Below are 121,082 nucleotides of genomic sequence, written 5' to 3' on the forward strand. Positions count from 1 at the left end.
ACATGAAAAAGTGTTCCTTCTAGAATATTCTGACGAATCAACCAATGAATAATAACCATACTAGCTGAGGACCAATCAAAAGTTTAAAAGAAAAATATGCAAATTAAATTGGGGACAAAATGGGGATGTTTGGAAGGAGAGCGGCACTCTGCGCTTGGGTTAGGAAAATACAACAGATAGACTTAGAAAATAATGTTTGAACTATAAATACAATTTTGATGATAGAGAACAGAGTAAAATAAAGAAATATTTTAGACAAAAAAAAAAAAAAAAAAAAAAAAATATTATATTTTTAGAATCTTATCTTCGTCCAGATCTCAGGATTAAATTTTGACACCATCATAATTTTTTCATATCATGAAATAAGAAAAAATTCAATTGAAAGGGTGAGTTGTGTAACGTAATGTACATATACTATATATAATATTAAGAATTTATCTCATTGTACATTATGGTATTGTTATTGTCGTGTTATTGTTGTATAAACTAATTTAGGAAATAGAACTTTGAAATTTAGAAATTGATTATGTAGATGTGTAATGTAATGGGTTATAATGAATATATTATTATTATTGTTGTATAAAGAAACTCAATTAGAAGAAATACATTATTTTATAACTACGTTTGAAAAAATGTCCACCCTTGAACAAGAACATAATGTTTCAATTTTTACTTATATGATGAGATCTGGCGAAATTCAAGTGGATACATTGATTTTCTTGATTACGTATTTCAACATACCTCTTCTTCATCAACAGATGCTCATTCATTTAACAAACGAACATCAGAGACTTGTTTTATCTTCACTAAGTACACTCGATTACGTGACACATTCAGTAGAACGGTATATTCACGGCCGTTAATCACGCGCGCCACCTCTTTTTTGAGGTGCATTAATACATGAGCCAATGCAATTTCCGAGATGGCGCTCAGCCCCGGATGGTTTGAAATTTCATGGATTACAGGTTAATTAGGTTTTATTATTTTTTTGAACATATTTTGCATTATTTTTAAAGTCGGGCAATGTAGTGCGATTCAGCGAAGATTAATTCATCCAAAAATGTACGGAAACCTACATTCTCAACCCATTTAAAAACGCGAGAACCTTTATATGTAGTGGCATGGTGGAGTTTTAAAAAGCATTTCGATGAGTTTTTCCTGTGTGACGAGAAAATTTCCACCAAATTAAATCGTTAACGGAATGAAACGATTGCGTACAATATACATTAGATGCTTCATGCACACAACTATTGGCTTCTTGCCGACGTAGTAGATAATTTTGCATTTTTCCAAAAGAGATAGAGCCAATGCTTAGGAGATGGCGCTAATGATAGGAGGGGGGCCAATGCATAATGTATCAATTAACAGTCGTATCGCATAACGTATATTTGATAGATAATGTTATTTGTTATATTTAATTATTTTCAACGTTCATACGAAGGCCCAAATCTTTACAGAACATAAGCACATTCTATAATTAGTAAGATCTAGTTTTATTAATTATATAAGTGATCAACTCAATGTAGAAGTCAACAACATGAAAACAAAATATTTTACGATATATACCAGCTCGGTCTTTTCCCGTTAACTTTTTGTATAAAACATGTTAAATGTTCTTATCTTATAAAGACGAACGTTTAAATCCATCAAGACAGTATTAGAAAAATACTTTTGCTAATTAAAAACGCACGCGACTCAAATGTACTGAAGTAGTCAACTTACAAAAAAATAATTTAAGTCCTGTAAACATAATAGAAACCAAACCATGAAATAGTTCACTTTTAAATAGCTTTAAATGTGCATTGGCGCCACCTTCTAATCTGAGCGCCACATCATTGGCATTGGCTCCATCTCTTTGTGAAAAATGGCAAGTGTAGCTATTAGATCGGCTAGAAGCCGATGATTTTGTGCACGCATTAACTTGTACAGGTTCAAAGCAATCGTGTTATGTAATGAGTAATTTAATTGACTGTGAATTTTCTTGTCACACAGGAAAACTACATCGTTATGCTTTTACGAATTCTACCGTGCCACAACTTATAAAGGTCCTCTTGTTTCCAAATCGGTTGTGGTTGTATGTTTCTGTACATCTTTGGATGAATTTATAATCGCTGAATCGCACTATATTTGCCGATTTTAAAAATAATGGGAAATACCTTTAAAAAAACATATAAAACCTAATCACCCTGTAAAATTAACCGTTAAATTTCAAAACAGCCGGACCTTAGCGCCACCTCGGAAGTAGCATTGGCTCATTTATTAATGCATCTCAAAAAAGAGGTGGCGCGCGTGATTAACGGACGTGATATTACTTTACTAGTTCATTTGTAATAGAACGCGTATATTATAATTGTGAATTACCTGTTTTGTACTGGGTATTGGTATTGTTGTCTGTTGTTTAATGAGAATATGAAATACGCGGTATAGAATTTGGTCTAGATGTTGATTTGCTGGCACGACGCATTGCTGGAATAAAATACGTTTTATTCAAATGAACTAGTCTCATTTATAAGACGCGCAAATAATTTAGAGATACTTTTTATATGGGCTAAATTCTTTGCTCCAAATATTACCAATATAAAAAGTAGCTAAATATTTGAGAGCGTCAACAAGTTGGACTATCAAATGAACTACTTAATCAGGGGCGTAGATAATGGGGGGGGGGGCAAGGGGGGCGGCCGCCCCCCAATATTTCAGCTAGTCATCGTTATATAAATAAACGTAAAATCCCCCAAAAATTGCCGCCCCAAAACCAGTATTTTTGTAATCACGCGCCGTCAGTGCAGAAGCCATGTGTCCCCTCTCCGTCTGCTCTGAGGTTGCCAATAGTGATGTGTCAATATCCCTTGTTAGGTGTCATAAACTAGGGGCCGGGGTAAATGTCATTGCGTTAATTGTTTCATTGTTCTTTTCCGTGATTGCACTGTCGGTGTTTTGATTAGGGACAGGCGATTCTTTTAATTTTAATTGATCGCTTTAAAGGGGCCTTTTCACAGATTTTGGCATTTTTTAACTTATTCATTAAATGCTTTATATTGATAATTGTAAACATTGGATCGTAAAAGCTCCAGTAAAAAATCAAGAATAAAATTAAAAAAAGGAAAAGGATATTGCCCGGAGCAGGTTTCGAACCAGTGACCCCTGGAGTCATGCCAGAGTCCTGAAGTAAAAACGCCTTAGCCTACTGAGCTATTCCGCCGAGTACACATACTCGACGTATTTTGTACCTTATATAAGCAATCTTCGTAGTTTCACAAAATTTAACGACAAAAACAGAACTCTCCAAATTATTCAATCGTTTCGCGTTGCAACGCTTTATAATTTTTAGGTTTTAAAATCGTCAAAAGATGCATATAATGGCTATATTAGACCATGGTAAATGTTCAGTATTACTGTTTCCTCACAAATATCATAACTAAAACGAAAATTTGCGAATCTGAAACAACTTTTTTCAATTTTGTCAATTTACCAAAGCGTGAAAAGATCCCTTTAATTCAAAGGTAACTGCCACTTTAAACAATTTTGAGTGAATATACGCGTGAAAAACAGTAATTAGTTTGAAAATATTTTTGTTCTCTAAGTACATCAGTAAACTCTGATTGATGAATTTTATGTTGTAATTAGAGTTTTTGGAAAGAAAATAACATTTATATCAACATGAAAGTTCCCCCAAAACGCACCATATTAATTGTAATTATTTTTTTTTCTGAACCACGGGAGAGGACAACCCTCTCAAACGACCTCTTTATGTTCCCAGTACAGAAATTGGACCGCCCCCCCAATGTTGGGAGGTTATCTACGCCCCTGCTTAATGCACCAAAACCGTTTACGTGACGCTTCGGATTGTGAGTTCTTCAAATGCGATGATATGTTGAAAGTCCAGCAAAAGGATATTTCAGAGATCTATTAGCTAACATTTGGCCTCTACTGACACCGCATTGTCTCTCCATCAGCTTTGTTAATAAATAAGCGTGCATATTTTTAATTGCTTCTTTTACCGAGCATTCCTTATAATATTTCACTACAGATTTTATTTAGTTATGTGTTACCGTCACTGTTCTTTGATAACGTTAAATAATATTCGATAATATAAAAAAACAACCAAAATGGCGACATATTGCACAATCAAGAAATTTTGAAATACCTACTAAGTAGTACGGTATAAAGATGAATATCTATGCAAAAAATTCAGTACAAATAATAAGTTTCGCGTACTTTGCGAAAAGAAACAATGGCTTCAAGATGCACCTCACGAAAACCGACTCCGGATATTCGTCCCCAGGCGATTCGTACCAATTTACCAACAGAAAAGTCAGACTCAGAATCTGTGATACGAACAGTTAACCTTACAGAATTGCCTGATGTAGTGTTATTTGCAGTGTTTAGCCACTGTACTACTGAAACGCTCGGGAAAATATGTCAGGTTTGCAAGAGATTGCAGAAGTTGGTTTATTGTGATATTGTTTGGGCCAAATTTGCTAAACAAGCTTTGATGATATATGCCTCAGGAAGAAAGTCCAAATGGTAACTATGGAAAAGGCATTTAATTAATTACTACATTTGTTTTATACCATTATTAGAAGATTCATATATTTGTTTGCTTGACGTTTTTAATAATTAAACTATTTACTCGAGGAGACTTCACCTTTTTCGTTTCATTCAAAGACCTTGTTAATAACTAAAAGAACAACGTGATTGGCCAGATGTTTGGATCAAAATAGGTAAACTTAACCATATGAATCTATTATAAAATGAGTTGCAATTTATTAGAACTTACTCAAGTTACTGTACTTTTCGTCCAATATTATTAGTCAATATAGTATCAAAGTTTTCTTTTATGTTGGGACCCGTTAGGACTCATTCCCAATTGAAAATAAAAGTTTGTTTTTTTTCCAAATGGGACCTTAACATTCCAAATTAAATGTTTGCATTAAAAAAAAATAAGTCTCAACATTTAATTAATCATTATCTTAAATCAAGCTTTATAAGTTGAACCTTTGTAAATATAATATGAAATCACTTTTATTCTGAATTTTAAAGTAACAACTCCAATTTCCGAAAATTTCAAAGGGACCTGGCCTCATTCCAAAAATAGTAAAATAAACCCTACAGGTTACTGTAAACCCTGGGTATATCTTGATATGATCACAATACAAACAATTTGAACACATGCGTTAACTTAAAACGAACAGAAAATGTTGTTTCAATATTTTATTTTACAACTTTCTTACTTGTATACCCAAAAGAAGCTTAGTCATTATTAACATACGACATAAGATCATTTAATATTTTATTTCAGGAAAGTGACCTGTCTCCATGAACATTGTCGGTTATCTACACACTGGGTGAGAAAGCAGTGCACAGAATTTATACTTGCCAGGAACAGTTCAAGGTGATGATGTGTTCCTAGTAAAGATGATGGAATTACATGTAGACAAGGGTCGCATAAGCACAAGAGTTTTTAATCTTATAAAACATTGAATGGGGAAATAGGGAAAAAATTCCCAGAAAAAAGCCAACCATTTGCAAAATTCCTCCAGTAAAATGTTTAGAAATATCAAATTGAATAATTTACATTGTTATAAATATGCTTAAAGGATATTTTATTATGCAACTTTGCCCAATGTCCTTTTTTATGCGCTCTGCTCCCCTCGCTGTTATATAATAAGTTGCAGTTTTTATGCCTCCGTATCGAAGGATCGGGGGTATATTGTTTTTGGCCTGTCTGTCATTGTATGTGTGTGTGTGTGTCCCAAAACTTTAACCAAAACTTTAACCTTGGTCATTACTTTTGCAATATTGAGGATAGCAACTCTATATTTGGCATACATGTGTATCTCATGGAGCTGCACATTTTCAGTGGTGAAAGGTCAAGGTCATCCTTCAAGGTCAAAGGTCAAAAAAACAAATTCAAAAACTTTAACCAAAACTTTAACCTTCTTAATAACTTTTGCTATATTGAAGATAGACACTTGATATTTGGCATGCATGTGTATCTCATGGAGCTGCAAATTTTGAGTGGTAAAAGGTCAAGGTCATCCTTCAAGGTCAAAGGTCAAATTTATGGCTTCAAAGCGGCGCAATAGGGGGCATTGTGTTTCTGACAAACACATCTCTTGTTTTCATAGTGAAAGCTTATTTAGATTACTCTGCAATTTTATGGGCTATTTTTATTTATGATTTTGTTCAATCTTCAAAGTGTTTCTTTTGGTGATTTTGTCCAGAACATAATAATTTACACAAGTGAGAGGCACTAATGGTTATTTTTTATATTTAATATGATGTTTCTCTCACTACAAATTGAAGTCTACTGTAAAAAAATTATTACTGATTCCTTGACTATCCCATTCTTGTTTGAACATACTTAAATGTATCTCTCAGAAAATTTTCCGTTTTGTTGGAAACACACACTTTTTTCCGTAAAAGAATTGACAAAAACCCTTAGGCCTACAAACGCATGTTTGGGAGTAAGTTACTCCCAGTTTTATTTTTTCACAGAATTAAAAAAATTGCAGTCATTGTAAGTTCCACAACTTCGAAAGCTATAATCATGGCATAATATGCGGGCATGAATATCATCAATATACAAGAAAAAGTCTTTTGGTGATATATCGAAATATATGTCTTTTTTATGAGTGGAAGGGATCAAGGAAAAAGAAATCGAAAAGTTATATTATTAAACTTGAATGTGTACTTCGTTTCAATTATACAGTGCAGAGTACTTGTTTGCATTATTATCAAAACAACCAAATGTAATGTGTCAAACTTCCTTTATCAGAAGCCTGGAATCTTTGACCTTCAGTTTCAAAACTTGGTGCAATTTTTGCAAGTTGTAATGACTGCCAATGTTTAGGGAAAGATCAAGTCAATAAAGGATCATGGTTCTGCTAAAAAGATACAGAGTCGACATCAGGACCAGTTTGTCATTGGGCTAATCGTTATTTCTTAATTCAAGTAATTTCTTAGTCAAACTTTTATAATACAGCTTTTAAGCATTTTCTATTTGTTTGACATTAACTATTATTTAGCAGAAAGATATGTTAATGTCCAAATATGTTCACACTGTTGGAATTAACCAGTCTATAGGGGCAGAGGAGATAAGCAAACATGAGCAGGGTCAGCACTAGCTAGTTTTCATGTAATTTCTTCAATGTAGAAATATCAGCATTTTCTGATATGTAAATTTTTACACAAATATGGCACCATTTTCAATAATATGTACTCTCCAATTTTCGCAATTTGTAGTCAACAATGCCAGTCCTGAATAGATAGACATCATTCTTCTTTAAGTTAAAAATACCATTTCAAGCAGTCAGTACAGGTAAGCAAACCATTCCAAAGTGGAGAATACGCTGGTTTATTAATCCAAGACTTCAGTTAATTTGTATTTCAGTATCTACATAACAGTACATTTTTGAGTTGTGAGAAGTGTTAGTAGATTTGTATTATGTCTAGCAGAATTTGTATCAGTTAAGTAGTAGTACTGTACATGCGTATTTATCAAATGTAAAAATTTACAAATTTTGTGGCATTTCTAGATTGTTGCCATGGATGCAAATGGACCAAGACAAACTGTGGGTCTCATCAAAACACCTCATTCGTTCCTACAATCTTCACGTGCGTGGCCTGCCGAAAAAAGCTAAGAAACATGTACTGGCTCTTCCCAATACCCAGGATGTGACAAGGTTTGCAGTGAAAGACAATGTTGTGGTGTCAGGCTGCAGGTAATATGTTAAAGCGTTTTTTTCCTTAATAGAGAACAGCTGTTTTTCACAATTTCTACTTGCTACTGATATACACAACATGTTGAGAAGTAAGCAACTCAAATTTTCACAATTTTTTTTTCCAATACGTTCTTTTACAATTTAAAGAATGGATGTTTTTCACAATTTTGAGAAATTTGCTACCCATATATTCAAAATTTTGAGATGTTAGCAAACAAAATGTTCTCAATTTAAAAAAGGTTGCGACTCATGCTTTTACAATTCAAAATATGTGACTAATTTTTTTTATACTTTAAAAATTGTGTGACTTATTTTTTCTCAAATTGGAAGCCAATTTTTCTCAAACATGTGAAAAAAGCACTTTAGAGAAAGATACTGAGGTGATGATTTGTTTTCTCACTAGAGATGGTGGAGATATTGATCTTATTCATATTCAGCTTGACTTGTTAGTGGACAATTTCATAGCAAAAATCTTGGCAACTATCAACAGTTACCTTCCTGTCTGAATACAAGTGGATTTATATTAATCAAAATATAGTTTCTTTTCAAATGCCATAGATATATATATAAGCATAAAATATTATTGTGCCTTAATTTGTCCATAGACAAAAAGACATTACAGATGTCATTTTCAAGTAAGAAAATTACCCTGTGTTGGGCAATTTTAAATAGAAATCCACGTCGCATGCCCATAAGGCGTGTACAAACTTATTTGTTTCATCTTACCTTAGCAACCATAATTCTTTGTGTAAACCCTCATATATGTTTTGGTACTTCAAGCTGATTTTTATGCCCCCGGATCGAAAGATTGGGGGTATATTGTTTTTGGCCTGTCTGTCATTGTGTGTGTGTGTGTGTGTGTGTTTGTGTCCCAAAACTTTAAACAAAACTTTAACCTTCTTCATTACTTTTGCAATATTGAACATAGCAACTTGATATTTGGCATGCATGTGTTTCTCATGAAGCTGCACATTTTGAGTGGTGAAAGGTCAAGGTCATCCTTCAAGGTCAAAGGTAAAAAAAAATCAAAGCAGCGCATTAGGGGGCATTGTGTTTCTGACAAACACATCTCTTGTTCCATATGTTTTGCTAATTCAAATAAATTATGTTTTTTTTTTCACTTATCAAGAAAGAATGTAAAGTACAGATATTGTTTCTTTGGATTTCTTTATTAATAACTATCCTTGAAGTGTGATATTACTTGTTTTACAGTTAAAACCCTATTTTATAAAATTTTAGTGGAAACAAGTTGTTTGGACTAACAATTTACAAAATGATCCCTATATTATGTTTCCAGGGATGGCTGTGTATACATGTTTGAGGGTGGAAGGTATGATCCCTATATTATGTTTTCAGGGATGGCAGTGTATACATGTTTGAGGGTGGAAGGTGTGTCAAGGCATTCTACAAGCTGCACGAAACTGACGCCCAGGCCGTAGACTTTCACAACAATATTCTGGTATCTGGATCCAGAGACAAAACTGTGAAGGTACAATGTATATTCAGTGCGAATGCTTTTCAAGTTGGCAAACTGGGAAAAATGCATATCAACAAATGGTACTAAGCTGAGTAACAATCACTGACCTTACACAAATGTTGAATAATTTATGTACTTGTATTTCTTATTTATATTCTTAAATGTCAATACTATGTGTTGCACACTGATGAAAATTCCAAATTTTATGAGAAATTCTTCACAAATTATTAATGAAGCAGCTTATGCAGGTCCTGCTACCATGTGCTTACATCTGAAGGCAAGGTTTGCTTATATTAAAATTATGTTCAACATGCTTATTGTTTTGCAATTTATCATTTTTATGCCCCCCTTCGAAGAAGAGGGGGTATATTGTTTTGCAAATGTCAGTCTGTCCGTCGGTCCATCCACCAGATGGTTGTCAGACGATAACTCCAGAACGCTTAGGCCTAGGATTATTAAACTTCATAGGTACATTGATCATGACTGGAAGATGACCTCTATCGATTTTTAGGTCAAAGGTTAAGGTCACAGTGACTCAAAAAAGTAAAATGGTTTCCAGATGATAACTCAAGAACGCTTAGGCCTAGGATCATGAAACTTCATAGGTACATTGATCATGACTGGCAGATGACCCCTATAGATTTTCAGGTCACTAGGTCAAAGGTCAAGGTCACAGTGACTCGAAATCGTAGAATGGTTTCCGGATGATAACTCAAGAATGCTTACGCCTAGGATCATGAAACTTCATAGGTATATTGATCATGGATTGCAAATGACCCCTATTGATTTTCAGGTCACTAGGTCAAAGGTCAAGGTCACAGTGACTCGAAATAGTAAAAGGGTTTCTGGATGATGACTTAAGAATGCTTACGCCTAGGATCATGAAACTTTATAGGTACTTTGATCATGACTCGCAGATGACCCCTATTGATTTTCAGGTCACTAGGTCAAAGGTCAAGGTCACAGTGATAAAAAACTTATTCACACAATGGCTGCCACTACAACTGACAGCCTATATGGGGGGCATGCATGTTTTACAAACAGCCCTTGTCTTCTTGACTTTAGCAATTTTGTTACTGATTTTTCAGATCGTCTCCCTTGGAAATGAAGTGTCACATGATCATCACCAGCCAATCAGAGCTGTCATCAACCTGAGAGAGAGGGTCTGGTCATTGGCTATACAACCAGCAGGAGGGTGCGTATTTCAAGCCCCGCATCGCAAATATTTTGTATATTTTTTTTAAATGGATAAATGTTCCTCATGGACATTTTATTGACTAAATACAAACAAACTGCATGAAAATCATTACAATACTGACCAATCTCTTAACAACTTTATAAATTGTGCAACTGTTAAATAATTGAATTGTTGATACAGTTGTATTGTCACCTACCGGTGAAACCAGAGGGGACTTATGGTAAATGCTCTGTGTGTCAGTCAGTCTGTCTGTCACACTTTTCTGGATCCTGCGATAACTTTAAAAGTTCTTCATATTTTTGTTTCTCTTCATATTTTTTAATTATGCCCCTCTTCGAAGAAGAGGGGGTATATTGCTTTGCTCATTTCGGTCTGTCGGTCGGTCCGTCCGTCCACCAGGTGGTTGTCAGACGATAACTCAAGAACGCTTGGGCCTAGGATCATGAAACTTCATAGGTACATTGATCATGACTCGCAGATGACCCCTATTGATTTTGAGGTCACTAGGTCAAAGGTCAAGGTCACGGTGACCCGAAATAGTAAAATGGTTTCCGGATGATAACTCAAGAACGCTTAGGCCTAGGATCATGAAACTTGATAGGTAGATTGATCATGACTCGCAGATGACTCCTATTGATTTTCAGGTCACTAGGTCAAAGGTCAAGGTCACGATGACCCGAAATAGTAAAATGGTTTCTGGATGATAACTGAAGAACGCTTATTCCTAGGATCATGAAACTTGATAGGTAGAATGATCATGACTAGCAGATGACCCCTATTGATTTTCAGGTCACTAGGTCAAAGGTCAAGGTCACGGTGACCCGAAATAGTAAAATGGTGTCTGGATGATAACTCAAGAATGCTTATGGCTAGGATCATGAAACTTCATAGGTACATTGATCATGACTGGCAGATGACCCCTATTGATTTTCAGGTCACGAGGTCAAAGGTCAAGGTCACAGTGACAAAAAACATATTCACACAATGGCTCTCACTACAACGGAGAGCCCATATGGGGGGCATGCATGTTTTACAAACAGCCCTTGTTTAACTTGAAATATGGCTAGATGGCAATATGGAGATTATGCACGTCATTTCATTTTGTTCCTACGTATTCTGGTTGCTATGGCAACAAATATATATTAAAAGAATTTCAGTAGGGGACCATATTGCTTGGCAATTTCTTGTTAGGATTAGTAAATATTTTCTAAGATTAAGGCATTTGCCAATTAAAGTGTGATTACATGCAAACTTCTGAGCAAATATTATAAGTACTGATTCTTCCCAGGTAACAAACTTGAGTGCTTAAAAACTTTTAATCCTATGAAGCTCAATTGAATTTAACATTTAGTTTTGCTTTTTCATTAAAACTTAAGTAGTGTTTATTTTGCAGAAGTTTCACTGTAGGCACTGCAGGAGTTCGTGGCACCCCATCTCTGTCTGTCTGGGACCTGCACAGGTTAGTAGCTAAGAAATTACTTTTATTACAATAACCCAGTCTATCTTTGTCTGTCTGTCTGTCTGTCTTTGCAAATTTTTCTTTCCAAGCCTTTACTACAAATGCCAACCATCATTAGATGTACAGTAACATGTAACAATCTTTCTATCTCAAAGATAATGGTCACACAGCTCAAATGTCAATATTAACAATAAATAGCTTAAAGCGAGATTATACTATTTTTTTATATGTATTAAATTGTAATATATTGATAAAATATGTTACAATAACACAAAATAGGCAAGCAAAATTATACATTAAATACGAATTTCATAAAATGCAGCAAAGACAAATTAGCGCCCGAGCCGATTGTGACGAACATATTTTCCTACAATAACTGAAGCATTTGTCTTTTTATTAGGACCAGAGTTAGTGTTAGTGTGTCGTATGAATATATATCATTGCAGGAATTTAAAATGAACCGTTAAACAAAGTTAAGATTCACATCGTACATGCATGATATACATGCTGGCAAATTCGACTGTACAGCCATTTTCAATTTCATAATTAAATATATGGCTTATTTCGCATTTTTCGACACATGTTCTTCTGAACTTTTATTTTATTTTATATTGAAATATATATATATAATAAGTTTTTTAAACATTTTATATAAGTTCATTAATATTTGACAAAATGGTATAATCTCGCATTAACATTCCTGTCTGAGCCAAAACTTAGACGTATACTGATGGATTTGAAAATAATTTGCCGCAAAAGTCCATTATCATAAAGAATGATGGAACGGAGAAACAATCAGTTTGCTAGCATGTTTGGATATTAACAGGTTGGTAATAAATGTGGGTAGTCTTACATATTCATGTATTCATAAAAGCATGAAAATATTTAAAACTGGCCCTGTATAAATTTGACAAGCTGGGCCATAAACAAGTGCTTGGTAAATGTATTGTGCTCACTGCGATCAAACATATAGATATTCAGAGCTTGACTCTTTACTGCTCATGAACGCTACATGTTTGCAGTCCTGAGGAAAATCGAATTATATAAAACTATTTTTATGTCCCCCACTATAGTAGTGGGGGACATATTGTTTTTGCCCTGTCTGTCTGTCTGTCTGTTGGTCTGTTTGCGCCAACTTTAACATTTTGCAATAACTTTTGCTATATTGAAGATAGCAACTTCATATTTGGCATGCATGTGTATCTCATGAAGCTGCACATTTTGAGTGGTGAAAGGTCAAGGTCAAGGTCATCCTTCAAGGTCAGAGGTCAAATATACAAGTCTAAAAAATACTCCCGGTGTTCGTAAGAATTGCTTTTCGTGACGCAAGGTTTTTTATGGGTATTACGTTATTAAATTTGCATTTGCGTTTTTGTACGCTTTATTTTGAATTTAATTACATTTTTGGTTATTTTAATTGCGTAATAACGCAAGTACGCTTGTTATCTATTGCCCTGACTCAAAGTCTGTTCTCAGAACTTCTTGTTTTATGCTTGTTGTATGGCCATTTTCACTTTGCTTCTGAGTTGGAAAAGGTAAATACTGTTTGTGCATTTGCACAGGCTAATCAGCAACGTCACTTTCCCGTTTTGTGGAATTTTTCTTTTAAATAAAGTTAGCCAGTTCGGAGAGCATAAGAAAATCTGGGACATGCATAAAGCCCGTTTTTTCCAGTCATAACTACAATTTTCAGTGAATCACTGCTGCACACTCTGGGTGATTACCGCTATGGTGCTGGTGTGCTGGACATGAAGTACGAGGATGACCACTGCCTCCTCTCCTGTGGCTATGACGCCTGTCTCAGGCTCTGGGACCTGAGGACTGGGAAATGGTAGGTGTTGAAATTGTGGTGTTTGCTATTCGGAAATACAGCTTTGGAATGGGAAAAAAATGCATCTTTTTGACTAAAATTTGGAAATTAGTGTTGTTGTTTTTTTTTATTATGTGAAACCCCTTGGCGGCGGGCGGCGGGCGGCGGGCGGAAGGCATCACTTTGTCCGGACTCTAATTCAAATTGTATTCATCCGATCTTCACCAAACTTGGTCAGCAGTTGCATCTAGTTGATATCTAGGCCAAGTTCGAATATGGGTCATGCCGGGTCAAAAACTAGGTCATAGGGTCAATAAGTGCATTTTCAAAGGGGCCACTTTGTCCGGACTCTATTTCAAATTGTATTCATCCGATCTTCACCAAACTTGGTCAGCAGTTGCATCTAGTTGATATATAGGCCAAGTTCGAATATGGGTCATGCCGGGTCAAAAACTAGGTCATAGGGTCAATTAGTGAATTTTCAACGGCGCCACTTTGTCCGGACTCTAATTCAAATTGTATTCATCCGATCTTCACCAAACTTGGTCAGTAGTTGCATCTAGTTGATATCTAGGTCAAGTTCGAATATGGGTCATGCCGGGTCAAAAACTAGGTCACAAGGTTACTTAGTGCATTTCAAGCATTTAGCATGGTGTCCGCTCTCTAATTGAAGTAGTTTGCATCTGATCATCACCTAATTTGGTCAGAAGTTGAGTCTAGATGATATGTAGATCAAATTCGAATATGGGTCATGCCGGGTCAAAAACGAGGTCACGATCGGACACATAATGAATTTCAAGCATTTAGCATGGTGCCCGCTCTCTTATTGAAGTAGTTTTCATTTGATCTTCACCAAATTTAGTCAGATGTTACATCTAAATGATATCTAGGTCAAGTTCAAATATGGGTCATGCCGGGTCAATAACTAGGTCTCGAGGTCACTTAGTGCATTTCAAGCATTAAGCATGGTGTCCAAAACCTCCGAACGGGCGTATCTTGTGACAGTTTGGCACTCTTGTTGTTTTATGCAAGTCTTATCAATATTTATTTAAAAGTTGTTTAAAGTAAATTTACAAAAAAATCCTCATTTCACAGGTATAGGTCATTTTACCAAAATGGTGAGAAAAGCACTGACATGTTTACATTTCGTCGGAAGCACGAAACTTTTAGTTCAATATTCTGTGTCATTCTTATATAATATTTAGGTGATACCCTTATGCTAAAAATTTTGGTCCTTATTGTATGCCTTATGAACATGTAATTTCACATGCTTTTTTATACGCCCGTATAAAATACGGGACGTATTATGTGAAACCCCTTGGCGGCGGGCGGCGGGCGGCGGGCGGAAGGCATCACTTTGTCCGGACTCTAATTCAAATTGTATTCATCCGATCTTCACCAAACTTGGTCAGCAGTTGCATCTAGTTGATATCTAGGCCAAGTTCGAATATGGGTCATGCCGGGTCAAAAACTAGGTCATAGGGTCAATAAGTGCATTTTCAAAGGGGCCACTTTGTCCGGACTCTATTTCAAATTGTATTCATCCGATCTTCACCAAACTTGGTCAGCAGTTGCATCTAGTTGATATATAGGCCAAGTTCGAATATGGGTCATGCCGGGTCAAAAACTAGGTCATAGGGTCAATTAGTGCATTTTCAACGGCGCCACTTTGTCCAGACTCTAATTCAAATTGTATTCATCCGATCTTCACCAAACTTGGTCAGTAGTTGCATCAAGTTGATATCTAGGTCAAGTTCGAATATGGGTCATGCCGGGTCAAAAACTAGGTCACAAGGTTACTTAGTGCATTTCAAGCATTTAGCATGGTGTCCGCTCTCTAATTGAAGTAGTTTGCATCTGATCATCACCTAATTTGGTCAGAAGTTGAGTCTAGGTGATATGTAGATCAAATTCGAATATGGGTCATGCCGGGTCAAAAACGAGGTCACGATCGGACACATAATGAATTTCAAGCATTTAGCATGGTGCCCGCTCTCTAATTGAAGTAGTTTTCATTTGATCTTCACCAAATTTAGTCAGATGTTACATCTAAATGATATCTAGGTCAAGTTCAAATATGGGTCATGCCGGGTCAATAACTAGGTCTCGAGGTCACTTAGTGCATTTCAAGCATTAAGCATGGTGTCCAAAACCTCCGAACGGGCGTATCTTGTGACAGTTTGGCACTCTTGTTTTGCTATTAAATACTTTAAAATTGAGAATAAAAGTGATTCCAATAAATTTAAAGATTAAAATTCAAGAGCTTGATGTGCATTGAACTTAATGTATTGATATTTATATAAAATATAGTTGTTCATGAACACCTTCAAATGGGAATTTTTATGTCCCATTAGGGTAAAATATACTGAGAAATCCAGTATTGGTTTGCTAAAGCCTTCTTTTAAAGCGTTCTTGTTTGCAGATTGGAAAAAGGTGACTGTAGAAATCCTGTATGTGTTTGCCAAAGCCCTGTATTAAAGGCACTTGTTTAAAGGACTTTTCACGTTTTGACGAAATAAAAAAAAAATGTTTCAGATTCGCATATTTTTCTTGTAGTTGTGATATTTATGAGGCCCTGCTCTAAAATAACCATTATACATGTATGCATCTTTTTACGATTTAACACCTGAAAATTATAAAGCTTTGCAACAAGAAACGATTGAATAATTTGGAGAGTTCTGTTGTTATTACATTTTGTGACACTATAAGGATTGCTTATTATACCCCCACAAACGATGTTAAGGGGGGTATATAGGAGTGAGCTCATCTGTCGGTTTGTCTGTCTGTCGGTAGGTCTGTTGGTCCGTATAAAGTGTCTGCTCTCTAATTCAAGTTGTTTCCATCTGATCTTCACCAAACTTGGTCAGATGTTGTATCTAGATGATGTCTAGGTCATGTTCGAATATGGGTCATGCCGGGTCAAAAACTAGGTCATGGGGTCACTTAGTGCGTTTTAAACATTGAGCATTGTGTTGCTCTTTAATTAAAGTAGTTTTCATCCGAGCTTCACCAAACTTGGTCAGAAGTTATATCTAGATGATGTTTAGGTCAAGTTTGAATATGGGTCATGCTGGGTCAAAAACTGGTCACGGGGTCACTTAGTGCGTTTTAAACATTCAGTTGTCCGCTCTCTTATTAGCTCATCTATTTTTTGAAAAAAAAAATGAGCTATTGTCATCACCTTGGTGTCGGCGTCGGCGTCCGGTTAAGTTTTGTGTTTAGGTCCACTTTTTTCATAAAGTATCATAGCTATTGCATTCAAATTGGTACGCTTACTAACTATCATGAGGGGACTTGGCAGGCAAAGTTAGATAACTCTTGATTGCATTTTGACAGAATTATGTGCCCTTTTTATACTTAGAAAATTGAAATTTGGTTAAGTTTTGTGTTTAGGTCAACTTTTTCTCATAAAGCATCAAAGATATTGCATTCAAACTTGGTACACTTACTTACTATCATGAGGGGGCTGGGCAAGCAAAGTAAGATAACTCTGGCGTGCATTTTACATACTACAATAGACTCCTACCAAACCATCCCCATGCCTCTCCCCCCCCAAAAAAAAAACAAAAAACAAAACTATTTTTATTTTTCAGGGGTCAGTTACTGTTGTTTGTGCCCAGTTGAGGGTTTTTTTTTTTGTCTTTTTTAATTGTATTCTTCTTTGTAACTGGAGCTTTCTAGATCCAATGCTTACATTTATCAATATAAAGCATTTAATGACAAACTTCAATACATTCCAAAATCTGTGAAAAGGTCCCTTTTACTTAAAGGTGTTTAAATTGTTTTTCAGTTCGCTAAAGCCTTCTGTTATAGACAAATATTTGTTCACAGATTGGAAAAAGATGGGTGGATTGAACGTGTATCGGTTTGGTTAAGCCTTCTGTTAAATGCTTTTTTTCACAGATTTTATCATAAAGAAAAAATGGGTTAAAAAATGGTTTATAAGTTTTCTAAATCATTCTGGTAAAGGGACTTGTAAACATATTGGTACAGGCAAGTTTAGAAAACATGTATCAGATTGCTGAAGCCTTCTGTAAAAGATAATTTTTTGTTCACAGATTTGAAAATATGGGTACAGCATGTGTATTAGTTATCCCCCGCCATGGGCGGAGGGGATATTGTTTTGGCGTCTGTCCGTCTTTCTGTCCGTCCGTCTGTCCGGCACTTTTGTGTCCGGAGCCATATCTTGGAAGTGCTTTGGAGGATTGAAACTTGGTATGGATATATATGGATAAGAGGATGATGCACGCCTAATGGCATTGTACACCATCTGTTAATAACAGAGTTATGGCCCTTTGTATCTTGGAAAAATGCTTTTTGTGTCCGGAGCCATATCTTGGAAGTGCTTTGGCGGATATCATTGATATGAGTATATATATGGATAAGAGGATGATGCACGCCAAATGGCATTGTACATTATTGGATAATAAAGGAATTATGGCCCTTTGTATCTTGAAAAAATGCTTTTTTGAGTGCCAAATATAACACTTTTGTGTCCAGAAGCATATTTGCGGGGGATATCAATTCAACGAATTTGCTTGTTTGCTTAAGAATTTTGTTAAAACGAGATTGTAGAAAAAAAGAATTTATTAAAGGATAAAAAGAGATTATATTTAATAAGCACAATTTCAATAACAGCTTAGGAAAATATTCACTATTTTGTATTGTTAATGGAAAATTAAATGTTTTTTATTTTTATATTGTTAGATAACAACAGTACACAAATATTGAGATAATTCTCTTATTATCAGAGGTGGGGGCATATACATGTAGCCTCGCCTTTGTCCATCTGTCCCACTTTTGTGTGTGACATGTATCTAAAAAATATAAGTGCCATAGGGATAAAGCTTTCAATATGTGTTATCTTAACCAGCATTCAAAACTATGCGACTCAATATTTTAGTTCCAATATTTTTAAGTTTAGTTTAGTTCATGTACATTTTTATGCCCCACGAAGGGTGGCATATAGCAGTCGTACTGTCTGTCTGTCTGTCTGTCTGTCTGGCATTCGGTTTTCCGGAGGTTTTTAGCTCACCTGATTGCTTAGGTGAGCTTTTCTTACCGGTCTTTGTCCGTCGTATGTCCATCCGTCCGTCCGTAAACATTTGCTCGTAAACAGCCTAGAGGCCATATTTAATGTCGGATCTTCATTAAACTTGGTCAAAAGCTTTGCCCCAATAAAATCTCGGCCAAGTTCGAAACTGGGTTGTGCCGGGAGTCAAAAGTCAAAAACTTGGTCAATAGGTCAAAAAAAGAAAAACCTTGTAATCACTGTAACTTTGTCAAAATGTTTGCCTTAATGATATGTTGGTCGAGTTAAAAAGTGGTTCCGGTCCGTTGAAAAACATGGCCGCCAGTGGGCGGGGCATTTTTCCTTATTTGGCTATAGAGAAACCTTATAAACACTTTAGAAGTCACAATTTTTGCCCAATCATCATGAAAGTTGGTCAAAACATTGGTTTTATTGATATCTCGGACGAGTTTGAAAATGGTCCAGATCGGTGAAAAAATATGGCCGCCAGTGGGCGGGGCATTTTTCTCTATATGTATATAGTGAAACATGTGAACACTCTAGAAGTCACATTTTTGGGCCAATTTTCATAAAATTTGGTCAGAACATTTGTTTCCTTGAAATGAGAGTTGAGATTGAAAATGGTTCTGGTCAGTTTAAAAACATGGCTGCTGGGGGGGGGAGGGCAGTTTTCTTATTTGGCTATAGAAAAACCTCGTAAACACTCTTAGAAGTCACAATTTTTGCCCAATCATCTTGAAAGTTGGTCAAAACACTGGTTTTATTGATATCTCGGACGAGTTCGAAAATGGTCCAGATCGCTGAAAAAACATGGCCGCCAGTGGGTGGGGCATTTTTCTCTATATGTATATAGTGACACATGTGAACACTGTAGAAGTCATATTTTTGGCCCAATTTTCATGAAATTTGGTCAGAACATTTGTTTCTTTGATTTGAGAGTTGAGTTCGAAAATTGTTCCGGTCTGTTGAATAACATGGCTGCCGGGGGGGAGGGCAGTTTTCCTTATTTGGCTATAGAGAAACCTTGTAAACACTCTAGAAGTCACAATTTTTGCCCAATCATCATGAAAGTTGGTCAAAACATTGGTTTTATTGATATCTCGGACGAGTTTGCAAAATGGTCCAGATCGGTGAAAAAACATGGCCACCAGTGGGCGGGGCATTTTTCTCTATATGTATATAGTGAAACATGTGAACACTCTAGAAGTAACATTTTTGGCCCAATTTTCATGAAATTTGGTCAGAACATTTGTTTCCTTGATATGAGAGTTGAGTTCGAAAATGGTTCCGGTCAGTTGAATAACATGGCTGCCGGGGGGGGGGGGGGGGCAGTTTTCTTATATTAATATAGTAAAAAAAGCTTGTGAACACTCTAGAAATCACATTTTTTGCCCAATCATCATGAAACTTGGTACAAAGATTGGTTTTATATATGTCACATAATTAATGCCATAATTATTGCCCTTAGATTGTCCAAATTTTTATTATATTATACAAAATCCTTGTAAACACTCTAGAGGTCACAATTTTGTTTCAGATTTTATGAATGTTGGTCATAATATTTATTTTTGTAAGCAAAATTTGATGTTTGGTAAGGGGGGGGGGTCAACTCAAAATATAGGTCACCAGGTCAAATCTTACAAAAACAAAAACACTCCATATGCCAGAGGTTTGGTTCAATAATGATGAAACTTGACCAGGATGTTTGTCTGGACAATATCTAAGTCAAGTTTGACGTTTGGTAAAGATTGAATGAACCGACTCCTCTCAGGTGAGCGAACTAGGGCCATCTTGGCCCTCTTGTTTAAGAAACACTTTCAGATATCAATCTGATTCATGGTATGTGAGTCAAACTACATGACCTACAGATGAATTGTGAAATTCATTCAAGTCCATTAATTTTTGACGAGGTAAAAGGCCTTGGGCTTTGACATTATCACTATAATAAACGTTATCCAGAGGTTTTTATGCTCCCCATATATAAATATATAGGGAGCATATAGTTGCCAGTTTGTAGTTCCTTCCTTCCGTCACACTTTTTTTACAGTTTCTCATAGCGCCTTCAATATTTACGGACCTCTTTTAAACATATTGTAGCATGTAGGTACCTTGCATGGACCTCTAACTTTTGACGAGGTTTGACGTCACTGGGGTCAAGGTCAAGGTCACTGAGGCTAACAATAGATTTTCCGTCACACTTTTGTTACAGTTTCTCATAGTGCCTTCAATATTTTACCGATCTCTTACATATTTGGAATGTAGGTACCTTTCATGGACCTCTACCTTTTGACGAGGTTTGGCGTCATAGGGGTCAAGATCACAGAGGCTAGTAATAGATTTTCCTTCACATTTTTGTTACAGTTTTTCATAGCGCCTTCAATATTTTAACAATCTCATACATATTTAGCATGTATGTACCTTGCATGGACCTCTACCTTTTGATGAGGTTTGAGGTCACTGGGTTCAAGGTCAACGTGGCTAAAATTAGATTTTCCATCACACTTTTGTTACAGTTTCTCATAGCGCTTCAATATTTTACAGATCTCTTACATATTTGGCATGTATGTACCTTGCATGGACCTCTACCTTTTGATGAGGTTTGAGGTCACTGGGGTCAAGGTCACTGAGGCTAATAATAGATTTTCTGTCACACTTTTGTTACAGTTTCTCATAGCGCTTCAATATTTTACAGATCTCTTACATATTTGGCATGTAGGTACCTTGCATGGAGCTCTACCTTTTGATGAGGTTTGAGGTCGCTGGGTCAAGGTCAATTTGACGGTCACTGAGGCTAATAATAGATTTTCTCAAGGTCACACTTTGGTTACAGTTTCTCATAGCGTCTTCAATATTTGATCGATCTCTTATATATTTGGGATGTAGGTACCTTGCATGGACCTCTACCTTTTTGATGAGGTCAAGGTCACCAAGGCTAATAATAGATTTTCTCAAGGTAACACTTTTTTCCACACAATTAAACCATGGACAAAGCATCATTGGGGAGCATCCATCAGTTTTACTGATAAACTTGTTTACACAAAGCTTTCAGATATTGAGCTGATTTTTAGCTCATCTATTTTAATGCCCCCGTATCGAAAGATCGGGGGTATATTGTTTTTGGCCTGTCTGTCATTGTATGTGTGTGTCCCAAACTTTAACCAAAGCTTTAACCTTGGTCATAACTTTTGCAATATTCAAGATACTGTAAACGTATAGAAATTCGTCGGTATGAAATTTCGTGGTTTAATAAAAAATAACTAATTCGTTGACTAGTAATTGTGTGGATTTCAAATTTTCGGGGAATACTGACCATCATAATAATAGAGCTTTTATTAAAACAACCAGAGTAATTAACAAAGCATAATCTGCTTATCTGTGTTGACAGCAAGACTTGAGGTAAATGTGCACTGAAGCATGAAAGTGTTGCTGATAGTTGTTGATAGGAGCGATAAAGCGGCGCACTTGTGGGTCCCCGCTCGCTAATTGCCATCAATGTTGTTTTGACATTATTTGCAATTCTCAGTGCAATCGATCCCCTAGTAGTAACAATTGAGTAATAAGATCCCCAAAATACACGTTTGAAAACCGTTATATCTCTTTTAACTTTAATTGGCACTAATTGACATATGTGATAAACTGTTAACTGCTATGTATTATATTTATTAACCATGATGAATAAAACGTACATTAACGATGATGAATAAAAAAAGAAAAACTCATAGATATAGTGTAATGTGACCTACTAAAGTGAAGTAACGTTTACCAAAGACTTATACTAATGCAAAAAGCAATATCTCGGATAACCAACAATAAAAGAAAATGTCGGAAATGACATTTGCAAATGACAAATTCCGGATTAAAAATGTATAAGTAATCGTTGGTTCTTGAATTCGTGGTTCAGCGGACCAACGAAATCCACGATATTTAATGGTTTTACAGTAGCATGCATGTGTATCTCATGGAGCTTCACATTTAGAGTGGGGGAAAAGTCAAGGTTATACTTCAAGGTCAAAGGTAAAAAAAACAAATTCAAAAACTTTAACAAAAACTAACCTTCTTCATAACTTTTGCAATATTGAAGATAGCAACTTGATATTTTGCATGCATGTGTATCTCATGCAGCTGCACATTTTGAGTGGTGAAAGGTCAAGGTCATCCTTCAAGGTCAAAGGTCAAATTTATGGCTTTAAAGCGGCGCAATAGGGGGCATTGTGTTTCTGACAAACACATCTCTTGTTTAAAAAAAAATTATGAGCTATTGTCATCACCTTGGCGTCGGCGTCCGGTTAAGTTTTGCGTTTAGGTCCACTTTTCTCATACTATTGCATTCAAACTTGGTACACTTACTTACTATCATGAGGGGACTGGGCAGGCAAAGTGAGATAACTCTGGCGTGCATTTTGACAGAATTATGTGCCCTTTTTATACTAAGAAAATTGACAATTTTGGTTAAGTTTTGTGTTTAGGTCCATTTTATTCCTTAAGTATCAAAGCTATTGCTTTCATACTTGCAACACTTACTAACTATCATGAGGGGACTGTGCAGACAAAGTTATGTAACTCAGACTGGCATTTTGACAGAATTATGTGCCCTTTTTATACTTAGAAAATTGAAAATTTTGGTAAAGATTTGTGTTTTGGTCCATTTTATTTCTTAAGTATCAAAGCTATTGCTTTCATACTTGCAACACTAACTTACTATCATAAGGGGACTGTGCAGGCAAAGTTATGTAACTCTGACTGGCATTTTGACAGAATTATGGCCCCTTTATACTTTGAAAATTGAAAAGTTTTGTGTTTTGGGCTGCTTTACTCCTAAAGTATCAATACTATTGCTTTCAGACTTGGAACACTCACAAACTATCATAAGGGAACTGTAAGGAACAAGTGGCATAAATCTGGTTGTCATTTTGACGGAATTATTGCCCTTTTTTTACTTAGTAACTTTAAATATATGGTTAAATTTTGTGTTTAGATCCACTCTACTTCTAAAGTATCAAGGCTATTGCTTTCAAACTTCAAATACTTTCATACTATCGTGAGGGTACTGTACCTGGCAAGTTGAATTTTACCTTGACCTTTGAATGACCTTGACTCTCAAGGTCAAATTATTAAACTTAGCTAAAATTGCCATAACTTCTTTATTTATGATTACATTTGATTGATACTTTGACAAAACAACTCTTACCAGACATACCACAATAGACTCCACCCAAACCATCCCCCAAGCCCCCCCCCATCCTCCCCAAAAAAGTGTTATTTTTTTCTTAAAGATCATCTTATAAATGACCACCACACCCTAACACTGTACCCCCCCCAACCCATGAAGAAAATGTAATAAATAACCACACCCCCACACTATACAACCCCCCCCCCCCTCCACTCCAACCTTCACCTTTAAAAAGAAAAATAGATGAGAGGTCGGCACACGCAAGGCGGTGCTATTGTTGGTATGTGAGGTTACCTTCATGACCTACAGATGAAGTGTGAAATTCATTCTGGTCCATTGATGTTTGTCATTGTTGGAATGAACAACTTTCTCTCTAATAGCTGCTGTGCAGCTTCAGAGCGCAGGAAGGGGGAATTGTGTTTCATAAACGCAGGTCTTAATAAACTGATGTCTTGCTGCTCTTGCATAACTCAAAAGCAATGCTACTAAAAGGCTGAACCTTTACATACCGGTACATGTTTACCACTAGTGAACTTGCACCCAACCATACTTTGGTTTGCATTTTTTTGAGACAACTTGAGTTGTGGCCCTTTTATATATTTAAAAATAAATTTCTTAACTTGTACTGGGGTAAATCAAACAAGTATTGCTTCTACAAGGCTAAAACTTTACAAACATTTTGACCAGCATATGAACATGCCCACCTCCATAGTTTGAAGCAGATATTTATTGACATAACTGTGAGCTATTTGGATCACTCTTTGTGTAGCATTTGTCATTGTGCAGTTTGTGTCGTCAAATTTTACTCCATCGTGATAAAACATGGTCAGAATTTTCATATCGCAAATATCTAGGCTGACTTTGAATCTGGGTCAGTGGTGATTAAACACTAGGTCATCGACTGTTGTCTCCTTGTTTCCATTAAAGCAGCCACATTTATTACTGAATATTCATGAAACTTGGTCGGAATGCTTATTTTCATAATATCTAGGCTGAGTTCAAATCTGAGTAATGTTCATTAAAAAGCTGCGTGTACAAGTCAATTTTAGCAAAACCCTGCTACAACTCTAGAAGCAACATTTATTAGTCTTTCTTGATACAAATATAAGTCACATGTGTTCCAAAGCTAGGTCCCTTGGTCAAAGTTTAGATTAACCTTGTTACCACTCTAGAGGTTAAAATTATGACTAAATTGTGCTGACACTTGGTCAGAAGGCTACTCTGTACTATATGTGTCTTGTTCTGAGAAAACTGGGCTTAATTCATGTGCATAAAGTGTCGTCCAAGATTAGCCTGTGCAGTCCGCACAGGCTAATCAGGGACGACACTTTCCTCCTAAACTTGATTTTCGGTAAGGAGGGACTTCCTTGAAACTAAATATATACCATTAAAGCGGAAAGTGTCGTCCCTTGTTAGCCTGTGCAGACTGCACAGGCTAATCTGGGACGACACTTTACGCACATGAATTAAGCCCAGTTTTCTCAGTACAAGACACATATTAAAGCCATCTTAGAATCTAGGCCAATTAGGGCTAAGAACTAGGTCACCGGGTCAAGTCATTGACAATCGGTATACCTTAAAATACATTCGCATCCATTACAGCGTCAATGAATGGACGGAGCCTTACGACTCCACCCTGTACTGCGTCCAGACAGACAGCAACGTTGCCATGGTTACCGGCACTGCTCAGCACGGAATGGTGCGACTTTGGGACAAGAGGACCAATGTGCCAGTCCAGGTTTGATGTTGCTTATGATGATATGTATGTCCCCATGATGTAGAGGGTATTGTGGATTGCATTTGTTTGTATTTGTGTGCATGCATCTTTCTGTCAATAAGAGTTATATTATAGCGCTTGTTTTACACTGTTGGGGGTATATTCAATACAGAATTTGGTCACATACTTTTCAATAATCAATTATATCTCATTAAAATCATTATCATGTACAAGGGATCTGTAGTGGAGTGGTAACATAATAAAACTATAACTCAGGGGTCAAAGGTTCCCTCCTTTGCTCAACTCTGGCCTTTTTTAATGATAACTTCTAGATTTTAAGGGCAAATTTGGGGCTGAAATATGGCCAATCCCCATGCTGAAAAGGCATGTATTTTTCCCTTATGATAACATTTAAATTTCCCTCTCAATTGAAGCTTATTTATGATGTAAACATTTTAACAATATTTACTAAATTAGAGGCATTTTTGTGAATAATCTCAGCAATTTTCATCTAAACAAGTTTTTTAATGTATAATAAAGCATGTATAGCAAAGCATTTCATTAATTAATATGGAGATCTAAAAAGACTATAGACAAATCATCTTATTTTAAATATTTATTCCAAAGGTGAAAAAACGTGTGACATTAAACTGGGATACAGTATAGAATGTGCTGCCCACATATCAACAAGAGACACAAGATTGACATTGGAATACTTCTATCAAAATCTACTGCACAAAACACTATTCCATGTTAACACTGACGAGGTCATATTCACAACTCATCTGGGATCTGTTTCTCTGAGCCTCGCTCTTTGAAATGGGGGTTTAATGCATGTGTAAAGTGTCGTTCCAGATTAGCCTGTGCAGTATGCACAGGCTTATCAGGAATGACACCTACCCCCTAAACTAGATTTTTGCTAAGAAGAGACTTCCTTAAAATGAAAAAAATCATAAAAGCGGAAGGTGTCGTAACTGGTCAGCCTGTCAGGCTGCACAGGCTAATCAGGGATGACACTTTGCTCACATGCATTTAACCCCCTTTTCAAACAGCACAACTCCTGTATCTCACACTAAATGTTTCTACATTTTACAGGAGTATTTCTTTGGCCAAAAGAGTCCCGTGTATTCTCTGGCATTTGACTCGAGGCGGATCTATGCTGCCCTGGATTTGAGCACCAACTACAAAGACTTCACTGACATGCAGAAATGAAACAGACCTCAGGAATAAAAACCTTTGTCGATGTTATTATATATTCCCTCTCAAAAGCAACAGAGTGTGGCTTAAAATAATTCCAACAAAAAGAAGACATTTTTATGCCCCTGGATCGAAAGATCGGGGGTATATTGTTTTTGGCCTGTCTGTCATTTTATGTGTGTGTGTGTGTGTGTCCCAAAACTTTAACCTTCTTCATAACTTTTGCAATATTGAACATAGCAACTTGATATTTGGCATGCATGTGTATCTCATGGAGCTGCACATTTTGAGTGGTGAAAGGTCAAGGTCATCCTTCAAGGTCAAAGGTCACAAAATAATTACAAAACTTAAACCAAAACATTAACCTTCTTCATAACTTTTGAAATATTGAACGTAGCAACTTGATATTTGGCATGCATGTGTATCTCATGGAGCTGCACATTTTGAGTGGTGAAAGGTCAAGATCATCCTTCAAGGTCAAAGGTAACCAAAAAAATCAAAGCGGCGCATTAGGGGGCATTGTGTTTCTGACAAACACATCTCTTGTTTAAGAATGGTGATTGAAATTCTTGTGAATAATAATATTACCATTACTTTCATATAACTGATCTTAAAATTTGTCAGTTCCATAAAATCACACTGATATTAAGAGTTCATTGTTTTTGAATTGAAGTATATGAGCTGAACTCTGGGAAAACTGGTCTTAATGCATGTGCGTCAAGGAAGACACTTTTTGCTTTTATGGAATTTTTCGTTTAAAGTTTCTTCTTAAATAAAAATCCATTAAAGGAATAAAGCCCCGTTTTTCCCAGTGCACAGCTCATGTAGAAACATGATCTTTGTTTTAAATTTTGAACGCATATATTCTAAAAAATTTTTTAACTTTTTCATATTATATACATATTCAGGACTTGTGAATATTCCAAATTAAAAACTGAATAAGGATTCAAAAAGACAGAATTTTACAAACAATAAGAAACAAATAGGTCCATAACACAGCAATGGCAAATAATGTGCGGCCTGGCTTTTTCTACAGATTCAACTTGCAGTCCGCATAGGCTAATCAGGGACAAAACTTTCCGCCTAAATTGAATTTTTGCTAAGAAGAGACTTCATTTAAACGAAAAATGTCATAAAAGCGGAAAGTGTCGTCCCTGATTAGCCTGTGCGGATTGCACAGGCAAAACCTGGGACGACAATACACACGGAACATACTCTCCGCTTTTATGGAATTTTTAGTTTAAAGGTAGCCTCTCTTTAAAAAAATCAAGTCTGGAGGGAAAGTGTCGTCCCTGAGCTTGATTGATATAACTGTGCCTGTCGCACTTTGGTAAAGCACATGCTTTTATTGGATCAAGGTTCTAAACACGTTGAAATGCCAAGTAAGCTGAATCTGTTCACTTTTTTACCAAGTTTATTGAACTTGATTGTGTTTTGATTGTGTGCTCTGTTCATATGATAATTGTAAAGAAATAAGATAAGCTAAAAAAAAGTTTATTGGTTTCCCCATCATTTTGCTTAATTTGCTAGAAACATTAATAATGTTTACATATGAAGCTGACGGAGTTGCTATAACTGGCTATTAAAATATTTGAGTAACGCGGCTTTTTTCTTACTTCAATTACTGAATCTCGCTCTGGGAAAATGGGGCTTAATGCATGTGCGTAATGTATTGTCCAACATGAGCCAGTGCAGACTGCACAGGCTAATTGGGGACGACAATTTTCCCTTTTATTGTACTTTTCGATTAAAGAAAATTCTCTTCGTAGCGAAATTCCAGTTTAGGCGGAGAATGTCTTCCCTGATTAACATTTCCGTACTGCATATAAGCTTCTTGTCATTTTACGGCTGTCACCCAGCCTTAAATGTCAAAGGTCGAAATTAGCTTGAAAAATCAGATCAGCCATAGTATTGGCTTGAATTGAGAGATTTTTTTATGACTTTTAAACCGTCATCAGACAACGTGTCGCGTGGTACAATCGTGTCCTTTACATCAAAGCCCAAGGTCGCCATTCAAGGCCAAAGGTCAAATTTTCTGCCATATATTGATAGATTTAAAAATATATTTGCACAAATGTCCACCATTATATGACGAAGTTTCGCTTACTTCTGCAGTCTCTCTCAAAGGTCAATGAGGTAAAAAGGTCAAACTAGACTATAAAACAGCTGCAAAATATATTTCTCAGTCATAACTTTGACATATTATTGATTTTGAAATAATGCGGCACAAATGCAAACCATAAGACAACGCGTCGCGTGTTACATGAGATTCCCTACCTCAACGACACGGTCATAATTTCAGGTCAAATGTCAACTTTATGGTAAAAGGTCAAGTTTGGATATCAGACAGTTTGGGCATGCCTTTCCCAGACATAACTATGCCATGTATAGAAGAAGTAAAAAACCATTGTACATATATTGCATAAAACGCGAAACCATCTCGGCGTGCATAGAACGTGATATCATTGTAACGTGCATAAAATGCGAACACATTGTTTCGTGCATCAAATGGGTTATCCAGCAAAGTTTTAGGCGAATACTACAAAAGGAATCTGTTTCAAGATCCGGATCGCTACCAACATTTTTTTTTCCACTACTCATCTTTTCCAAAAAGGTAAGCTATTAGTTAAACTTGAATTTAATATACATGCATATAAAGACGATATAGTCTTACGACAAAGCATACACGTTACATAGACATGTCTTGTACTGTTATTGTGTGTGACTGCTGTGCGTCAGACGTTTGGGACATAGCAATATGTGAAAGTAATTTAAGGTAGTACGACTGTAATAATTTCCCGCGTTTTTTTGTAGATCGGTTGACATCGGCTAATGTCGGTAAATACCGTAACTGAAGTGAGATGTCCCAATCGGGAATCCTCGGACAATTCTGCCATAACGGCGATCGTGTGGTGTAGCTAACTGTCCGAAGCGTCCAGATTGGAGATGTCCGTTCAATCGGTACCTCTCGCAGATTATCGATAATCCGATGTTTTACGGAAAGGGCCGAGAATGTGCGATTGATGTCCGTTTTGTTCGGTTTATTATTTACAAAATATAAATCTTAAATAAAAACTTGCTTTATATTATAGAGTGTATTGCTGATATGCATAGTACAATATATTACGACGTCAAAATAGATTTTCTTTAAAAATTGTGTAAAGAATGAACCGTGAGTAATATATTTTCGCGACAACATAAAAAACAACAATCGTGAATCGTAACTAAAAAGACGGTTAACGAGTAAAAAAGAAGTAGCAAAAAAGAAAAAAATCTGTTCGTAGAGTGTAGTAACATTGACTGCTAGTTGGTAAACACTGCAGCGTATGGTAGAACCCACACAGTCAAAGACAATGGGAAAATAGACCTGGAAAATAGTCCAGTCAGGGAAAGGTTTGACCTAGACAAAATTGCAAAAGAATTTCTTTTTGCGTCATGCGACAGAGGATGACATAGAGTATATCCAAAAAAAAGTCCCACTGTTTTGCTTTTGCCGTTTTAATTATAATCAACTTTGAAAATGACCAAAATGAAGAAATTGGACGTGTCCCTGATTTGCTTCCATACATACAAGAAGATAGTCACGTCAAAACAGGATGACGTCACAAATAATACATGACTGCGTGTGTTTATCTTGGTAGATACGACGAGATTAATACTGGCATTCGGCTTTGAGATAAACATATCTTCAGGTATTTAACAGTATTTTATATTAAGATAGAACACGTTGATCATTGATGCAAAGAATTTATGTATAACATAATTATTATAACGGTTTCTCGAATATTTAATCTCGAACCACTCTGCCTTCGATTTTTAAGGCAAATTAAGATTTCTGCGAGGCGATTCTGTTTTCGTCAGTACAACAATGTTTTTACGGCTCTTTTCAAAAACCCGTTGGGAAAACAAACAGTTTTTCAAGCGGCGAGTAAGGGCTTGACCAAAACATAAAAATATGCCAAATATTGCGAGAGTACTTTGTAAAATAAGGGACGGAAGCCAATAACGGCCATAAGAAAATTTGTTTCCACTATTTTAGGGAAAACAAAAGGTCGCATTTAAATGTTGTGTGTGTGTGTGATTTCTTTATAATCTTTTGTTTCGTGTTTTACAGGAATCCAGTCCTATAAAATTCCATGAGATGTAAGGACAGTTAGAAAGTGGATGATGAACAGATCGAAGGAATGGTGGACAGACTGATAACTCGGATGGAACTTGCTACGTTATAGATGGAGGCCTCCCGCCCGACCGAGGGTCACTCATTCATCGACTTCCTTGGATGCAATGGTCTTCATTTGGAGACATATGTCTGATGTACTACGACTATCTGTACCGAAATTATAAAGGCGATATCACTGTTGTATTTGATGGATATAAGTAAGGACCCACCATCAAGGATATTACCCATCTACGCCGGACAAAGGGGAAACTCGGAAAAGCTGTGAAGTTTGAATTGGAAACTCTGCTGAGAGTGAAGAAAGAAGATGTTTTGAATAATCCAGAAAACAAACAAAACTTTTTCACGCTTGGTGAATGTCTGGTGCAAATGATGATGCTGATATTTTAATTGTAGATACTGCCATTGAAAATGTTATTGTAGTTGGTGAGGATACAGATTTATTGGTATTACATCTTGATAAATTTATAACACAGTTACTTAACATAACTTTCAAATCAGATGTGCGTAGACTGTCTGCTAAACAGGGCTTTTCACCCTTATATAACAGGGGCCGAAATTCGGCCCTTTCCCACTTGAAAATAAGGTCATTTTTTTCAAAAATTGATAGCGGAATTTCCCAAATTGTCAAAAAAAAATAAAATTCTTAGACTTATTGGGCATCTCCCAAATTGAAAGCGATGAGCTCTAATGTGATTAAGAATGCACCACAATGTGTCTTTTAATACGTCTGCGCAATGAAAAAGACCCTGTTTCAAATACTTTTAAAAACGCGGCCTTCCCAAAATGAGCCGTTATCGCGCATGAAATTCCCAATTTGAAAAGCTAGGGCCTCCTCCCAATTTCCTGATAAAAAGCCCTGTAAAAAAGAGAAGATATATAGAATATTTGCAAACCATGTGCGCAATGCGGAAATTCGTTGTGAGAAAGTCTTCCATTGCTACGGTGTCAAAAAACACGTCGATAATCTGACATCGATGTTCACCGATCATCGAGAAAATGCGGATTCGATTTCCGCGGAGAATATATTCGGTCCGGCAATAATTAAAATCAGCCGAAGATATTGGTGTTACAATGGCAATACCACGGCAAGTACACCGAGTAAATGTTGGTGGAACCAGTGAAGATTACTACCGACGCAAAATTTATATTCCGTACATGGACTCACTGATCCAGTCTCTAGGAAGCCGATTTTCAGAATCTAATATGCCCGAGTGCATGTTATATCAACTCCATCCGAACCACATCAAAAATTTCGATCGATCAGACTATAAAGATACAGTTCGAACCATCGACGAATTTTATCAAATCGATAATTTTGAACAAGACGCAATGTCATGGTTCGACATGAACTAGAAGGAATCCATCGAACAGAATGAGTCAGATTTTGCAAAAAAACGGTTTTGTTTCCAGCCGTGCGTGAGGCTATGGTCATATTACTAATCCTGCCCGCCACCACTTGTACGGCGGAACGATCATTTAGCACGCTAAAACGAGTCAAGACATGGCTAACATCCACCATGTCCGACCACAGGCTCTCATGATTATGCATAATGAACGTTCACAGGGATCGGATCAACACTGACAAGAATATGTTAATTCAAAAAATCATCGAGAAAATCGCCAGAGACCCACGTCGCCTTCACTTCCTATTCAGGGACTGAATAAATGTTAATTGATTGACTTCTCCCCTCGATTTCGCACGAATCAATCAGGTTTAAAACAATGTTTTGAGAGTAAATAAATTGTGAAATAACCGCACCCATGATTTGTTTTCATGTAAATGGGAGTTGATGTTCATGTGAAACTAACCAGGGGTCATTCTGACCCAATTGTTCATTTCAGGAATCATAATTGTACACGTTTAAATTTTTCATATTTAACTATCTTTTTTGCTCATCGATTTTCCAGAGGGGGGGGGGGGGGGGGGGTCAGCTGACCCCATTTGCCCTCATGTGCGGACGCCCATGGTCTGAGCTATTGATTTGATTGATATGAGTCAATGTTTCTTGTGTTTGCCATGTATGCAATGTATAAGTGTGTAATAAAGTAAAAAGTACATATACATTTAAAGAATTAATTTCAGACACATATTATATCCTACATATAAATGGCGTACAGGATACATATATTGGCCCATATCTATAATGTTGATCAGTATACTTTCCATGGAAATTTTGATTATAAATGGCCATTATGTAACATTGTGTTAAAAGAAACCACCTATTATGAGAATAATTATTACTTTTACCCTTCTTTATATTCATTTCACTTATTATATTAATACCATCCAATGTTATGAAATGCATTGTTCGGTGGTGTAGTGATTGTTTTAATTTAGCATGTAATTTTGAGTGGGTGGGGTAAGTTTACCCCCTTGGAAATGTATATAATTAGATATTTGAAAGCTTTCTTGGCGTGTTTTCTTTTCATCAATAAGCTTTAGAAACTCATAATATCAAATAAAATAAATAAACACTAATTTAACCCGTTTGCATAGCCTTATGTTACATGTTTAACAATTTTGAATACATTTGCAGTTCCAAAGTTACTTCCTAAATAGGGTGGTAATGTTCGAACTAATTTTTCTGAAGTTTGGCGCATTCCCCATGCTGGGACTTTTAGTATGTTATAGAAGAGGTACCTAAGAAGCAAAAAAGTATGAAAGACAAACTTTTGCAATTTTGTCTAGGTTGACCCATTTTTTCGGCTACGCTGACTGGACTGAAAGAGGAATACGATGCTTTGTTGTCAACACAAAACTTGAAACAGGTAGGGTCACAGATATATGATCAGAAAGTTTATATAAAATACACATACGATTATCATTTGTATAGATATTTAGTTCAAAGATGTAAATTACGGGCATTATTATCATTACATTATGGTTTATGTCTTTACTGTAAACATCAGATATAGTAACCAGAAAGAAGTAAATGTGTATTGTTTTTTTTAGATCTTGTACTTACTTGTATCTTTGCTATAGTTATATTTGTTTCTGCAGTAAGCAATCGTGGACAGCCTGTGTGGACCATCCCGTGTAAACAATATGCTGTCCACATTAAACCTCAAAACAATATCGGACACCAACTTTAAAAAATAATGGAACAGCCAGCTGGTGAGGTGATGGAGCAAGTTGCGACTGAATCAGCTAGGATTGCAGGTAGGGATGTTAAATGAAATGACGTAAGAATCTATTGTTTGGATTATCAGCGGTAACAATAAATATTTTGCATCATTACATGAAAAACATCAAACTATGTAAGATGTGTTGTAAAATAAATTATCTATGTTGACCGCCAGTCCCACAAGTGTAAGCTAAGCAACGTTTGGCAGGCCTTTTTATACAAATCCTGCGTGTCAGAATGTCTGACCCATTCCCAATTCAAAATACAAGTATTTTTGCCCAATTAGCTGAACATTTTCCCAATCCTAGAATTATAGCCAAAATAAAATGTCAAAAATATCAATAATCTTCTTAAAACATCATGGTTTTGTTCTTCTATAAACAAATTTCTTGGCTGGTTGATCAGCAGTTCACACTTTTTATGGCTGGTAGATCAGCAGTATGATTATTAACTTGGTCAGCAGTTCACACATTTTATAGCTGGTAGATCAGCAGTATGACTATTAACCTAATAAAATTCAAATATATTATGTTTAGTTGCGTTCTTAATGTGATATCGCATGTCAATATTTTACTAGATTCATTGCAATGTCAACTATGTTTCCAGTTGCAGGTAGGGAACTCCAGCAGGTTACTCATATGCATCGGTGGAAGTCCAGTCTGGTAGTCAATTCGCAACATACGTCACGCCAACTTTTCCAATAAGTCAAGAAGCTTTACAACTTACAGGCAACTCAATGACTGATGGGACAATGACCTTCATTGGATAAGTTGTGCAGCCAGTGTCGGGACAATGACATTCATTGGATAAGTTGTGCAGCCAGTGTAATTGATATTTTGTATAACTGTGCTCTTATCAATTCTCTATCAATATTCAGAAAATTATATCCAAAGCAGTCCTTGAAGCAAGTTGATATAGTTTTACATTCGCTTAGTGAAACATACAATGCACACAGTGCTATGGCAGATGTGGCAGCACTTAGAAAGTTGCTCCAATTTGTGAATTTGTCTTCAAAAGAACTTATGACCCACAGCTTTTCCCCATTGGATGTGTCAAAAAATTGCTTTCAACAGAACTGTCCAACATTGAGCCCACTTATTTCATAAAGTGTAACGAAAAGGCCTACGGCTGAAAATATTGCTGGGTCAGGGCTAAAACTTGTGTATTTGACAATGCTTAATGTTTGCTTGCAATATTTTTATTTAAAAAAATGATTAAGGCTTGCCTAAAGTCACTTATTCTAAAAAAGTATTACATGAAGTTGTTCTAAAAATATGTAAGTACTTATACGAATGATTTGAAAGAAAATTTCAATTACATGTTTTATTTCAGTACCTTCAGTAGTTTTTCAGTTATGACATGAGTCAGATTGTGTGCATTTCTTTATTTATTTTTAAGTTACAGTAATTTCAACTAAGGTAAGAAATATGGTACTGCATAATCTCCATAATGCCCTTTATACGTGCACACAATTTCATTAAAGCACCCTTAGTTCTTTTTGAGTTATCGAATGATCCATTTTGTGTGATTTTTTTGTTACTATTTTTAGTAGGGATGGCAACGAATACCGATTTTGGTATTCGAATATTCGGTCATCCTTTAAACGAATATTCGGATATTCGGCCAACATCTGTTGATCGGATCTCAACGCGGGAACGGTGACGATGACGATGACAGGTCACATGGCTACGCTCAGCCAATCAATGGAGTTACACAAATTCATGGAGCGGACAGGCAGTCAGATGACTCTCCCCGAATAGGGACTCGGTCAAGGTCTTAATACGAACATTGTTTACAAACATTCAAGCGTTAAGATTATTTCATGGAACATATGTGGATTAAACAAATATTGTGAAAATGCCGAGGTCATTAATTTTTAAGTTCATTTGATATAATACATATTTGTGAAACCTGGGCTAAATATGTTGGGGATTTTAATGGTTTTATGAAATCTTATATTCATTATGACTTTGTGAGAGAGATGAAAGATACTGCTATCAGAAATAGTGGGGGAATTAGTGTCTATATAAGCAGTAAATAACATAAGCAAGTACCTATCAGGTCGGACCTTAAAGACCTCGTGAAGAGGCCGGTAGGACCTGTAAATAAACTCTGATACAAAAAAAAGCAAGTACCTATTAGACGAATTTATGAACAATTTGAAAACTGTGTTGTTTTGTACTGTGAATACTCTACCTTTTATGATTGTGAGGATATTATAATGTACTTTACGTATGTATATCCTGAAGTATCTTGCTATTATAATGATCAAGATGAGAAGAATGGCATATCTCAAATGTTTGATAATTTAGAAACTATAAATAACGATTATCCACCTGCATTGTTGTACATTGCAGGTGATTTGAATTCCAGATGTAAAGATTTTTTGGATTATATTCCATTCGATGATCTTTTTTATATTTTTGGTAATATAGATTATGATGGTAGCACATTTGACATCCCGCGCAATAATAAAGAAATTGTACGTGGTACTAATTCTGGTAAATCTCTTGTAAATTTATGTTGTATATTTGACATACACCATCTCAATGGCCGTTTTCCTGGTGATAGATGTGGTGAGTTTACATGTTTCTCAAATGATGGCGCAAGTGTCGTAGACTATATGATTGCTTCATCATTACTTTTTCAATACATTAAAGACTTCAAAGTTTTAGACAGGGATCATTTTCCGGTTTCATGTGTGTTTGAATTTTCATACAGGTCAAATAATCTTATAAATGATATAAATGAGTATCCACTTAACACATTGAAGAAATTTCGATGGCGTAATACGTCATGTGACGAGTTTGTACTGACGTTAAAGGGCTTATTGCAGAGTCAGCATAACACTTTGCTTGATACCATAAATTCGAATGTTAATTCTGCGGTAGATCTGATTACAGCTGTATATCAGGATGCCGGTAAATGTATGCTGGTTAATTAATTTTCGGTATTTTTCATCCCAACCACCTTGGTGGGATGACAAGTGCGACTATTTAAAGTCGGTAAAATACAGCGCTCTTCGTAAATTTCGTAGCTCCAATTTAGAGTCAGATCTCAGATTGTTTAAAGATAATCGGAATAATTTTAAGAATCATTGTAGGTCAAAGGTACATGAATATCAAAGGTTAAACCGCCAAGAACTAGTTAATTGTAGTAATAATCCTACAATGTTTTGGAAAATTTTAAAGAAAAACAAGGCTATTGTCAAGTAATATAGTCCCCTACCGGCTCCACCATTGTCAGAAATTCCACCATTTTCAGATTATTATTTTTTTGGTTGCCATAGCAACCACAATCTTTGACGTAGGAACAAAATGAAATGACGTGCATAATGTCCATATTTCCATCTATCCATGTTGCAAGTTTCATGAAACAATATTAAGAACTTTTAAAGTTATCGCAGGATCCAGAAAAGTGTGACGGACTGACAGACAGACAGACAGACTAACAGACGGAGTGCAAACCATAAGTCCCCTCCGGTGAAACCGGTAGGGGACAATAAATCGGCCAAATCAATTGATTCTAGTATCTCAAAAATAGAATGGTTACAATATTTCAGTGGCCTTTTATTCGATGAGAACTCTATTGTTGTTAATAATACTGTTGGAAATGACCATGCTTATTCCGATGATACGGCAAATTCACTTAATGATCCTTTCACATTGCAAGAAATTGAATGGTCAATATCCAAATTAATAAATGGTAAAAGTTGTGGTCTGGATGGAATTCCGTCGGAACTTTACAAGTGTACATTAACGGATATTTCTCCAATAATGTTGTTGCTGTTTAACAAAATACTAGACACTGGTAGCTTTCCCGAGTCGTGGGGTAAAAATATCATTACAGCAATTCATAAGTCAGGTCCAAGTAATAACCCTGGTAACTATCGTGGTATGTCTATTACGAATACTCTATATAAAATATTCTCTGGAGTGATTTATAAGAGATTGTATGACTGGGCAGAGGAAAATAATAAGATTGATGAATCTCAAGCAGGTTTCCATAGAGGATATTCGGCAATTGATAATGTCTTTTGTTTGCAAGCGATGGTCCAAAAATATCTCGCAAAACGGGGTGGTCGATTCCATTGTTTGTACGTGGACTTCCGTAAAGCCTTTGATTAAGTTAACCATGGCAAACTATTTTTATCATTAGAAAAGAAAGGAGTATTTGGAAAGTTCCTAAGAGTTCTTAAATATATGTATTCATGCTTGACTTCTTGTGTAAAAGTCTCAAATAATGATGTTACAGATTCGTTTCCCTGCAATATTGGAACCAGGCAAGGTGATAAATCGAGTTCTCGACTATTTTTGCCCTATTTATAGATGAGCTATCTTCACTTTTAAGGCTTAAATGTGAATCTGGTATTTTCATAACTAATGAGTACCTTCAGTAGTTTTTCAGTTATGACATGAGTCAGATTGTGTGCATTTCTTTATTTATTTTTAAGTTACAGTAATTTCAACTAAGGTAAGAAATATGGTACTGCATAATCTCCATAATGCCCTTTATACGTGCACACAATTTCATTAAAGCACCCTTAGTTCTTTTTGAGTTATCGAATGATCCATTTTGTGTGATTTTTTTGTAACTATTTTTAGTAGGGATGGCAACGAATACCGATTTTGGTATTCGAATATTCGGTCATCCTTTAAACGAATATTCGGCCAACATCTGTTGATCGGATCTCAACGCGGGAACGGTGACGATGACGATGACAGGTCACATGGCTACGCTCAGCCAATCAATGGAGTTACACAAATTCATGGAGCGGACAGGCAGTCAGATGACTCGCCCCGAATAGGGACTAGGTCAAGGTCTTAATACGAACATTGTTTACAAACATTCAAGCGTTAAGATTATTTCATGGAACATATGTGGATTAAACAAATATTGTGAAAATGCCGAGGTCATTACTTTTTAAGTTCATTTGATATAATACATATTTGTGAAACCTGGGCTAAATATGTTGGGGATTTTAATGGTTTTATGAAATCTTATATTCATTATGACTTTGTGAGAAAAATGAAAGATACTGCTATCAGAAATAGTGGGGGAATTAGTGTCTATATAAGCAGTAAATAACATAAGCAAGTACCTATCAGGTCGGACCTTAAAGACCTCGTGAAGAGGCCGGTAGGACCTGTAAATAAACTCTGATACAAAAAAAAAGCAAGTACCTATTAGACGAATTTATGAACAATTTGAAAACTGTGTTGTTTTGTACTGTGAATACTCTACCTTTTATGATTGTGAGGATATTATAATGTACTTTACGTATGTATATCCTGAAGTATCTTGCTATTATAATGATCAAGATGAGAAGAATGGCATATCTCAAATGTTTGATAATTTAGAAACTATAACTAACGATTATCCACCTGCATTGTTGTACATTGCAGGTGATTTGAATTCCAGATGTAAAGATTTTTTGGATTATATTCCATTCGATGATCTTTTTTATATTTTTGGTAATATAGATTATGATGGTAGCACATTTGACATCCCGCGCAATAATAAAGATATTGTACGTGGTACTAATTCCGGTAAATCTCTTGTAAATTTATGTTGTATATTTGACATACACCATCTCAATGGCCGTTTTCCTGGTGATAGATGTGGTGAGTTTACATGTTTATCCCAATTTTACACCGAAATCGGTTGATTAAAGCCCCGTTGATTAAATTTCATCTATAATCAACGGCAAGGCTATAATCAATGGCACGAAATGACGTCATCAACTGCCGAACCGGGACTACTTTTTCCCACGCACCTCGTCGCCTGTATTTGCCAAGTGCATCAATAATAAAAACAATCTCAAATGTTTGTCAATCTTAATGACTTTAAAACAAATAAAAGTAGCAAAAAACCGTGTTTTTTGTCATTTATTTTTATTAAAACCTCTAGTATTATGTAAATTTAACACTATGTTGCAAATAGGTTCTGTTGTTGTTGCTCCCCTTTGAAGAAGTCAGTTCGAGTTGCTCCCCTTTGACTATAGAACACAATCGTCTGCGAAATCGTAAACCCCTCAAAATGTCTGACGAATTTGACAAAGTCAATTTCTCATTAACTTGGGATGAATTAAATAATGAACATGAGCAACAAGCAACTGAATTGGAATTAACACTAAGCCAGTTCCAGGAACAATATGGGTTTGATCCATCTATTTTGTTCACAAATGAAATTGAATTGACCATTGAGAATGAAACCAGCCCCAGTAGTAACGCACCATCCAGTAGCAATGTCTTCCCCCCAACTTTAGATCTGCATGAGAATAATGAGTTCTTAGATGTTAACCTCACTGATGTTGGTGATTTCATTGTCCAAAATGAAAATAAAAAGACTGTATCGAAGACCTTGTCTGACATAAACAAATTTAAAAGGTTTCTTATGTCAAAAGCTGAATCAAAAGAAATCCACCACATAGAACCAACTCTTCTTGATGAGTTTTTGGCCACTTTCCTGTTGTCCCTTAAAAAGTCAAATGGCACAGATTTTGAACCAAGCTCCCTCCGTGGCATCATTGCTAGTGTTGACAGGTACCTGAAACGACATCGCTATGGATGTTCAGTCATGACAGGGACTGGAGCCCAATTTGCACTCACAAGGGACACCTACAATGCAAAGAAAAAAAGTCTTAAGAAACAGGTAAAATTGAGATGAACGGTTATAACTAAAAGAAATTTGGCAAAAATAACATATTCAACAGAAAACGTATCATTTATGACAAAATTGGGAAAAAATCCCAAGTGTAGTCTGTACGAAACTAATACCCTGTCGACATAAAGTTGCAGTTAATAAATAAAAGTCTAAAAGTCACATTAAAAGTAATACTGTAAGCCTACGAAAGATAGAATACTTAAAAAATAAATTTAAATTAAAAAATATAGTCGAAAAGTTAAATGAAACAGTATAATAAATATAAATCACCAATTTAGGGTATGGGAAACCGTCCTAGGGAGGCCCATCCGCTGAGTGATACCGACATCGATCTGCTCTGGGAGAAGGGGATCCTTGGCACGGAGTCTCCGAAAGCCTTGTTAAATACAGTCTGGTTGAACAACTGCCTTCATTTTGGCTTGCGAGGTACAACGGAGCAATACAATTTGCGGTAAGAAACATTTTTACACACAAACACACAAAATATGTATCAATTTTTCTCATTATTTGTTCACCCCATTCACTAAGTACATCCGCTTCAACTTAAATGCTGTATTTCATTATTGTTCATATCTGACATTAAATTAAGATTCTTGTATTTTGTTAGGTGGGGAGACGTCCGCCTCCGTGTAGACTCGAATGGTGTCGAGTATCTCGAGTTAAACGAGCGGCAAACGAAAACGCGCACAGGAGAGAACATCGCTGACATAAGAAAAGTGTCTCCCAAGATGTTCGGCACTTCTGGACCAAGAAATCCCGTGTTAATTTACAAGCTGTACTCGAATATGCGTCCATCTGATTTTTCTTCAGATCAGCACCCTTTCTACCTGGCAACACGCACAATTGACACTGCATCCCAGTGGTTCTTGCGTCAACAATTGGGTGTCAACAAGCTGGGTCAGATGCTGAAGGCCATGGCAAAAGACGCCGGCTTTCCCGAGCACAAGAGAATAACCAACCACTCAGTTCGCAAATTCCTGGTCCAAAAACTTCGAAATGCAAACATTCCACCCACTGAAATCATGGCCATAACAGGGCACAAAAATGTCCAGTCCATAACCAATTATTCCACCATATCTGTTGAACAGCAGCAAAAGTGTTCCAACATTCTTGCTCAGTCCAGTAAATGTTACAAACAATCAGCTTCCTCTTGTTCACCTTCATGCACTGAAACTATGGTCGAAATGCAGCCTACACAACCACTGTCTACCGTTGAACAAGTTGATCTTGATTTTCGTCCCACCCAGTCACTTCACCAGCAAATGTCTTTCTCTCGTTCGAACAACTTTGCCTCACAATTCTTTGGTGCCACTTTCCACATTCAAAATTTTAATGTGAATAATTAGATAAAATCCAAGTTGTTATTGTTATTTCGTCACGAAATAACCACATATTACAACAAAGAAGCAAATGTTTTGCACCTCGTGTTCTAGTTAATAGTTTGAACATCGAAAGTGAATTGTGTGTGGTGTTAGGCTACGTTGTATACAAATGTAGTTCCTTGTATTTAACAACTAAATGTTATATTAATGTTATAAAACTTTTAGATTTGCAATTCAATATGAATAAAATTGTTATTAGTAACGCACGATTCTTTGTCACAGAACGATATTCTGATTATTTTAAATGACAATTTGATCAGCGGTTATTTTTGGAACGCGGAGTAATACACTGATCTTGGTTACACTACAGTCATTATCAAAGTACGACAAACACTCATGAAAACTAATTTTGTTAAAATAAAAAGGTTTACTGAATAAAAAAGTGGGATAAATAGAATAATAGGTTAGTGTTGATTATAGATCAGGTTTATCATGCTCGGCACGAAAACGAAAAAGCACTCGCCAAGGCTCGTGCTTTTTGTTTTCTAAGCCTCGCATGATAAACCTGATCTATAATCAACACTAACCTATTATTCTCTATTTCTCAAATGATGGCGCAAGTGTCGTAGACTATATGATTGCTTCATCATTACTTTTTCAATACATTAAAGACTTCAAAGTTTTAGACAGGGATCATTTTCCGGTTTCATGTGTGTTTGAATTTACATACAGGTCAAATAATCTTATAAATGATATAAATGAGTATCCACTTAACACATTGAAGAAATTTCGATGGCGTAATACGTCATGTGACGAGTTTGTACTGACGTTAAAGGGCTTATTGCAGAGTCAGCATAACACTTTGATTGATACCATAAATTCGAATGTTAATTCTGCGGTAGATCTGATTACAGCTGTATATCAGGATGCCGGTAAATGTATGCCGGTAAATGTATGCTGGTTAATTAATTTTCGGTATTTTTCATCCCAACCACCTTGGTGGGATGACAAGTGCGACTATTTAAAGTCGGTAAAATACAGCGCTCTTCGTAAATTTCGTAGCTCCAATTTAGAGTCAGATCTCAGATTGTTTAAAGATAAACGGAATAATTTTAAGAATCATTGTAGGTCAAAGGTACATGAATATCAAAGGTTAAACCGCCAAGAACTAGTTAATTGTAGTAATAATCCTACAATGTTTTGGAAAATTTTAAAGAAAAACAAGGCTATTGTCAAGTAATATAGTCCCCTACCGGCTCCACCATTGTCAGAAATTCCACCATTTTCAGATTATTATTTTTTTGGTTGCCATAGCAACCACAATTTTTGACGTAGGAACAAAATGAAATGACGTGCATAATGTCCATATTTCCATCTATCCATGTTGCAAGTTTCATGAAACAATATTAAGAACTTTTAAAGTTATCGCAGGATCCAGAAAAGTGTGACGGACTGACAGACAGACAGACAGACTGACAGACGGAGTGCAAACCATAAGTCCCCTCCGGTGAAACCGGTAGGGGACAATAAATCGGCCAAATCAATTGATTCTAGTATCTCAAAAATAGAATGGTTACAATATTTCAGTGGCCTTTTATTCGATGAGAACTCTATTGTTGTTAATAACACTGTTGGAAATGACCATGCTTATTCCGATGATACGGCAAATTCACTTAATGATCCTTTCACATTGCAAGAAATTGAATGGTCAATATCCAAATTAATAAATGGTAAAAGTTGTGGTCTGGATGGAATTCCGTCGGAACTTTACAAGTGTACATTAACGGATATTTCTCCAATAATGTTGTTGCTGTTTAACAAAATACTAGACACTGGTAGCTTTCCCGAGTCGTGGGGTAAAAATATCATTACACCAATTCATAAGTCAGGTCCAAGTAATAACCCTGGTAACTATCGTGGTATGTCTATTACGAATACTCTATATAAAATATTCTCTGGAGTGATTTATAAGAGATTGTATGACTGGGCAGAGGAAAATAATAAGATTGATGAATCTCAAGCAGGTTTCCGTAGAGGATATTCGGTAATTGATAATGTCTTTTGTTTGCAAGCGATGGTCCAAAAATATCTCGCAAAACGGGGTGGTCGATTCCATTGTTTGTACGTGGACTTCCGTAAAGCCTTTGATTAAGTTAACCATGGCAAACTATTTTTATCATTAGAAAAGAAAGGAGTATTTGGAAAGTTCCTAAGAGTTCTTAAATATATGTATTCATGCTTGACTTCTTGTGTAAAAGTCTCAAATAATGATGTTACAGATTCGTTTCCCTGCAATATTGGAACCAGGCAAGGTGATAAATCGAGTTCTCGACTATTTTTGCCCTATTTATAGATGAGCTATCTTCACTTTTAAGGCTTAAATGTGAATCTGGTATTTTCATAACTAATGATATCCCAGATATTTTGTGACTAATGTTTGCAGACGATGTCGCCAATTGTGCTGAGACCGCCATTAAGTTACAACAACAAATTAACATTGTTGATCAGTTTTGTACGGATACTGGTATGGAAATTAATCTGGATAAGACTGAAATTATTGTATTTCGAAATGGTGGTCCCCTCCGAATATATGAATCTTGGTTCTTCCGTGGACAACGACTTAATGTTACTCCCGTATACAAGTACATGGGGCTACTGTTGACTCCAAAGTTAATCTGGAGCTCAGCCCATGATAAACTAGCTTCCCAAGCACAAAACGCACTATTTGCAATAAGAAATTATCAGAAACCATTTGGCTTTTTTCCTGCAAAGGATTTACTTAAAATATTTGATACTATAGTAAAGCCAATATTATGTTACGGTTCACAGATATGGGGTTATGAGTACAGCCCAACTATTGAATCTATCCATAATATTTTTTTGTAAAAAGTTCTTACATGTTCGTAAAAATACCAATACTTGCATGGTTTTGGGGAATGTGGAAGACTCCCATTATGTATCACTTATTTTATCAACTGTATCAGGTACTGGTGTAAATTGTTAACTATGACATCTGATAGATACCCTAGACAATGTTATTAACCAGGTTTTCCGAAGGAAAAAACTGGTTATTAGATTGGCGAATGCGGGCGGGCTGGCGGGCTGGCTGGCGGGCGGGCGGAACAAGCTTGTCCGGGCCATAACTATGTCGTTCATTGTCAGATTTTAAAATCATTTGGCACATTTGTTCACCATCATTGGACGGTGTGTCGCGCGAAATAATTACGTCGATATCTCCAAGGTCAAGGTCACACTTTGAGTTCAAAGGTCAAAAATGGCCATAAATTAGCTTGTCCTGGCCATAACTATGCCATTCCTTGTGAGATTTTAAAATCATTTGGCACATTTGTTAACCATCATGGGACGGTGTGTCGCACGAAAGAATCACGTCAATATCTCCAATGTCAAGGTCGCCACGACTAAAAATAGATTTTTTTTAAAAAGAAACTTTCAAAGGGGGTTAATTTTGTTTGTTCATTTCAAAAGTTCAGTTTGAGTTTTCTCCCTTTATCAGATTTTTTTTTCACAATGAAAACCTGGTTTTGTGACAATTTTGTCCCTTGTATTATGCTTAAATCAATAGATGATGCTGGAAGAATCTGTTGGGCAACCAAAGTAAAATTAGATACATTTACATACGGTTTTGTATATGTGTGGATATCACAAGAAATTAGCGATTCTGATATATTTATCAAACTTATCAGAAATAGACTGATTGACTGTTTTACTCAAAACTGGCATGACACCGTAAATAACTCAAGTCGGTGTCATCATTATAGTCATTTTAAAACCCTACTTAATATTGAGCGATATTTGATAATAGAAATGCCAGTCAAACACAAAATGGCCTATGCTAAGTTTAGATGTTCAAATCATAAACTACAAGTTGAAACTGGCAGACATCTGAATATTACTTTCCAGTTCGCTTGTGTAATGTTTGTTCACAAATTAGTAATAATATAACATGTGTGGATTGTGAATATCATGCATTTTTCCTTTGTGCAAGTATACAAGTATTAGAAATCAGTTTCTGTTCAACTGGTATGACTCTGATACTGAACTGAATAACTTCTATGACTTATTGTCAACGAATGACTTTAAAACTATTAGAAAATTAGCAGTGTATATTGTCTATCTTATGAATTCTATAAAAGACTAGATATATGTATTAACATGTTTATCTGCACAATATTACTATGACACAACTTTGCAATTTCTGTATATAACATGATATGTAGTTTGGGCCGGAGGCCTCTGTTTCTTTGATAAACTGTTGACTTGAACCTGTTGGAAAAATATCAACAACAGAGATAAGTGCGACTTCATGCTCCTATTATGGGGTGACGGGGCCAATACGGGCCAGTTAGCGTACCTTCGGCGACACTTTTACCGGAAACGATGGCACTGAGACGCGCGCTGGAACTTAGCGCAAGCGTGACCCATCGGGACACACAAGTCTGCCAAGTTTCGTCGCTCTAGCACACATACTCCGAGAGATAAGTGAGACTTCAGGCTCCTATTATGTGGTAACGGGGCCAATACGGGCCAGTAAGCGTACCTTCGGCGACACTTTCAGCGGAAACGATGGCACTGAGACGCCATATTGAAGTTGGCGCATGCGTGACCCATCGGGACACACAAGTCTGCCAAGTTTCGTCGCTCTAGCACACCCACTCCGAGAAATAAGTGAGACTTTAGGCCCTTATTATGGGGTAACGGGGCCAATACGGGCCAGTTAACGTACATTCAGCGACACTTTCACCGGAAACGATAGCAATGAGACGCCATATTGAACTTGGCGCATACGTGGCCCATCGGGACACACAAGTCTGCTAAGTTTCGTCGCTCTAGCACACCCACTCCGAGAGATAAGTGAGACTTCAGGCTCCTAGTATGGGGTAACGGGGCCAGTTAGCGTACCTTCGGCGACACTTTCCCCGGAAACGATGGCACTGAGACGCCATATTGAGCTTGGCGCATGCGTGACCCATCGGGACACACACGTCTGCCAAGTTTCGTCGCTCTACCACACCGAGCCGAGAGATAAGTGAGACTTCAGGCTCCTATTATGGGGTAACGGGGCCAATACGGGCCAGTTAGCGTACCATCGGCGACACTTTCACCGGAAACGATGGAACTGAGACGCCATATTGAACTTGGCGCATGCGTGACCCATCGGGACACACTAGTCTGCCAAGTTTCGTCGCTCTAGCACACGCACTGCGAGAGATATAAGAGACTTAAGGCTCCTATTATGGGGTAACGGGGCCAATACGGGTCAGTTAGCGTACCTTCGGCGACACTTTCACCGGAAACGATGGCAATGAGACGCCATATTGAACTTGGCGCATGCGTGGTCCATCGGGACACACAAGTCTGCCAAGTTTCGTCGCTCTACCACACCCACTCCGAGAGATAAGTGAGACTTCAGACTCCTAGTATGGGGTAACGGGCCAATACGGGCCAGTTAGAGTACCTTCGGCGACACTTTCACCAGAAACGATGGCACTGAAACGCCATATTGAGCTTGGCGCATGCGTGACCCATCGGGACATACAAGTCTGCAAAGTTTCGTCGCTATACCAGTCCCAGCCGAGAGATAAATGAGACTTCAGGCTCCTATTATGGGGTAACGGGGCCAATAGGGGCAAGTTAGCGTACCTTCGGCGACACTTTCACCGGAAACGATGGCACTGAGACGCCATATTGAACTTGGTGCATGCGTGACCCATCGGGACACACAAGTCTGCCAAGTTTCGTCGCTCTAGCACACGCACTGCGAGAGATAAGTGAGACTTTAGGCTCCTATTATGGGGCATGCTTGACCCATCGGGACACACAAGTCTGCAAAGTTTCGTCGCTTTAGCACACCTACTCCGAGAGATAAGTGAGACTTCAGGCTCCTATTATGGGGTAACAGGGCCAATACGGGCCAGTTAGCGTACCTTCGGCGACACTTTCACCGGAAACGAAGGCACTGAGACGTCATATTGATTTTGGCGCATGCGTGACCCATCGGGACACACAAGTCTGCCAAGTTTCGTCGCTCTAGCACACCCTCTCCGAGAGATGAGTGAGACTTCAGGCTCCTATTATGGGGTAACGGGGCCAGTACAGGCCAGTTAGCGTACCTTCGGCGACACGTTCACCGGAAAAATTGGCACTGAGACGCCATATTGAACTTGGCGCATGCGTGACCCATCGGGACACACAAGTCTGCCAAGTTTCATCGCTCTAGCACACCCACTACCTTCGGCGACACTTTCACCGGAAACGATGGCACTGAGACGCCATATTTAACTTGGCGCATGCGTGACCCATCGGGACACACAAATATGCCAAGTTTCGTCGCTCTACGGGCCAGTTATTAATATTTTTAGACCAACATCGCGTTCGGCCTCATCTCATTCATAATACACAGCCCTCAAATGAGAGAAATATTTAAGTGTATTTTTAGCTCGACTATTATATATAAAATATATATAGTGGAGCTATCCTACTAACCCCGGCGTCGGCGTAAGCGTCTGCGTTTGCGTGCAAATGTTAACATTTTCGTACTACCCCAATTATTTTCATTGTCACTTGACATATTGCTTTCATATTTTGCATACTTGTTTACTCGGAAAACAGGAATTTTATTTTCCAATCGGCTTAACAATAGAAAAATTGGGATTACTGGGAATTTTGTCTTATTATGTTAACATTATGAACAGTTATTTCCAATTTAATTAACATTCTGACAGAAGCAATCGATCGTCCATATTATCAGTCTGAAAACTGGAATTTACGGTACAGGTAATTTACGATCAGAAAAAGTAGATTCTGTTTTCCAATCGTGTTAAAAATCAGAAAACCAGGATTTTATTCTATAATTGAGTCAAGTTAGTAAACATAGGAATCTTTTTCTCAGTCGTGTTAACAATCTTAGAACTTATGGAAATACATCAAAACACAATTTGAAGTAAGTAGGGCGAATATCTTTATAAAAGAAAAGAGCATACTGATTACATAAACAAATATTATATAAATAAGCATAAACCCTCTTGCATAAATTATATTATATAAATAAGTATAAACCCTCTGGCATTAATTTCACTCAAATACAAAATTACATCAATATTAGATATAAGCTGTTTTTGGATAAATTCACCATCAATAATATAATCACATTTATTGTAAGAAGAATTTGCTTCTGAAAACGGAATATATTACTTATTAAATACAATAATGTTAACGAATGTTATATTTAAGGTAGCGCACCTCTAATGATTTCCCGCGATTTATTTTACGATGATTGCCGATCTCCAATGATCGGTTATTTCCGAGAGATGCATTTTATTTTTTTCAAAGTTCGAATTTTGTTATATGTTTACGTATTCCTTTTGAATACATTATTTTAACAATAAATATTGACTTCGATCCAAATATCATCTGTAAAAATACGATTTCGCGATTTCTTCAAAGATTGGAGAGCCTTTTTACCTCTTTACTTATGAATATCTAATTTAACTAGCACAAATTTAAAGTTGTCGTGGCCTAGTGGTTAAGGCGATGGACTACAAATCTTTTGGGATCTTCCCGCGCAGGTTCGAATCCTGCTGACATCGCATTCTTTTTGCGACACGTTTTATTTCTTTTCTAACGTAATTTCATTTTATGTAGCATATATGCTATGTTTTTTGTTTAATATGTTGAAATTTTTATGCACATCCTTCAATTTTTAAAATTAAAACAACGTTATGGCTAAATTGGGTGATTTACTGCTGAAAATACGAATGATGCATGTTGCATTTTTGTTTTTATTTCAAAAAGTAAACGGTAAACCTGCCTATTTCTTGGTATTTTTGCTGTATATAGTGTTTCTATAACAACTATGTTTAAAATATAACTTGAATGATACTATTTCGAATTTTATGACACTTTGTTTTTAACCGACCCAATTTTTACTTGGCTGAAATCACTTACATGTCATGGCGCTCTTCCATAGATAAAAATTTGAAAAAAATAAAGGTCTGTTAAAGAATACTTATTTCATCTTGTTTAAATTTTAAACACCTTTACTGCATCTATACACACCAACAGCATGCCCATATTTGGAAATTTGAATGAATTATGGAACTTTTATATACCCCAGGGGTGAAAATAAACTGTACAAAAGCTGAGCGTAGGGTGGTTTTAAAAAAACGTTTTTTTTTTAAAGCATGGAAAGCCTACCTACAAATTTGCATGTAGTTCAGTGAAATGATGCTGATTAAGAAAATAATTAATTAGATTATATTTGGATATGTGCCCACTAGAGGTGCGCTACCTTAACCCGTTAACTACTTGAGAATAAGAAAAATAGAAAAATAAATGTTTTCAAAACATAACGTTTTAATTCCTTAAATCAGTAAAATATGGACAATTAAAATTTGTATCATTTTAAAACATTAAACCTGTGACTATATTTATCCAAACGTATTAACTGACTTAAAACTTAGCTTATAGTTTTCAATCGGTTTTACAAGCCGAAAACTGGCATTATTGTAACCAAATATGTAAAGAATTTGAAGGCTGATATTGTATTTACCAATCGCGTTTACAATGTCAAAGCTGGTTTTCTACTTAAAAACAAGAGATGTGTTTGTAAGAAACACAATGCCCCCTAATGCACCGCTTTTTTTACCTTTGACCTTGAAGGATGACCTTGACCATGACCTCTCACCACTCAAAATGTGCAGCTCCATGAGATACACATGCATGCCAAATATCAAGTTGCTATGTTCAATATTTCAAAAGTTATTGCAAAACTTTATTAAAGTTTTAAATTTTCGACCTTTGACCTTGAAGGATAACCTTGACCTTTCACCACTCAAAATGCGCAGCTCCATGAGATACACATGCATGCCAAATATCAAGTTGCTATGTTCAATATTTCAAAAGTTATTGCAAAACTTTACTATATAAATTTTTTATTTTTTTTTGACATTTGACCTTGAAGGATGACCTTGACCTTTCACCACTAAAAATGTGCAGCTCCATGAGGTACACAGGCATGCCAAATATCAAGTTGCTATGTTCATTATTTCAAAAATTATTGCAAAACTTTCCTGTAAGGTTAAAGTTTTGGGACAGAATGACAGACAGACAGGCCAAAAACAGTATACCCCCGATCTATCGATCCGGTGGCATAAAAACGTCTTAAAAATCTGAGTACCGGCATTTTTCCCAATAGTGTTAACAATCGGAAAACAGGAATTTTATTTTCCAATCGGCTTAGCAATAAGAAAACTGGGATTCTTTTGTCTTATTATGTTAACATTATGAAAAATTGGGTTATTCAATGTTTTTTTCCAATTTAATTAACATTCTGAAACAAGCAAGCAATTGTCCATATGATCAATCTTAAAACTGGAATTTACGGTACAAGTAATGTACGATCAGAAAAGTAGATTCTGTTTTCCAATCGTGTTATAAATCTGAAAACCAGGATTCTATTATCCAATTGAGTTAAGTAAGTTAATATTGGACTCTTTTCTCAATCGTGTTAACAATCTGAGAACTAAAAATACATCAAAACACAATCTGAAGTAAGTAGGGCGAATATCTTTATAAAAGAAAAGAGCATACTGATTACATTAACAAATATTATATAAATAAGCATAAACCATCTTGCATAAATTATATGTATGCCCCCCTTCGAAGAAGAGGGGGTATATTGCTTTGCACATGTCGGTCTGTCGGTCCGTCCACCAGGTGGTTTCCGGATGATAACTCAAGAACGCTTGGGCCTAGGATCATGAAACTTCATAGGTATATTGATCATGACTCGCAGATGACCCCTATTGATTTTGAGGTCACTGGGTCAAAGGTCAAGGTCACGGTGACCCGAAATAGTAAAATGGTTTCCGGATGATAACTCAAGAACGCATACGCCTAGGATCAAGAAACTTCATAGGTAGATTGATCATGACTTGCAGATGACCCCTATTGATTTTGAGGTCACTAGGTCAAAGGTCAAGGTCACGGTGACCCGAAATAGTAAAATGGTTTCCGGATGATTACTCAAGAACGCATACGCCTAGGATCATGAAACTTCATCGTTAGATAGATCATGACTCGCAGATGACCTCTATTGATTTTGAGGTCACTAGGTCAAAGGTCACGGTCACGGTGACCCGAAATAGTAAAATGGTTTTCGGATGATAACTCAAGAACGCATATGCCTAGGATCATGAATCTTCAAAGGTAGATTGATCATGACTCGCAGATGACCCCTATTGATTTTGAGGTCACTAGGTCAAAGGTCAAGGTCACGGTGACCCGAAATAGTAAAATGGTTTTCGGATGATAACTCAAGAACGCATATGCCTAGGATCATGAAACTTCATGGGTAGATTGATCATGACTCGCAGATGACCCCTATTGATTTTGAGGTCACTAGGTCAAAGGTCAAGGTCACGGTGACCCGAAATAGTTAAATGGTTTCCGGATGATAACTTAAGAACGCTTACGCCTAGGATCATGAAACTTCATAGGTACATTGATCATGACTCGCAGATGACCCATATTGATTTTCAGGTCACTAGGTCAAAGGTCAAGGTAACGGTTACCCGAAACAGTAAAGTTGTTTCCGGATGATAACTCAAGAACGCTTTTGCCTAGGATCATGACACTTCATAGGTACATTCATCATGACTCGCAGATGACCCCTATTGATTTTCAGGTCATTAGGTCAAAGGTCAAGGTCACAGTGACAAAAAACGTATTCACACAATGGCTGCCACTACAACGGACAGCCTATATGGGGGGCATGCATGTTTTACAAACAGCCCTTGTATATTATATAAATAAGTATAAACCTTCTGGCATTAATTTCACTCAAATACAAACTGACATCAACATCTAAAATATTAGCTGTTTTTAGATAAATTCACCATCCATTATATAAACACATTTATTGTAAGAAGAATTTGCTTCTGAAATCGGAATTTATTACATAACAATACAATATAGTTTACGACGGTTTTATTTAACCCGTTTACTACTTGAAAATAGGAAAAATTGTAAAATAAATGTTTTCAAAAAATTACGTTTTAATTCCTTAAATCAGTAAAATATAGACAATTAAAATTTGAATCTTTTTAAAACAATTACATTGTCACTATATTAATCCAACCGTATTTACTGTCTTAAAACTAAGGTTATAGTTTCAATCCGTTTTTGAAAGCCGAAAACTGTAAAAATTCACAACTCTGAGTTTCGAATTTCAACTCGTCTAAATAATCTGAATACTCGCATTTTCCCAATAGTGTTAACAATCGAAATACGTTCATGTTTTTATCCAATCTTGTTTACTATTTGTAAACTGGAATTCTATTAACCATACAATGTTTGATGTGCGCATGCGTATGTACGAGGGCTGTATATAGGGTCATTAAAGAGACGTAATTTTCACTGTAAAGAGGTATTACTGGACATGTATATAAATTGGGTAAATGGAAACAAGTTCGAGTTAAAATGAAACTTTTACGTTAAAATAAAGTTAATACATTAATTTGATGGTGCAATATGTCGTCTTCTGCGGGCGTAAATAGTTATTTATGGTTTCCAATATCATTGTAAACAAAGATCTATAAATAACCATGTTTATTTATTGTTCTTTGATCAAATAATACTATCCTTTTTAAGCGAGAAAATCCAAAGAGTTAATGTATAACGTTAAATTAGATTTTTTTCTATTTCTTTGAAATGTTTGCCAGGTTAAATTTGCAAGCAACCCAGTTATCTGTATACAACAAAAGTGTCGAGTTTTAATGTACAAAATAATAATTCGTCTATGTGTATTGCCAACATCAGTTTCTGGTTAAATAAATGTTTGTTAGTAAAATAATGTTAATTTCTCTATGAGATAAACGAGCGAAAATCCAAAGCAAACGGGTCGGGTTTCATTTAGGAAATAACTTTTGCGAATGCCCGCGAAATTAATATCCCCCGCGAGGAGGTCATATTTCATTATGACGAACTTTGTACACAATGCAATTGCTGCCGTCAACTTCAAGAAAACAAGCGTCTGTAAGTATGTGACAAAGACAATAGTGTTTACGCGTTAAAATACCAGAAATAAATAGAAAGTCCGGTAAATACTGCTGTTCGACAAATACTAGCAAACTACACATGGAGACATTTCAAACGTGATAATCTCAATTATGAGTTAAGATTTTTTTTAAGATTTGCCAGATTACGATAAAATCATTCATCTGTGACAATCAGGAGCTTTTGCATGTGGGATAGGTGTGGTTTCATCTTTTTGCACGTGAAATTTTAGTTCAATTTCTTCATTTTAGGTGGTTTGATTCACCAGGAAAACATAAAATTAATTTTCGAATCAACATGTCTCGTATAAAATTTCAGGAAACACAACAGCGCAATCGGCGTGTTGCAGGCTACCTCACCCCTTGCTGAACCATCCGATAGTCGCGAGTGAATTATTTCATCGCTTGCTTTTTAATACTTAAGCTTATGATCACATGTACGTTTTTACATCAAAATATTTACTCATAACTGAGATATTTAAGTTTGAAAAAAGCTGCGTTCGAAATGTCATCAAGTGTAGTACAGCGCGCTATATAATTCCAATCTAATTTCATTTTCGTCATTCTAGGCGGATTTTTACACCAGGAAAACATGTCATTAATAAGAAAAACAATATGGCTTGTATGAGCGCAGTGTTACAAGCCGGTCGGTCATTAAGACGCGTTAGTTAATGCGTTTTACTTTTCACATTATTATTTTACGATGTACGATTTTTTCAATGATTTTTTAAATTTGTTTTTTTTTTTATATTTTAATGTTAATCGATTTCAATTAATTGTAAATGAATTATTAGATACGTGTTGACTTGGTCTGAGTCCATTTTTTTACAAAATCCGTTCAAAAATAAGGGAGCTATATTGATTTGAATACGCACGTGTTGCGTTAGAAATGTCTCCAAGTTTAGTATCCGGTTTCAATTTCATGATCATATTGTACTTGCATATGGATTATTGTATAGACGCACTCAGGGGTCAAACATTTAAAATGTAAAAAAAAAAAACACATAAACATTTCATTTGAAACCACAAAGCAAGAAGGTTTGCTTTGTTCTCGTTTATCATGTTGTCTTTTAACAATTTGTTAAAATTGTACCCCTTGATTCCAAACTGGCCGTGCACAGGGTAAACTTTGTATTTGTATGCCCCCCTTCGATGAAGAGGGGTCTATTGTTTTGCACATGTCGGTCGGTCGGACGGTCCGTCCACCAAATGGGTTCCGGATAATAACTCAAGAACTCTTAGGCCTGGAATCAGAAAACAATCATAATTACATTGATCATGACTGGCAGATGAATCCTATTGATTTTCAGGTCACTAAGTCAAAGGTCACGGTCACAGTGACTCCAAACAGTAAAATGGTTTCCGGATGATAACTCAAGGACGCTTAAGCTTGGAATCAGGTAAGTTCATAGGGGCATTGTTCATGACTGACAGATGACCCATATGGATTTTCAGTACTCCAGGTCAAAGGTCAAGGTCACAGTGACTTGAAACAGTAAAATGGATGAAAACGGATGAAAACTCAAGAACGCTTTAGCCTGTGATCAGGAAAGTTCATAGGGACATTGGTCATGGCTGACAGATTACCCCTATTGATTTTCAGTACTCTAGGTCAAAGGTCAAGGTCAAAGTGACTTGACACAGTAAAATGGTTTCCGAATGATAACTAACGAAATTATAGGGTAGGATCAGGAAAAATCATTGGGACATTGGTCATGACCGACATATGACCCCTATTGATTTTCAGGAATCTATGTCAAAGTTCAAGGTCACAGTGACCTGAAGCAGTAAAATGGTTTCCGGATGATAAACCAAGAACGCATAAGTCTTGGATCAGGAAAGTTCATAGGAACATTGGCCATGACCGGCAGATGACCCCTATTGACTTATAGGTAACTAGATCAAAGTTCAAGGCCACAGTGACTCGAAAAATGTTAATGGTTTCCTGATGATAACTCAAGAACGCTTAAGCCTTGGATCAGGAAAGTTCATAGAGACATTGGCCAAGACTGACAGATGACCCCTATATATTTTCAGTACTCTAGGTCAAAGGTCAAGGTCACAGTGACTTGAAACAGAAAAATGGTTTTTGGATGATAACCCACGAATGCTTAGGGTTAGGATCAGGAAAAATCATGGGGACATTGGTCATGACCGACAGATGACCCCTATTGATTTTCAGAACTCAAGGTCAAACTTCAAGGTCACAGTGACCTGAAGCAGTAAAATGGTTTCCGGATAACTCAAGAACGCTTAGGCCTGGTATCAGGAAAGTTCACAGGGACATTGGTAATGACCGGCAGATGACCCCTATTGATATTTTGGTCACTAGGTCAAAGTTCAAGATCACAGTGACTCAAAGCAGTAAAATGGTTTCTGGATGATAACTCAAGAACGTTAAGCCTGGAATCAGGACAGTTCATAGGGACATTGGTCATGACTGACATATTACCCCTATTGATTTTCAGTACTCTAGGTCAAAGGTCAATGTCACAGTGACTTGAAACAATAAAATGGTTTCCGGTAGATAACTAACGAATGCTTAGGTAAGGATCAGGAAATTTCATGGAGACATAAGCAACTCCACGAGTCACGCGAGCAATTCTTCTTTAAATTGCCAATCATACTCTAACGTATTCACACAATGGCTGCCACTACAACTGACAGCCCATTTTGGGGGCATGCGTGTTTTACAAACAGCCCTTGTGCACAATTTGCTACACACAATAATCTGCGGCGTCGGTGGTATTTTTCACCACTGTGGCAAGTTCTAGTTTTACACTAGATTGGTATATCAGTCATTATTAAATGATTTGACCAGTAAACGAGTTCACATAAGACTTTCACCTAACTTTTTGCAAAGTATCATTTGTACAGTTCTAATGAATGATTGTAATTTAATGCAATTTTATTTAAAATAAAGCTGTAATTGCCAATTTTCAGCGTACTTATACCCCAGTGTGAAGTCTACTTTGTATGTATATATTAACATTTTTTAAACCCAATCTCATCGGTTACAATTGACCGACTTAAAAAAGTCAACGTCATTTAAAAGCACATTTTACCGAAGCCACATCTAAGTACTACTGACGTCGTTTTATTTTAAATTCAGAATACATGAAAATCTGCTCAACTGATGTCGCAAAAATGAGCCGAGCTTCCCAGGTGCGTGAGATGACATGCTGGTTTACTTGTTTGTAAACAAAAACATATTGTTGCAGCGACACGTTGTGAGAAAAGCTAGGACTGAATGTTAGCTACCAATATACACAATTTCAAAACAATTTCCTCATAAAAGTATATCTTTTGCACGGGAAAAGCTTCGCTTTCTATTTTGAAAAACACTGACCATGATCTGTACTCACCGCTCCCGGATGATATTCAAAGCTTTGCATACGTAAAAGCTAACTACATAAACATCAGCACATTATCCCCCAAACACAGAGTACTGAGCAGAAACATTTTGTCTATGTTTAGTCAAAGATGACGTTTACCTTGAACCATCTGGTCCCAAAAGATCTCCCGGGCTGGGTCTGCATAAAAGCAACATACACACACTATTTCAGTGCTAAAGTATATCTTTATCGAAACTCAGTTTCTTCATCATGAGCTATTTCTGTTACTTCTTTTAACAGCAGTTGCTTCGATCATGACCTGAATGGCTTCGAATTCAATCCTAAACTAGGTCTTCAGGTAAACTACGTACTCCGTACAAAACTTCAGTGCACCTCAACCGTTTTTAAAGTTATTTAGCGTATGCAATTTTTGAGTGATTCATTTACTTTGACCTTGAGCCCAGCACGACCAAATACAATCCCATGCTAGATCTCAGTGAACAATTATATATTTAAAGTATCATAAATCTCGTCCATACAAACTTAAGCCATTGACCGGACACCACCTGTTTGCTGTTGTTGTTTTGTCTGAGGTGACCTTGATCCGACTGCCACGAAAGCATTCCCAAGGTAGGTCGTCCCGTAAACACAATCTGTCATTGCAGTATCACCACACTAAATCAGGTCATTGAGCAAAAAAAATTTGACGTAGCTGCTTCAGTAGCTCGTCTAAGTTATCATACCATGAACAAATTCTTCACAATGGCGAGCTATGTAAAAGACCGATCCTGTCCGATTGAGATAACTCGATTTTTCTTATCGGCATATCTCTCTGATTAGCATTGATAACATTCTCCAGCAGAGTTGTCGTTCGTGCCTCAACATATAACAATGGCCGCGCCCATGAGAGAGTGTTCACACTCGTGTCAAAACTTTCTTACAGCATACATCGGCTTGTTTGGCTATTTAGAAACTGTCATTTAGGATATATATTAGATTATATAATAGTTATTTATTAACTAAATCTCTGCTAATGTCAACAATGGATTGAATGCGAATGATATATTCGATGTGAATGCAGGACTTTCTGGATCTTGACAGTTTGACACGGCAAAACTGGTATTTTTAGTTATTAATTTAAGTCACATTTTGCTTTGTAAATTGTATTCGAGCATTTTGCGACTTATTGAATGACTATGATACCCGATATCAACATATCACATGGGATTTGCAGATCACCAAGCTGTCCTGAAAACATTGATTACAAGGTCTTTACTCAAATCACTGGTTTGTATTATTTCTTCTCTCTATTTTAGTATTTAATATCATTTTTAAGTCAAATGAACTGTTTCACAGTAAAAGAGACCTTAAGGCGATTGTTGCCAGTTTTGATCCAGATCAGCCTGCAGTCGCTTGAAAGCTGTTTGCTTAAAAGCGGTTTTCTGACAATAACAAATAGTTTAATTGGATACTGACTAGACTGCCCTTTCCCTGTGACCTGGCTCAAATAATAGTATTGTCATTAAACAAATGATTTTATTTCGAACACTAATCAAGTGTTTTTTCTGGTCCCTCGGGATCAATGACTCCAGCACTTTCGTGTTGAGAATTGAATACTACTTAAGGCGATGCTAGGGGGCGTGAAAGATGTTGCATCTTCCATTATCTCTCATGAACTGACTCAATAATACCGAGTCGGCAATATTTGACTTAATTTTTGGTTTGGTTGCTCTGACGATGGATCGAAAAATTTCAAAATCTTCCTAAAAGCCTAGTGGTAGAGTGTCGTCTTTGATTGCAGGAGGTTGTGCTGCGGGTTTGATCCCCAGAAGCGACATTGAAAACTAGCCAACTTTGTTATCTAAAAGGCTGCTAAACCTGATATACTAAGATAATGTGAATTTTCTCTCACATGATGGTCATCAGTTATATTATATAAAAACTCACAGCAGTAGTAAAGAATGGGACAATAATTAATGAACGCATCTTTCATTTGTCTTTGACACTTTGAGTTTGACATGGCCTAGATTGAAATATGTGACTTGACTTTACCAGCACTCTTGTGACAGAGCTAAAGTGTAAATGTACCATTGAAGATCACCTAAATCCAGATTTGCTATTATAGAAGTGTGGAAAGTTTTATGGTTCAGGTTGTGACAAGTAAGCAAAAATGGGTCATTACCGAGAGGCCACAACTGATCTATGACTGTTTTAAAACAAGAAAAATCATTGCCCGATTTAGATTTCATTACAAAGTTCAATAAAAATTTATTTCAGAAGAGTGGTAACAGTTTAACATTAATGTTACCAATGTGTCAGACCAGGGCTTTGATTTTGAAATCTAGAACATGCATGGTCAGATGATGTCATTAAAGATTATACATTTTTTCAAACACATACAAATTTAAACATGTATCTGTAACTAATGTAGATGTTATAAATAATAATATACACTAAGTCAGAGGGCATTTTACTTGTCTGCTGGTGCGTCGGCACACCAGGTGGCTCTGTTGCAATGGTTTGATGGACTGCTGGAATTGTAGTAGCATTATAAACAGTATATCAAACTGTATTATTTCAAAAATGTTTGCATCTAGTATACTTGTATTAATAATATTTACAAAATTAATGTGTATAAATGATAAACTTGACTGAAAATGATACTGAAATTATGACAGTATTTTATACTGATAATTATTTAATTGTGTTGCTTGATACAATCATGTACATCTATATCAAATGAGATCATACTGTAACTTCAGTGATGTATTTCAGTGATTAAATTAAATCCAAAATGTAAGTCACCCCCATCTCTCTCCCGCAGCGCGCATACCTAAAGGTCCTGCTGTGTACCAATCCAGATCCAGCTTCAAAAATATTATACATAATTATGTATCATGTTGTTTAGAGGGGATGATTTTCCCTCTGTTGTATCATTGTATTCTTTTACTTTTTTAATCAGTGTGTTTAAAGATATATAAACATAGCTCCAGCGTCAGAGCTTCAGGCAATGAATATGTCACCCCCTGATCTTTTTTCTAATGGTCCTGCTGTGTACCAATCCAGATCCAGATCCAAAAATATTATACATAATTATGTATCATGTTGTTTAGAGGGGATGATTTTTTCCTCTGGTTTATCATTGTATTATTTTACTTGTTTAATCAGTGTGTTTAAAGATATATAAACATAGCTCCAGCGTCAGAGCTTCAGGCAATGAATATGTCACCCCCTGATTTTTTTTCTAATGGATATGTTAGCTAGTTCCTACATTAAATACAGTCAAATATATGTTAAGTAGTATCTGTACACATTGGTAGATTAAATTTGTACATTAAATATTATTTTTTAGTGTTAAAAAGATATAGTACAAGTGTTCATGCTAGATGAATTAAGAGCCTTAGTCAAGCGGTATTTAAACATTTTTAAAATGTATTTTTTTTTAAATGTACACATTTTGTCTTCAGCACTGGCCAGATATAAAATGTATACCATTTAACCACTTTTATAATGAAGCCCTGACCAGATCTCACATGTTTATCCCTTTTCTCAGGCACCCTGGTCATCTCCTGTTGATCACCTAACAAAATGGCAAATTATATGCAGAACGTTCATTTTATTTAATAATTGAATGAAATACTTCAGAAAAAATTGACATCCTTTTCACATAAAAGTTTAACTTTCACAGTCATGGAAAAAGAGCCTGCACCGAACACAGATCAAAAATACTTTTCATTTGTGGATCAACCCATATCTATGTGCATAAATATTTCAAGTCTTCATGAAATCAGGACAAAAAATTGTATTTTATGTACTTAATTGATCTGGCTATAGTTATCAGATTATTATAAGCTCAATCAGTATATTTATATCATTATTCATGCTTTGTGTATTGTAAACATATACACAATCATGCAGTTACATGATAGCAATAAATTATAACAAAGCCACCCATACTATAAAGGTCATTGGCAAAGCCAATGGTAAAAAATGTGAACACATTGAGTGTAATTGCCCTTTCGTGCCAGCAAAAACAACACATTGACAGGTTGTCATTTTTGACAGTTCTACTTTCACTTTCATTTTGTTATATCAAACTATCAACAATTATGTGGCTAAGAAAAATATCGCTATTGCTTATTTAACATATTTTCTGAACATTTCTTCAATAAACGTACATCAATACACGATTTTCTTCATTAATTCAAGCATTCCTGACAGGCTACCACTTTGTTTACATAGTTCGCTTACATTTGTACGTGCATAGGTAGGACCGCATTACCGCTTACGAAATGTGTATGGCGTAACATAATGTCGAAAGTCAACAAGACCTACTTGGTGACAAGAGAAATGTACCTTGACGTACAATATGTATGTCGAAGTACAAAAATTGTGCTTCGACGTACAAAATGAAATACACTTCGAAGTATAAATTTGTACGTCGAAGTACACTTTTTACCCTGACGTACATGTTTGTACTTCTACGTACAAATTTTCTTAACAGCCGATCAAAACACTTGTCTCTTGAGCCGCTTTTCCTTCAGATTTATGGATAATAAATGTTAAAAATCTTTTTTTTTAATTGAGGACAAAATAAATAAAAATTGAAAAATTGAAAAAAAAAATTTACAAAGAAGTTTCGAGTGTTTAATGCATTGAAATAGATTATATACCCATTTGAAGAAGATTCAAGGTTACCTTGTCCTTTTTAAAAAATAAAATTATCAAGCATATTGTGAGTATTTATTGACCATATGCGGGGTGGAATATCACTTTCCAGCGCATTACTGTGTAGGAAATTCCCAACGGTAACCAAACGGTAACCAAACAGTTACCAAACAATTACGGGATTAAAATGTATAATAATCTCCCTGGTTTGGTTGTATTTGGTGTTAACCATTATTTGCATAAGTCAGAGGTTAATTCCGCCACGCCAGGTCAATAAATACGCACACTATCTATGAGTTAGCGGTCAATAGTCGCACAATTTGGTATAAATAATAATAATAATGTTCAATAAGTACGCTCAATATCTATTAGTTAGCGGTCGATAGTCGCATAATTTGGTATACTAGTAAATAGTAATAATTATAATAATGTTCAATGTCAAATATCTCTAAAAGCAACAGTAAGGCGTCTTCTGATTGACTAACACTCAAGGGTCAGTAAAGACTGAACGTCGAATTACAATTGTGTACATCAAAGTACAAAAAATGTACTTCGACATACATATTGTACGTCAAAGTACATTTCTCTTTTTACCTACTAGGTCTTGTTGACTTTCGACCCAAATGGTACGCCATAAATGTGTATCCATACTATTGCCATCGAGGTACTTATCCGATGTTAGACGGAAAGGGCCAAGAATGTGCGATTGAGGGTCAATTTCCCCAGGGGTACTACGTCCCCGTACCCCCAATTTTTTTCCGTACCTAAAATTTTTCGTACCCATTTTTTTTTCGTAACCAATTTTTTGTTTGCTCCCAAAAATTGTTCGTACCCAATTTTATTTCGTACTCTAATTTTTTTCATAACCAATTCTTTTTTGCATAATTTTTTCGTTCCCAAAAGTTTCGTACCAATTTTTTTTTCGCTTCCACATACACAATTGTGATGATGTAGATCAACTTTAATTGATGCTTTTATCCATCCTCTTCAAAAGCATCGTCACACCAGTACTGGCAGTACTTTGATTTGTAAGAGAGACGACACAAATAAGACCTCAAGCTTGGTCCCCATTCATTCCTAATCGGTCTAAAGTTTCATTATGATTGGATAATAGATAGGAAACCACTTGCCCGAGGCGTCCTCCTTCCCGCCCGCTCACCCGCCATACCTGAAATAAATAACCAATATTTTCAACACTATTTGTCATAATAATTATGGCAAAAACATCCGTACCACAATGTGGATATTACGCGATCTTAAATGCTTGTAAATATATTAATTAGGTTAACCTCTAACGGCAATACAAGTTTGATTTACGCGCGACACAGTTATAAAAATGTCGTGTTTGTCTATGCTTTTTTAAAACCACGATTAAAGTTATGCGAAAACATCCGAAACAAAATATGGATGAGAACAAGTTAACATGATGGTTAAAATATATGTTCGAAAACATTCATCTCTATAGTAGCAATATACGCAATATTTACACACGACACAAAAATCCGTCGAACGGACGGACGAAAGGTCACACTAGGGCAAGTCTATATGCAATCTCTGCTAAAAGTGGTTGCATAAAACCTATAATGAAGTACCATAATTTTGCTGTTATGGTGATGTTACTTTTATGAGCGCATGGGTTTCAAGAAGGAAAATCAAGGTGCATAATGAAAGGACGTTCCCATTAAAATCGAATGTTGTTGTTGTTGCTGTTGTTTTTTATAGTTTTTATTTGCAAAATTACCTTTCGCCTTCATATTTTGATGTTATACCCCGCCAGCAAATTGGACATATGTGCATTGAGACAAGGAACTGAACGAATATCCCGTAATTGATTGACAGCCACTTTGCTTACACAATTGTGTCCTATGTGTGTAGCTTCTTGCACACGCATTGAGCTTAGTTTCGCGGCATCGAAATGCATTACACCTCTGCTCAAATACCATCTTTAGTTACTGGAATCTCTTGTTCAGCATCATGCCAGATTTAACTTGGTCAACGACGACGCATGAAGGCTAAAACAGCTTCCACTGTGATGCCATCTAAGAACAGCAAGTATCTTTTTTTAACATTCGATGAAAGACATTTAACTATTTCGTCAACTCTGAAAATCCCGAGGACAAATATTTTGATTCCTTCGTGCTTTACCTAATTTATTAGTGTTGCGTGGCCATTAACAGTAGTTCGATTTAAAGTTAAATAGTGTACAACCTTTATAGTTGGCAAAGTAAAAACTGCAAAATACAAATACTTTCATAAATATTTGAAACATATTAATGTTAACGGGTCGTTACGTAACATGAAGATTTTAAAGTTTGTGCTAAAAGTGTTTAGTGTTTATAGAAATCGCAGGTAAACAAAACTTGATGTAGAGTAACCTTTAATTATTTTAAATGCGGTCCTATCTAATGACCCATTTTGAATATCTGGTGTCAGTATCATGTACTGGACGTTATCATAGTATTTGGTTATTATTGTTTGTAACACTTAACAAAGGTTCAAAGTCATTTATAGCTTGAATGAGGACGTATGGTATTATTATGCGCATATAAACGTAAACAGTTTAAATCTGTGAATTATCATAATTATACAAGTATTAAACGTGTGACAAGTTTATATCATTGTCTGCCTGGAGTTTATGCCCATTTGAGTAATACGTGTACACTCTCTTACACTGCGGCTCATTACATTCATGTATGTTGATGCACGAACGACAACTCGGCTAGGAGAATGATACGTGTACTGTAGGCAGCAATAAATAGCTCAAACAAAATGGCGACACCTATCAATACAAGTTCAGATATTATTAAGGATCATCTGTGTGTTGCTTGTGAAAGTAAAAATCTTGAAGAAATTGCCGAATTGTATTGTGCAACTTGTCAGAAGTGTTTTTGTGAACAATGTTATAATCTTCACAGCCAATTGTATGGTAACCATTCAACATATGGGAGAAAAGACATGAGTAAGTGGCCGCTCACGAAGAACGTGGAGGACTTTCTACAGAAATGTGACATTCATAAAGAAAACAAACTGGAGATGTTATGTCAGGACCACAGTCAGTTGTGCTGTACCAAATGTGTTCTTCTTCAGCATAGGTATAAAAAACTGGTTTGCATAAATCACACTTGATCAATCACAAGCTTTGCTTTAAATTTGTTTTCTTTTGAAACCTCGCAAGCTACTACTCCTACAAGCTATTTGTAACATAGATCTATTTTAAAATGGTTTGAAAATGCACAAAACTCTTATGGATTCTATTTACCGTTTCAAGACGTTGATCTATTATTTATTCATTTTAGTTTCGTTTTGTTGTATGTGTTAATATTGTGTTACGTGCTTGTGTGTCAAACTGAACATTGCGCCTGCAAAGTTTAGGCTCCATCAACAGGTGGTAAAATGTGGTGGTGTTTATATAACCGATTATAAAAGTACTTTCAAAATTATAGTTTATATTCACATGCTTCTGAACTAATTTTTGTATGAAGAAGATGTTTATATAAAAGAACATGCAATTGAAACGTTTATGGTACTGTAATTATTTTTTGTACCTGATATTTAAATAAGTTCTGAATACAGTGCAATTGGTATGTAGGTATGGTGACCAAAAAGATCCCGCTAGATGACGCATCTTGCAATCAGATCCGTTTACATAAAACTACTTCAAAACGGTACTGATATCAGACAATAAGTAAAGTTTATATACTGGAACAATGTAGTATAAAAGCAATCAGCAAACATATTGATTCCCTGCACACAACTTGTAATACCTCACTAGAACCTTTATATGTCTTGAATAACTAGTTGTCTCATTATAAATACATTTTGTTGACATCTGTTCTATCGTATTAATTTACTTGTTTTCACCAATCTTGTCACCCATCTTCTGAGCATCAATAATCCAGACTTTAATACCCCTTTGTTAAGCACAAACACAAAAGTATAAACCACAAGTGGCAGACGATTATCTGGTAATTAAACAAAGATAGTGTCATGTCTTTGTTGGCAGTTGTATTTCAAGAGCAATAATAAAACATGTTTTTTAAGCAAAAATACATAAATGATCTTTTAATTACATGTGTAGCCTATTGTAAAATTGAAATTCATTTGTCCAAAACAACTCATCGGGAACTATATAGCCAGTTTAATCTATACGTGTTTAATATATGTATATTTCAAATATTGTACAAATGTGTTATGAAACATTAACAATACATACCAGGGCAATTTAAACTCTAAAATTACTTTCGTATTAAGATCGTTTGAAATGGCTGTGTACGAAACAGGCAATTACATAATAATATAAACGAAAAGTAAAGACAATACATGAAAAACAAAGAAAGATATGTATCAATCAGAGCTGTAGTATAGAGATTTAAATATACCTGTAGGATGATTTCCGGCTCATATGTAAGGACACCGTCCTTTTTTAGCCCTTCGGCATGCGAACTTTGTATATACCAGCTTTGTGTTGGTCCCGCGTATTTAATATAATATGATGTGGTGACTAATGTGTACTTAGTATAGTTTACTGTTTAGATACTTAACAGTACCTTTTTCATTTAGTACTCATACAACCTATTTTCTTGCCAGTGTCTATCTAAGAGTGTTTTTTTAATTACCCAGGGTTACTGCATCCGGAGATTCGGTTCCGTGTAAATAAAAGTGCACATCTTGTTTTTTTCAAGATTCAGGGAGTGTTTTCTTCCGATGAATTTTGAAGTATTAAAAACATTTCAACAGGGAAATCATCAAGACCCTTCACAAGTTTAAATGTCTGAATCATATCCCCTCGAAGACTTCTGTGTGCTAGTGTTGTCAGCTTACGCTTATAAGTCTGGTCTGGTATGGTAGATCTCAAGATTGGAACAAAATTTGTCGTCCTCCATTGGACCCGTTCAATGCTCTCAATATCCTTTCGGAGTTATAAGTGCCAAACTGCATTAGCAAATGTCAGGTGTGTCTTCACAAATGCAGTGTAAAGTCTCAAGAAGGAGTGGATATCAATTAACCAAAAGACCCTCATATAAGTGCTAGTATACGGTTGGCTCGATTTATCTCCTTGTTTATGCGTTGTTTATAAATATACGTGAAGATAAAGTTGAATCATTATCATCTGCAGACGTTAATTCTTTTTCAAATTACACGTTTTTAAAATTCAAATTTAACTGTTTTGTTTTGTTGACAATTGATCACTTTCCATTAAATACGAATCACGTGCTTTAATAAGCTTTTTCTCCTACTCGTGCAGCCGAAGTTTAACTTTTTTTAAATATTTTTATCGCAACCTTGCTTTTTAAACATCGTATGTTTATTCATTTAATAAATTTTACTGATAAACATCACATGTTCAGACTGTACGGGAACATTTCAGCTATTTTAAACTTAATATACATTTGATTTAAGGGAAAAGCATGCCCGTAAATAAACAAATATGCATTTCCGTTTATTATAGAGTTTTTATAGAGCGCACTTAAACATTACGTTGTAATTTTAAATTTCAGAGAGTGTACAAGTGTCACACTAATTTCTGAGAGATTTCAAGACCAACCGAATGACCTACAACAACTGTTTGACAAAGTTAACACTATTCGTGAAGAGTTAAATAAGCTACATAGTTTCAGAGAGGGAAGCATTCAGTCTGTGGAGGTTTCGTATACTGAACGACTGCAAGAAATCAGAGAAGTACGACAGAAGCTAAATGCTGCTTTAGACGCATTAGAGAAAACTACCCTCAAAGAACTGGATGATTTGAGAACTTCACTGAAAACCCAACTACATACTGATCTTGAAAATTGTAACAAGTTAATGGAAGATTTGAACAAACTCAGTGAAGCTGTTCTAGAACTTTGTGGGAAGAATAACCCGGACATGTCTTTCATAGCTAACAGAAAAGGCATGGACAAGATAAAGCAGTCTGAAGGATTTCTTAAGGAGAACTGGGTTAAGGTGGCAAGTACGCTGTCATTTCAAGATAACACATATATTGAGCAATACTTGTTCAAACATTTGGTTCTTGGAAAGATTGTTCAAAGAGCCCAATCCTTGACTGCGTTAGGGAACCCAAATCAAGTATTGAATGTGAAACAAACCAAGGAATATGATATAGGAATACCGAATGACTCAGAAACGACCAGCAATATTATTGGCATCTGTGTTATCTCTTGTGATAAACTTATTGTTGCTGACGGAAGCTGTCAAATGGTGAACCTTCTGGACAATCACTACAAGGTGATCAGTCATTGCGATGTCCGTGTTTCTGGTGATATCTGTCAGATAAGTGCCAGTGAGGTTGCAGTTACAGCGGCGGAGGGTAAAACTTATGGGATCCAGTTTATCTCTTTGCATTCTGGGAAGCTCCTGAAGGGCAGGAGACTTGAGCTACGACATCTGTGTGATGGAATTGCACACCATGACGGCCACCTGTATGTCACCTCCCGAAGTGCGCTGTACAAGTACTCTTTGACCGGGGAACTTGAGAAAAAGCTTTATGAAGACCTAAGTGGTGGTATCACTGGTAACTATATATAATTCATGAGTACATTTTTGTATTTATTTTTAAATAGAAAGATTAACGGAATATGATAGTGAAGTATGTAACTGTGAAGTAAGACTAGCTTTCAAACTGGTTTAAGAACCATATGCCTTGCATTGACCGTTCCAAGGCTGTGACCTCTAATTTAATCGTTTAGCGTTTGTTTTAAGCTCATCTATTTTTTGAAAAAAAATGACCTATTGTCATCTACTTGGCGTCGGCGTCCGGTTACGTTTTGCGTTTAGGTGCACTTTTCTCATAAAGTATCAATGCTATTGCATTCAAACTTGGCACACTAACTATCATGAGGGGACTGGGCAGGCAAAGTGAGATAACTCTGGCGTGCATTTTGACAGAATAATGTGCCCTTTTTATACTTAGAAAATTATAAATTTTGGTTAAGTTTTGTGTTTCGGTCCATTTTATTCCCTAAGTATCAAAGCTATTGCTTTCATACTTGCAACACTTACTAACTATCATAAGGGGACTGTGCAGGCACCGTTATGTAACTCTGACTGGCATTTTGACAGAATTATGTGCCCTTTTTATACTTAGATAATTGAAAATTTGGTTAAGTTTTGTGTTTAGGTCCACTTTATTCCTAAAGTATCAAAGCTATTGCTTTCATACTTGCCACACTTACTAACTATCATAAGGGGACTGTGCAGGCAAAGTTATGTAACATTGGCTGGCATTTTGACGAAATTATGGGCCCTTTATACTTAGAAAATTGAAAATTTGGTTAAGTTTTGTGTTTAGATCCACTTTACCCCTAAAGTATCATAGATATCGCTTTCATACTTGGAACACTCGCAAACTATCATAAGGGGACTGTAAAGGACAAGTTACATAACTCTGGTTGTCATTTTTACGGAAATATGGCCATTTTTTGACTTAGTAACTTTGAATATATGGTAACATTTTGTGTTTAGATCCACTTAACTTCTAAAGTATCAAGGCTATGGCTTTCAAACTTCAAATACTTTCATGCTATCATGAGGGTACTGTACCTGGCAAGTTGAATTTTACCTTGACTTTTGAATGACCTTGACTCTCATGGTCAAATTATTAAATTTTGCTAAAATTACCTTAACTTCTTTATTTATGATTAGATTTGATTGATACTTTGACAAAACAACTCTTACCTGACATACCACAATAGACTCCACCCAAACCATCCCCCAAGCCCCCCCCCCCACCCCGGATCCCCCCCCCCAATTTTTTTCTTAAAGACCATCTTATAAATGACCACCACACCCTAACACTATACCCCCCCAACCCACCCCCACCCACCCCCCCCCCCCCCCCCCAAAAAAAAAAAAATATTTTTTTTTAAACATGGTTAAAAACACAAATATTTTTTTGTATTATTTTATTTTTGAAATACTGTCCAACCATACCAACCAAAAATCCCCCCCTCCAAAAAAAATGCATTTTTGTTTGCATCTTTGGAAGAAAATGTAATAAATGACCACACCCCCACACTATACATCCCCCCTCCACTCCACCCCTCCTTTCTTTGTGATTGAAATTGAGATAGGTCCCTTCACCTTTAAAAAGAAAAAGAGATGAGCGGTCTGCACCCGCAAGGCGGCGCTCTTGTTATAATTGTCTTCATCTAATAACACTTACCAACCGTATCAAGAAATTCTCAACTTTTTAAGTTTCGAAAGTTGAATGATTACTTATTTTGCATATACAGAAATTGTGACTTTAATATTGAATTATTTTGCTGTTTACACAAAATCACAAAATAGTAAAATTGTTGTTTCTTGCTCTATGCTATGTTAATCAGAAAACACTGTATACCGGGTAGTCATCACGGAGTGGTGTATCAACACAATATTTCATTGTTTCTGAAAAAGGGCACAATTTATATTTAGGCATTTTACCAATAACATATATCATTATTTAAATATATGTTTGATTAATATATTTAAACGTATTAATTTTAATTAATAAATCTTTATATAAATTATATGACATTGCATGTATTGCAGTGGGGCAGTGTGCTGTGAGTCCGACTGGTGACAAAATTTATGTTACCGACTACAACCGGCATCAGCTTCTCACCCTGAGTCGTGATGGGACTTTGCTCTCTACCTTTACGGACCATGAACTTCAAAATTCATTGGGCGTTCATGTGACACCTGCAGGACAGGTCCTCGTATGTGGATACTCATCCAATACTATAATACAGGTAGATGAAGAGGGAAAGAGAAAGCTGGGTACTATAGCTAAACAGAAGGACGGATTGAACGGTCCAGTGTCAGTTTGCTCCAACAGCGCCACTAACTCAGTCATTGTGGGGCAATATTACCAGACAAAAATCATCGTTTTGGAAGTTTAATATAATTATTTTAAGTAACATTTACAAGCCAACACGCTTAAGAGACCACGATAGCTTCTATGTTATTTAAAAAAAAGTTCAGAAATGTCATGTGTAAACAAGTGAAGGAAAATATATTTCCCATACATAGAACGTTGATAACGTTTTAGCAATATACAAATAAGCTTAAGTATTCTATATCCAATAAATTCATCCAATCGGCATTCTTCATATGTACCACGTGACCGTCCAATATATTCCGGTATTGGAGCCAAAAAGTCTGGTTTTTTTCCATATTGGACAGTTGAGTACAAGTGCACTAAGCAATTGTTTTATAACGATAAAAGCCGTTTCCGAGAAAAAGTATCCGAATGTACTATAATCGACTCACACGGGCGCTTGTCTTGAAAATAGCATAGATGCAATTAAAGCATTTAAAAATCAAAATTAAAACGAAACAAAGAGCTGAAGAAAGGGATATAGAATAAAAAGCTTATTAGACGTTTAAACTGTACAATACGTGATATATTTGCACTCGCATACAATTTGAAGTCATATTGGACTCGCCTAACGGCTTGTCCAATATGACGTCAAACTGTGTGCTCGTTCAAATATATCTCCGTATTGTACAGTGAAACGTCTAATAACCTATAAGTTTTACACATTCCTAATTGTATAAAATAATTTATTCTATGTTGAGCTTTTGCTATAGGTAATTAATGATTGAAAATGATCATTTATTTTAAAATTGAGTTTATACATGAAACATGAAAAAGGCAAATTTACTTCAACACGTTCAATAAGTATTGATGAAGATGACACTTAAAAGTCTCTCCTAGAATGAACTAGTACATGAGCGATTGCATATTAAAAGGGCGCTCTTAAAAGTAAATCCATGTCCAGAACAACAACCACGAATTCAACCTGTATCTGTATCTTCTTTTGGAAACGTATGTGAAACGTACTCTGATTTTTTATGGGTACACTTTATTTTACGAAATAATTTAAGAAATATTCGTTGATTTTGCGTGTTAATGGGGCTTTAAAAGGATCTGTCTGGTTATGATGTTTACGCATTAAAACGCAAAACTCATTAATTTATCGTGATGATAAAACTATTTTGGTAAATTTACATTTGCGACACGGATTCAGTTCACATGGACCGAAGTATGGTGCAACGTAGCAATAGTATGGATCATTAAGACGAAACGAACACATAATGTTTAATATATGTTGTCACAAGATTTATTATCGAATTATCGGGTAAATACAGTTTCATGCAATTGAAGTGCACGTTTTGCAGCAATAAAACGAAACTTAAACATGCTTTTTACATAACTTCACGAAATTTATTATCTATCCCGCCTGTTTAATGTTTTAAGAAAAAAAGTGCGCGTTTTGCAACACTGCGTTTTGCAAGATAGATTCTATATTTGAGATATGAATCAAATCAAATCATCAAATAAATTTTATTTTGAGTCGGCAAGACAATAACAAATAAATGAGTAAAATACACATAAAATAATTCGTTGGAACGAAAGCACTTGCATGGAACATCAAATTTACTGCAGTTTGCATTTTAGAAGCTAACATGTATTTAATGTTCATGCCATTGAGCATTAAATATAGGGGACTTAAAATGATAGCTACATTCGTTTCAAGTTACCGAATTAATATACGTACCAAGATAGCTACATTCGTTTCAAGTTACCGAATTAATATACGTACCATCACTAAAAGTATGCTTCAGTTAAGCTTTATTTAATTTAATTCTTGCATAGTTGATAAGTCTACTTATTGTTTAATTAATTTAGCTTACCGTACCTAATATAGCTTGAATAGCGATTTTTTTGAACTTATAGAAGGTTTAAACGAATATTGTCATATATCGGGACGCCGGGACAATCACCCAAATCACGGTCCCGTCGAGATCGGGCATGTATGTTTTAATTCCGTTATCCATTTATCTAATCAATGATTATCTAATCAGAATTTATTTTCTCAAATTTTTACCAATGAAATCGTCGTGGTTCTTAATTCAAAAAAATAATAATAGCGAAACCAAAAGCATACATATGATCGATGGCAAGTAATCCAATTCAATTAGTAGTATTGAAATAAATTATAATTACGGTAATGTCTTTTTCTGAAATATCTTACATCTTATGAAACTAAACAGTATTTATTTAAAAAAGAAGAGCATAATAATCAATGATCTTAAACAAATGAATATTACTCTATCCAACTTTTCAAAGATGCACATAATAAACGATGTATAGTTGCATTTGTGGCAAACAGGAATATAAATTTGCTGCGGACGGTCATAGGTTCGGACATTTTAATATAAGGTTTAAAAATCGAATATTCGAATAATGACAAACGAATATTCGAATATGATTTCCAGTATTCGTTCCCGTCCCTAATAAAAAGACATTATTTGCCGACCAAAAACTCAAACGAAAATATCCACGCAAATTATAGGTAGCATGAAACAATGTATACTAGCCCTCTACCATCTTGCATTAAACTATGATTTTGTGGTCAAAACCGGCCACACCCATTGGGTCATACATTTTATGTAGACAAACATAGCAGAATAACTTAAATCCTTGAATCTGAAATGGGCAATGTCCGAAGGTTTAATGTTTGGTTTTTTACTGTGCGGACTTCCCCTCTACAAAAAATCAAATCATGCACCTACGGTCATAATGGACCATGTCCAGCTCGCATATTACATTGTTACACCTTGCTATAACCTGCAGACGGGGCGGGGGGGGGGGGGGGGAATTCGTCGCTACTGTGACAAGCTCTAGTTTTAAAGTAGATTGCAATATTTCTCATTGCCAGCCAGACTACCAGTTAAGTTGTTAACATTATACATTCGCTAAACATCATGCCGAGAACTTGTATGTAGTGCTAATAAATTATTGTTACTTAATTTAGTTTTATTTTGAAAAAAAGCTTCACTGGCCACGCGTCAGTGCACTTATACCGTGGTTGTTTGTTCGTTGTGTATGTAACCGTAAACTATCTTTGAACTGAACCTCCTCTGATATCACTGTCAAGACTTTAAAGATCTGTTCCATGGTGCTTGACCGTTTTTCGCAGACATATTTTGACAAGAGGGCCTAGATGACTCTAGTTCGCTCACCTGAGTGGAATTGGTTCATTCAATCTTTACCTAACGTCAAACTTGACCTAGATATTGTGCAGACAAACATCCTGGTCAAGTTTCATCATTATTGAACCAAAACTCTGGCGTATGGAGTGTTTTTGTTCTTGTTAGATTTGACCTGGTGACCTATATTTTGAGTTGACCCCCTTACTAAACATCAAACTTTGCTTACAAAAATTAATATTTTGAACAAGATTCATAAAATCTGAAAAATGTGACCTCTAGAGTGTTTACAAGGATTTTGTATAATATAATGAACATTTGAACAATCTAAGGGCAATACTTATGGCATTAATTATGTGATTTTGCTCATTATCAAACTTGACTGAGATCTTTCAGCAACTTTCATAAAGAATGTTTGAGAAGTGTGAATGTTAGAGTGTTTACAAACCAAATGTGGACGGACGGACGGCGGACAAAGACCAATCCTAAAACCTCAACTGAGCAATCAGGTGAGCTAAAAAGTGTGTTTCACCGATCTGAGCCATTTTCCAACTTGTCCGAAAAATCAAAAAGACCAATGTATTGACTCAGTTTCACGATGATTAGGCAAACAATGTGACATCTATAGTGTTCAATCACAAAGTTTCTCTCTAGTCACATAAGGAAAACTGCCCCCTCCCCCTGGCGGCCATGGTTTTTTTACCGATCGGGACCATTTGCGAACTCATCTGAGATATATATATAAAACCAATCTTTTCACCAAGTTTCATGATGATTTGCAAAAAATGTGACTCCTAGAGTGTCAACAAGCTTTTTTTATTATATAAATATAAGAAAACTGCCACTCCCGGCAGCCATGTTATTCAACTGACCGGAACCATTTTTGAACTCAACTCTCGTATCAAGGAAACAAATGTTCTAACCAAATTTCATGAAGATTGGGCCAAAAATGTGACTTCTAGAATGTTCACATGTTTTCACTATAAACATATAGAGAAAAATGCCCCGCCCACTGGCGGCCATGTTTTTTCACCGATCTTGACCATTTTCGAACTCGTCCGAGATATCAATAAAACGAATGTTTTGACCAACTTTCATGATAATTGGGCAAAAAGTGTGACTTCTAGTATATTTACAAGGTTTATCTAAAGCCAAATAAGGAAAACTGCCCCGCCCGCTGGCGGTTATGTTTTTCAACGGACCAGAACCACTTTTGAACTCAACCAACATATCATTTAGCCAAAAATTTTGACAAAGTTTCATGAAGATTGGGCATGAAATATGACTTCTACAGTGTTTACAAGTTGTTTTCCTTTTTTTACCTAGTGACCTAGTTTTTGACCCGGCATGAACTCGAGTTTCGAACTCGACCAAGATATCATTGGGACAAAGCTTCTGACCATGTTTCATGAAGATCGGAAAGGAAATGTTCCCTCTAGTATTTACGAACAAATGTTAACGGACGGACGAACGACGGACAAAGACCGGTCACAAAAGCTCACCTGAGCAATAAGGTGAGCTAATAAAACAAAATCATTGTGAAAGCTCTTTGTTGATAACTGTGATTGTATATAATTTTTGTATAATGTGTTCTCTATAAAAATACGATATTTAGTATAATTTTAGTTTGTTTAAAGACGCCACTCGAAGTGTCTGAATATCCGGTTTAATCAACGTCAAACTTCTTTAAACATACATAAAAATAAATACACCTTGTACCAGTGGGAGATCACAGCAAGAATACTTTCTAAAACCCCTTTTTACTTCATACGAGTGATGCACATTTAACATTTCAAATATGTATTGTTTGCTGAACTCAAATTAAAATGCTACATATGCTTGTGGATGTCCTATTGTTGTCAATCATTATATATTTTCAGTTCTGCTTGTGTCCTTTTTTGACTAGAAAAAAAAAACAACCTTATGTGGTATGGAGTACGGAGTATCGACTACACAATTGACAGCAAAGCAATTACACAACAAAAACACATCCAGAAAATGATTAAGTCTAGTGTCACAATCTTGGAACGGTCAATGCAAATACACATTAAGGATATTAACTGGTTTGATTAAGCGCTGAACCTCAAACTTAGTCCGGAATTAATAACCGAATACAAATTAACATTTTGATCATAGGCTCATAGCCTTATCGTCCTCACTAAGAGCAATACAATTTAATGTAAGATTTATTTAATTGCAATTTATTTAATCACTTGCTTCATATGCACCAGGGCTAATTAATACTAATGTTCTGTGGCGTGATAAAATATTATTGCATAAACTTTATCTATAATGCCCTCTGGTGGGGTGCAGAAACTTGACAAAAGGAGGGCTTGAACGGAAGAAATCGTGCATTAACAAGGCGATTCACGTGCCGTTCAAGCCCTGTTATGTGTTTTTCATATCCATAATCTGGTCCACACGCAGTTACTTCCCTTCTCCAGCCTTCGACGACGGCGTTCGACGACTTTCCAAGCATACATGGGGAACTGAATAAGCACAAGTTTCCTCATGCATGCAGGGATAATGGCAATGACTATTTCAATCCACTTTTCAACTTATACCATCTGCACTTTCTTGACAACAGCTTTATTGTATTGGCAACGTCAATGAAGTTAAGGTTATTTACTCAACACTTTCAAAAGACTATGCTGTAAATTTAAGTGATTATGTACCTTAAACGATCCTGCTGTTAATTCCAAAATAATTCCTCATTTCTTAATTTGCGCGGCTGCATTTCAACTTTGCATTAATCCACTGCTTAAACACATTTTAGATCGTAAACTGCCTATCCGAAGGTAAAGCCTCGTCATTTCGGATGATGACCGAGTGAGGCATATGTAAAACACAACCTTGAACTGTATTGAAATAATCGAATTATTTTGTCGATGTCGAATGAACAAAACATTGTTTTCAATGTTATTTTAATGTATTATGGTATGTGTGATTTGTTTATGCAATAATAGCGAAAATACACATTTTCTCGGACATGATCATCTGCGGGCGCTCTCAAAATCCGTTCCTGCCCTCGTGCTGCGCACTCGGGCAGGAACGGATTTTTCGAGCGCCCGCAGATGATCATGCCCTCGAAAACGTGTATTATCCCTATAAAGTAAAAGCAAATATCAACCAAATTTCTTCTTGATTAAAAAATGTGATAAAGTAGCGGCGCAATAGTACAAACCGCAGATCATCTTAATGCATCTCGGCAAGAAACTACAAATCCATCACTTAACAAGTTCTATATTGTTTCAAATATATCAGCATAATGGTGCGAAACATAAGACCACATTTTTGAAAAAGTATGTGTGTTGTAACTCAAATTATTTCTCTATAAGTTATCCAAAATATTAAAGACTACAAACCAGTATCATAAATGGCATACAAAGAAATTTGTCGTTTCATTATGACTTACATACATACATACATGTTATCATTAAAAAGTGTCATTTATACTCTAGTTTTTAAATTCATGCACTCGGCCAGAATTGCGTTTTATAAAAAGTATTAATCTTTTAAACAACACAATCATATTTAATGTCAATACAACATTTTGTTCATACAAACAGCAACTATTTTTTCATTATTTTCTAAAGGAGGTGATCAAGTGCTCTAACGGAGCTAAACAATTAGTTTGATTTGTTTAAATGAAATGACACATAAAAACCTTGCAAGTTATTGAATTTGTACTGATATTGTTTGCACCACAAGCAATAGAGCATGTAAAATCATAGGTCAACTACTTTATTGTGTACGAAACTACCTCAGTTGTAGATAAATATATACTGTAATCCATCTGACCATAAACATGTTCATGATAAATAAATGTAGATGATAACCCAAATCGTCCTCTGGACGTCCTTACATTTAACCTCTGTATTCATGTCAGGTGATTGTACAACTTGCGATAAGTCATGTGTTCATTGGACGTAAATGCTAGATAATTAAAATAGTATCTGTATTTTATCCATTGGTGTTTCCATTTATAGAACATAGGATGATTTAATCAAATTGTCCTTTAACCACACATGTCATGTACAGACAAAGATTGCAAAATATTTCCCAAGTGATACTTGATATTAGTGTGCATGTGTATTTAAACTTTTGGTTGATATTCATTATACACTTGACACGTTGACACCATATTATTAGTGTGCATGTGTATTTACACTTTAGGTTGATATTCATTATACACTTGACACGTTGACCCCAAGAATATGTTTGTTATAATAACATTTGCAAAATAACCACAAAAAAAGAAAATTTGTTCAATGAAGCAATGAAAGAAAAAGTTTATTTAAATTAACTGACATGGTATGAAGTGTTCTCAAATGTTTCAATCACACGCGTGAGACACAGATTATTCATTCATCACTAGATAGCAATATGCTGCTGATAAATACAGCAAAACAGGTTGCTGATAATACATTTTAAGTATCTCAACGCATTTTAAGAAGGACTTGCTGTTACTATAAGAGATGAATGCTCAAAAGATGCAACCTATGACAGCCAAATACATCGCTCTTAACAAAAAATACCACTATTGCAATATGGCGATAATGCTGCAGATGAAATATTGGGATTGGTTCTAAAATCGGAGATCACATGAAGATCCCAATCTTCATAAACTTGTTCAGAATGTTTGACCAAGTAACATTTCGGTAAAGTTCGGAAATCGTTCAGTCCGTTTAAAAACATTGCGGCTAATGGAAGGTTTTCCTTATATGTACATAGCAAAACATTGCTAACAATATAGAGTTTACATGTATTGTCCAATCTTCCTTAAACATGCCCAGAGCATGTGTCGCAGTGAAGTATCGGCTGACTTTGAAAATCGGTCGCAATCGGTCAAAATCTAGGCCACTTCGTCAAACACAAGATACAATATAAAGAAGTGAAACTCCAGCTGCTGGAACAGTATTTTATTCTCATTATAAAACAATAGTTGGTCCTTAAGTTAAGCAAGAGACAAATTGCCAAAACAGTCCGAAACAGCACAATACAAAACAACATTCACACATAGAAGAATAAAGCTTGGGTCACCGCCTTCAACCGCCTTGGAACGGTCAATGCAAAGCATTGGGGGTTTAAACCGGTTTTAGAGCGCTCAACCTCACACTTGGCCCAGCAATAATCATGATACATATAAGTGTAAATAAAATTTAACCCCATAGCATTGCAACTCAAATAAAACAATAATAAAAGGGAATTGAAACGCATTGAATTTAATTACCATCTAATTACTCAATGGAAGGAAGGAGACCAGAGCAACAGAGTAACCACTTTTTGAGATACGATGAAATGAAATTATGAACAAGTGTCAACTATATCCCTTCTTTTTAGAAAAAGATTTAAGAATATAGCTAATGAACGATCAAGAGGTTATATTTAATGCCAAATCTTCATGAACTTGGTCAGAACATTTATTCTGGGGTCGAAAATTCCATCGATTGAAAGAACAAGTTTGTAATAAAGTCTACAGGTCATAATAACTTCCAAGTCTCCATAAGACTTGGTCAGAAAATTTGTTCTGTTGATATTTCAAACGAGTTTGGAACAAGGTCAAAAGGTTATAGGTCAAATAAAAGAAAAGTTTGAGAGGTCCCATTTTATGAAAATTTGTAAGAAATTTGTCCGAATGGTACTTCGGATGAGTTTGAAACTAGGACATGTGAAATCATAACTAGGTTATTATGTCAAATTAAAGAAAAATATTATGAACAATCTAAGGGCAAAAATTATTGCCACATTTTTATGAAACTTGCTAAGAACATGTAACCCTATAATATCTCAACCAAATTAAAAACTGGATCATGCGGGGTCATAAAGTAAAAACTTTACTTCAAATTTTTAAAAAAGTTTTCGAACAATAGTGATGCCAAATTTACTGAAAGTTGTTAAGAATATTTTTATGCAATTCTAATTCAATCGCGTTGAAAACTGGGTAAAGTGAAGTAACTTTATAGGTCACTATGACACATTAAAGAATAATATTTATTGCGCAATGGTCACGAGACTCAGGATATTTGCAACAATGGTATATCGACCGAAATCAAAACTGGGTCATGAGGGGTCAAAAGCTAAGTCAGGAACTCGTATAAAAGGCTTGAGTTTTTGAGGCTCCAGCAGCTGGAGTTTCACTTCTTTATATTGTAAACCCTCTAGACGCCACATTTATGCCAAATTTTTACAAAACTTGGTCAGAGCATTTGTCCTGACAATATCTCAGCGGAGTTTGGACCTGGGTCACGTGTTGAAACTGAATCAAACAAGGGCTGTTTGTAAAACATGCATGCCCCCCATATGGGCTGTCCGTTGTAGTGGCAGCCATTGTGTGAATATGTTTTTGTCATTGTGACCGTGACCTTTGACCTAGTGACCTGAAAATCAAAAGGGGTCATCTGCCACTCATGATCAATGAACCTATGAAGTTTCATGATCCTAAGTGTAAGAATTCTTGAGTTATCATCATCCATTTTACCATTTCGAGTCACTGTGACCTTGACCTTTGACCTAGTGACCTGAAAATCAATAGGATTCATCTGCCAGTCATGATCAATATTTCTATTAAGTTTCATGATCCTAGGCGTAAGCATTCTTGAGTTATCATCCGGAAACCATTTTACTGTTTCAAGTCACTGTGACCTTGACCTTTGACCTAGTGACCTGAAAATCAATAGGGGTCATCTGCCAGTCATGATCAATGTTCCTATGAAGTTCCATGATCCTAGGCGTAAGCATTCTTGAGTTATCATCCGGAAATCATTTTAATATTTCGAGTCACTGTGACCTTGACCTTTGACCTAGTGACCTGAAAATCAATAGGGGTCATCTGCCAGTCATGATCAATGTACCTATGAAGTTTCATGATCCTAGGCCTAAGCATTCTTGAGTTATCATCCGGAAACCATTTTACTATTTCGAGTCACTGTGACCTTGACCTTTGACCTAGTGACCTAAAAATCAATAGGGTCATCTGCCAGTCATGATCAATGTACCCCTATGAAGTTTCATGATCCTAGGCCTAAGCGTCTTGAGTTATCATCCGGAAACCATCTTGTGGACAAACAGACGGACCGACAGACCGATGGACCAACATGAGGAAAACAATATACCCCCTCTTCTTCGAAGGGGGGCATAAAAACTGGTTGGCTAAAAGAAATTTTGGGACAGCGCTAGCTCAGGTAGATAGACCCCATGACACCAGTACATAATATAATCTGCAAATGTGGTCCTAAACTGCATCCAAGAAAGGAGTCACTGTGATCTTGACCTTTGACCTCAAAATCAATAGGAGTCATCTGCCAGTCATGATCAATGTACCTATGAAGTTTCATGATCCTAGATGTAAGCGTTCTTGAGTTATCATCCGAAAACCATCTGGTGGACAGACCCCACGACACCAGTACATAATAATTATAATCTGCAAATGTGGTCCTAAACTGCATCCAAGAACGAGTCACTGTGACCTTGACCTTTGACCTAGTGACCTCAAAATCAATAGGTCACGAGGGCAGGAACGGATTTTGAGAGCGCCCGCAGATGATCATGTCCGAGAAAATGTGTATTTTCGCTATTATTGCATAAACAAATCACACATACCATAATACATTAAAATAACATTGAAAACAATGTTTTGTTCATTCGACATCGACAAAATAATTCGATTATTTCAATACAGTTCAAGGTTGTGTTTTACATATGCCTCACTCGGTCATCATCCGAAATGACGAGGCTTTACCTTCGGATAGGCAGTTTACGATCTAGGAGTCATCTGCCAGTCATGATCAATGTACCTATGAAGTTTCATGATCCTAGGCCTAAGCGATCTTTAGTTATCATCCAGAAACCATCTGGTGGACGGACGGACCTCCCGACGGACCGACATGTGCAAAACAATATACCCCCTCTTCTTCGAAAGGGGGTGGGGCATAATAAAAGAAAAAGCTTGTGAGCACTATGAGTCGCATATTCAGCTTAATCTTAATATAACTGTGTCAGAACATTAGTCCCAATGATATATCGGTTGAATGCGTCAGATGGTGAAAAATGTACGTAACTGATTTAATTAACTCATTATTTTTTTTTATATTTTGTTAATTAATTTGTTTGTGAAAACTTAAGATGCCACATCTATTTCCAAATCGTCATGAAAATTGCTGTGAATATTGTTTGCTTTATATCTTCGCAAAATTCGTAAATGGTTGTTAAACCATCGCAAACCAGAGGGAAACGATTCAGTTGTTTTAGGTATCAGGTATGCGACCTTGGCCTTCACACTGCAGTACCATTTACCTAACATAAATGACTATTACTAGTATGATGCACTAACTATCTGTCTTCAAAATTAAACAGAAAACGGGCGTGGTATTTGTATCATACTTATTTTATTTAAAGCACAGTATTTACTATTAGAAATGCAATATCATAATCCTTTCAAAGTATACAGGTACTGGCATATACAATTGCTTTAAAAATACTTATACAAATATATAAAATTGTGGTTAAAAAATGCATGTTTCCAATTAGAAGGTTTTTCGTGATCAAGACAGGAGATGACAATACTGCTTCCCAAGCTATGCCTACATGTATGCTACCTAAATACAATTTTGATTGCAATACCTCGCTCGAAACTGAAGTCATGAAGCGAATGCCATTTTTATAAACAAGCAAATTCAATTAACTCATATCCCCAGCCAAATAAATTGTGTTTATTTCTGGGTGCCGATGGATTAAACGAGGCAATAACTGTAAAATAACAATGTGTGAAGCTATCGGTTTTATTCATTGCAATACTCCTCATCGATATACCAACATATTTGAAATACCTACACATCTGAAGTTTAATGTTGAAATCTGGAGAAGTATCTTAGATTTTGCATTGTACAAAAACAACAATGGGCAATTACTCTTATTTAAAAAGTATGGTTATGGTTCTTGTGCAGGGCACTTTTCCTCATTGATATAAATACACCCATTACGTTTCAAGTTGAAATCTTGAATCGAATCTGAGATATAGCCCTGAAACGAAACATATAATAACAAGGGACAAAATTGTCACAAAACCAGGTTTTCATTGTGAAAAAAATCTGATAAAGGGAGACAACTCAAACTGAACTTTTGAAATGAACAAACAAAATTAACCCCCTTTGTAAGTTTGTTTTAAAATAAATCTATTTTTAGTCGTGGCGACCTTGACATTGGAGATATTGACGTGATTCTTTCGTGCGACACACCGTCCCATGATGGTGAACAAATGTGCCAAATGATTTTAAAATCTCATAATGAATGACATAGTTATAGCCCAGACAAGCTCATTTATGGCTATTTTTTACCTTTGAACTCAAAGTGTGACCTTGACCTTGGAGATATTGACGTATTTTTTTCGCGCGACACACCGTCTATTGATGGTCAACAAATGTGCCAAATGATTTTTAAATCTCACAATGAACGACAAAGTTATGGCCCGGACAAGCTTGTTCCGCCCGCCAGCCTGCCAGCCAGCCAGCCAGCCAGCCCGCCGCATTCGCCAATCTAATAACCAGTTTTTTCCTTCAGAAAACCTGGTTAAAAAGGTTACAACTCTTAATTAAGAAAGTGTAGGGTTATGGTTCTTGTGTATGGCATTTCTCCTCATTGATATGTATATACCCATGAAGTTTCATGTTTCAATCTTACATAGATTCTGAGATATAACCTTAAACAGTTTGTTACATATGGACAAACTTAAGGACTGACGGACTGACTGAAATCCTGACCGACTGACCATCGGACTATGCCAGGACTATATTGTTCCCCTTTGGCGCGGGATAATAAAAATAGCTATTGGGTGACCAAAACGTTTACTGTACTTCTGTACCAATACAAAAATGAACCTAACTACATCAGACATTATTCAGTCTGGCTGGCAGATATCTTGTAGCAATACACATGATTGTCTCGGCAACCAAATACTACAAAATTGTCATACAAAACCGGGGATGACCAAATCTCCTTTTGGAATCCTCCAACTTGGCACAGAATATCAAATGTTGATGCGGATGTAATATTCATCCCATGCGTGTCAGTAAATAGCACTATGTTTATTTTCTTATCATGTGTAGTACAGTTGTCTTCTGTGGTTCTACCCTGGGTACATGTCTTGTCAATATTTTTCCTGACACATCCAATACGCAGCGTATATGGAAAAACATATGTTGGAATACCCGAAAGTATAGATCGTGACGTTTCTATACATCCATTTTCTGCATTAATGACTACAATAGAACTGTCAGTTTTGTTATTGTCATTGTGTGTTCCAATGAATATTTTTGATAGAGTTCTGTTGTTCCCTATTGCTAGACCCAAATCGGAAATCTCTAAAGATGGAGGGGAAGATATTCTTCCAGTATTGCAAACCCTGGTTTTCCAAATCTGAAACAAAACAATATAAATCTATCACACTGATTTCCAGGGAAAAAGATTACTGCATTTGTATTGTACAAAAGTTAAATTGTGTACATCAAGCAAAGACCCTGCATAAATGATAATAATTGCCTGTTTTTCTGGGCGCCAACTACATTGTACTTTGGAATCAATGTTATTGCTAAAATTGTATAGCACAATTTAAACTAGAGCTTTGTCACAGACGTGACGAATACCCCCACATGCAGCATTGAAATAGAATATTTTGCATGTTGTCTTCACAAAAAAACAGCGGACACCATGCTCAATGTTTAAATTGTATTAAGTGACCCCGTGACCTAGTTTTTAACCCATCAATGCCCATGTTTGAATTTGACCTTTAAATCATCTAGATACAACTTCTGACCAAGTGTGGTGAAGATCTGATGAAAACTACTTGAATTAGAGAGTGGACACCATGCTGAAATTTTTTTAAGTGTGACCCCTTTACCTAGTTTTTGGCCCAGCATGGCCCATGTTCAAACTTGGCATAGAGATCATCTAGATGAAACTTTGACTAAGTTTGGTGAAGATATTGGATGAAAACAACTTGAATTAGAGATCGGACAACATGCTGAATGTTTAAAACACACTAAGTGACCCCGTGACCTAGTTTTTGACCCGGCATGACCCACATTCAAACTTGACCTAGACATCATCTAGATACAACTTCTGATCAAGTTTGGTGAAGATCAGATGAAAACTTCTTGAATTAGAGAGTGGATACCATGCTCAATGTTTAAAACGCACTAAGTGACCCCGTGACATAGTTTTTGACTATACCATGACCCATGACCCATGTTCGAACTTGGCCAAGACATTATCTAGATACAACTTCTGACCAAGTTTAGTGAAGATCGGATGAAAACTACTTTTATAAGAGAGCGGACACTTAATACCGACCGACCGACCGACCGACCGACAGAAAGTTCACTCCTATATACACCCCTAAACTTCGTTTGTGGGGGTATAACAATAAATAAGCACGCATTACCAAAATCTTTAGTGAGCATCAATTAAGAAGCAAACAACATCTGAAATAACTAATAAGTTGAGAATGAAAAACACAAGTTTACAATATTTAAAAGAAAATAGTCACCAATTCTCCACTGTGAGTGATGTGATACAGTTGTCCGTCCGTACACGCCACAAGAACGCCTCTGGAGGACACAACGGGGGATACCAGCACTGGAATACCAATCTTGTACTGCCACAACACCCAGCCGTTGTCCTTCAATACAATATTGATTATTTAATAGATATTCTAAGGACGTCAAAAAGAGATTTACTTTAACCAAGTAGAATAATGAATTATATCCCTAAAAAGAAGTTCAGTGACAATGAACAGTTGTTTCCATGTTCATAAGATTGTACGAATAAGGTCACACCATGCAACAAGACATTCATTTTATATTAAAATGACGAAAATTTAGACAGAGCTCAAAAAGCATGGTAAAAATGAGTCCTTTTAATATAAATTAACTTGTGTTCATTGTTTATCAGCTTAATAACGTTAAGAATCTCATTTTGTTAACTATTGTTTTTGAGGCGCTTATCACACATCCTAAAGAATATCCAAACTAGAGCTTTGTCACAGATGTGATGTATACCCCCATGTGCCGCATTGACACAGACTATTTTGCATGCTGTCTTCACAAAACAAAAAATCTAATTTATGGCGATTTTTAAGAATTATTATGCCATTATTATATATGACAATTTTGACCTTTGAACTCTTGAATTCTTTCGCATGACACGCCGTCCAATGTCTGTGAACAAAATTAATGTACAGAGTCATTTTAAAATCTCACAATGAAAGACATAGTAATGGCCAGGACAAGCTCATTTATGGCCATTTTTCACTTTTGAACTCCAAGTGTGACCTTGACCTTTGAGATATCGACGTAATTCTTTCGCATGACACATTGTCCAATGATTGTGAACAAATGTACCAAGTAATTTTAAAATCTCACAATGCATGACATAGTTATGACCCGGACAAGATCATTTAAGGCCATTTTTTACCTTTGAACTCACGGTGAGACCTTGACCTTGGATATATCGATGTTATTCTTTTGCGCGACGCACTGTCCAATGATGGTGAACAAATGACCCAAATAATTTTAAAATCTCATAATGAATGACAAAGTTATGGCCCGGACAAGCTCATTTATGGCCATTTTTGACCTTTGAATTCAAAGTGTGACCTTGACTTTGGAGATATCAACGGTATACTTTCGCGCGACACACCGGCCAATGATGGTGAACAAATGTGCCAAATGATTTTAAAATCTCACAATGAACAACATAGTTATGGCCCGGACAAGCTCATTTATGGCCATATTTGACCTTTGATTTTAAAGTGTGACCTTGACCTTGGAGATATCAACGTAATTGTTTCGCGCGACACACCGTCCAATGATGGTGAACAAATGTGCCAAATGATTTTAAAATCTCACACAATGAACGACATAGTTATTGCCCGGACAAGTTCATTTATGGCTATTTTGATCTTTGAACTCAAAGTGTGACCTTGACCTTGGAGATATTGATGTAATTCTTTCGCACAACACACCGTCCAATGATGGTAAACAAATTTGCCAAATGATTTTAAAATCTAACAATAAAAAGTAATGGCCTGGACAAGCATTTGACCTTTGAACTCCACGTGTGACCTTGACCTTGGAGAAATCGACATACTTTTTTCACACGACACACCATTCCATGATGGTTAACAAATGTACCAAGTTATTTTAAAATCTAACAATAAATGACATAATTATGGTCCGGACAAACTTTCGGTGTAAAACACACTAAGTGACCCCGTGACCTAGTTTTTGAACCAGCATGAGCCATATTCAAACTTGACCTATACATCATCTAGATACAACTTGTGACCACGGACTCTAGATGAGACGGATATGAAACGGAACCGTATCGGCAAATAGCTTGTCGATACTTTGTTACGTAACCAGTAGCTATCGATTAGCGTACATGTATTAGCGCCGAGGTTATACATTTTGATGTACCCACTCACGTCTTTTTTTAATTTATACTTTCAGTTCTTGGCCGATTTTTACAACTTATATATCATTAGAAAGCCTACGTTACGTAGTTTTCAGATATATAAATATATATTATGTTTTTCTTCTGATTTGGCCAGCCTGGCGAGTTATAACTTGAACTTTTGCAATTATCACACCGTTTTAGAGTCTAGATTTACGGTTGACATTTTCGTACTTTATACCGATTTGTAGCGTTTATATTTGGAGTTCAGTTTTAAAAATTACATCTTGCCTAGGAGGATAGAATTCTGTATACGATAGAAAAAAATGGTTTTAAAAACGAAATTAAGTAAGGAATGACTTTGCACGAAAGTATCGCGCGGTCCTAACTCAGAGAACTGATGCTATGGTCTTGGCAATTATGCTTTAAAGTTACAAATCTGTATAAAGTACGACCATGTTTACCGTAAATATAGATTCTAAAACAGTATGATATTTGCAAAAGTTAAAGTTATAACTCGCCGGGCTGCCCAAATTAGACGTAAAACTTCATATATATTTATATATCTGAAAACTACCAAATTTAGGCTTTCTAATGATAATCGGCCGAGAAATAAAAGCAAAATTAGAAAAAAGACGTTAGTGGGTACATCAGAATGTATAACCTTGGCGCTTCGATGTACGCTAATCGATAGCTACTGGTTACTTAACAAAGTATCGACAAGGTTAAGCGCGCGTGGGTAAAACATAAAATGTGTTTTTCTCATGTTTAACTCGCTATACATCCATTAATAACAACGGAAATATACTAAAAGTAATATTTTGTTGAAAGAGGAATTAATAAGCAACAAGATAACGTATAAACCAATAAAATCGATGATTAATTTTTTCATAAATTTGAATTGACTACAGTAAGGGTCAAATACTCGTTTCAACTCCTGTCAATATACGCTCTGTGGTGTGACCAAGTTTGGTAAAGATCGGATGAAATTTCGAACAGACCGAACGACCGACAAAGGGACTCTATATAGTCCCCATTACCAATGGTAATGGGGGTTTAATAACCTACACTATCTAGAGGGAAGACGACACCATAGCGAGAGCTGGTGAAGTAGACTTGATGCGGACAGTGACTAACTGCTCCCGATGTTTTACCCGGAAGATCTGGTAATGAAACCCTCCACACTTCTCTGTATTCCTGAAATGCAGTTTTCTTATATCAGGGCTCGAAGTAAAAACAAAATATTTTCTTATGACTTTTCGGGACCTGAATTAATTTTGAAGTAACAATGAGTAATAAAGTAAAAAAATATAAATGAAAAGTTGCCCATATACCATATAACTTTCACAAAACCAGCCAAAAATAGCAAGCAATATACTTCGGTTCGGAACTGCGAGAGGTTTTGAAATCATTCATATAACACTCTTTCGTGTGTTTGCGCATGCATGTGTTAGGGAGGGGGTAATCTTACCAATTATAATTTCTCGTTGGCATTGTAAGCACGATCTTAATACTGGCATTTATAACAACCTTTTTTAATAAACTAAAATAAAGCTTACTTTTACGTCAAGGCAGACGTAAACGTCGTTAAAATTGCGCACAAACACGTGACCCGACACATAATCGACTGTGGGAGCACACTGCAGTGCGGATCCGGTGTTGAACTGCCACAAGATGGCGCCACTGTGGGAATCTAGGACGTATACATAGCCATCCACACAACCTAAATGAAGAAATTTAATATTAGATTTGTGAACCCGTCATGACGTGCTAATTTGTGTTATTAAAATCATGACATCTTTACAGTTTTTGCATAGAATGGAATAAAATAAATATGAACAAAACTTATCACAAAATCTTAGAACATACACTTAAAGCCACACACCTTGAAATGAAATACATGTTTATCAATACATATACCGTAAAACACTGTGTATAATGCGCATTTATGTATAACGCGCATCTACTTTTTGAACCAAAAAAATCAGGAAAAATAGTTTTTGAAGCAAAAAATCGGGGAAAAAATTCTGTACCGTAGGAAAAAATCTCTTGGCATGGCTGTAGCAGTGTATAATGCGCATCAAGTTTTTAAAATTACATTTTGGGGTAAAAAAGTGCGCGTTATACACAGCGTTTTACGGTAGATGAAATTTGAAAGTGTGCAAAATTGTCATTAAATCTATAGCCTAGTTAGTAAGTAATTTATTTTTTTTAAATAAATTTTAATATCAAAAGAAGGATTTCTATACGTATACGTTCATTTCGACAAACCCGATTATTTTTAAGTTTTAATGCGCAAAAAAGATGGATTTCTACCTTGTAACCATCAGATATATTCTAATTGGCATAGATAAAATTAAATCGCCTAGTAAGCAAGTAATTTATTATTATTTTGTAATTTTAAAACCGAAAGTAGGATTTCTATACGTTACGTATACATCCATTTCGATAAATGTGATTATTTTTAAGTTATAAAGCGCAAAAAAGACGAATTTCTACCTTGTAACAACTTGATATATTCTAATATCTATTAAATCTATAGTGTAGTTAGCAAGTAATGTAATTTTTTTTCAAACGGTACCGCTTATAAAACCGAAAGTAGGATTTCTAGATGTACGACAAACACGATTATTTTTAAGTTTTGAAGCGCAAAAAAGACGGATTTCTACCTTGCAACAGATACTAGGCAGATATATTTAAATTGACACAGATAAAATATGTTTCTTATTTATACTTAAATTAACTATGTCACATAAGTTGTGTGGCTTTAATCATTTTATGCTTCAATGCTGCTTTAAAGGAACACATGCTTTTTGTGATTGCTTGTATGTTTTCCTTGTGAAAAAGCAAGTAAAGCTTAATTAGAACCCTGCGTAAAGAATTTAATGTATCAAATATACCAGTACACAGCCGTTGTCCAAAGGTACAATCTACTAATAATAACTTACACACTATAATCTTGGTTCCACAAACACTGAGCGCAGCTTGTTCCATAATCCTGTATGGAAACGTGAGACTCCAAAGAATGTTGCCAGTGTGCAATTCGATGGCGGAAAACATGTAGGAGTGGGAACCCACAAACACAACAGACCTATAAAATAAGTAAAATTGACCATTACACATGTCATGTTTTTTCCAGTGTGCTTTATACCAGTGTAAAAATAGAGCTTGTCAGAAAACAAAAATAGAATCCTTTTTTTTCAAATATTTTAAATCGATTTTTATATGTTATTTTAAATTTCCGGAAATAAATTAGAATATGATACAATCTTTCGGTGATTGCCCAAATGTTAAAGCAGACATAACAGAAGCGTTTTATAATCTCGCGAACCATACCTGTGTTTTCCTATTGCGATCACCGGACTGGCATCAACACATTTCTTCATGTCGTGTTTCCAAACGAGCTTCAACTGAATCCTCACCTTTTCAATTCTCTGACTAGATACCTCTTCATGGTTGTTTTTTTCAATACAAATGTGTTCCATTATATTTCGTACGAAATTATCATTTACTCCGAGATCAAAAGCTGGCTGAAGAAAGTGGATCTTATTTCCGCCACTAATGGACACCAAAAATGGATCAGAACACTTTGTTCTCTTGACACCATTTTTACTTGCAGCTTCAATAGTCGATATATTACTGAAATGCTTGAAATCGGACCTATCTAAATTAATGACTGCTTCAGAAGTACTGCTTTCTTCAGATTTTGCATGTAATTGGTGATTAGTATCATCTCTCGCTATATCTACATTTTCGAATAAATATTTATCTTCAGGTTTATTCTGATTTAATTTCTTTCTTTTCAGTGATGATGCTGAAAATTTTTCATTCACTTCACCGCTGAAACTAGAGTTCGAAGTTTCATTTGAACCAACCTTTTCTTCAATTTTGCGCTGATCTATGTTAGTAAAATGCAACTCGACAACGGCATTGATTTCAGATATATTGTCCTTATAACCTCTTACAAATCCTGTATCACTTTCATTCATCACAATAGTGCTAGTAACTTGCCTTGATACCATGTTAGTCTTATTTTCAGCAGAATCAAACAGGTCGTTTTCATTTCCAGGAAAAGTATGTACAAATTTCTCCTTTGTTTCTGGCGAATCTGTCTTCTCATATTCACATAAATCTTTATCTCCATTTCTTGCAGCAGCAATTACGTATTGCTTTACTTGCTGGAAAGTCTGGTTCATTAGAATGCCCATCAAAAATGGTAACCTAAAATCCGTTCAAACGAGAGCATAGCTTACTACTTCACAGCATACAGTGAGTTATCCTTGAATAGATAACGAAATAAATAAGAATGTTTGCATCAATTGAATAGTACTATTTGAGCTTGCTTTTTTTAACATCTTCCATTTATATTAGAGGATGCGACCTTTATGATTTATCTGCCCCCAAAACGACCTAAAACGCTCATATAAAACCCGAATGTAGACAACTATTCCAAATCTGTCACAATAGCTAACAAAGAAAAAGCCACCATGTGAGTAATGTATTTTAATAAAGCAAAATGATTTCTGAACTCAACACAGATAACATTTGAACAAAAAATATGTGCATGTTTCATAATAAAATGTGTGACTACTACAGTTGAAAAACAACGGATTAAAATTACACATACAATGTTAATTTGTTAGTTTGATAGTGTGCTAAATGATATACTAGACATCTTACATGTAATAAAGTTACAATAGTAATTTCAATATAAGATTGTATGATAATTTGATATTCTATCAAATACCCACCTGCGTTTAAGTTTTGCCTCCAACTCATTTGCCAGTTGTACTGCTTTTATAGAATCACCACCATCAAGGACAAAGTTTGAAACAATAAGGTGATACTCATTAACTTCCAACAGATCCTGAAGAAAACAAGAGTGCCCTCGGTCTTAAGGTGCTCAACTGAGACCCAAAAAACAAAACTATTTTGTAATAGTGTGAGCCGACTCATGAAAATTGGACCAAAATTGACTTTTAGAGTATTAACATGTTTTGTATTTGACCTAGTTTTTGAACTTGCATTATCAAGTTTCAATCTCAGCCGAGATTTCATTGGGACAAATGTTCTGACCAAGTTTACTGAAAAATAAATGTGGCTAATATAGCTTCAAGAAGTTTTAACTTAAGCCATATAAGGAAAACCTGGGCTGTTTTCCTTATATGGCTTAAGTTAAAACTTCTTGATGCTATATTAGCCACATTTATTTTTCAATCATCCCCCGTTGGCCATGTTTTCAAACAAACCAGAAAAATTGTCTTTCTTAATCGAAAAGTCATTAAAGCTAGCGTTCTGACTAAGTTTGCACTAAACAAGGGCTGTTTGTTAAACATGCATGCCCCCATATGGGCTGTCAGTTGTAGTGGCAGCCATTGTGTGAATACGTTTTTTGGCACTGTGACCTTGACCTTTGACCTAGTGACCTGAAAATCAATAGGGGTCATCTGCTAGTCATGATCAATGTACCTATGAAGTTTCATGATCCTAGGCATAAGTGTTCTTAAGTCATCATCCAGAAACCATTTTACTATTTCGGGTCACCGTGACCTTGACCTAGTGAACTGAAAATCGATAGGGGTCATCTGCGAGTCATGATCAATTTACCTATGAAGTTTCATGATCCTAGGCATAAGCGTTCTTGAGTTATCATCCAGAAACCATTTTACATTTTACTACTTTTGAACAAGCTATAACTATTTTCAAACTCATAAGAACCAATGTTCTGACCAAGTTTTATTAAGATCTGATTATAAATGTGACTTCTTGAGTGTTCACAAGGTTTAGTTATAGCCATGTAAGGAAAGAATGCTCTACCCAAAGGCAGACGTGTTTTTCAACAGACCGGAACCATTTTCAAACTCATACAAGATATCATAAAAACAGATATTCTTACTAAGTGTCATGAAGATTGGACAGTAAATCTGACTTCTAGAATGTTAACAAGGTATTACTATAGCCATAGGAAAGAAAAACTAACCCGCCCCTAGCGGCCATGTTTTTCAACCAACCAGAACCACTTTTGAACTCGTTCAAGATATCATTGTGACACATGTTCAGACCAAGTGTCATGAAGATTGACCCAACTTATGACTTTTAAAATGTTAACAAGGTTTTACTTCAGCCATATAAGGAAACGCTCGAAACAATTTCGAACTTGTCCAAGATAGTAACAGGACACGTGTTCTGGCCATGAAGATTTGACCACATATGTGGCCTCTAGAATGTTGACGAGGCACAACGGACGACGGACAAAAGGCATCACAAATGCATTATGTGAGTGAATGATACGGATGGTTATCCATCAGCTTGGCAAGCATCATGATTTCAAAACTGACAGGTTCCACAATTTTACCATCCATGCTGAGGCCAAATATTCGACAAGGTCACCATCTTCCAGCTTCTTTGTTTTCAGTGTACAGTACAGCTTTTCTAAAAGTCTAATATCTGCTTTACCTACAAATAATCTAAGTTGACTGTAAAAAATAATAAATACATGAAACAAAAAATATAGTTTACTATGCAAGTACATATTGTATTTAAATTTGCAATTAATCTTTTCAAAAGTCGTTTTAAGTTTAAATTTCATGTAATTGGCTTAACAGACATGCATCTGTAAACAGAATAGCAGCCCATAAATGAACAGTTTACATATGATTTCAACAGACATAAACTCAAAGATGTTTTTTGCATGATTTGTTAGTTTAGATCAATATAATGTGACATGGGATGCAAGATTATTCTTTGAACAGGTCTACATTCAAAAGAACATCCACTTGAGAAATATAGTGAATAAGGATTAACCAACATACCATGTTCTGTTACTGGTATCTCTTGTACAATATGTACATCATCTGGCAGGCTGTAACTTGGTAAACGACCATGCATGTGACGCAAAACAACTTCCCTTGTGTTGTTATGGACACCATCTAGTAGCATAACAAAAACGACTATCTTTTGCCAACGTTTGATGTGAAGCACTTCGCAGGCCGTTATATTTTGGCAACTGAGGGCAACCTGAGTAAAACAAGAAACCGTCGGAGACGGGTGATGCTCCCCAAAGTGTTTTTTTGTCACAATATTACACTATATATTCAGATAAAAGGAAACGTCTTGAGGGCACAGTAGTTGGGGGGACAATAATTTTTTATATAACATTTCAAAGGGCCATAACTCTGTAAAAAATCATCCCACCAGAACCCGCTGATAATATGCACATCTCCTCTTGGTAGTGAAGCTTCCCATACAGTTTCATTGAATTCCGGTCATTAGTTGCTGAAAAATAGCCCGGACAAGAATTGCACTATATGTACAGTTAATGGAAAATTTCAAAGGGCCATAACTCTGTGAAACATCATCCCACTTAAACCCGCTGATAATATGCACATCTCCTCTTGGTAGTGAAGCTTCCCATTAAGTTTCATTGAATTCCGGTCATTAGTTGCTGAGAAATAGCCCGGACAAGAATTGCACTATATGTACAGTAAATGGACATTTTCAAAGGGCCATAACTCTGTGAAAAATCATCCGACCAGAACCCGCTGATAATATGCACATCTCCTCTTGGTAGTGAAGCTTCCCATAAAGTTTCATTGAATTCCGGTCATAAGTTGCTGAGAAATAGCCCGGACAAAAATTGTGCACGGGCGGGCACACGGACGGACGGACGGACAGACGAAGCGGTAACTATATGCTCCCCCCAAAATTTTTTGGGAGAGCATAAAAACAAAAAGTCATACTAATATTCGAATTTACACTTCTCAATGTTCAGCTTAAAACTCTTTATTTGTGAAACAGGACCTTTAAAACTATAACTTTTCATCCTTATATTATTTTTTTCTTTTTGAATTTATTGTTCTTATGCTTATGACACTGTGCTGTTAACCAAAAGTCAAAACAATTTACAAATATTTTTGAATGAGTGCAAACTTATTTTACAGAGTAATAAACGACTTCCTGCACATTTAGGTCAATACCATGAACAAAGTTCATCGAGGGTCATTTAATGATTCAGATACATTGTAAAATGTGTACTTATGTAATATGACAACTTATTTAAGACAAGGGCATACAACTCTTGAAAAACGAATCACAGAGTAACCAACCTTACCATGTGGCAAACTTAGCTGATAACTTACGTTAAATAAAAGTTGCAAAGCAATTCCTTAGAAATTGCTTAGTTTCATACATACAGACAATTACTAGAAACATGAACTAACACTGATTCTGATGGAGATGACAGTTTAAAAAATAGCTTGACTGTTAAAAAAATACATTTTTTCCAGATATAAAAGGACTTAACAATAAAATGTTTAGGAATCTGGAAACCTAAAAAAATACATACCCGGTATACAAAAAATAATAAATACACACGTTCTTTATCTCCAGTAAATTGATTCTGTGCCCATTTCTCTTCAGTTGACTGTCCTTTCGACCACAAAAATACCAGTTGTCTCCCTGAATTTCTACAAAATCTCCAGTGTTAACTCCTCTGTTTGATACATCACTGAACTGGCTATGCGGATCTTCACCAATAACGCATTGCCTTCCATTACCACCTTAAATAAACATAAAATATTTGAAAATGACACTCCTACTAAATGTGATCATAAAATACATACATTATAAATTTAAACAAAATGTGTTTGTGAAACACTATGCCCCCCATATATTTGACCTTAAAGGATGACCTTGACCTTTCACCACTAAAAATGTGCAGCTCCATGAGATACACATGCATGCCATATATTAAGTTGCTATCTTCAATATTGCAAAAGTTATGGCAAATGTTAAAGTTTGACGCAAAGAAACCAACAAACAAACAGACAGGGCAAAAACAATATGTCCCCCAGTATAAACTGGGGGACATAAAAATGAATATAAAAGTAAATAAAAAATAAAGCGAAATTTTAGCCTTATGATTTCTATGCAATCCAGCAATAATAATTATTGTTAAACTAATTAAACTAAAAACTGTGTACATGACGTTTTTAAGTTTATAAACAGGCTACATTTTTTATCATGACGGTTGATGCTTAAACATATTTAACTTCAATTTTACCTATTGTATTTCATCCAAATAAAATATTTGTTGCAATCATTTCATAAAATGTTAGTAATAAGAGTTATGTTAATAAAATTAAACAAGTTTGATAGTATTTGTAAACAGTGAATGTACTAGCAAAGACAGGGACTATCCAAATTGAAGAAACTTACTTATGAAAACCTGCCCAAACATCTTTTCACCAGTCTCTTGGACACTTACAATCTCCACCTCTGTGTTTGCTAGAGGTTTACCAAGTGGAATCTTGTTGTTTTCCCTTAAAAAGAAATAGTATGGAATTGAAAACATCTATGTGAGTTCATTATTATTGAAACTGATATTTTCACATCATGACTTCCGGAAAGGGCATCATGACTTCCGTAATGGGCACCATAACTTCTTCAGGCAGCATGATCTAAGGAACGCACACCACGACACCCGGAGTGAATATCAGGATTGTCATAATGAAAATCGTGACTTCCGGTACGTTCGTCGACACGTCAATCATGAAAACAGTCGACACTGCACGAACTGTGGACGTCAAAATCATGTTACACGTGACTGCAGACTACCCAAAAGACAATAGGTTACTGATGACAGACGTACTACATCGTTATATAGCACAAATAAATTTGACATTCTTTCGTCGGTATGTAACCAATGTGACTCGCACAAATGTAAGTGTAGTTTAATTATTGCTAATGATGATACAAATCAACATAAACCACATTGCTTAAGATTGAATAATGTTAAATGTAGCACAATAACTAATTTATACACTGATATATCATCCCTGGATAGTAACGTTCTTATGGAATCTCACATACAATCTACTTTAAAATGTAACATAAATAATGATTATTATATTCCATTTACATATAAAGGTTTGCATATTATGCATTTGAATATCCAGCATTTATTGCCTAAATTGGATGAAATTCGTGTTTATTTACACGAAAATAGTTCTTTAGATATAGTAGGCTTTTGTGAAACATTTTTAAATGATAAAACGAAGATTAATACAATATCCATTTCCGGTTACAGCATTGTAAGACGTGATAGGGCTATTTCTGCTGGAGGCGGTATAATAGTTTATATAAAAGATAGCATCTCTTTTGTACGTAGACATGATTTAGAAAGTGACGATATTGAATCAAATTGGCTACAAATCAACATTGTAAAGTACAAACCTTATCTAATTAACTTTGTTTATCGCCAACCAAATAGCCCTCAATCTTGGATTGACTCATTTGAATTACAGATATATAAGGCAGACATGGAAGATTGTAATATGTATTCAACCGGGGATTTTAATTTTCACTGTTTAAGCCAAAACATATTTAACAATAACAAATGGGAAAAACTTATCACTGATTTTAATTTAAAACAACACGTGTCTTTTCCAACAAGGTTACGGAACGTTCATCATCAATATTAGACCATTTGTATTCAAAATATGACAACATTTCTGAGGTAATCATACCAAAAATAGGCATAAGTGACCATTACCCAGTAGTTTTTACATTAAGCGTCAAAGGTAAAATTGTTAAAACAGATGATCATAAAATTATTAAGTACAGATATTTTAAAAAATTTAATGAAATCAATTTTCAAAATGACTTAGCAAATGCTAATTTTGATATGGTTGAAACAATAGAGGACGCTAATGAGGCATTTGAAGTATTTTATACAATATTAAACTCAGTCCTTAATAAGAATGCCCCTATCAAATATAAAAAAGTTAAGAGATTACAACAACCTGGTTGGTACAACGAAAACGTAAAACAAGCAAGGTCTTTAAGGGATAAATATAAACGTGAATCTAATTTGCCACAATATAAGTTGTGGCGTAATAAATGTAACAGTGCAATCAAAATGGCAAAAAAAGAATATTTTTCGAATGCGGTACAAAACAAAACAAGTGCGAAATCGCTCTGGAAAACTATTAAATTAGCATCAAATGAACACACAGAATCCTCTATTTTGCCAAATGTGATAAGGAAGGATGATCAGATAATATCTGGTAAAACAAATGTAGCTAATGCACTTAATGACCACTTTGTTGACATCTCGAAACTTATTAAAAAGACTAAATTTGCTGAACACGATTTCCACTCATTGAAAACATATCTAGATGCTAAGCTAGAATCTAAGCATTTCTCTGTTCAGTTTATTACTACATCAGAAGTTAGTACTTTAATTAATCAACTTCATTCAAACAAATCTGCTGGGGCTGATGGTATAGGGCCCAGCATTATTAAACTTTGCAAAGAATTCATTATACAACCAATCACTGCTCTTATAAATAACTGTATATCACATGGAACCTTTCCCGACATGCTTAAAATTGCAAACGTAATACCTTTATACAAGGGTGGATCGGTAGAAGATCCCAATAATTATAGACCAATATCAATTTTACCTACTATATCTAAAATATTTGAAAAGCATATAGCTAAACAATTGCATATATATCTAGAATGTACAGGTCTATTAAACAAAACTCAGTCGGGATTTCGCAAATATCATTCTTGTCAAACAGCATTGATTAATATAGTTGATTCATGGCTTAAACAAATTGACAATGCAAATCTGGTAGGTACAATTTTCTTGGATTTTAAAAAAGCATTTGATCTTGTGGACCATAGGGTTCTTTTACACAAATTAAAACTTTATCATTTTAATGATAGGTCATGTGACCTATTTTCTTCATATCTACGCAATCGATTTCAGTTTATCAAAGCAGAAAACACTACCTCTACTTGTAAAAGCATCATTGCTGGTGTTCCCCAAGGATCTATTTTAGGACCTCTTCTATTTCTTATTTACGTTAATGATCTTTCGCTAGATCTTACATGTGATTCTGCAATGTATGCTGATGATACAACATTGCACACTGTGGGAACAAATATTCAAACACTTCAAAATAAGCTACAAACAAATCTTTCAATTGTAAATGATTGGTGCCAAACTAATAACATGATTATTAATCCACTAAAAACTACTTGTATGGTATTAGGGTCAAAACGGAAAGCTCAAAATATAACAGATCTAAAACTTAAAATTTCAGATACGGTGATCAAAACAGTAAATTGTCAAAAACTTCTTGGCCTTTATATTGACAATACTCTATCTTGGAAACTACACATTAACAGCGTTTTTTCAAAAATGTCATCACGAATGTTTCTTTTGCAAAAAATAAAACCATATCTAACCCTTGAAATGCGTAAGCTTTTCTATAATGGTTATATCTCACCTATATCCGACTACGCATGCGTTACCTGGAGTTCAGCGGCCAAAACGGAAATTAATAGAATAGTCAAAATACAAAAGCGTTGTGGTGCACATATTTTAAATAAAAAGTACAACACTAATTCAAAAACACTATTTAAAGATCTAAAATGGTTGACTTTCGAACAGCGTAATCACTATTTCACGTCAGTTATTGTATTTAAAGCATTTCACAATCAAACCCCAACATACATACGTGACCTTTTGACACCTTCACAAAATAATCACTATAACTTGCGATCTTGCGAAAAGGGGGATTTAAAGCTAGTGCGAATACCCAAAACAAACTATTTTAAACAATCGTTTGAATTTTCTAGCAAAACAATTTGGAATTCGTTACCCCAATATATACGTCAAACAAACAATTTAATTACATTTAAAAAAAATTAAAAGCTTATCTTTCTTCCACACTTTATGAAATAAACTGAACATGCTTCATGTTGTTTTAGTAAATAACATTAGTTTAATGTTTAAATACTGTTCTTGCATAGATGGTTATTGTAGTTTTATGTCTGTCATTTGTTATAAAATTAGAAATATATATCATTATATGTGCATGCATATATGATTCTTTATGTTTTGTTCTTATTGCTCAAGATGAAATATGATGTATTTGTTGTAAATTGTATCTTGTTAGAAGACCTTGTTGAAAATAAGAAATGTATTATATAAATTGCATATTATGTAATTTCATCTGATGTATTTCTTAACCAGTCTATCTTCTTTAAATAAAGATTTTATTATTATTATTATTATATAAGAATAAAGCTGGGGTCACCGCCTTGGAACGGTCAATGCGAAGAATTGGGGGTTTAAACCGGTTATAGAGCGCTAAACCTCACACTTGGCCCAGCAAAATTCATTATACATTTACGTGTAAATAAAATTTAACCTCATAGAATTGTTACTCAAATTAAACAATAATAAAAGGGAATTAAAACGCATTCAATTTAATTACCATTTAATTACTCTTAGTAGGAAAGATACCAGAGCAACAGAGTTACAACTTTTTGAGGAACGATGAAATTAAACTACGAACAAGTATCAACTACATTCCTTCTTTATAGAAAAAGATTTTAGAATATAGCGTCATGAAGTTAATATTTTAGATCATCATCGCGCACATACAGGAAGAAGCAGCAATAATGGGTGTAAAAGATCCATATTGCATAGATTGGTTTTTTATGTGACTGCCAAAAAAAATCAAACAAGAAACGCCTGTAAGAGAGAAAATATAATTAAAATTGAACGTTTTAAACTCAATGACCTATGCATGTAGATTAAAAAGGTTAAAGTATGAGGTATGAAGCATTATAAAAGCGATGACGTCACAAAAATCAATGTAGCCAGGAACAGAGAGAGAGAGATGTCACACTTCATACAAACCTTATATCTTCCTCTGTGACCACATAATACATTGCCCAGCACGACACCTCGGTGACACCATACAGGTTGACCAGCTGTGTTCTATTTTTAGAATCTCTATTTTTAGCCAGCCATTCAGTGCTGGGAAACTGCTCCCCACCCAAAGCCAATACTCTTAGACAGGAGTTGTGTCCAAGTAGAGCAAAAAGGTTCCCAGAATACAGCAATGATGGAGTCACCTTAAAACAATATTTACATCTAAATGATAACTGATAGCATTCACTATAAATGCTTAAAATAATAAAGCCGACACCCACCTGTTTTCATGGAAATATTAAAATAATGTTGCAATTAACGTTTGAGTTCACCATAAGATCAATTAAAAATTACGAAATGGTACCCCACTTCATGTTATTACTGAACAGTGCAACTTATCAGTGTCATAATGAGACTTATACATTACATCTACTGGGTAAAATCAGTGCTTGACGTATTGTATTATTATGTACAATCTTTTACAGCTGTCATACTCTATTGAAACATAGCTTTAGATCAACCAATTGGAGGAATGACTAATAAATTTATAAATGACAGATCATGTCCTTCATTACTGGAATTGCAAATAATATCACAAGAAGCTGATAAATTTAATGTATATCAATCATGTAAAAACTATATTAACCTATTAATATTTTAAAAGTAATTTAAGGACATGCCTGAGGTTATGATTTTGAAGCATAATTGCATTTTAATCCAACCTGTTTTAATTTGTCAAAATCAACTCATCAATTCAAAAGGCAACTGCTTTCATATACAGACATTCTGAGTCAATGTAAGATGCCATTATGATGGTTGCAATCAAATCAGTTGCATTTTTTACATTAACATGAAGAAATATAGCGTCAAGAAATAGCTGTTAAAACCATAATTGAAACAAAAAGCACCTGAAAACAATGAATGTCATTTATACCTGCATCACAGTGACTTTATTTCTGACGATGGTATCAAGAAGAAGGCTAGCATTCATTTTCTTGTCAGGGGAGACAACTAAGAGAGACGCTCCGCTACTCAAGGTCGTAAATATTTCAACTATCATTGGGTCAAAGGTCAAGGTTGTGGCACAAAGAACAAGGTCAGCTGGGGTCAAGTTAAAAATCTTTCTGAAAATATATCAATCAATATTTCTGTTTTGCACTGCCTTTGCAGTACTCAAACAGTGTTTAACATGAATGAACATGGATGAAAGTGGTAATGTCTAGGAAACAAATAAAATGTATTGGACTGTTTTAAAATAATTGATATCCATTAAATAAATAAACCTTGGTGAACTTGTTTTTTTTTACAGTTTTTTTGACATTTTATCAATCATAAAAGTATGAAATTAGATTAAGGCTAGTGCTAAATATTTCAATTTTCCACGAAGAAAAAACAAACTCATGTCAGCTTAGTTTTATACATAAAAAATGCTGATTAAATGATTTTATTTAATACATGCTTTTTCTGTCATATTTTGTTTTAACAAAATATTGCATCTTATTGTATAATGTTGTGTTCATCGTAAAAAATACATAGAAGCGGTTAATAGTGCTCAAGCTCAGATATGAAATGTTTTTCAAAAATCTAAACATCACACTATTGATTCATTTTAAATTCACTGGGTACAAATTTTGCACACATGCTCCGGGAATTAGCTATGTGAATGCGGGTTTATGATTTGACATGAGAAAATGGCAAACAGTTGAATAGATTTAAATATTCACAATGGCCACACATTTTTCAATTGAATGTTGTAAAAATTAGACCTACATACAAATTAATGAATGTAAATTAATAATTATCTTACCTTAAATGTAGAATATTTGGCACTATACAGGAATGAGGGACCTGAATTACTTTTGGACGGCCAGTGGTGCCTGACGTAGTTATACAATATGCCAAACCACAATCATAGAACTTCCTCTCTCTTTCCTTTATCACGAAAACACTAAGGTCATGGAGGTCATTATCATGGACAGTATGCTGTTCAAATACCATTTCTTTCTGCGCCAGTGCTTCTGCGACATTCTGTAAAACAAAATATAAATTGTGCCTTGCTCTGAAAAAAACTGTGTTTTATGCATGTTTATAAAGCATCCTCCCAGATAAGCCTGTGCATTATAAAGCATCCTCCCAGATAAGCCTGTGCATTATAAAGCATCCTCCCAGATAAGCCTGTGCATTATAAAGCATCCTCCCAGATAAGCCTGTGCATTATAAAGCATCCTCCCAGATAAGCCTGTGCATTATAAAGCATCCTCTCAGATAAGCCTGTGCATTATAAAGCATCCTCCCAGATAAGCCTGTGCATTATAAAGCATCCTCCCAGATAAGCCTGTGCATTATAAAGCTGTGCATTATAAAGCATCCTCCCAGATAAGCCTGTGCATTATAAAGCATCCTCCCAGATAAGCCTGTGCATTATAAAGCATCCTCCCAGATAAGCCTGTGCATTATAAAGCATCCTCCCAGATAAGCCTGTGCATTATTAAGCATCCTCCCAGATAAGCCTGTGCATTATAAAGCATCCTCCCAGATAAGCCTGTGCAGTCTGCTCAGCAGTCTAATCTGGGACGACACTTTATGCACATGCATTAAACTTCTATTTTCCTAAAGCAAGGTTTATATATTTATTAAAGTGTATTTATCTTATCTTCAGTGAGACAGAAAAACACACATAGCATAATACATTATTATGAACTGTAAAAAACAACACATTCTCTAGACTAATATGCTTTGTTTTGCATGTCATGGGTAACAATTGACCCTGATGTTTTTGTGGTATTTGGGTTACATATACAAATATCAAAGTTCACAACTTTGGATTGCATCACATTTTTAAATGTGGAAAAGATATATAACACAAGTTTTTAATATTTCTTTTTGTATCAAATAAGCTCATAATCATAAAGAAAGTGCAGAACATTAACCAGTAAATAACGTTTTCAAAACCTTTAATTTTGCTTTAAGCTTATATGTTTAAACTTAAAACAATAAAGAATAATTCAAGGCTAATGTCATATTAACATGTAACTCCAGAACAAGACCACTTTATTCCAAACCTTCTCAAAATCTTGATGAACGATAACCACCCTTGATCCCAGCTGACTCGTGATTTCTGTAGAAAAGCAGCAGCTCTTGGCATCAAAGTTGTAAAATGCCATCCCCATTTTCAGAATACTGAAACACATAATGTATAGGAAATTCTCACTTGACACTTACAGATCTTCCTTTTTTTTTAAGTACAAAATAAGCTTGTACAAATTATTCTAATCAATTCAGAAACAATCCAGAATCTGAGCACACCATAGCAAAATATCAGGGCTTGCGCAGCCATTTAAAAAATTAGCAATTTTAATCTTTATTTAATTGCAGCTTTTTCTTTCTTAACCCTCATTAAACCGCCATAATGAAAATAATTACTATGTTTTAAAGTAATTTTGCCATTTCAAGCCAAGGGGTTCCCTGAATATATTTTTCATTTAAATTACACAACAATTTTATCATGTGAGAATAAACATAAAAATTGCATAGTCATTACAAAATTCTATTGTAAATGTTTCAACTCTGTCGTTCTGATGCATTGCTATTTAAAACTTGGGATTACTATGCTGTGGTAGAATGCAGCCAATACATCTGAACTACAGTGTTTAGTTTTGACCACTCAACAATAATAAATCAAGAATTTATTCTTAAATACACATAAAGATAGATGTAATATGGAAAATACATTTCTGAATGAAATTCAATAACTGAAAAATGCCATAACAAGAATTGATATTTCACAAGACTGTCAACATAATTTTACACAGTAATTCTTTAGTCTTGCTATCAAGGAAAATAATTCAAACTGGTGCAAGTGAGAATAATAAATATGTTTATGTACTTGTCATATGTCATAAGTAACAAAGTTCTTAGCAATAATACATATTAAATTAAATTTGCAAAACATGTTCTTAAAATGTTAAAATTATGTTTCACTTTCATGTATGAAAGATTATGGTAATGTAGGAGGCTAATTTGCAAATATATGCAGTCCACTCTTAAACAAACCTGGGTTATTGATAATGATGCTCATATATTGTGCAAGATTGACCCAATTACTAAAGACATTTTAGGGGATCTCTCACACATAATTTTTGTAAACTATTCATTTAATAAACTATTCTACACCATAACCAAATCAGAAACTGCTGAAATTTGCACAAATACTTTTTTAAACTATCAGTTTACTAAATGTACTATACTTGTACCCAATCAGAACTGCAGGCATTCGTTCATCCACTTTCAGGCACAATGAAACCACCTCCCCTTTGATCACAAATGGAGACAACTCATGCTCAACCTGTAAACAATCGAAAACAATTTATAAATAATAGTTTGAAAAACAATTACACCCAAGCGTGTTTTATCATTTACAAATAGATACACTCTAAGTGAGTTTTATCTAAATGTCCCCACTTTCATGATTATTATTTAAAGGTAAAAAACTAACAATTTGGAGTTCTCTCATATAATATATAGGCACACCAAAATTGTATTTGGTTACTGCAAGCCTATTTAAAGAGACCTTGTCACAATAGTACATATTGTACAAATAAAAGAACACTGTATGCCAGGGAGCAAAATGACACTAATATTGTACAAATAAAAGAACACTGTATGCCAGGGAGCAAAATGACACTAATGCTAAAGAATCAAAAAGGAAAACACAGTTTCGTTAATTAATAATTATCATTTGAAATATATAACAATCAAGCATTACATAAGCAAACTAAAACAATAATTTGGAACGTTTCCGTTGATTTAATTCAATTTTGTAATAACCAGTAGATCACTAATTTTAAGCATAGAATGCATGCCTATTTATAACAGTACAAATGGATAAGTGGTGACAGAGGTAGCCTTTCAACCTCTGATACAGATAAACTTTTTTCGAATTCTATTCTTTCTATAATTATTGAGCCCTTGATTTCCTGTGTAGAAATCTAGCAATTTAAGGCATTTCATGTAACACTTAAAAAAAGTCCCTTTTTATTTCAATCTCAGGTGACATTAGCTCTTGGAAGCAGAAACATGGGTCACATTCAAACTATTCATTTCTCTAACATTCAACTTAAACTTTAAACTTGATTATTATTGTATGTAGTTTTCTCATCTTTTGATTTCTACTCAAGCAAACACAAAAATACTATGTACCTTCAAAACAAGGTCCCATAAATGGCTGTATGTTAGACAAGTCCGAGTGGTTCCTTTATCACAAATAACACAATCATTTTCTGCATGTTTAGCTACAGCTTCTTCTACCAGACTGTGTAGAGTAACACCGTTGACGTCATAAACTGGACCAGTGATCTGTCATGGAACGAATTACAATATTAAGTATTTAAAAACAAGGCTATTGTCAAGCAATATGGTCCCCTACCAGCTCCACCATTGTCAGAAATTCCACCATTTTCAGAATATTTTTTTTTTGGTTACCATAGCAACCAAAATTGTTGACGAAGGAACAAAATAAAATGACGTGCATAATGTCCATATTGCCATCTATCCATGTTGCAAGTTTCATGAAAAAATATTAAGAACTTTTAAAGTTATCGCAGAATCCAGAAAACCACAATTTTGAGCAGTATTTCTAGTATATTAGTTGCCATAGAAACCATAATTTTTGACGTAGGAACAAAATGAAATGACATGCATAATGTCCATATTGCCATCTATCCATGTTTCAAGTTTCATGAAAAAATATTAAGAACTTTTAAAGTTATCGCAGGATCCAGAAAACCACCATTTTCAGCAGTATTTCTAGTCTATTTGTTGCCATAGCAACCATAATTTTTGACGCAGGAACAAAATGAAATGACATGCATAATGTCCATATTGCCATCTATCCATGTTTCAAGTTTCATGAAAAAATATGAAGAACTTTTAAAGTTATCGCAGGATCCAGAAAAGTGTGACAGACTCACAGAGCGCAAACCATAGGTCCCCTCCCGTGAAACCGGTAGGGGAAAATAAATAAAAGTTATGGTCACAGTCAAAGATAGCTTCAATCAATGATAATGGGGGTAACATATTGTTAATAGTTTATTTAAAGTGTATTCAAATTCGCTAAAATGTGGCTTTTTTTTCAATGCCATGATTTTGTTTGATAAGCTAATTTCAGTCTACAGTAATTGAAAACAAACATGTGCACAAAAAACTTCACTGGAAAAAAGTTAATCCTGAGTCTTTTAAAACTATATCCCGAGGTTAAATTAACAATTAGCAGGGTTCAGTCTTTGAACATAATGATTCAACCAGTTTTAAGTTGCCTAATACTTAATTATAGTTGACTCACTATCAAAGATTGAACAAGTAATTATTTTATACATCAATAGCCATGTAGTAGTAGCAGTACTCAGTCGTGCAGTAAAAAGTCCGCTAGGGACCGAGGTCATTGATTTGATCCCCACTGTGGGAGGATTTATTAGATCTCCTCCAAAGACATCTAGTACTGGTTATAGGCCCAGAAAATGAACTCTAGAGCGTTGCAAATAAGTAGTTAGTACTTCAAATGCAATCAAGCTAAAATAAATAGGTTTAAACTAATCCTTAGGCTTAGCGCTGCGTATAAGTAATTTACCTTAAAACAAGTTGTATTTTCCATTATCTCCGATTCTGAAACAGAACGAAAAGTGATATTGTGACGTCGTAAAATTGGATTCGATATTTTAGGCATATGTTCAATGGGTATGAACAGGAATGTTATGAATAATAAACGTTGGGTACGAAACGGTAAAACTACACATATTAGCTTCAAAACTTTCAATAAAAGTTCTTCTACGGTTCAATGAATTATTGTGTAAAAAATAAAATGGCATTTAAGAATAACATAACAAAACGGATCCATGATATCGTACCCGTACACTGACAAAACAGCAGCGACTGACTTTTCGTCTATGGCTTTCGAACATTTTAAGTAAGTAGCATTTAATAATAAAATGGCGACTCAGACGAAATCCGAAACAAGTCGACAACATGAAATTCATAGAAGAGTTCAGAGAAAAATTGCTGGAGAATACTTGGATCAAGTTGATCCTGGTGTGATTTACATTTTTGTTAAAAATTATATCACGATCTTCGTGATATCATAATTGTATGGGTTGTTTGTGTATGTGGCATAGTTGTTTAGACATAATGATTTCGGATTTTTTATAAATAGTGCGTTGTAGTATCGTCCAGTCACCTGTTTCGGTCGGTCACCTATTTCGGTCGATGGTAGATTTATTGCGCGTGCGCTCTATCCAAGTGACGAATGACGTCAATGTTTTGTCTGTACATAGCAAATGTCAACATCGACGGCTACTCGCAGTGTTTATAAAAAATAACAGCGCCCTCACACTACTTTGGGGGAAGGGGTCTGCAGCCCTTAGGAGGGGGGATTTTCGCAGCGTTTTCCTTTTTGGGGATTTTTTTACTTACTCTCTCATTATTGCATTTGTACACATTTGCACTATATTCATTGCATTTTTCATAATTTAGTATGTTTGCAAAGATTAAATTGAAATTGAATTGGGGACGATTGAACATTACCTGTACGCAAAACTTAACATCAAACAGCGTACCCTAACCCTTAACACAACTTACACATAACAACTAACGCAACACCTTATAATCCTTTTTATCCTATATATTTCCTTAGTATCGGGGGCTACCCCCCCTCCTCCCTCCCCCCCCCCCCCGCTTTGTCGATAGTGGTAAACAACTGCGTACCGGTAAAGTTCAATCTAGCCTAGAATTGAGATATAATAATCATGAGACACATCTTTCTATTGAAAAAAAAAATTTTTTTTTTTTTTAGGGGGAATTTTTCCCCCCAAAAGGGGAAAAAAGTATACTTTTCAGGTGGGGGACTGCCGCCGAATTTCGGCGGCAGATTTAATAGATTGAGGGCCCTGAATAAGGACACAACAAGTTCAGATTTAAATCTGAATTGATTACCATCGACATTTTGATCATTTTTGCTATTACTTTTTATGTCCCCCACTACTATAGTTTTTATATTGTTTTTGCCCTGTCTGTCTGTTGGTCTGTTGGTCCGTTGGTCTGTCTGTCTGTTTGCGCCAACTTTAACATTTTGCAATAACTTTTGCTATATTGAAGATAGCAACTTCATATTTGGCATGCATATGTATCTTATGAAGCTGCACATTTTGAGTGGTGAAAGGTCAAGGTCATCCTTCAAGGTCAGAGGTCAAATATATGTGGCCAAAATCGCTCATTTTATGAATACTTTTGCAATATTGATGATAGCAACTTGATATTTGGCATGCATGTGTATATCATGGAGCTGCACATTTTGAGTGGTGAAAGGTCAAGGTCAAGGTCATCCTTTAAGGTCAGAGGTCAAATATATGTGGCCCAAATCGCTTATTTTATAAATACTTTTGCAATATTGAAGATAGCAACTTGATATTTGGCATGCATGTGCATCTCATGGAGCTGCACATTTTGAGTGGTGAAAGGTCGGCATGCATATGTATCTTATGAAGCTGCACATTTTGAGTGGTGAAAGGTCAAGGTCATCCCTCAAGGTCAGAGGTCAAATATATGTGGCCAAAATCGCTCATTTTATGAATACTTTTGCAATATTGAAGATAGCAACTTGATATTTGGCATGCATGTGCATCTCATGGAGCTGCACATTTTGAGTGGTGAAAGGTCAAGGTCATCCTTCAAGGTCAGAGTTCAAATATATGTGGCCCAAATCGCTTATTTTATGAATTCTTTTGCAATATTGAAGATAGCAACTTGATATTTGGCATGCATGTGTATCTCATGGAGCTGCACATTTTGAGTGGTGAAAGGTCAAGGTCATCCTTCACAAGGTCAAGGTCATTCTTCAAGGTCAAACATCATATAGGGGGACATTGTGTTTCACAAACGCATCTTGTTTTGTGCTCTTTTTACAAAAATATCATCAACATACAGAAACTTTGTTTTCGATAGTTCCGAGTATGCCAAAGCCTGCTACAGTCACTGCTATTTTAATGTAACTGTTATGACAACCCTCGCCGAAATATTGAGGTGAGTCAATCGACCGAAACAGGTGACGCAGTACACAACTTTCCTCGTAGGTTTTCATGGCAGAATCTTGGAAAAAAAGGGGAAGCACTTGAACGATCTCAATAAATTAATTGATGGGCTGTATTAAATAAGTCTTGCTGTGCGTATTTTTTATTTTGCCGACTTAAGTGTATTAAATCTAAAATATTTTGGATTATTTGTTACATCGACCGAAACAGGTGACTCGAGGATACGATACATTTTGGTTTTACTTGTGATGAGAATAGTAATTTCCAACAGTATGCAATTTAAGTTATAATTTTTATTTTAGGACAACTGTGTAATTTAAATCTCCAAAATATTCTTTCTGTTATGAATAAGTCTATAATATTTTCATAGGCTGACAGTCGATTGGTGTATAGCGGATTTTGTTGAGTAACGGATACTGTTAAACGTGTTTTGCAAAATACTTTTATTGATGTTAAGATTGATAGTTGAATTGAATACAAAAAGCCTATCATTGTTAAGTCGATTCATGTTTTTGTTGATGTGTGTAAATGTTTACAACTGTTTCTTTTTTTGAAAGCAAAACAAGGTCACGTTATGTACGCACCGTTTATGTGATGACAGGAAAAGTGCAGACCAATGGTTTCTTGAATTTTGCAGAGTTTGCTTGGTAAACATAATGTTCATTGATGTAATAGTTTAGTATTATGTGTCCTTTACAAAAGTAAGAATGCTCAGAAACCAAATTGATGCATACCATATAAAATAAGCATGAAAGCTGCAACTCGGGATTTAGTGAATAAAGGACATGTGGTGACCAATATTCAGGATTGTGGGGATTGTCTCAAAATAAATATAAACTCAATTGAAGTTGTCCAATACACGTGGTTAGCGTGTGGCTATGATATTGATTAGTGAAAACATCATTGTTGATGAAAAATAATCAAATTATAATGAACAAACGATTTCTCTGTAAACATATTTTTCACTATCAAATCTATATATATATAACAAGGTATTCAACTCAAAATGACCCGAATATAGAATGCATCACTTTGAACAGCCAATACTTCATCAATTGTGCAGCGATTTCCATGAACTTGGTCTTATTAAACACAGAAATGAATTTCCTTTCTGGAAATGTACATATATTGCAATTATTTTTTACAAATGCTGTGTCAAATTTCAAGAAATAACAAGATACACATGTAATCCGATAAAGACCTAAGCGATCCGATAATGGCTGAATCAGTGTACCATGAAATTCATGCTGTAAACAAATATTTATTTTTTTCGGAAATTTAAAACCGCTGGCATTTTTCAATAGGAAAGACATGTGTCTTATTATATCTAGGTTTAATGGTTTAATTACTGAAAGCATGGTGTTTACGTTGATATGAGACTCGAAGTCCTTAGCTATCCGTTATACAAAAATCAACTGTATTCGTAACAAAAAGAATGTTTTGGAAATTTAAATTACACAGTTGTCCTAAATTAAAAAAAATTAATACTTAAATTGCATTCTGTTGGAAATAAGCTCATTTACTGCGATTGCAAAGGATCCAGGGTAAAAGCCACAGACTGTGATGCTTAACGTGCCTTTTTTACGCCATCCATGTTTCAGCTCATCATTTGCATCCTTCTTTTTTTCTGCTATAGATAGAATATAATTATATGTTAAAATATGGATTAAAAAGCTGGTGTTTGCATCATGTGTCTCGGGCAGTCTATGTTTATGACACATCTTGTTTATCTTACATGCATACTCCCTGTAAGTGTTCTTAACATCAATGGTGTGTACCTAATTCCTATATGATAAATGGGTGAAGAATGTGTTGAATTTCGAATTTAATAAATGAATTCGGTCACAGTAATTTCTTTCTTGTTTAGGTGGACATATTGTTCAAGAATTTTTCCCAGACAAACTCTCACAGTTCAAACAGATTGACAGCGACACAAAAAAGAAATTTGATGCACAGCATAGAAAGTACAGACGGACAGAATCAGCATATAGCATCCAGGTATTGATTAGTGATCATTTGACAACGAAGTATTGTAAAGAAATATATAAAAAATGCAATATAGAATTGTTTATTGTGTATATATAGCATTCCAGGACAAGCATTTTTATGAATGACTCATTTAGAACAAAAATCATTGTTTATTTTGGTGATAAACTATGACAAAATTTGAAATCATCTGTTGCAGAATTTTTTTTTGTCCATAAATATAGCCAGTCTGAATTTAATTATATCATTATTCCCATTGCCTTAATGTGTAACAGATACATGTAGCACCAAATGTTGGATGCAAACATTGTAGAATAAGGAGACATCATCAAATAATCATGTTTTTTTATCTTAACCAGAACATCTGTTGGTTGATAGCTGCAATGGGTGTCTTCTACTACACAGACTTCTACCTTGCACTGATGTATGACCACAGAATTCTCAGGTACGATGCATAACATAATCTATGAAGATTATACTGAATGTTGAATATTGTTACATATAGCCATTCTTTTAAAAATAAGTTGTGGTCACTATTGCCGGTGGCATTAGGGTTTAAAGTTCAGATATCTTCAAACATTGAACCCTTAAACACTTACATACATATTTTGACGCATTTGTGGTCCCTTAGAAAGTTAAATTTAATTAAAGCCCTTTCTTACTAGATTCATGTTTTAAAGGCTTCATCTCCAAACCTTAGATACTGATGAGCAGCAAACAGCATAAAACCTGAACAGACTGCGAGTTACCAGACAGTTTTGGTTGTATGCTGTTTGCAAAAGCCATTTTCACTTTGCTTCTCATTGGGGAAAGTTAAATGTTTGTGTTTGTTAATAAACAATTCTTTAACCCCAAACTGAGAAACAACGAACAAATCTTATTTCTTAGATAAAACAATTTGCTTCATGATAGACTTCAGTATACAAATTTTAGTCCTAAATGGCGGATGTTTTATATATATATTGTTATGATATATTCAAAAAGGCATTTTTTGCATCCACAAATGACAGGCAGAAGTTTTAAGTAAGTTGGATTGATAACTTAAATATAAATACCACACCAATTTGTCATTTGTCTGTTAGGTGTGCCAACTTTCCTGTACGTCTGCTTCTTATCCAAATACATGTAATGGTTATTATTAGTGTTTTATATGAGTTCTTAAAATTGCCATAGTGAAATCTTAATGTTTGATAAGTGGAATCAAGAATTTACTGTTCAATGTCTTATCTTAAGTATTATGGAATATCATGTGTCCTAGGTGTTTTTAAAAGATATTTGTATTAGACAAAGGAGGATCATATGACAAATGTGTACATTGTTCAATCATAATTAAAACATATTTATTAAAAAAAAGTATAAGTGCAATGCAACTTATGAGTTATAACTGTTATTTTTGCTTTTATGACAGTTTATTATGTTCATACCAGAGTTCAAGATAGTAATGTTAATTAAAGTAAGAGCACATCAATATTAGCTCATTGACAGTTTGCAGCAATCACAAAGTGCAAACTATTGTTTAAACAATTAGTAACATGTCAGATTTCACAAGACCCCTAAAGGAAGCCAAAGGAGAACAGTAAATAAACTAGGATTGTGTTACACAATATCAGTCATGTTTTGCAAAAACTTGGCTTAATGCATGTGTTTAAAGTGTCATCTCAAATTATCCTGAGCAGTCTGCACAGGCTTATCAGGGACGACACTTTCAGCTTTTATGGTATTGTAGTCTGATGGAAATCTATTCTTATTAAAAATCCAGTTAATGCGGAAAGTGTCGTCCCCATGAGCTCCTATGCTTACTTGCTTTCAAGGATGTGGTTCAACTCTGGTGTGATACTCATCGGTGTCAACATGGGTATCGGTCTTTTCCTGATTGTGTACCTGTCATACTTCAAGAAGATCAGCTCTGATAACTGGGAGAGGGAATATCCTGCTGCCATACCCGTTGCATCGGCTGCATTTGTCGTCGGAGGCATTTTGTAAGTTGACGAAAGTGTGGCAAGTTTGTTTAACTCTTTACCACTCATATACACATTTTGACCCTTTTTGAAGTCACTTAGAAAATGAAATTAAATGAAATACATTTCTTGCTTAATTCAAGTTTTAAAAGCTTCATTTACAAAGATACTGATGAGCAGCAAACAGCATAGAACCTGAACAGAGTGAGAGTCGCATGTTATACATTTTTATGTCCCCCACTATGGTAGTGGGGGACATATTGTTTTTGCCCTGTCTGTTGGTTGGTTGGTCTGTCTGTCTGTCTGTTTGCGCCAACTTTAACATTTTGCAATAACTTTTGCTATATTGAAGATAGCAACTTCATATTTGGCATGCATGTGTATCTCATGAAGCTGCACATTTTGAGTGGTGAAAGGTCAAGGTCATCCTTCAAGGTCAGAGGTCAAATATATGTGGCCAAAATCGCTCATTTTATGAATACTTTTGCAATATTGAAGATAGCAACTTGATATTTGGCATGCATGTGTATCTCATGGAGCTGCAAATTTTAAGTGGTGAAAGGTCAAGGTCATCCTTCAAGGTCAGAGGTCAAATATATGTGGCCCAAATCGCTTATTTTATGAATACTTTTGCGTTATTGAAGATAGCAACTTGATATTTGGCATGCATGTGTATCTCATGGAGCTGCACATTTTGAGTGGTGAAAGGTCAAGGTCAAGGTCATTCTTCAAGGTCAGAGGTCAAATATATGTGGCCCAATTCGCTTATTTTATGAATACTTTTGCGATATTGAAGATAGCAACTTGATATTTGGCATGCATGTGTATCTCATGGAGCTGCACATTTTGAGTGGTGAAAGGTCAAGGTCAAGGTCATTCTTCAAGGTCAGAGGTCAAATATATGTGGCCCAATTCGCTTATTTTATGAATACTTTTGCGATATTGAAGATAGCAACTTGATATTGGGCATGCATGTGTATCTCATGGAGCTGCACATTTTGAGTGGTGAAAGGTCAAGGTCATCCTTCAAGGTCAAATATATGGGTCAAAATTGCGCATTTAATGTCACTTCTGCAATATTGAAGCTAGCAATTTTATATTTGAAATGCGTGTGTATCTCAAGGAGCTGCACATTTCGAGTGGTTAAGGGTCAAGGTCAAGGTCATCCTACAAGGTCAAACATCATACAGGGGGACATTGTGTTTCACAAACACATCTTGTTTCTTAATTTGCTTCTGAGCAAGAAAGAGTTAAGTTGGACCAGGCTTAGTAGGTATTTTTACATTTACAAGTTCATTTCTTGGGTAGAAAAATTTCTCAGTGTGTATAGAGGTAGATCTTGTTTATGTTTCCTGTGGATTAAGGTTTATTATCTTTCCATAGGCATTACACCATCTGTGAAACATAGTTTGAATGTTATTATAAATGTAACTTTATTATGTAAATGTTCAACTGGCCTCTAATGAGATATATTAGCAAATGATAGAGCTGATAATTGTTGATTTCCATGTTAGATCATATTTTCATTTCATGATTGGTCATATAGTTTATGTTAACCAGTGGCAAAGCCACACTTGAAATATTTTATCTTTTATGACCTCAATTAAAGTAATACAGTCTTACACCAATATCTTTTCCTAAAATGCTCATATCATTTAATACATTCTGACTTTCTTTTTTTTCTTTCAATTGAATTGAGCGTCATTACATTTAATGCATATTTTGACTTTCTGTCTGTGGAAAACTTTAACCTTGGTTAAAGTTTTGCAATATTATATAACTTTTACAATATTGAAGATAGCAACTTGATATTTGGCATGCATGTGTATCTCATGGAGCTGCACATTTTGAGTGGTGAAAGGTTAAGGTCATCCTTCAAGGTCAAAGGTCAAATATATGGCTTCAAAGCGGCATCAAAACTTTAACCTTGGTCATAACTTTTGCAATATTAAAGAAAGCAACTTTATATTTGGTATGCATGTGTATCTCATGGAGCTGCACATTTGAGAAGTGAAAGGTCAAGGTCATCCTTCAAGGTCAAAGGTCAAATTTATGGCTTCAAAGTGGCGCAATTGGGGGCATTGTGTTTCTGACAAACACATCTCTTGTTTTTGAATGCATTTAAAATAGTCCCATGAAACACCAAGCCAGAGTGTTTTTATCAAACCTAATCATTTCATTTAAGTAATTGTGAAATTATCAGGTTATAATCTACTCATTCAGCAACTTTGCACAAAATATAATAAAATGTCCTTTTTTGTCAATCAATTTGTTATAATTGTGCTTGGAAGAGAGAGTGTAGTTATGCTTATTATGCCCCCCTTCGAAGAAGAGGGATTATATTGCTTTGCACATGTCAGTCTGTCGGTCGGTCTGTCCACCAGGTGGTTTCCGGATGATAACTCAAGAACGCTTGGGCCTAGGATCATGAAACTTCATAGGTACATTGATCATCACTAGCAGATGACCCCTATTGATTTTGAGGTCACTAGGTAAAAGGTCAAGGTCACGGTGATCCGAAATAGTAAAATAGTTTCCGGATGATAACTCAAGAACGCTTAGGCCTAGGATCATGAAACTTGATAGGTAGATTGATCATGACTGGCAGATGACCCCTATTGATTTTCAGGTCACTAGGTCAAAGGTCAAGATCACAGTGACCCTAAATAGTAAAATGGTTTCTGGATGATAACTCAAGAACGCTTATGCCTAGGATCATGAAACTTTGTAGGTAGATTGATAATGGCTGGCAGATGACCCCTATTGATTGCCAGGTCACTAGGTCAAAGGTCAAGGTCACGGTGACCCGAAATAGTAAAATGGTTTCCGGATGATAACTCAAGAACGCTTATGCCTAGGATCATGAAACTTGATAGGTAGATTGATCATGACTCGCAGTTGACCCCTATTGATTTTCAGGTCACTATATCAAAGGTCAAGGTCACGGTGACCTGAAATAGTAAAATGGTTTCCGGATGATAACTCAAGAATGCTAATGGCTACGATCATGAAACTTCATAGGTACATTGATGACGACTCGCAGATGACCCCTATTGATTTTGAGGTCAAAGGTCAAGGTCATGGTGACCTGAAATAGTAAACTGGTTTCCGGATGATAACTCAAGAGCGCTTATGCCTAGGATCATGAAACTTCATAGGTACATTGATCATGACTCGCAGATGACCCCTATTTATTTTGAGGTCACTAGGTCAAAGGTCAAGTTCAGGGTGACCCGTAATAGTAAAATGGTTTTCGGATGATAACTAAAGAACGCTTATTCCTAGGATCATGAAACTTGATAGGTAGATTGATCATGACTGGCAGATGACCCCTATTTATTTTCAGGTCACTAGGTCAAAGGTCACGGCGACCCGAAATAGTAAAATGGTTTCGGGATGATAACTCAAAAACGCTTATGACTAGGATCATGAAACTTCATAGGTACATTGATCATGACTGGCAGATGACTCCTATTGATTTTCAGGTCACTAGGTCAAAGGTCAAGGTCACAGTGACAAAAACATACTCACACAATGGCTGTCACTACAACGGAGAGCCCATATGGGGGGCATGCATGTTTTACAAACAGCCCTTGTTGAAGTATAATTTGCTCACAATTCAGAATGACCAAGATGACATCCCTTATTAAATGTTCTTCTAGTAGCTCTATAAATATGTACTTCTTCTGTATATAGTTCAGCTTATGACAAAAGTTAAGATTCTCTGCTTCTGGTGCAGCTGAAGTTTTACTTTGTGTACACAAGTGTGATAAATGTGAATCGTAGTTAATGTACCAGGAAGGTACTGGTATACAAAATAGACCTCTTTCTGATTAAGTGTCCATCAAATAAAACATATTAATGAAAGAAACGTCCTAAGTGGACTGGTGCAAAGGAATTTTGTAAAAATAATTTATTTCAAATGTTGTTAGAAGTATGATTTTGTTAGTGTGAAATTAGAGTATTATTTTTGGAGACAAAATAACTGTAATATATGTTTATTTTTATTTGTTTGCTTCAGAATGACAGTAGGACTGTGGCCAGTATGGGGAATCTTCACTCCGTTAATTTTACTCATCTTGTTCATGGGCATCGTAGTGACTATAGCCATGTTACCCAACTTCTGAATAGAACCAATACGTGTTAGCTGGTTTCAGTTAAACGATGGTTTTCGGTTGGACCAATCGGTTGAAGAGGGACATCTTCCAATATTGTGATATAAGATCATACGCATAGTGAAAAGAAAGGTTTTTGACGTGTACAAGTTTGAACAAAAGTGATTATAGTATACATATGTTTTATTCATTCAGTAAAATCAATCAATAAGGACATCTCTAATAATGTGATAATATTCAGGATGCAAAAAGTTTTGTATGATGTTGAAAGAGCTTACTTATTTCACTACCAGACTGCATAATGAAACTGATCAACCTAATGTGTCTTTCATATATTCAGTGTTTTTAGACAGTTTTATAATGAACTACACATTCCATCTCTAATATTGTGAAAAATGCAGCATGTTTTATATAGAAAGGTGTTTCAAAGGCTTTCAAAGCAAAATATTTATAATCCCTTTCCCCCATAAGAAGCAAAGTGAAAATGGCTTTTGCAACCATCATAAAACCAGAACAGCCTGCGAGTAACTTGCAGTCTGTTAAGGTTTTATGCTGTTTGCTGCTCATCAGTATCTAAGAGATGACAAAGAAGCCTTTAAAACTTTAATATAGTAGCAAACATCTTTAATTAAATTTAACTTAAATTAAACTTTGGGACTACAAATACATATCTAAGTGGTAATGGGTTAATAGACCAGTATTTTGTGTCATGTCATTGTGTAATCATTAGTGGAATGTATTACAGGAACCACAAAGAAATCTTCTAACAGATATGTGCAATGTTTTTCTAATGACTGTGATTTTTGCATTAAATCACAGCAGCATATTTCCATTAATAATTATTTTCAATTTTACTTTACATGTATTGTAGACCTATTGTAATAATGAATGATTTAAAGCTTTATACATGATTTGTAAATACATGCATAAAATGTGCAACTTATACAGGCTGTTCCCAAAAGTAAACGGATTATTGGGACTGAATGTTTTACAGTAACAGCAGTACAATGTATTGTGTGAAAGAGGTTCTAGTTAGTTGTTTAGTTTTTGTTTCAATAATATATTGCGTTTAAAAGCTGTTGCAATAATATTTATTAGCACCATTTTTTTAATATTAAAATTATAAACTCTACATGTGTTTTCTTTCAAAAGCAAAAAGTAACATGTTGGTATAGTTTATGCTTGCATTTAAAACTGTACAGTAAGTTAGAAGTATGTCAGAAAATAGTATGCCAATTAATTCAGCAAATTAAAATTCATACAATAATATCTAGATACGTGTAAATAACAATATAAACAAACTAACATGAAACAAATACAATAAATATGTTTTCTTTTCTGAGTAATAATAGCTCAGAATCTATTTCAGTCTGGTGCTGATCACATTTCGTTATCTTAACATTTCATTTATCGTGGTGTGTGTATTTTGAAGTTTATGAGGTCCTTTCCTAGCCAGAGGCTGCATTATGTGAGGAACCAGAGTGTCCTAGCACTTCTACCTAATTAACTTTCTAGACTCGTAAATGTTGGGATGATTGTTGAATTATAGTTGCAATTTCCAGTATTTCCTTGTTACTAAATCTTTTTTGTGGAAGACATTTATAGGTCATCTATTTTAAAAAAAAAAAATATCAGCTATTGTCATCACCTTGGCATCGGCGTCCGGTAAAGTTTTGCGTTGAGTTCCACTTTTCTCATAAAGTATCAATGCTATTGCATTCAAACTTGGTACACTATCATGATGGGACTGGGCAGGCAAAGTTAGATAACTCTGGCATGCATTTTGAAAGAATTATGTGCCCTTTTTATATTTAGAAAATTGAAAAATTTTGTTAAGTTTTGTGTTTAGGTCCATTTTATTCCTTAAGTATCAAAGCTATTGCTTTCATACTTGCAACACTTACTAACTATCATAAGGGGACTGTGCAGGCAAAGTAATGTAATTCTGACTGGAATTTTGACTGAATTATGTGCCCTTTTTATACTTAGAAAATTGAAAATTTGGTTAAGTTTTGTGTTTAGGTCCACTTTATTTCTAAAGTATCAAAGCTATTGCTTTCATACTTGCAACACTTACTAACTATCATAAGGGGACTGTATAGGCAAAATTATGTAACTCTGACTGACATTTTGACAGAATTATGGGCCCTTTACACTTAGAAAATTGAAAATTTGGTAAAGTTTTGTGTTTTGGTCCACTTTTCCCCTAAAGTATCATATATATTGCTTTCATGCTTGGAACACTGGCAAACTATCATAAAGGGACAGTAAAGGACAAGTTGCATAACTCTGGTTGTCATTTTTACGGAAATATGGCCCTTTTTTGACGTAGTTACTTTGAATATATGGTTACATTTTGTGTTTAGATCCACTTTACTTCTGAAGTATCAAGGCTATTGCTTTCAAACTTCAAATACTTTCATGCTATCATGAGGGAACTGTACCTTGCAAGTTGAATTTTACCTTGACCTTTGAATGACCTTGACTCTCAAGGTCAAATTATTAAATGTTGATAAAATTGCCATAACTTCTTTATTTATGATTAGATTTGATTGATACTTGACAAAACAACACTTACCTGACATACCACAATAGACTTCATCCCCCCCCCCCCCCCCCCCCGAATCCCCCC

The 121,082-nt window shown here is 35.5% G+C and overlaps 5 protein-coding genes, 1 long non-coding RNA gene and 1 other non-coding gene across 7 annotated transcripts; 6 read left to right on the forward strand and 1 right to left on the reverse strand.

Moving 5' to 3' along the window:
- Positions 1–4,080: 4,080 nt before the first annotated feature.
- LOC127837190 (F-box/WD repeat-containing protein 4-like) lies at positions 4,081–27,433 on the forward strand. The gene is made up of 9 exons (XM_052364116.1): positions 4,081–4,524; positions 5,300–5,392; positions 7,539–7,724; positions 9,081–9,213; positions 10,290–10,396; positions 11,793–11,858; positions 13,552–13,689; positions 25,473–25,608; positions 26,683–27,433. Exons 1-9 carry the CDS (start codon positions 4,232–4,234, stop codon positions 26,797–26,799), a joined length of 1,269 nt encoding a protein of 422 aa, XP_052220076.1. The 5' UTR covers positions 4,081–4,231; the 3' UTR covers positions 26,800–27,433.
- Positions 27,434–40,550: 13,117 nt separating this feature from the next.
- Positions 40,551–44,770, forward strand: LOC127840018 (uncharacterized protein KIAA1958-like). Its single transcript, XM_052368407.1, has 4 exons — positions 40,551–40,743; positions 41,034–41,206; positions 41,363–41,907; positions 44,748–44,770. The coding sequence occupies exons 1-4, from the start codon at positions 40,669–40,671 to the stop codon at positions 44,768–44,770; spliced, it is 816 nt and encodes a 271-aa protein (XP_052224367.1). The 5' UTR covers positions 40,551–40,668.
- Positions 44,771–49,602: 4,832 nt separating this feature from the next.
- On the forward strand, positions 49,603–49,684 carry Trnac-aca (transfer RNA cysteine (anticodon ACA)). The gene has a single exon. It is a non-coding gene; the product is annotated as a tRNA-Cys (tRNA).
- A 5,429-nt stretch (positions 49,685–55,113) lies between these two features.
- LOC127837192 (uncharacterized) lies at positions 55,114–57,087 on the forward strand. The gene is made up of 2 exons (XR_008029167.1): positions 55,114–55,646; positions 56,230–57,087. It is a non-coding gene; the product is annotated as an uncharacterized LOC127837192 (long non-coding RNA).
- A 7,490-nt stretch (positions 57,088–64,577) lies between these two features.
- Positions 64,578–74,001, forward strand: LOC127837189 (uncharacterized). The gene is made up of 3 exons (XM_052364115.1): positions 64,578–65,246; positions 67,653–68,665; positions 70,684–74,001. The coding sequence occupies exons 1-3, from the start codon at positions 64,924–64,926 to the stop codon at positions 71,031–71,033; spliced, it is 1,686 nt and encodes a 561-aa protein (XP_052220075.1). The 5' UTR covers positions 64,578–64,923; the 3' UTR covers positions 71,034–74,001.
- An 8,895-nt stretch (positions 74,002–82,896) lies between these two features.
- Positions 82,897–108,310, reverse strand: LOC127837188 (beta-alanine-activating enzyme-like). The gene is made up of 19 exons (XM_052364114.1): positions 108,217–108,310; positions 107,940–107,974; positions 106,514–106,669; positions 105,568–105,659; positions 104,377–104,494; positions 103,122–103,342; positions 102,249–102,438; positions 101,300–101,517; positions 96,796–96,899; positions 95,953–96,137; positions 94,392–94,596; positions 93,935–94,035; positions 92,331–92,446; positions 90,916–91,800; positions 90,528–90,670; positions 89,139–89,302; positions 88,648–88,776; positions 85,673–85,804; positions 82,897–84,543 (listed from the first exon to the last, which is right to left on the reverse strand). Exons 2-19 carry the CDS (start codon positions 107,961–107,963, stop codon positions 84,022–84,024), a joined length of 3,705 nt encoding a protein of 1,234 aa, XP_052220074.1. The 5' UTR covers positions 107,964–107,974; positions 108,217–108,310; the 3' UTR covers positions 82,897–84,021.
- LOC127837191 (transmembrane protein 128-like) lies at positions 108,250–119,412 on the forward strand. Its single transcript, XM_052364117.1, has 5 exons — positions 108,250–108,397; positions 112,259–112,389; positions 112,737–112,822; positions 114,189–114,356; positions 118,357–119,412. The coding sequence occupies exons 1-5, from the start codon at positions 108,298–108,300 to the stop codon at positions 118,460–118,462; spliced, it is 591 nt and encodes a 196-aa protein (XP_052220077.1). The 5' UTR covers positions 108,250–108,297; the 3' UTR covers positions 118,463–119,412.
- The last annotated feature ends 1,670 nt before the right edge of the window (positions 119,413–121,082 follow it).

The sequence above is a fragment of the Dreissena polymorpha genome, chromosome 7 (assembly GCF_020536995.1).
Source record: "Dreissena polymorpha isolate Duluth1 chromosome 7, UMN_Dpol_1.0, whole genome shotgun sequence".
NCBI classification, from domain to species: Eukaryota; Metazoa; Mollusca; class Bivalvia; order Myida; family Dreissenidae; genus Dreissena; species Dreissena polymorpha.

Excerpts from the sequence above, each read along its gene's own strand:
- LOC127837191 (XM_052364117.1), top strand. The coding sequence starts at position 108,298 with ATGGCGACTCAGACGAAATCCGAAACAAGTCGACAACATGAAATTCAT. Across the intron at positions 112,390-112,736 it reads AATCAGCATATAGCATCCAG|AACATCTGTTGGTTGATAGC; the intron begins GTATTGATTAGT and ends TATCTTAACCAG. Across the intron at positions 112,823-114,188 it reads TATGACCACAGAATTCTCAG|GATGTGGTTCAACTCTGGTG; the intron begins GTACGATGCATA and ends CTTGCTTTCAAG.
- LOC127837189 (XM_052364115.1), top strand. The coding sequence starts at position 64,924 with ATGGCGACACCTATCAATACAAGTTCAGATATTATTAAGGATCATCTG. Across the intron at positions 65,247-67,652 it reads TGTGTTCTTCTTCAGCATAG|AGAGTGTACAAGTGTCACAC; the intron begins GTATAAAAAACT and ends TTTAAATTTCAG. Across the intron at positions 68,666-70,683 it reads CCTAAGTGGTGGTATCACTG|TGGGGCAGTGTGCTGTGAGT; the intron begins GTAACTATATAT and ends CATGTATTGCAG.
- LOC127837190 (XM_052364116.1), top strand. The coding sequence starts at position 4,232 with ATGGCTTCAAGATGCACCTCACGAAAACCGACTCCGGATATTCGTCCC. Across the intron at positions 4,525-5,299 it reads TCAGGAAGAAAGTCCAAATG|GAAAGTGACCTGTCTCCATG; the intron begins GTAACTATGGAA and ends ATTTTATTTCAG. Across the intron at positions 11,859-13,551 it reads TCTGTCTGGGACCTGCACAG|TGAATCACTGCTGCACACTC; the intron begins GTTAGTAGCTAA and ends TACAATTTTCAG.
- LOC127840018 (XM_052368407.1), top strand. The coding sequence starts at position 40,669 with ATGACAGGGACTGGAGCCCAATTTGCACTCACAAGGGACACCTACAAT. Across the intron at positions 40,744-41,033 it reads AAAAAAGTCTTAAGAAACAG|GGTATGGGAAACCGTCCTAG; the intron begins GTAAAATTGAGA and ends TCACCAATTTAG. Across the intron at positions 41,908-44,747 it reads CAAACAATCAGCTTCCTCTT|TTAATCTGGAGCTCAGCCCA; the intron begins GTTCACCTTCAT and ends TTGACTCCAAAG.
- LOC127837188 (XM_052364114.1), bottom strand. The coding sequence starts at position 107,963 with ATGGAAAATACAACTTGTTTTAAG. Across the intron at positions 103,343-104,376 it reads TTCATCAAGATTTTGAGAAG|AATGTCGCAGAAGCACTGGC; the intron begins GTTTGGAATAAA and ends TTTGTTTTACAG. Across the intron at positions 96,900-101,299 it reads GTCACAGAGGAAGATATAAG|GGAAAACAACAAGATTCCAC; the intron begins GTTTGTATGAAG and ends TTTCTTTTTAAG.